At 39.9% G+C, this 131,023-nt stretch overlaps 1 protein-coding gene and 1 long non-coding RNA gene across 5 annotated transcripts; one reads left to right on the top strand and one right to left on the bottom strand.

The window, feature by feature from the left end:
- Positions 1-579: 579 nt before the first annotated feature.
- BCAT1 (branched chain amino acid transaminase 1) lies at positions 580-119,202 on the bottom strand. 3 transcript variants are annotated; one of them, XM_005610980.4, is made up of 11 exons: positions 118,804-119,202; positions 80,351-80,422; positions 70,096-70,296; positions 59,183-59,293; positions 48,993-49,112; positions 32,713-32,876; positions 25,594-25,736; positions 20,101-20,186; positions 17,264-17,404; positions 15,323-15,397; positions 580-6,825 (listed from the first exon to the last, which is right to left on the bottom strand). In XM_005610980.4, exons 1-11 carry the CDS (start codon positions 118,807-118,809, stop codon positions 6,784-6,786), a joined length of 1,161 nt encoding a protein of 386 aa, XP_005611037.1. In that variant the 5' UTR covers positions 118,810-119,202; the 3' UTR covers positions 580-6,783. The 3 variants fall into 3 exon arrangements, with proteins under 3 accessions (XP_005611037.1, XP_023499010.1, XP_005611038.1); XM_023643242.2 differs by lacking the exon at positions 118,804-119,202 and adding an exon at positions 81,487-82,037; XM_005610981.4 differs by lacking the exon at positions 118,804-119,202 and adding an exon at positions 80,496-81,445.
- LOC106783284 (uncharacterized) lies at positions 85,727-119,892 on the top strand. Of its 2 annotated transcripts, XR_002808681.2 has the most exons (4): positions 85,727-85,841; positions 91,588-91,646; positions 94,402-94,656; positions 118,558-119,892. It is a non-coding gene; the product is annotated as an uncharacterized lncRNA (long non-coding RNA). The 2 variants fall into 2 exon arrangements; XR_011439719.1 differs by lacking the exon at positions 91,588-91,646.
- The last annotated feature ends 11,131 nt before the right edge of the window (positions 119,893-131,023 follow it).

The following is a 131,023-nucleotide window of genomic DNA, read 5'->3' on the forward strand; positions in this document are numbered from 1 at the left end:
GAACATGAAACATATGACCCTCACATATACTGTATTTGGCCTTATTCTTTCAAAGATATGCGCTTATGAGGGCAATTTATACAAGGCCTGGTTTGACTAAAAAGACACATCATTGCTGTTCTCTACGTTTACGTTAAATACCTTTCACTTTACATAGTGTCTTTTGTTCTAAAGCTAGTTAGCCACATATGGGTGTATTGGCTTATCAGTGAGGTAAATTCATTATGACAGTGGGAAGAAGTAATCTCTTCCTGATCCTGTGCAAAATTCAAAAGACAAAGCTAAATTTTACTAGACACATCCATACCCAGGGGAAAGAGCAATTCCTAAATGCCCATTGCACTTCTTACCCAAAGTTTGAAAATATGAGACATATTAAGACTCTATCTCCTTGCGTGGTTTCAGGTCTTTCTGGTGTGTTCAATTCTTTTCACTCTCTCAGTGTCATTTTGGTTTAAAGATACCACACTACATTTACATCTCATGACCAAAAACGTTGGAACATCATAAAAACAGTAATTAAGTTCTATTGTTTCATGTGTCCAACAATGCCCATTTCAAGACACTAGACAAAGAGGATTCCTTTAAGTTGTTTTATTGATGACGGAAAGTGCATAATTAAAGATTTGATGAGAAACCTGCAAACAATAAAGAATGTGTCTATTTCCAGCAAAATACAATTATTCCAGGTCCTTTAGACATTATAAATATAGAGTTCTTTCACACCAGATGGTTCATATATAACAAAGTCATTTTAGAATGTTTAATTGTGCTTCTACAAAACCTTCGAAGAACGAGGTAGTTTCCTTTACCCACTATATTTTCCACATTTCCATTAATAATTTTTAGTGAGCTTAAATCCTTTTAACATTACCTTTAATTTCGCATGAAAGCCAAGACATTTACAAAGTGTTTATTTCTTTCTACTTGATTTTTCTTAAAGGGAATTTCAAGAATCACTACACAACTAGAGAAACTTGAGACTAGCAATGGCTGACATTTTTCATTACAATCAGATTTCGATGCAAGAGAACACGTACTAAAACTTCCATAGGTAAGCTGATATTCTCTTGTTTCTGTCAATAAATTCTGATTTCAAAACGACTTCCTCAAACTACTCATTTTCTCTCAGCCACCAAATCAAGTAAGCACAAATTCTTCAGAACAGTGGGTTGGGCTCCCTGTATTAGCTAACTGGGTGCATTGCAAGATCATTCATTCTCATACGTCATCAGAGAAACATCCAGAATTTACAGATGAGCTAGCTTACTTTTCAGACTTGATCCAAAAATCTATTTCCAGCCACACTCTTGATAGAATTCCTTCACTCTTCAAAAACTTATCAGTGAAGCAGATACTGAGGCAGATATTTGCATTCCTTTCTTAACCCTGAGAATGACTTTAACGACCATAAATGATAATATTCACTTCAAAACTAAATGATAATATTCAACTAATTTCCAAATCAGTTAGCCTTCACCAAGGAAAGAGTGATGGTGATAAATAGTATTTCTAAAGGAAAAAAAAATCATAATCTACTCCCTGTCACTTATTCTTTTATTCAGCCTCACAGATCTTAAAATGGCTGAAGAAATGACACAATAGATAGTACAGACTATGCAATTATAAAGTCTTATCCCAATTGGTAGCAATCTAAAGTGGTTTCCATGTTAACACAGTCCTCAGATTATTACCTTAAGATCATGGCCTAATGCTAGTATCTGAGGAATTGGCCACTATACTTAGTCACTTCCTAATTGGCATGATTTGTATTTGGCACTATGTTGAAAGCTGAAGATCCCCATGGCTGGCAGAGTGAGGAAAAAGCTCCTTTGGACAACAAAGAAGCAAGTTTGATGTTTCCCCCTCTATCATTCCTTTCTTTCTCTACCTTCGGTTGTTCTTCCTCTGACGTCTCTAATTAAAATTTTCTCCATAATTCAATAATGCGTAACAAGGAACCTAGCCATTGTGAGAGTGGATGCACAGAGAAATCTGTCAATGAAACTACACTTTCGCTCATCTCCGTACAGCAGCTCATGGTCAATTCTTACCATCCCAACAGTGGATTCCATAAATTGAACACTATGCAACTTAAGTTTTAGGGCTTATTAACTGGGCCTATTGTGGTATGAAAAATATACTTTCTCACAGAACAAGATTACTTAAAACTTCAATAGTTGCATCCTGCAGATTTTAAAGACCACTTCATTTTCTTTCTAAGACTGAATTTCATGCCTTTATCATTCATTAAAGGAAATATGTTTACATATATCTGATCCCAGGGAATTATTTTCCCCAAAACACTACTATATCCTGTTGATGTTTCTTTATCAACCTCCCCAAATTAATATCTGAGAAGTCTTTTATTACGGTATGTATGCTAAAGATGAAAAATCAATCACTTTCTTCTACCTTCATATAGGGCTTTTTGGCAAGGATAAAAGTGAATCTCTTTGAAATACTTTAAACGGCCTTGCTTTTAAAACCTCAAACTGTGAAAAATTACTGTTATATTCAAGTTAGTCTCCTACCTGTTATTTTCTGAGTAGCTAGATCCATCATTTTCAAGCGAACACTCAAAACAGTTTGATTCATAATAGACATTTTCCAGAAAAATTCACTCTAGGAACATTTTCTTTGTTTATTTCAATAGTATCTGACGTTGAGTTTAAGAAGATCAGCAAGGATGCCATAATTTGAGGTGTTCTGTTGTTAGATGGAGCACGACAACTTAACATTGCTCCAAAAGAACGCAGTTAACAAACGTACTAGGTTGGTAGTAAGCAGCAAACCAGGAGGTGAGTCACGCCATGTAGGCAGTGACTGAACAACCTCTAGATACTAGCCTGGCCAAGTAGTTTCACACTAGAGGAAAGAAAGAATTAAAAAAATGACAAATTTCTCTAAAAAATGAGATGAAAATGCTCATTGTGATTTCTTAGTAAGAGATGTGCTCTGGTCTTCAACTCCTTATGATCTAACTGTATTAAATACTGCTTTTCATCTAAAAATTTGTTTAAGTAGCAGAGTATAAACTCCATGAGGGTAATGTCTATATACTATTGATTTTCTAAAACTAACTTCCTACTCCCTACTGCTAGTCGTGTTACGTGCACATCTGTGGGCACTCAATCAACATTTATCAAATTGACTATAATCTCCATGATACCTATCAATAGGTAATGCTTGTTGAAAAGCTGGGACCCTTTGCCTCCTTTTCGGGGGATATATCTGGAAAACAGATAGCTGAACAAATTCCACTTGTGGCAAAACAAAGTGACAGGTGTTATAAAGTGTCCACTAAAATTACTTGCCAGCATTACTATTTATAACTTAAGTTTCTGCATTTCCACATAAGAAATCCACATTCCAGGGAAGAATTCTCTGATCATCTTTAGAATCAGGATATTAAGGGATCCTTACAATGTTTCTCTAACCCCCTTGCTTTAGTGCATCTGATGAATGTTTATTGCTCTAAATATTTTAGAAAATATCAATTCAAGGAAAGTGAGTGAAAGTTGTTGTTTGCTGCTTAAAAATCATTTTCCTCGATCATGAGGGTGAAATGAACATACAATTTTAACAAGAAACTTTTTAAGGAAAAGGAGTACAGTGACTGAGCACCGAGTGGGAATAGGGAAAATAAATAAGCTTATTTGGCAGCTGATTTTATAGCATAAACTCCCTAAATCAGAGCTGTAGTTGCAGCTGTAATAAAGGGCTCCTACAATTCGTTTGACCAAGATATACTCATTAATTGCCTTCAAGTGCCCAAGAGTGCTCCGATTTGAGGAAAGCAAGACCGGTTGTTTAGGTACAATTATATCAAGCAACAAAAGTGATACGATGAAGAACTTCAACCCCGAGTGTATAACGTAGGCTTCCCTATCTTCAGGAGCACTGACATCGCCCGTCATATAGCTGATGTTACAGTGTGCCTTCTTGCTGCTACCTCTGGTCTTATTTTTTTCTTATGGCAATCTTTTGAGAAAAGAATAGAGGGTGTTTACCAGGTAGAAAAAAACATGATTCCCTAACAAGGTTTTCCATTTATTTCTCTTTCCCTTTTCCTTTGTACTTTGACAGCAAACTTGAAACAGGTATCATTAGTTTATTCACTCCTGCCACCTGCAGGTCCTAGAGAACATGGTAGACATCCTTGAAGTTGACTCTTCTTTTGGTGTATCATGAGTTGAATCCTTAATAAATGACTGTAACACAGAAAATTTCTAACAGCAACTATCTTTAGGAAATGCTCTGGTTTCGTCTATGTCTGAACACTTTGTCTTAAAATCTTAGTTTCCACTGATGTGTTTTGGAAAAAGCTGATAAACTTGGTCTGAAATGTGATAACTGCAAAAAGTGGGAGGAAGAAGCATGCAAAATAAGTTAATCATTATCATTTTAAGTGCCACCAGTTCTGTTTATATTCATGCACATGTGAATTGCTGAATCTCATTTGATCAACCCAATTAAACATTAAATAATTGCAGCCAATTATGCAAATATCAGCAACAATATTAATTTGTTGATCTTTTTGAGCAGATTAGCCTCACATGTTCCTAATGCTAGACTATCTTATGCCTTAAATGATCAATTAGTGTTACGATAACTAAGTCTTGAAGAATGGATAATTGCCTAGTTATAATGTGCCACTCTTGCTGTATTAATCCACTGCAATTAAACAAATAGTGCACAAGGAAAAAAGATGTGCAGATGTTCCTTTTAAATCTATTTAACAAGTCAGTGTCAAGGTCAATTTCCTGTCTTATTACTTACACGAGAATGGCAGATTGTGTTCTCTGCTTTAGCACATCTTCAGTTTTTTAAAATGGCTATCCTTAGTCTTCACTGTGTCTGACAAGAAGGGCTTAAAATGCTCTTATGGTTTGATGAGAGAAATGATACAGACATAATGTTAAGACATAGTGTTCTCTAACTTTTACAACGGACATGTCTTGCCGTACTCAATTTAGAGATGCAAAGTATAAAATGTATTTATGGCAAACAAATGATTTCCATTTCTCATAGGAATGAGTCCAGTTATTATGTGCTATTTGACAGGTTAGAATTACCTAGAAGTCTTTTCTAGACTTCTATATTAGAAAGGAGGTCACAAGATTTAGCCAAGGCAACCCCTTCGAATGCTACTTGGTGAACATGTGAGGAAGACATGTTACATCACCTGAGGCCTGAAAAGAACAAGGGACTCTCCCAAGACTTCAGATCACCAATTAAAAGCCCCCTAAAAGATATTTTTACCATTCCTTTTCATCTTATACTTCCCTAATTTCACTTTACCATTCCTATCTAAAAAGACCCAATGGCCAAAAGTCTTGGAAACGAATCAAAGCCCCATTTACTATGTGCTGCTACATGCCTGAAGGAAATTTCTCCAACACATCAAACTTTTCGAATGTTTTTTTCCTTGCTCTGAAAAGAGAATGAAATATGACCAGCAAGATGAAAGTTATCAGGACTGAAGGAAACCAAAATATAATGTCTGAGAGTTGACCTTCCAAGGGTAAATGTTTTCTATCAAGATTTGACTTTCCCCTAGATAACCCAGGATACAATTTTAACTCACAGTTCCTAAACGAGGAAAATATTGTCTGTAATTGCTCTCCCTGTACCCTAACCATGTGCTCATCCAATCCCCATTCAACAGAAATGAGCACACACAAAACCAGAGTCTAAAAACCAGAGTATATCTCTTTGCTTTCTACCAAAAGACGAAACATAATGATCTGTTTTGTACCTAACACTTCACATAAATGTATTTAACACTTAACATACATTATTTCCATTTGGTGGGTATGATATCATGACCTCTCTAGAGCTATTACTTCAATTCCAAGACAGTCTTCAAATATGAAATAATTCCTCCAAAAAATTATGCCTCTAAGTATCTCTAATGACTTAGCAGTCCATGGAAAATAAAGACAGTATGAGGTAAATATAAGCAATGTCAGAACCAATCACAAATTCTAATAAAGAGGTTTCATAATATAGAAACAAAGAAGGTACGCTTCTATAGAAGATAAATGTTCACTCATTCGTTATTTAGTGAGTATCTATTATGTGCCAGGCAGGGGGATAGAAAGATCTCTAAGGCACAAGACCCTCGGTCTTGTAGTGGAGCCTGACAAACAGCCAACAGGAATACAATGTGGAAAGGGCAATGGTGGACATGTGCACAGGTCTTGCTGATGCAAAGTGAACTTGGATCAGACTGTGACATCAGGAAGAAGGAGAGATTTTCCTTATGACGGACTTAGGGGGTCTGGAAAAAAATGTGATGGGAGGAAATCCAGTTCTTCCAAGTCTTGATTTAAAAAAAACACAAAACACTTCCTGAGGATGGAGACTCGTGACAGGAAATGTTACCTATGAAACTGACTCAAAGCAGCTTTCAAACACAAAAAACTCATTTGGTTGAGGAGCAGATCATAACTGATACTAAAGAATAAACAAAGATTTTTGTATCAGAGTGAAGTACTAAGGGAGGCACTGGGATTACTGAGGAAAATTCTATGCTACAAGGCTTACATTATCGTCTTTCTAAGAGAAGGTAAGGTAAGCTTCTACTCTGAAGTTTACAAAACACCGTTTGATGATTGCAATTCATGTTCTCTGGCATGAGGAAACGATCACCCTGGTAACACTGATTATACAAACTACATTACGCACAACTAAAGACAGGTAGCCAAAGAAATCTATCATAATTCAAATGCGACAGTCTGTCCCAATAGCACACGGATGATATCCTGTATTTTCCATTCAGGATACTATGATTGTCCAGTTGCTCTCTTCTCTTCCATACTACAACAAAAGCAAGAAAACAAGTTTCAGTATAAAAGCTAACAGTGCAGGGATAGCTTATAAATACACTTATTCATACAACCAACATTGTACAAAAAACTCGCTTCTGTTTTGAATATTAAAAGTATATTCACCTTAAAAAGATTAGAGAGAAACAATCAAATACTCGGAAAGAATCACAAATTTTATCATTACTGTTGAACTCAAACTTATAGCCAGTGTAATTCCTTTGTATATGGTGCACGCCTTTTCATTACCATTCTGTATTTAACTTCTGCTCTCCAAATAACATGAGTTTAACGACCGTCGTCTTTACTCTAAAGAAGTGATGCTCAAAGTGTATTCCCCAGACCAGTTGCATAAGCATTACCAGCAACGTGTTAGAAATGCAAATCCTCAAGCCCCACCTCAGACTTACTGAATCAGAAACTGTGGATGATCTCAGCAACTTGTGCTTCAGCAAGGTGATTCTGACAAAGCCAAAGCTTGAGAATCACTGCTCCGAAATCCCACTTATCAAGGGTGTTTTATGTTCATGGACAAAACCCAGTGGGTCTGAACGGTAACTTTGTTCTCTAAATGAAAGTTGTTTGTGTGATGTTAGTACCCCATTTTTTGTTAGTCCCTCAAAAGTTATGGAACTGCAACATAATCAGAATTATTTACAGTGGCAAATAATCTGCTTTAGCAAAGCTAAATTTTAATATTTAAAACTGAATTAAATGAAACATAAAGATATTCCAGATGTCAGAGACAGAAAATCAGTTCTATAACCATTCGTTCATTCATTCAAGAAACATCTTGGTGTTTAAATGAGCTTTCACCCTTTGCTCAAGCACTGCACGCCAACATCATTGTGCCAAAAGCTTTAAACTTATTACCTCATTTATCCTCACAGTAACCCCAAATAGTAGATGCCATTTTCCATCTCATTTTATGGATGAGAAAAGTAAATTTTCGGGAGATTAAATAATTTACTCAAGGTTGTGGTTAGTAAATAGCTGAGTCCATTCTCTAGCCAAAGTCTCTCTCACATTAAATTCCACGTTCTTAACCACCATCTAGACTGCCCACCCCATGTTCACCTAGCCATGCGTGTGGAAACTGACTTGGAACAGATCTTCTCTACCCAGAGGAGCATGTGACCAACTCTACCTAAATCAGAGGATGTCCCCTTTTCACATGAATTGGCTCTTTAGTCCTAATATAACTTTGGTTGAAATTAATACAAAACATCAGAACTTGTGAATTGGAAAAACCTCAGTGGTCATCTACAATGATCATTTTATTTGGATGAGCCAAATGGGGTCCTGGATTTTACTTCAGAATAATTCCACTTTTATCAGTTTTGTGTACTGGGATTCTAGGAAAGAGTTCTTTTATAGAAAGTTCTGCTGCTTAAAAATCAAGTGTGAAGAGCAATGAATTTTTAGGCCAAGCTTCTCATTTTACATATAAGGACACTCATTTAGGAAACTCTTAATCACAAGCTTAGTTCTCTTGCTTCTGTCCAGTGCTATTTATCCCGTATCACACGTCCATGTGCTGTGTTCCTCTTACAGAGCTTTAAAGAACTCAGAGAGCAGAATCCATCAAATTGGTAACAATACTGGGAGCCAAAAATGGGTCTACCTCCTACCTTCTGGTTTATGTGAAAAGGAGAATAAAAGAAACCCAATGACTATAAGTGACTTCCTCAATCCACATCAGAAGGCACTGCCTAACGATGTGTCTTCCCACTATTGACTCTTGATTCATGATGAATGCTGGATAAAACATTCCCAAATTCTGTCTGATTTATGTACGGTGTCAACATGACTTAAGGTAAGAGCAAAATATGTGTTTTATTTTTCTTATTTGGATTCCCATATTACATACTTTTGCCATTAATAACAATTGAGTGTCAGCATATGGACATTTCAGGAGATCTAAAGAATTGTGATTCATGAACATTATAATTTCATCTTAAATCTCATCAAAGTATATTTGCTTTCAATTAGTTGTTTTAAGTTTATAAACAGTCGAAAATCTATTTCGGTTACAATGACCAGCACGGGCCACATCACTCTAAGAACGTGCATAGTATGTATTAAGCTTTATCCCTCTCATCCTGCCAGTTCTACTTTTACGTAAAATCACAGCTTCTGAGATGTAACCAAGACGTGATATTACAGGTTATTGATAATGTCTAGACCTAGGCAGTGAGCAATCAAATTTTCCTTTGACAGATGGATAATCAATTTCATTTTTCAATGGAAAATAACTCAAAATAGAGATGACAGATTTTTGCAGAGATAGAAATCTCATTCTTTCCTCAAGAGCAGATTTCCAGAGAAGGAGGGGAAAGAGAAAACATGTCTGCATGGGCTAGGATGTCAGTGTCACTACAAAACCACAGCAGTGGGCCCCCACACCCCTTCTACGTTTGGTAGGCCTGCAGTAAGTCACATTTACTTGACTTTGTTCACTAGCATCAAAGATGGGGTCAAAGCCATGTGGCAAATCAGACTGAGCCTATGGGATGGTATTTTGAGCCCATGTGGAAGAATCAGTGTGATGTACAGGATTTTCACACTTCTGCAAATTCCAGTTAGAACACTACACCAAAACATAACTAATGACAAGTTCACTACTTTGTACTGGATGTACGTATGGCAAATAATTTTACATGGCCTTTGCTAAAATGCCTTTTATACTCAGTTTAAAATTCCTAGCAACACAAAAGGACATCTTGAGTGTCATGTACTTATTCTCTACAATGCCAATAAAAATATAATCAGTGCTGGCCACCAGGTGACAATTTGTCATTCTTGTTCTAAATCCTATTCAATGGCCATGCAAAGCTTTCTCATAACATGTAGAAAAGTGCATATTAGGGAACAAGGAGGGGCTGGGAAGCTGGTCAAAGGACTGAGTCATCAAGGCAACCTGGCAATGGTCACTTAGCATGCACACAGAGAAGGACGGCCTGGGACATCAGCAGGGAAAAGAGGTGGAGCTCATTAACTTATGTAACTAAAAGTCATCTGGCTGTTCCACTGGAAACAAGAAAAAATACAATAACCACTAATGGGCACTTGTGCTTGCAAAGCTGTAGTCACTAGTGAGGAAATGGATTTTTTATTCTACCTGGTGACCTGCAGTCAGTACAGATCCTGCTCCTATCCCATTCGGGCTTTCCTTTTCCTAAGAAATCGAAGACATCCATCTGTTGGTCTTTGCAATCACTACTTCCACTTTCTGAACCCTCATCAGCAGCACTGCTGGTTGCTCAAACATACTACCCCTGATATTTAAGACCTGGGTTCCAGCTTTTATCTTATCCTGACAGTAGTCTCAGCGTGTATCTCATTTTGAAAAGAATGTAAGTCAGGTTCTCTGACAGTTTTTTTGGAAAATAATTTGACATTATTCAAGCCCTTCCCCCCACCTCTTCTCAGAATGTTGGAAGATTCAAGAACAACATGTTTTTTGCTCTTTAGTATTTGCTTGGTGTCTCACTCATCCATTCATTCATTTATTCAGGAAATTGAATATGTATGTATGTACTGAGTATGTACTACAGCCCAGGCCCTGTCTGAAAACCGGGGTTGCAAAAAGAGAATAAGACAATTTTGACACTCAAACAACCCTAGGAGACAGACAAGTGTGTGACTAATTAGAATATAATTTAAAGGTCATATGTGATAATCCCAGGCACTTTGGAAGCTGGAAGAAGCAGCAGCATGTAAGCAGGTGAATGTGTTTGCACTGGGGGAAAGGGATGTTGTTCAAAAGGTTTAAAAGGTTTCTGACAGAGATGTCTTGAGGGACAGTTAATACCTTATCAAGTGGGCAAGTTGTAGAAGGTACAGAAAGGCAGGACGAAAGCAAAAGAGAGCAGAACACACCGGAGAATAAAGAAGACCCCAAACGGCAGGAGCAAAGGGGAGTATGATGGTGAGTGACTGCAAGAGCAAACAGTAATGGGAAAGAAAAAGAAACACGGGCAACACGGCGAAGGTTCTCCAAGTTAAGGTGGGTTAAGTATGAGCACAGAAGTGTTTTTCTTTGTTGCTTAAAAAAAGAAAAAACAAACAAACTCATTTAAAATGTTCCCCTCCTAAGAGGTATTCGTAGGCCAATCTGAGACCAGGGAACTATACGGATAATTAGCCAAATGGGATGAGTACTAAACCTCAGAGATTTTTACAAATATACAGAAGTACACAAGTCAAATGAAAATCAGATCTGTGGTTAAGAAGGAATTTTTCCTCTAGGTCACACTGGCAAGGATCTTGAGGGTTTGGGGTTGCTGCTGTCACTCTCCTCTTTCTCAGTTTACCAGAGCCCTTGGGAGGAAACAACCACATTTCCATGTAATGTCAAAGAGATCAAACGTAAAACATGACGCAATTCTACACTTTTTCCTCAATAATTACTTAAATTATTTTTCTTGGAGAGAAATCTAGTAGCTTGGCTGACAGTAGTAATTTGCCATCTTGTAAGAGAACAATTTTGAAACTTTAAGTTCCATACCCACAGGCATAAAATAACTGAAGAAGATGTGCTCTTAGATTCCAAATGGATGGTCCTCTGTTACTTAACAATTTGGAGCAGAGTTGGTGCTTCTGGTTTGTGGTTTAACTAGGAATCACTGTATTATCTCATGTGTCCTGTGACTGTACCCTTTTGTTTCTTTGTTCAGTAAGGAGCTCTGAATGTATCATTAGTTTTTAGTGTTACTACCATTAAACTTTACTGCCTAGGGTAAAAAGAGAAATTATTAACTTCATCTTAGCCATAGGCACTAAGTTATATAGCAAATATATATATACACAGGTAAGAGGAAAATGTTATGTTTCTTCTCATTTTTTGCTTTATATACATGTATCTTTTTTTTTGCTGAGGAAGATTCGCCCTGAGCTAACATCCATGCCAACCTTCCTCTATTTTCTATGTGGGTTGCTGACACAACATGGCTGCCAACAAGTGGTGTAGGTCCGCACTTGGGAACTGAGCCCAGGCAGTGGAAGTGGAGTGCACTGAACTCAATCACTAGACCATGGGGCTGACCCCATATATACATTTATCTTTTACTTTTAAACCTTTCACATGGTCTCACATTTAAATGGAGTATTTATTTTGCCCTTCTTCTATATCAGAGTGCTTTGACTCCTCTAATTTTTGTCTTTTTTTTTTTAAAGATTTTTATATTTTTTCCTTTTTCTCCCCAAAGCCCCCCAGTACATAGTTGTATATTCATTGTGGGTCCTTCTAGTTGTGGCATGTGGGACGCTGCCTCAGTGTGGTTTGACGAGCAGCGCCATGTCCGCGCCCAGGATTCAAACTAACAAAACACTGGGCCGCCTGCTGCGGAGCGGGCGAACTTAACCACTTGGCCATGGGGCCAGCCCTAATTTTTGTCTTTTTAAACTACTATATCACCCACCCCTGGAAAGCCGTTGGCACTCTATTTATACTCAATACATATGTTTGTTGAATGAATGAATAAAAAACATCCACTTCTGTCAGCTACATTCTTGGCTTCCATAACCTTACTTTTAAAGATGCTCTTTTTGAGATCTTTTGTATTGGCTTCCCATGTTGACCAAAAATTATGTCTTTGGGCTTCTCTCTTACTCATTCTGGGTTCTGATGCATATATTCTGTCACCGTCTCGATGGTAAAGATGCGCATTTCTGCTTTTGCCTTCTTAGCCAAAGCTGCATGATATGGGGCAAACACGTCTACGTGTAGATCGTTCTTCCAGTTCAAATTTAACAGAATTTGATTTTTCCCTCAGCCTGGTTGACTCATTTTTCCCTTTTCTTTTAATCCTTTACAACTAAATCAAATAAGTTCAAATTTTCTTATTCCATATAATCTCCAAGAAGTAGCTTACGCTGTAATCTCTTGTTTTGTATATTAACTGCTATAGAATGAAACATGCTCTTCTGTACATGTTCAAGAAAATTTTCTAAAGTAATCTTCCTTTCTTATCGCTATAATCACACTTCTTCCCCTTTTAAAAATCTTTCAACTTCTGTTTTGGATCAATGCTTTCATAATCTAGCCAATTACATACTTTTTTTTTATTTGAATAAAACATTAATAACTTAGTACCTTCATCAGATTTACTCCAACTCTAAAAAAAACCCAAAAATGCCTGAACCATTCATGCAGAAATTTTTATTAAATTTCTTCAAATTACTTTGTCTCTATGTACAAAAGTAGAAAACAACTCTGAGTAAATTTTAAATCTTCCAATGCTAAGATATTCCCTATTTAGATTACAGAAAATTCCTACAGAAAACTTTTATTGAAAAGTGAAAGTAGGGGGCTGGCCCCGTGGCCGAGTGGTTGAGTTCGCGTGCTTCGCTGCAGTGGCCCGGGGTTTCGCTGGTTCACGTCTGGGCGCAGACATGGCACCACTCGTCGGGACACGCTGAGGAGGCGTCCCACATGCCACAGCTAGAAGGACCCACAACTAAAAAATATACAACTATGTACCAGGGGGCTTTGGGGAGAAAAAGGAAAAATAAAATCTTTAAAAAAAAAAAAGTGAAAGTAAGATGACTTATTGGTTCAAAGACCACAATCATTCTTTCACTTTAATATTATAAATTTTGCATACATGTCACTGAGTAACTCTTCCAGGAATACTACATTTATCACTACCCAAAGACCTCAATTGCTCTGTAGGGGCCTGCTGCTTTCTCAACCAACTTTAAATGTTCACTTTGTTTTTAAGACCCAGAACCATCTGATGTTACCTGAACTATCCAACTTTCTTCCATGTTTCAAAACGAGTCTCAGCTCCCCTTGGGTATTTTATTTTTTTTCTTTCTGTTTTTTTTTTTTTTTGAGGAAGATTAGCCTTGAGCTAACATCTGCTGCCAATCCTCCTTTTTGCTGAGGAAGACTGGCCCTGAGCTAACATCCATGCCCCTCTTCCTCTACTTTATATGTGGGACACCTACCACAGCATGGCAAGCCAAGCGGTGCCATGTCCACACCTGGGATCCGAACTGGCAAACTCCAGGTCGCCAAAGCGGAACATGCACACTTAACCGCTGCACCACAGGGCTGGCCCCCACCTTGGGTATTTTCACTGACTGGCAATGATGGTATCCAGGTTCAAGAGAATCCTCCAACAACTTGTGAAGTGTTTGCAAATCACAGAACAGTCTCTTTGACAGGCGACTCAGAGTTACCTGATATTTGATATGCCTGCCTAGTAAGATGCTCAACTGCCTGATCAAACATTACTGTAGATGTTGCTCAGAAAAAATAGGCAAAACAAAGTTAGTAACACACAAAAAAATAAGTGTGCACACTCTTTGGCCCATCAATACAATCCCAGGAACTTACCCCAAAGGAAATAATCAAGGATGCACCATTCACAATAGTGAAAGATTGCCAACAATACAAACATTCAATAATAAGCCTTCTTGAAAAATTATGGCACATCAGTATAATGGAATTCAATTAAACTTTATACATGGATTTAGAAAATTATTGATTGATAGGGAAAAGCAAATGATTTATTAAGTGAAAAAAAGCAGGTAACAAAATTATGTATTATCCCATTTTGTTAGAAAAAATATCTATCTAAAAATATATAAGTTCTTACACAATATTAAAAGTTGATATCAAAAATTAATAGTGGTTATATCTTAGTGTTGGAATCATAGGTAATATTACTTTTCTTCTGTGCTGTCTACTTTCAAGTTTTTTTCTTTTTTTTTTTCTTGTGAGGAAGATTGTTGCTAAGCTAACATCTGTGCCAATCTTCCTCTATTTTTCATGTGGGATGCTGTCACAGCATGGCTTGACAAGCGGTGGTAGGTCCGTGACCAGGATCCAAACCTGTGAACCCAGGGTCGCCAAAGCACAGCACGTTACCTTAACCACTATATCACCAGGTCAGCCCCCAAGTTTTTTACTTTTATAAAAGTATGTTATACTTTTCAATAAGATTTTTAAATATTATCAAAATTTATATATATATATATTTTTAAATGTTAAGTAATTTGGAGTCCTTGACAATATTTTCTTTCTTTCTGTTTATTTTAAACATGTCTTTCCGATTTCTGCTTTGCTCCCACACATACTATCAGAAACATCTTCCTTAAATTTAATTTGTTGACCTCAAATTATAGTACTTACTCTCTTCTCTCTATTGAAATATGATTTGGTTCTAGGCTCTGATTGAAATAAGGTAACAGGGGCCAGCCCAGTGGCACAGCAGTTAAGTGCACACATTCCACTTCGGCAGCCCAGGGTTCACCGGTTCGATTCCTGGGTGCGGACCAAGGCACCACTTATGATGCCGTGCTGTGGCAGGCATCCCACATATGAAACAGAGGAAGATGGGCATAGATGTTAGCTCAGGGCCAATCTTCCTCAGCAAAAAGAGGAGGATTGGCAGCAGATGTCAGCTCAGGGCTAATCTTCCTCAAAAAATAAATAAATAAATAAATAAGGTAGCATTTTAAAAGAAAGAAGCCCTTACCTGAATATCAGTCAATTTGTCCAAGATCCGGCTTGCAACCTTAGGACCATTCTCCATAGTTGGAATGTGTATAGTCTATGGAAGAAAAGACCAGGCACGAGATAATTCGAGGATATTCATGTACCCGGGGACACCAAGTAAGATGCTCAGCAATTCCACCATATTAAGGCAATTCCACTGAAATAAAGAACGGCCGTTTGATAACCTGATTATGTGTGCTAGTTCTTTATGCCAAAGATTCTTTTCTACTCCAAATCTGAATAAAAACACCTAGCCAACGATCGGTTGTTCACTGCCTACCAACTGATTTTAGGGCACAACTGGGTTACACATCAGTCTTCAGGCTGATTTAAGGAACCAATGAGAAGCTAGAGGTACCTAAGATAGCAGCTAAACTTGTAGAATCCTACTTCTTCCAGCAGTCTGAGAATCTCCAAGGATGAATTACTGGCCTTCACAACTAACTCTCTCCGCAGAGAATGAGAACTCAAAGATATTGTGCCACAAATTAAAGCAAGTTATTTCAGGGACATCAATTAAAGCAAGTCTGCCTTCACAACAGGGGCTTCTAAACCTATGCCTTTTCCAAGCCAAACCTCCAGGGACCACAACCTCCACCATGTTGGACAGCAGGCTTAAATTCAGGGCTGAGAGCGACTTCATGACCCTAATTCACATATGAGTCATGCCCATTCATGCCTGGCTTGCAAGCCTTTGATAGTTTGATTTTAGTAGATAGCCCATGCTCTCACTTTTCTCATTATGCCCTTTAGGATAATAGGATAATTAGATGTACCTTTTGGCTTTAAATGACCCTGGAAACAAGACCACCAAAAATGTTACACCTTATAAAGTTCCTATTTCTAGAGGTGAAATAATAACCGGACTTAAAAAAAAAGTCTGAGCTAATGACAACCTTAGTTCATCAAAAAAGTGAACCCATAATATACTACCTAGATGCTATCTTAGTAAAATATGAAACAGTAGCTTTATAATCAGTACAAGTATCCATATATAATAGAATAATTCTTCTCCCTTGAAACAATCAATCTGTGGATAAAAGTAAGTTAAAAAATCTCAAACAATGAAGCAGTCATCATTAAAATCAGCAGAAAAAAGTCAATCTAACCAGCTGATGACAAATTATAATGTCGAATTTAAAAACCTATAGAATTTGTACTTAATATGAGTAATTTAAGCCAATTCACATTTTAAGAATAATATTCACATGCCTTTAAGTTATAAAGTTAGTTGATGATAATCGTAAGTATTGGAGCTTTGCTATAAAGAGGAAAGCAAAAAAACTGACCAAAAAATGGAAGCACCGCACATATAAAATCAGATGAATTCACTGGGAGGAGAAAATTTCTTCCAACCAAATGCTCGAATTCCTTTTGGAAGATTTTAGTAAATGTATCAGGTTTGCCAAAAGAAAAATTTGTGTAAAGTGGTCTAAATAATAATAATAACAGCAGCAATAGTAATAATAATAAATAGTGTAGGAGTTAATCGTTCAAATGAATCTTCCCTAACTATTTGCCATTCCCACTCCAGTAGTTTGGAAGTACTTTTGGAAAGTAGAAACTGAAATCTAACTACTGCTGTGGAACCTTCCTTAGTGAGCTGGAAGAAATAAACGAGTGGAAGTCTGTTGACACATCTCCAATCCCGAAATTGACAGAAGGCAAATATGATCTTTGTCCAAGGACAAAGCTGACTTCCCACCATGTTGGAGCTTACACAAAATCACTGGCAAGATTGAGAGTAAGTAATTTGCTAACACAAGTTCACCGGGACAAACTGTCCCAGCTAACGGAATGCCAGGTTATTAAAAAAATCCTTTGTATCCCGGGTCCAACTAGCATTTCGTTCATACATTAAAAAAATTAAATTATAGGCAAATGCTTGGAAATGACAAGAAGCGAAGAAACAGTGTCTTACCTCGCCCTTGTACAGTATATCAGAAACCGGGCAAACAACGCAGGCCGTCCCGGAGCCGAACATCTCCCTCACTCGGTTCTCTTCCAGGGCTGTTGTCAAGTCATCCATGGTGAGATACCTCTCCGACACCTTAAATTCACCCTGTTGGGAAAGTAAAACATTAAAAAATACATTTTTTCGAGGAAAAGGCATGCAAAAAAGCCCTGCCGTACCTACCTTTCTATTTTACATTCTGATTCAACTCAGGTAACGTCACACTCATCCTTAGAGGGAAAGCTAGAGGGAGCAACACCACCTTGTTGGTAAATACACTGAGGTGCCAAGCAATCTACTGCAGGGGCACAGCATCTCTAAAAACCTACTTTAAGATCACAGCATCTCTAAATGAGATGACCAGAATATACAACATAAGATTATCACTATAAAACTCATGGTTTATTTTAATACACACCTGTTTTTCTTGCCTTTTATTTGTTGTCATGGCTAAAGTCTTCACCAGTTGATGCAGCTCAAATGCTACTTAATGCGTGCTCTGTGCTAACAGTGTTTTAAACCCTATTTATCATAAAAGAGAACACATTATATAAGAGTAATAATTATAGCTGCCATTTATCTAGCACCCATGGCACACCAAGTGCTCTCCTTTTTAAGGTGGGTATTATTCTCCCCATTTTACAGATGAGGAAACTAAGGTTTGAGCAGGTGGAGTGACATCCCTACGGGCACACAGCTAGCAAATGGCAGAAACTAGATCTGACCTCAGGTCTGATCTGACGGGTTCCAAATCTGCTCCTCTTTCTACCGTGCCTTTTAAGGAGTAAAAACATAGACTGTGTTTCAATACCTGAAATATTTCATTATTTTAAAACACTGAAAGTATATTTGAGAAAAAATATTTGAGTCTTCTTTTTTTCTTTGTAAATTCACTGATTCAGTTGACTTTACTGTAGCAATCTCGCTCCTCCTCGTTAATATCACACCAGGTTGAATTTCATCACAGAATTATTGCTATAACCTCATCGACTTCTGCTGGACTATTGGAATATTTTATTTGCTCAAGGATAGGAAATGGGAAAAAAAAATTCTGATGCTTTTAACCTATGTTTAAACTATCTGTCTAATATTCTTTAATCTGCCTAATTCTCATTCTTTTATGTTAGCGGTTGAAGTTCAAAGGCTGTCAACAGGCTATTTGAATGAAGGCAACCAAGCAGGGATAGACATTTTTCTTTTTAAAGAAAATGAGAGTATTTTTTAAAACCTACAAATCCCCAATAGATAAAAATGGAAATCACAGCCCTCGTCAAGATTCAACACATTAGAACAATGCATCATGCTCTAAGTATATTTGAAGGGTAGGAAAATATGTCTGCAACAGAAACACGGCTTTTTGCAAGTTTCCATTGATTTAAGTCTGCAATTGCAATTATGTTGTTCAAAGGTAAATAAATAAATAAATTCCAGAAAACTGGCCAAGTAAACTGAAAACAAGCTGAGTTCTGTGTTCCGGAAGAAGAAAACAAAAAAATCTCTTGTAAATAAACAGGATTGTTTTTACTCTGCTCACCCTTACTTATCTTTGGACAATGTTCCCTGTCTGGCAAGTAATGGTAACCCCCCACAAGACTCTTGGCATTTATGTCTCACTGTTTTAAAATAGCTTTTAAAATAAATTACAGCTAAGGAGTCAAGAAAAAACTTCCTCCATAATAACCTATTTTTCATGCTAGCAAATCATTAGTGTGGAAAAGCATTTCCACTTGCAACTTGTCATCAAACCTTCTGTACTTGGTTGATTTTTTTCTTTAATAAAACAAAAATTACTGAGCTTCGAAAATACATCTTTCCAACTGCAAACATATTTAGGACAGGGCAAGCTGTTTGAAATTATACCAACAGTTTGTAAATGTCATGCCCAATGTGCCAGCCAGCATGTGGCAGTTGGGTCTTGTCTACTTTGGGGTTTTGTACAATTATTTATAGCACATCTCCTCTATTTCCAAAGCCTTTTCCAGAGAAACTGCACTCTCCTAGAGAATGTGTATGTTTCCAAACATTTGTCCTATTAGGGCTGTTTGACCACAGTATGCTCAAAACCTTTTCATGTCCCTTGGAGACCATTTTAACACATGGGTCAAAAGTTCCATCCAAGAACCTTTGCCAGATAACCAACTTGTTCAATATTCATCTTGAAAATGTTATGTCATTTCCAATGCTGAATGGTTTAACATGCTTGCCTGTGTCACATGGATTAGAAAGTCTACTGAAAACTTCATATTGGCTTGCATGTTTTGATTTTAAAATAAGTATGTATGTCAATTTGGGAGGACAGGGGGCAGGAAGGAGGGAGAAAGAAGGCAGGCAGACTAATAATGTTATATTAGTAAACATTGATATGTGAGCCAAATTCTTTAATTTGTACGACAAATATACTGTCATACACTGGAATAAATAAAGGGAAGAACTACGTATCGTTGCCGTTTGAAAATAACGCCCTCAGACTCGAAAAATCAAGGACAGGCTAGATGGAAACACACAAAGTATAAACCAGGTGAGCTGCTAGGAGACACCTGGTACAAAGCTTGAGAATAGTACTAGAATACTTCACCAGGACAACTCGCTAAACTGGTTTCTCTCTGCCCTCTCTATAAACAATACTTATTTGGTAGTCTTGCCAACACAGTCCTTCTAGAAGAGTTCTTTTCACTCAAGTTAAGATTTAAAGATTAGATAACATTGGTTGGAACTACAGGATATTATTTCAACACTAAGTTGAGCTTATTGTGATTACTTTTTGTTTCATGCTTATAAACGTTGTTCATGTCAAAGGCACCCACCCACTTCTGTGCCAGGTCCAGAATGCTCTGCCTTGTCACTCCTGGAAGAATGATGCCATCTAGCGGAGGAGTTGCCAGTTCTTCTTCTGTCAATTAGAAATTGGAATATTTTCAAACTTCGACTATATTAGCCATGTCTCATATCAGTAGCCATTTTTAAAGCCATTTCTTGCAACTTTGCTAGTCAGAACCATGAAAATGATGATACTGTTCTACATTGTCAAATTTTCCAAATCAATTCACACTCCAGGTAGATCCTTATTTAAGAGAAAATAAATAAGAAAGAAGAAAAAGAAAGCCACTCCTCTAATCATCTTTAATTTATCCTTAACCAATAAAAAATCAGATGGTTTTCCACTAACAAACAGTCGGCGTTAGAGACTCCTAAAAGGAACATTCTAAAGTCAAAATTTACCTTAGTGGATTAAAGTTGGTTAGTAATTAGAATAATGTAGATAGGGGGCTGGCCCAGTGGCCCAGGGGTTAAGTTCCCGCATTCCGCTTTGGCGGTCTGGGGTTCGCCAGTTTGGATCCTAGGTGTGGACCTATGCACCGCTTATCAAGCCATGCTGTGGCAGGTGTCTCACATATAAAATAGACGAGGATGGGCGCAGATGTTAGCTCAGGGCCAATCTTCCTCAGCAAAAAAAGAGGAGGATTGGCACAGATGTTAGCTCAGGGCTAATGTTCCTCAAAAACAAACAAACAAATGTTTGTTTGTTGAAAATCTAGAATAACGTAGGTAGGATCTTACTCAGAAACACTGGTCATTACCAAACCTTCTAAGAATAATGAGGAAGAACTCACCCCTGAAAAGTGTGTATGCCTACTGAGGCTGGTCACTGCTCCCACACTGCCCTTCAGTAAGTCTATCTAGAGTGATTTGCAAACCTGGTGGAATATCCACAACAGATATGGAGATGCTGACTTCACCCTCTGAGATTCAGATGTCATGGGCTCAGGGTGGGTTCAAGCATATGTATATGGCTAACAAAGAAAAAAGAAAGAAAGAAGAAAAAAAAGAAATCCCGAAAACCAAACTCCATGGGTGACTCATAGAAAGCCAAGGCTGAGACAGTGGGTCTACTGTGAGAAGGACCACAGGCACTAACCACCGTGAGGGCTGGCACGGTGAGCTGTCTACAAGAGTCTGTGTGGTCCGTCAACCACGCAAGCTCTTCTCAACATCCTCCTCCTCTCCTCCTCACTTCTGGCACCCAGGAATCTGAATCTCGTGAGAAATTCAAACCTTAAACTATCACTTTATAAAGATGTTGAACCTTATAACAGATCATGTGTTGCCAGTCACATGTTTGCGGAGGAATTTACAAGGTACACTTGAAAGGATCACCAGCAGCAAAAGCTGTGCAGAAATCATACCGGTGTCCTTGAGCTAACCCTCAAGCCATTTCAAGCTGCTAAAAAGGATTTTAGAAATCACCAGTGCAAGCCTTATTTTATAGAAGAAACTGAGGCCCTATAAATAGAAGTGACTTGTTAAAGTTGGTGACACTGGGGGACAGTCAAGACTAAAGCTTAAGTGTCCCAAAAGTGGAGCCACTGCCTTTTTCCTCAGTATACTGTGGTCTGGGCTTGCCCACCCCACTGTGGTTACATCAGATATCCCTGACAAGCATAACAACCAAGCTGCCTGGAAGACCAAAACTCCATAATCATCCCTTGTCCCCAAACTCAGCATCGTGCCAGGCCCAGAGTGGGATGTCATAAATGTTTATGAATAAAAAAATAAATGAATAATCCTCTTTGCTAGGATACAGCATTATGATTTTTTTTGAAGTTCGTTTCTAAAAATCATCCGATGAAAACTGCTTCCTGGAAAGAAAAAAATTGTTCTTGGCAATGTTCTTAAGGCTACTTTTTGCCATGTTTAAAAGTGTTGATCTCAAAAGAAACGTGTGTTTTGCAATAGCTGGCTAGCTGGATACATAAACGTATGGCTCTGTACGTGCGTAAACGTGCACACACATACACCACATATAGACAGACATCCTTCCAGCGCCCCCAAACCGAACCTTTCCTAAAGCTCGCTGAGCTCTAAGACTACATAAACTTAACAGAAAACAGCGGCCCCGCGTGTGCAAATGCAGTTTTGTAAAATATATTTAACACCCAAAACTGTAACCGCTAGCCTGAGGTCAAGGAACAGAACATCTGTTTCTCTGGTTGCCAGACAGAGACGATGACATGACAACATTTGGGTGAGAAATATTCATTTTCCTCTGCAACCACAAACATGCTTACAAGAGCCAGAACTCGCTCCAGATTGCCCAACATGAGGAGAACGGAGCCTACAAATGCAGCTTGTTTTTGACAGAGAAATCATTTTTTGGAGATGAAGAATTCAGAAGCAATAACAGTAGGATTCATCTGTGACTTCCCAAAGTCAAGCACTAATGGGAACCAGGAATGTGGTTTTGCATAACTGCCCTGAACACCACGAGTACAATTATTCATTTGTTCAACGAATATATCCTGAGTGCCTCCCATCTGCAGTTGGCTGTTCCAAGCACTGTGGATCCAGCAGTGAACAAAACTGAGATAACTCCCTGCTTACTTTCTAATACACAGCAGCAAACAATTATTATGTTACATAGTATGTTAGACTATGGAGGCGAAAAAAAAGAGGGAAGGCAAGGGGGAGTGCTGGGGGAGGGAATTTGAGATTCTTCTTAAGGTGCTCAAGGAAAGCTTTACTGAGAAAGGGATATGTGGGCAAAGACTTAAAGGAGTGGAAGAGCAAGCCACGCAGGCATCTGAAAGAGAACACTCCAAGCAGAGCTGGTATCCATGCCTGATTTCTGAGAAGGCTCATGGGGCCCGAGTGGGCTGAGCGACATCAACACTCATTGCCATGATCGTTCTCCCAAACTACCTGTGAACCCAACCACAACAATGGGGTCTTATTCTCAGAGTAGCTCCAGTTCAAGATAAAACTGTTTTTCCAACAGTGAATAGCAAGTGTGTGTTAAATTGCTCATCAACAGAATGAAAAAGAGAATTCATGGCTGTGCGATCTTACCACTAGGGTTGCTGTTACTGGAGTCAAAACCCACGAGAATTACAGGCCAAGTGCTGCAAATTAGTTGTTGTGCACACCACTGCGCTGTGAACACACTTACCTACTTTTTTGGTGGTGGTGGTGGTGAGGAAGATAGCCCTGAGCTAACATCTGTTGCCAATCTTCCTCTTTTTGCTTGAGGAGGATTGCCCCTGAGCTAACGTCTGTGCCAGCCTTTCTCTATTTCGTATGTGGGTCAATGCCACAGCATGGCTTGATGGGTAGCGTAGGTCCACGCCTGGGATCCAAACCTGTGAATCCCAGGCTGCCAAGTAGAGCGCACAACTTAACCACTATGCCACTGGGCTGGCACACAATTATCTACTTTATCTAGCTTTCTGTGGCAGCCATCTTGTCCAAAATGAACAGTTGAGTGTGGGTGCTCATGTGAAGATGGAAGGTTATTACTAAAAGAATTCTGCTTATACCTCCTGTTGGTAAAGTTTGGGAAAAATCAGTGTTTGCTGATTTTCAACTCATTATTCATTGTACTCTCCTAAAACCACATAGTATAAATCAAAGTTACAAGAGTTGTTTCAATGCCCTTTTTTTTAAGCCCAAATGTCATTCCTGACATTCTACTGACTTCTCTCAGAGTACTATTCAAACATTTATTCCATTTCCTTTCTCCTTACTTCAGATTTTATCTGATCACTCAGACAAACCCTCAAATTGAAGGAGCACATTCACATTAAAACTAAAATAATCTCAAGCAACCACAATCTGAATAGTAACTCTTAAGGTCTTGTATATTTTGTAAGAGTTAGAAGACAAATTCACTCATGTCTACTCTGACCTTTAAAAGCCATGGTGGAAATGGTCCATGATTATTGTTTGGATAAGGGGTAATTTTTCACCAGGACAGTTTCTGGTGCTTAAATCTTGACATCTCCCATCCATAAATAATGAAATAATGATGGTGCTGTTTCTGTATGATGTAACTGTTTTTGTTTGGGGCTGTGTGGGTTGTTTTTGGGGGTGTGGGGTGAGAGTGGGCAGGTGGGAGGAATGAAGTGAATCAATTTATTTTCTCCTAAGTGCAGAATTCAACACTGGCTGTCATCTTTCAAGAACAGCTTTTGATATATGTCATACGCAGTAACTCAAATTTGGAAATCACAAATATTCCAGTATAAATTTTGTTTTTAAATAGCGCCAAGCACAAACAAGAGGAATGAAAGAATAAGCATGATCTAGCTTTTCATATGCCGAGGATTACCAATGGCCTACCCCAGGATAAAGTGTACTTAACACACCTTCTGTTTATTTGACCTCTGACTAGACTGTAAGGCTCATCTTATTAGCCTCTGCAACTAAGTCTCAAATCAGAGCATACCTCTGAAGTCAGCCACATCTGAACCACCATTTTCCTCTGTTTGGAGCCCAATAACCAAAGAGCAATAGAGGCTACTGTGGCTGCTTTAAAATAAAAATTTCATTTAAAAATTTCATTGAAACCAATACTGAGACTTTATAAGTATTTGGAAACTTACCACTTTATATTTCTAGACTTGATACTCACTACTGTGAAATAAACAGCCTAAGAACATGAACAAGCCTAAAAATACGTTTTTAAATTGTTATGACTATTAAAATTCTAATGGAAATAAATACATATATCTGTATTTTTTTCCCTATTATGGGCCATTTAATCCAATACCATGGTCATTGCCAAGACTTCGCTGAACCCCTATGGTCTGCCAACTAATGAAAAAAAAGAATAGCAAAGAGAGAGAGCGACCAGTCAGAATATTAAAGGTAATAAAGAAGTACTGATTTTTATAGTAATATATTTAATAGTCTTGAATGAACCAGGATCTAAGTATAATCCCAAAATAAACGAGTTTGTCCTTGAAAATAGCATGCTTTAACTGAATATTGAAGGCTGTTGGTGTATTATCAAAATATGTAGAAAAGGCAACAGTTGTTTAAAGAATTACAAGCAAGAAAGTATCCTAAATTTCGAATCAGTAGACTCAACGGACTCAGCAGATTGGCTTATTACTATAGCATTTTAGACACATGTATAATGTGTATGTGAACTGGTGTATATGGTGACTATGTGTGTCTATGTATATGGTGAACGACCATTGAATTGATCTGAGACTTATCTCCAAATGCAAGGGATTTCAGATAGGAAAACTGTTAAGAAGATGGCAAAGGGGAGAAGACACCAAATCTTCAAATTGTGGAGATTTAAATTCCTCAAGTTGACATTTCAACAAATACATCTAGAGCCAAAAAATAAAAACAAAAAATGAAACTTTTATAAATTCTGCAAATTTAAACTCATTTCTCCTTTGCCTTTGGAATTGTGCTGCTTATTCCCTTGTTCTAAGCTTCCAGTTCTTTTCTTTCTAGTCCCATTGAAAATGATTAAAAAATAGCAAAGAGCAGAAATCTTAGTGGATTACCTCCCTCTTCATTTATCCAGTAAAGAAAAAGATTCATAGTTCCAACTTCGGTTATCTGATTATCCTCTCCATAGAGCCACAGAACCTGCTGACAGCCGTTATCCATTGCTTCACATTGGGCAAAAAGAGACGAGCCATAATTCCTTTTAGGAAAGAGGAAATATACCGATTATGAATATACTATCCCCATCTTGCATACTAAAATCCTCAAGTCTTTAATTTGCATGTGGATGTAAGAAATGTACTATGTTCTTTATATATTTATATATATAAATTCACACACACACATATATATGTATGTATATATATTCTCTAGTTAACTGTATAACCTTAAAGGAAACTCATTAGAGAACCTAAATAATCTAATTGCACTCATTTGAGAGAGAGAACAAAGCAAAATCATGGAATCCTAACTTGAAAAGTAGAGATACAGAACACAGGTAAATAGGCAACTTAATGATAACAGTTAAAAGTTAGTATTTTTTTCATATACCAAGCAATTTTCCATGAATTATTTCACTTAAACCTCACAACAATACTATGAGTTAGCCACTATCATTTCCAGAGTTCCGATGAGAAAGTGAGGCTGGGGAGAAATAACTTGCATCAAGTTACATTCATTAAGCAGCAGAACACCAAGCCTGTGCTCTCTTACCTGAGACCTTTCTATACATCCAAGAAACCTCTAATGCCCAATGTCTAAATTCTCCAAAAAGTGGGACAAAATGTTAAAAATCCTGATTTTAACCAAAAAGTATTCCAAAAGCCCATTTTTCTCAACCTGCACTATTCATCCTAAATTAATCAAAATCAAAGGAACATAGCATATCCTCCTGAAATAACAATTTAGTTTAATATTATTTTTAATTTATTTTCTTTTATTAAACTTCAATGGGAAAATCATGAAGTATATTACAAAATATGGATGAATGTTTTAGATAAAACACGACAGTCCTCAAATAAATGTGATGGTTGCTTGCCTCCTGAAGCCCCTGGCTGTACAATTCACTGTCCTTGGCTTTCGGAGCACATTAGCAAGCAAGTTTGAGAAGCACTACCACATCACAGCCTAGGCTAGGAAATAAACCCTAGACTCACTCTTGGCCTATGAAGCCCCTAGAAGTACACAGAAACAATCAAACGTACAATAACTGCTACAAAGCACTCATGTAATCTTTCGCAAAATTTCCACGTAGGCCTTTAAATAATCTCTTTTATATCTGAGCAAGATTAAAATGTGTAGTATTATCTAAGTAAAAGGGTAAATTAAGCACAAAGTTCAGACATTGCGGTAGCTATCTGCCATTTTCATCTGCACAGCTTCCCTTTCCACTATATTCTCTTTGGCTCTTCCTATGAAGCTAAGTCATCCTGCTTGGGTTGACAATGATAGCATCTTGCCCCATACCAATGAATTAAAGTGTGAGTAGGTAATTTAAACTGCTGATAGAAGTCTTTCCTTGAGTTCATTCACTCATTCATTTTAATGTATGGAAGCTGAAAGACATTTTTCTCCCTTTGAAGGTAGTGGCAGCTCGTGTGCTATGAAGTAAGCCTGCTGTCTATTGTGTCCATGATCACCACCCTCCGTAGGAGAAGGCATCTGAAGCAGGAGAGGGCCAGGCTAATGCATAGCCAGAAGCTATGACAAGGGATGAAGAGAGAAGGGAAAGAGAGGGAGTAGGGGAGAGAGAGAAAGATGGGGGCGGGGAAGGGGAGATGGCAGGGGCAGGATACACGTAAGGGCAAAAAAAACCTTGGCAACGATTTGAGTTCCTAGTGGGTCCACTGCTACCATCCTCTTTACATGTCAATCAATCCATTTTCTGCTTAAGATGGTTTGAGTTGTTTTTCTGACTTGCAACTCAAAGAATTTTGACTAATAACAAATATTTAAGAAAGCTATGGGAAACAGGCATTACACGATACAGCTATTGCAATCTGAAGCATGATAAGATGTACTCACACTAAGGTAATGCTAAGATTCATTTAAAAGACCCTGGAAACATATACTTCAAAAATGAAGATGATGAAATGTAAATAATTAGTCAATCTGGAGATCATACAATTCTGATATATAAGAGAATTTTTTTTGTTTAATGTTCATAAAAAGTCACATCACCAGTATTCAGCATTGATGGTAAACAGACAATAACTGAGCTAAATTATAAATACTTTCTAATCATGAATATAAACCAGACCGCAGGGGGAGTCCAGCAGAAAGAGCCTGGGTTTGGGTCCACTCGGCCTGGGTGAAGCTCTTGCACTTCTATTTGGCTACAAAGAAACTTAAGCAAGTCAGTCCACATTTTTGCCTCACTAAATTCACCTGGCAAATAAAAATACTTTTATATGCTGTATAGGGTTGTTTAGAAAAAATAAAATAGTAACAATAAAAGCTAAGAAACAGTTTATATCAGCCTGCTATATCCTAATTAAAATGTTTTATTAAAACGTAACTACTTTAGGGGCCTGCTCGGTGGCATAGCAGTTAAGAGCGCACGTCCTGCTTGAGCGGCCCAGTTCTCGCCGGTTCGGATCCTGGTGCGGACATGGCACCGCTTGGCAAGCCATGCTGTGGTAGGCGTCCCACATATAAAGTAGAGGAAGATGGGCATGAATATTAGCTCAGGGCCAGTCTTCCTCAGCAAAAAGAGGATTGGGGGAGCTGGCCCCGTGGCCGAGTGGTTAAGTTCGCACGCTCCACCGCGGCGGCCCAGGGTTCGGATCCTGGGCGCAGACATGGCACCGCTCGTCAGGCCACATTGAGGCGGCGTCCCACATGCCACGACTAGAAGGACCTGTAACTAAGATATACAACTGTGTACCAGGGGGGATTTGGGGAGATAAAGCAGGAAAAAAAAAAAAGATTGGCCACAGTTGTTAGCTCAGGTGCCAATCTTTAAGGGAAAAAAGAAAAAGACTGGCCACAGTTGTTAGCTCAGGTGCCAATCTGTAAAAAAAAAAAAGAGGATTGGCAGCAGATGTTAGCTCAGAGCTAATCTTCCTCAAAAAAAAAAACAAAACAAGACTTAAATTTACTTTTCACTAGTTCAGAGACACAACTATTATTTTACCATATCTGAAAATAAATGATCTCTCATAAGTAATATGCCTGTTACTCCATTAAGAACACAGAGAGAACTTTCACAGTATGAATATCTAGCCTTTCAAAGAGGCTTTAAAAACACACACACAGTTTTGAGAGTGTGGCTGAATTACAACCATGATTCCTCAGCATCATGAAGCTACTTAGACAGGAAAAAGAATTACAGACCTGGACTCTTTCAGTGTATCGAAAAGAAAAGTGGTTTCTATTTGTTTGGTACTTGTTTGATTATTTTATTTTATAGGTGGTCTTTTCTCCCAAACACAAGTTTTTCTCAAAATTCTCTCTCAGGTGTAAACTGTGTTATTAATGTCTACAGGGTAATTGACACCTGGGTACTATATTTGGGTTTCTTCCCATGGCAACATTCAGAAGAGAAACACAAGTCCTCAGAGGAAAGAGAAAAATGAAAAAGTGGAAAGACTGTCTACATAGAAGAAAAAGTTTTTTAGAAAAATTTTAATATAATTTTAAATAGAATAAATACCTTGGAGAATAAAGATAATAAACACATCCCTCCAAAAGAATAAATTCTATTCTGTGAAATCCAACTGTTGGCTCCTAAGATACAGTCCGAGAGATGAAATAAGAAAGTAAGAAAGCCTCATCATATGAACTATTGTCTGTTGAGAAGTGACACCTGCCAGGCAAGGTACTAAGTACTTAATCCCAGTATTTCAGTGAATCCTCTTAAAACAACCCTAGACTTTATTACACTTTCGAGAACTTTCAGGAAGAAAGGACTTCATTGTACACAGATTAAAAGATTGTACACAGCTTGTAAAAGATCACAGACGTAAGTGCGTGACTCCCAGGCATCTCTGATTCCCAAGCCCATGCCAACTGCTAGGGTGTTACACGTTACTTACTGAGTCCTGGGTATTTTATATTATCTCACTTAATCCTCACAGGTAAGGTGGGTATTATTACCCTGACTTTAGAAGTGAGGAAGCTGAAGCTTAGAGAAGTTAAGTAACATGCCCAAGGTGGTTGGGTTTTTCAGCCAGGTTTTTCTGACTTCAAAGCTTGTACTCACATGCAGGATGAGAATATAAGGAAAAAAGAAAAAAACTAAGATGGAGAGAGAGAGAGAGGCCTAATTCATCCCAAATTAACAAGGAAACTAAGGAATTGCCTGGGAATAAAGATGCTCCTATGATGAAAGACCTTCTTCCAGTTCAGTGCTTCTCCGCTTCAGCTGCACATCAACAGAAGTCCTGATGATGCTCAGGCTCCCTGCCAGACCAAACAGACCGGAATCTCTAGCGGTGGGACCCCAACATTAGTACAGATCCTTCTAGACTTACGATGGGGTTACAGCCTGATAAACCCATCATAAACTGAAAATATCTTAAGTCAAAAATGCACTTAATGCACCTATCCTACCGAACTCCATAGCTCAGCCCAGACTACCCTAAACGTGCTCAGAACACTTACATTAGCCTCCAGTTGGGCAAAATCATCCAACACAAAGTCTGTTTTATAGTAAAGTGTTGACTCTCTCATGTAATTTACTGAATACTGCACTGAAAGTGGAAAACAGAGTGGTTTTACGTGTACATCATGGTTCTAAGCCTATCGGTTGTTTATCCTCGTGATCACGTGGCTGACTGGGAGCTGTAGCTCACTGTCTCTGCCCACCATCACAAGAGAGCATCGTATGGCATATCGCTAGCCTGTGAAAAGATAACTCAAACTTTGAAGTATGGGTTCTATTGACGTATATTGCTCTCACACCATCGTAAAGTTGAATAATTGTAAGTTGAACCATTTTAAGTCGGGGACCATCTGAAGTTGGTAAAGCTCCCCAGGGGACTTCATTTTGCAACCACAGGTGAGAACCACTGTGCTAGAACTCTCCTCTGCTGTGTGCCATTGTATTACTTTTCTCACTTACATACATTTTAGAAATAAAAGGATAATATTATCTCTGGTGGCTTCAAAATAGTGGAATCCTCTTAGAATTAAAAAAATAAAAATCCTTCTCTCCCTTCCTCTGATTCACTTAGATAGAAAGCAGGAAATTCTTGAGCTTACGAAAATCAACAGCTATTCAATAAATACCAATGGATTACAGAGGTCCTAAAAAAGTCTGGAAGGTAACTATTGAATTAATTAGGTTTAGAAAAGAGGAATTATGTGCAAATCTAAGGTTGCTGCCAACTGCCTTTGGCAACTAAATAGGACGATACTAATTGCAAAATCATCTGTTTCCCCTGTCCTTCTCCTGGTTGGAAGTACAGGAGTAGCTTTGGAACTTCTTGGAAACAATAGGTAGATGGGATAAAGTCCATCCTTTTGGTTACTGCCTTCCCTCTTGCCATTTTTGCTTTTATTTATGACATCTAGTACTCTCTGAGAGATTTCAAGTCAACTTCCATTGATCATGGTCTACCTGAGCCTAATAAGTCAAAGTACTAATAACATATTTTATAATTGATTTTATTTTTTAGAGCAGTTTTAAGTTTACAGAAAAACTGAGCAAAGAGCACAGAGTTCCCATGCACCTTCTCCCCTCATTTCAGTTTCTCCTATCATTAACCTCTAGATTAGTGTGATACACTTGTTATAACTGATGAGCTAAAGCTGACACACTATCATAAACTAAAGTCCATAGTAACATGAGGGCTCACTCTTTGTGTTGTACAGAAAGTATTAATTTTTAATTGGCCTACAGAGGTCATGTATTCTGTGATCCTGCATTATATTATCTTTATAATAAATAACAACCTACCCACATACCAAAACTAAAGATTTCCCTGCAACTTCTCAGCATCCCCATGTTATCTTTTCCCTGGGCAGGTAGGGGGAGCTAGAAAGCAAGATTTAAAGAAGAAAAACTATTGTAAATTATTACCTCTTCATCAAGATGGCTGAGTTACCGTAATGTGCACTCTAAGAGAAGTTTTGACAATGTTAAACAGATTGTATGCAGTGGTGCATATGCATATGCTCTGTGAGGAAGTCTGAACAAGTCAAAAAGAAATCAAGAGAATAAAGAGCAGTAGTTTTTTCAACCTGGCTAGCCTAGGACATAGTCAGGAAGGAGTGCTCTAAATCAGAAAGAAAAGTGACTTCTTAGTCGAACGGACTCCGTTAGGATTTCTCTGCCCACTGAGAGAATGCAGTTGCTAAAACTGCCAACAGGGATGACAGGTCATAGAATTTTATAACCACGTTTTTTTTTGGTAGAGAAGAAAAAAAAATACAGAAAGACTACAGAGAGGTCAAAGCCAGCAGTCAAAGTCTTTCTCACATCCCAGCAGCACACCATTGCACTTTCCCAGGGCTCCCTGAATCTACATGCTTTACCAGAGCCCAGAAGATGGCCAGTGAGTTACCTTCCAAGACGGCCGCTGCCCTGGGTATGTGATACTCATCAGCACCTGATACACACAAAGGCAGAGCCCACGCTGGTTAATCCAGCTATTCTTGTTCACCCAGAGGGGCATTCTCCATTCACAGCCAAGTCCACCCCTGAAATTGTCTAACACTTTTCAAATACTCTTTTATTGCTAGCCAGCTACATATGGCCTATGAGATTGGCCTGACAGAGCCAAAGCAGGGCTGTCCCTCAGCCAGTTGGCAGTAGGTATGGCTACAATCTGTGGCAATGAAGACAGCACTTCAGTGAAGCAGGCACCTTCCCTAGACAGGACTCCTTGGAGCCAACTGACAGCCTTGGCTCCAGCACCAGATGCTCTTTAATGCCAACCGGCAGCCGGCAGCCAGAGGACCAGCTTCCAGGGGCAGTTCACTCAAAGCACAGATTTGATCTTTGTTTTAGTTACTTATTTCAGTTCTTGCTTATGTGTCACATTCAATGTTTCTCCCTTATTAAAGGCCACAGGTTATCCTGCAAACAACAAACATTTAAAACACTGAAAACTAAACAAAAATGACCATTACAATTTGAATATTAATATGGGTACTTGTATTGAAGTGAAATGGCAATAACTCACTGGTCATGAGGCATGCTTTCCTTTGGAGAGAAACACAGACTTACTTACCCTCCCACCTTGCAGTCCCCAGTCCCGCCTTTCCAGGCTCTCACATACTTCGGATTGGCCCACAGGGACACTGGATTAAAGGTTCCGCTTGAAAAATAAGGTCCCACTGGGCTCAAGATGACAAAGATCAGGGCTTTGGTAGGCTTCTTGACTCCAAGAGAAGGCTGCAATAAAGTAAAAGCACACACTACCGTTAACTTAAAGTGCTGATGCCAGTCTGAGAGTCTAGAAGAGATCTCTATCTCCCAGAAAGAGCCACCCAAGGACACGTGCTATTACTTCTAAAGTTGAGTTACACAAAGCCTGATGGTCTTTTTAAGAAGAAAACACCAAGAATGGAGTACAGTCACGCTCCTCTTAACAGGGATACATTCTGAGAAATGTGTCATTAGGCGATCTCATCATTGTGCAAACATGACAGAGTGTACTTACACACACCTAGATGGTATAGTCTCCTACACACCTCAGCTGTGTGGTAGTAATCTTAAGGGCCACCGTCGTATATGGCCCATGACCGTACTTAGGTTTCATTTTTGCTTTGCTTTCTGAGTTGTTATGATTTTAGAGGAAAGGCAAATTTGTCCAATTTCTTTGGTAGTAGGGTTTTTAAAAAAAGTGTATTTTTAACAGCTAGCTATATATCACCTTTCAAGGTTGCACTGATTGGGAATTGAAAAAGGGAAGAATCCACACGTGATATTTAGTCTTTGGGGGTGAAATAAACTATTTGCTCCTCTAATTTCCCTTTCTGTTTTCACAGACTACTGACCACTTCAGGACACGCCAGGGCCCCCAGCAGGTGGCAGGTACAGGGGCGTGTGCCACTATCACACCTAACCGACAGGTACCAGACAGGTACCAGCCTCCCCTAAAAAAGCAGAGGATGAAGAACTCAGGACACCTGTATGATGAATGACAAAGACAGAAGATGGCCTTTCCCACCAACACTGGCAAATCATAGGCCAACAATGCCAAAATCATACAAACTCCTCTAGTACAAAAGCAGTTGTAAGGAGTTACTGTCACTTGTTTATTAAGAAGGAAAACTGAGAGACTGGAAGTTTTGAGGGCTACGTATTAGAAAGGCAAAAAAGGTCACTGGGCTATCCCGTGCAATTCAAGATCACAGGGAGAAACCAAGTCAGGACTATTACATGAAGAGTCTAGGGATGGAAAATGCTTGTGTCCAGTCTTCACAGAGCTGGATCTGGCTGGCTGGCTGGGGGTAGGAGTCTGTCATGGAGAGAATGAGAGGAGACTCAAGTCCAGCTGATTTTGTGGCTTTTGTAATGTTTGATGAAACTGGCTGAAAGTGGATCTGGGGCTATTTTTTTCTGAATTTCAATTATATCTCTCCTTCCACTATTGGCTCAAGGCCCCTCACCCACTACTTAATCTGGGGGAAGTTATACCTTGCCCAGATCATCAAGAATCAGGTAGGTAAACTATTCGTGAGCATAAAAAAATGTGTATATGTATACACTGATGCTATCCGATTCCATTCACGTGGGTCCTCATGAGGACCAAGCAGGGCTCAGGCGGCCCCAGAGCAAATGATAACAGATGACAGATGACCAAGTTAAAGAAGTTAGGCAGCAAGCAACCACAGGTTTTGGGTTTTTGGTTGTTTAATGGAGGTTGAAGAGGACCTCCCAATAGACTGAGGAGCCTTAAAGCTTCATTTGTTTTTTTTGGTTTCATTGTTCGGGAGAGAAAACCTCAGAATAATATACATATTGCCTTTCATCCCATATTTGATAAAAATTGACTATCATATCTCTACACTTTTATCTACCTATCAGTTAAGTAAGTACACTTCATCAGAGGTGTTTTGAAGCTTAATATTTAAAACTTTTTGATTGACCCTCATAATGAATTAATGAATGAATTAAGAGAAGCTCTCCAACATAATTTAGAAATAAAGTATGCAGGACACAGTCTCAATAATTTACCTAGCTTCTACGTTTCTGAATAAAACAGCTTATTTGTGGACAAACTGTTAAGCATTTTATTAGATATCACAAATGCTTGGACTTTTTTCACTCTGAACTCTTGTATTTTTTGCAACCTCCATTATACTAATAAAAGTAACAATAACTCATCATCATGGAAATTTTTTTCTGAGATAAATTTCATATTATTCGGGGCTGGCCCCGTGGCCGAGTGGTTAAGTTCGCGCGCTCCGCTGCAAGCGGCCCAGTGTTTCGTTGGTTCGAATCCTGGGTGCGGAGGTGGCACTGCTCATCAAACCACGCTGAGGCAACATCCCACATGCCACAACTAGAAGGACCCACAACGAAGAATATACAACTATGTACTGGGGGGCTTTGGGGAGAAAAAGGAAAAAATAAAATCTTTAAAAAAAAAAAATTTCATATTATTCATCTCCTTTCCCCTGATTTTAATTGAGAGGTAAGCTTGCGTTTATTCCACTAGGTGGCAGTATAGAGAGCAGAAATGGAAAACAGAATAATGCTAGGCATTTAAATCTATTTCTAGGAAAAAAACATATCTCCATAAACCCTTAAGTAATACTTTTAGTCTTAGCAAGCAGGTAAATTATAGACTAGAATTTTTCAATGCTGAGAGAAAACGTGTTTATGTGTACTAACATTTTATTTTCTGAAATTTAAGCAAGGTCAACTCATGTCTTACAAGTACTTCAAATACTGGTGTTGATCACTGCTTATCGCCTTCATCCTTAAATGATTACTTATATTGACTGTCTTCTCATGAAAAGAACTCTGTGACTTTACTGAAAATGGTCACAAGGCTCAAGAGTAAGAATAAATAAAATGTAAATTTATGTCTCAGGCAGGGAACCTGGGGATCGGATCCGTTTCTACCCTGAGGAACCATTATTTGTTCCTTCATCTTAATTCTCCCTTCTTTCCTGGAAAGCAATTTAAATTCTCTGCTACTGAGACAGTTGAGAAGTTTGTTATATAACATTAATCAAACGGCAATGAAGAAAATCCTATGATGGTAAGGTCAGGCTTCTGAACATATAAAGCAAAAGCTACATAAAGAGAAGATATGGAAGATAGCTGATTAAGTTATGTAAATCAGTTTCAATAAGTCTTATTTTGATTAACTTTTTTATTCTTCTCTACTAGTTTCTCAGATTATTTCAACACATAAGGAATTGAAAGGGGTTTTTAAGAAACCCCCTGGAAAAAGAGGAATATAAAAATCTCAGATACGATGTTTATAACTTCTCAAGAGACCGCACTGACTTTGAAGCTGAAATACTGATGTGCTCAAAAAAATAAAGGCTCTTTTTACTTTATAAGTTATACCTGACAAATAACAAATTCATATACCATATGAGGGTATTAAATATGTGTATATTTTGTACAAAATAACAGGACACTTGGGTGTGAGGGAAAACAAAGAGACATTTCACAGTGAAAATTACAACTTCTGTCTGAGTCAGCCAGAAAATTACTTTATAGAAAGGCAGGGTTTCAGAGGTGATCTGAACGATGGCAGAGAGAGCTCAGCAAGCTAAGAAAGGTATTTATTAGTCCACATTTGGGCCTAGAAGGCAGGCAGCACAGTGGCAATGTAGAGGCTTCAGAATAATTCTGTCTAGACAAGGGAAATAAGAGACAGAAGAAATAAGATAACTGAAAATAAGGGAACATTTTCAAAAAGAACAGCATGACTTATTTTTTAACCCAAAGAACAGCTGAGTTAAAAAAAAAAAAAATCCTAGCAGTTCTTAAAAAAGAGGATGAGTTAGAGAGGAAAATGGTGGAGAATATGGCACTGAGGGGCAATATCTAGGAACCTATCGCTGCCCACCATACTGTCACCCTCAGAAGTAGCACCACCACAATAGAAGTAGAATGTGGGAAAGCTGCTGAATATTTTAACAATCAGTTTGCCTTTTCTTGTGGATCATTTCCACCAGCTTAGAAAGAAGCCATAATATCTCCCGTCTAAAACAAACACACTCCATTTACCACATGTCCTACTCCAGGTATCCATTCATTTCTGTGCTCCACTATATCCAGAATTTCTCATAAGATTTGCACTTACTCACCATCATCACCTTCCCTCCTCTCATTCTCTCTTGAATCCACAACATTCAAGCTTTCAACCCCACCACCCCACTGAAATATGCTTCTCAAGATCACCAAGGACCTCCATGTGCCCAAATCCAACAGTGAGTTCTCAGCCTCATCTCACTGGTCCTATGGATGGGGTCTGTCACAGTTGATCATTGCTTCCATGTTCTTCACTTGGCTTCCAGTACACTAAGCCCTCTTGCGCTTCTTTCTACCTTACTGGCTACTTAGCTGATTCCTCTTCACCTCCCTTTCTTCTAAATGCTGGCCTGCCCCAGGGTTTGGTCTTCACCTTCTTTTTCATCATTATCTACAGTTCTTCCCTAGGTAACTTCATCCAAACCCTTGGTTTTAAAGGCATTTTATGCTAACCATGAGAATGTATCACTTAAACTCCAAACTCTTCTCCCAATTCCACACTTGTGTATCTACCCACCTTCTTGATATCACTGACTTAAATCACTATATCCAAAACTGAACTCTTGATTCTATCTATCATCACTCCAATAAATAAACAACAAAAAACCCTTCTCCCCTCACTCTTGCTCATCCCAACAAATGGTCACTATCCAGTTCCTTTGGCCCAAAGGAAAATATAACATCTCTCCTCTCACATGCATATCCAACCTACCAGCAAACTGTGTGAACTGCAAAAAATATCCTTGAATATTTGTCTTTAAGTGCACTAGGGGATGTGTCTATAGCATAAATTTCTTGAAGAAATCCTGCATTTTTTGAGTCCCAAATTTTCTTGTTTTATCCAATTTACTAATAATGGTTCTTATGTTTTCTATATCAACATAATGGTTGATCAAAAGGACACTGGTTACATAAATTATGCAATCATATTTCACAGGTTCTAAGATGTCCACTTTTTCCCACATTTAACATGTCTGAAATTCAGACTCAGCATTTTACAATTGCTGTTGTCTAAGCAGCAGTCACAGCAAAGGTGGCACTGCCAGACTCGGAATTAGCTGTTCATACCGATGGTACTTTCAATGGCTTATGGGCATTGGTGATGCTATACATGATGAGTTTGGCATTTAAAAGGTCTTCAAAAGGTTACAGTACGATTTGGTACTAAAAAGAAAAGTTCCTGCACAGAAAAGCATAAAAACAGGAGTAGGACATGTGTTTGATATTAGTGAAGCAAATACTTCACTAATCATGAAACAAATGCAATTTAATATTTTCTTGCAAAGCAGCAACCAAGTCTTCTAATGGAACGTAGAGTGGGAAGAATTCCATAAGAAGATAAAGCTGTGTTAGCTTTTGTTATTAAGATGTATGAAAAATAAAAATACCTATCACAAGCCAAGCAGTGCATCTGAAGGCAGGAGAAACTGCAGATTTCCTCTGAAAACACACATTTCGAAAAAATAAGAGGCTGGTATGACCAACTCATGAATCATCAGGATTACTGGGAAAGTACTGTATCACAGTATGATTGGCAATGTTTTTCCATTTCAGAGCATAAACGAATGGTGCGTCTTATAATTTATGGCATCCCATATTCAATTAAGTATGGTATATATGGTATATATGTACAGTGGAATACCTTACAGCTAGGAAAATGGAAAAAAGTAGGGGTAGATCCAGATGCACTGATCTGGAAGGATCTCCAAAACAAACTGTAAGCACAAACATAATAATACATACAAAATTGTTCAGAGTATTGCTACCATTTATGCGTAAAAAAAGAAAAGAGATGGAAAGCCAGATAAAGCCTTCATCTATGGACACTTGACATATCAACAGCTGGCATTACAAACTAGGGAAGAAAGGATGGACCACTCCGTAAATCATGGTGGAACAACTTGGTATCCAAATGGAGAAAATAAAATTGGGTCCTTAACGTCACATAAAGTTCACTTCCTAATGGATTTCACTTAAGTGGAAAAAGCAAAAACTCTGAAATAGAAGAAAAGCATGACTTTGGAATAAGGAAGATTTTCTTTAAAACACATAAAAATCACAAAACATAAAAAAAAATAAGCTTAATTACATTAAAATTAAGTACTTCTGGGGGCCAGCCTGGTGGTGTAGCAGTTAAGTTCGCACGTTCCACTTCAGCAGCCTGGGGTTCACTGGTTTGGATCCTGGGTGTGGACCTATACACCACTTGGCAAGCCATGCTGTGGTAGGCACCCCACATATAAAGTAGAGGAAGATGGACATGGATGTTAGCTCAGCGCCAGTCTTCCTCAGCAAAAAGAGGAGGATTGGCAGTAGTTAGCTCAGGGCTAATCTTGCTCAAAAAGAAAAAAAAAATAAGTACTCCTCTTCATCAAAAGATACTGGTAAGAGAGAGAAACAGACGTAAATACAAGCCTCAGAGTGGGAAACTGTTTGCAATGCATTTATCTAACAAAAGATTTATATCCAGAATATATACAGACTCTATAAAAATGAAAAAGACAAACCAATTTTTTTTAATGGCAAGAAGACTTGCAAAAGCACTTCACAAAAAGATTTCCAAAAGCTAGTAAGCATGTGAAAAGGTATTCAACATAACTTATCATTAGGGCAACGAAAATTAAAACCACAAGGAGATAAGGCTGCATATATCAGAATGGGTGAAAAGAATAAGACGATACCAGTGTCAGCGAGGAAATGAAGCAAATGGAACTTTCATACATTGCTGGTGCAAGCATTTTGGAAAACTGTCAGTGTCCAGTAAAGTAAAACATACAAATGCTCTCTGACCCAGCGGTTGAATACTGGGGAAACACCAAAGACAAGCAAGTATGTGTGTCCACCAGAAGACACGTAAGGGATGTGCATAGCAGTTTTATTTATAACACTCAATAGTTGGAAATAACCCAGATGTCCCTCTGTAGTAAAACAGAATGCCACAGGTGGGGGCCGAGGGGGAAGATAAAGAATGACCGATACCCAACCATGTGGTTGACCCTACTTGGGAGGGAATGGGAGGTGACAGGGAACGGTACACAATGGGGTTCAACTGTACTAGTCATGTTGTCATCATAACTGGGTATTATGTCCACAGATTTTCATTTTAATTCTTTTCTTTAAATTCCATATGTGTGTGTGTATAGTTTTAAAAATCTTTGAATATGGTCAAAAACTAGGCAAAAAATTGCCAGTTTTGTAAAAAGAAGGATAATGTTTAAAGTATAAACACATGTAAGCAGGCGAGGGGTGTGTGTGTGTGCATTTCTTAATACGCACATCTAGAAGGCTCTAAGAAAAACGGGCAACAGGCATCGCTTGGAAGGAGATGAACTATGGAACTCTGGATCAGAATGAGAGGGAAGGAAACTGCCTTTCCACTGCATACTTTTGGTACTATCTGAATTTGTTACCAGGTATTTTTCCATCCCCTAAATCCTTCCTTTAAAATCCCAGAAATATTCACGGGCACTGTTGGCAGAAACGTAAATTGGTGCAGTCACTATGGAAAACAGTATGGAGGCTCCTCAAAAAATTAAAAATAGAACTACCATGTGATCCAGGTATTCTACTTCTGGGTGTTTAGCCAAAGAAAACAAAAACATTAACTCAAAAAGATATATGTACCCCCAGGTTCACTGCAACAGTATTTACAATAGCCAAGACATGGAAACAACCTGTGTCCATTGATTGATGAATAAAGAAAATGTGGTGTGTGTATACACACACACACACACACACACACACACACACACACATACACAATGGAGTATTATTCCGCCATAAAAAGGAATGAAATCTTGCCATGTGTGACAACATGGGTGGATCTCAAGGGCATTATGCTAAGTGAAATAAGTCAGACAGAGAAAGACAAATACCATTATGATCTCACATGTGGAATCTGAAAAAAAAAAAAAGAAACAAATACACAAAAAACAAGCTCATAGAGACAGAGAATAGATTAGTGGTTGCCAGAGGCTGGGGGTGAGAAAAACGGGCGAAGGGAGCCAAAAGATACAAAGTTCCATTTACAAAATAAATGTCATGGAGTTGTAATGTACAGCATGGTGACTACAGTTAATAATACTGTATTGCATATTTGAAAGTTGCTGAGAGAGTTAAGAAAAAAGTTGCTAAGAAAGTTTCTAAGATCTAAAAGTTCTTATTACAAGAAAAAAAATTTTTTCTAACTGTGTATGCTGATGGATGTTAACTAGACATGGTGGTGATCATTTCACAATATATACGAATATCAAATCATTATGTTATACACCTGAAATATAATGTTATATGTCAATTATACCTCAATTAAGAAAAAAATTTAAAAACAAAAATAAAATCACAGAAATGTACTGGTAAGTTTGCATGTGAATTGACATTCCTAAATTTGCAAGCATTATAATTGAACTTGAAACTTAGTGTGACTGTGTGTATGTGTGTGTTATACAATACAGATTATATAACATATTATAAAACATAATACAATATACAAAATCTGGAGCGATTACGTCAAATATTAATTGACAGCAGGAGAGCTGGAGCTCAGAGAAGGACAGGAAATAGATGTAAAGGTAGATTTATATTAGAACGAGATGGGAAAGAAATGAGCCCCTGGCTAAGTGACGTTTCCATGGTAACCACTCTTACCAAACCATGCCCCACTTCTTCACAGCACTGATCTCCATCTATCAGTACACCTTCATTTTGTGGGTTTCTACGATGAAGGTATGACTCCTACACTAGGCACTGAGCTCCCTGAGAGCAAGGGCATGGTTTTGGCTCAGCACCTTATTCCTAGACCGAGCACAGCAGCTAACACATAAGAGATGCTGCAGCACAGAGGTTAAGGGTGCAGGGGTTTTTATTTCATCTCTTTGGGCATCAGTTTCCTCAGCTCAAAAATGATGCCAGTAACACCTACTCACAGTGTTGTTGTCAGCGCACAGAAAGCACTGAGCACAATGACACTTAGAAAAGCTTCATAATGCCAGGTGATGGCGATGAGGATAGATTGAATGACTATATTCCATCAAAGAGAATCAAGACTTCCTGAAAAGCAGCAGGACTTTCTTGGGATGAAAAAGTCAGACGGGCCTAGGGCATTTTGCTGGGAAACAATTAACTCATTCGATAATTCCCAAGGTTGTCTATTTTCAAACTCCTCATCGCTTATTATAAAAGGTAAGAGGGAAATGGAACCCCAGTAAGGGAACTGGAACAAAACGGGGTAGGTTTCCAGCATGGAGAGTATGCAGCAGTTAGAAGTAATGGGGTGGACACAAACCCAGTAACCTGGACAGAAATGAAATACACAGCGCTAAAGGAAAAAGTTATGAAACAATGAGATCTGTGAGATAAAAAACCATTTATATAAATTAAAATCACAGGTATACAAAGTAATAAGAGATACTTAAAAACACATACAAACCTAAAGAATATTCATTCAATATATGAGAATGATTTCCAATGGAAGAAGAGGAGATGAGAGCGGGGAATGAAGACAGAAGGGAATAAAGAAACCAAGAGGGACCTCATACGATGTTAAGTGCCATGAACTGAAGGTACAATTAATAACCAGGGGCACCACAACTCCAAAGAGTAAAAATAAAGATGATAACAACAATCATCCCCTAGGATAATGCTGGAACGGACAAGAACAGCCTCAAAAGGGTGTCCATTGGTACGAGTGACACGATAATAACCAGCGGATTATCACAGGCTAAAAGCAATGCAAATAAGCTAGATCTCTAAACACCAACTCAAGGTTTGAAGATGCTAAAAACAACTGTTAACACGAAACAGGTTAACAGTTATGCAGATAAGATTTAAAATTGTTTATAAACCATAGAATATGAATATATATCTCTCAAATAGAATTGCAAGAGAACACATTAAAAGTGTGGACAAAACCCAAGTTAAATGATTACAAATTGCTGCTGTAATAACTAGTTTTCAAACCTGTTAAGTTTTTTCGTTTATAGAGGCTAATTGTGAAGGGAAATGATGATAAGATTTATAAGCAGAAAGAAACAGGCAGTGAATAAAGGGAATTCTTTTCATGGAAATTGTTATGATTATAGGTTAAATTATATGTGTAATATAAAGATTTTACAACGTGATTAAAGGAAAAGAAAGACATATCTATGAAATTCATATGTCCTTAAGCTCCCTGTAGAGTCAACCAGAAATTAAGGAGTGGACTGCTTGGCAGCAGGATTTTAAAATGCGAGCTCTAAAGAAAATTTCATGCTGAAACATTTCCAGAGAAGCTGCAAATGGGGAAACTGCTTATGTGAAGTGATTTAAAATGTTGTTCTACATTGTTCAAACTGGCTTCTGTACATCTGAGGCTGGTATTAACCAAAACCAAACTGTTTCTCTAGTCGAGCTCAACTCCAGAAATTTATTGAAGGGCACACCAAATATAGCCAAGCCCTGGTGGTCTCGTGGTTAAGGTTTAGCGCTCTCATCACCACAGCCTGGGTTCGTTTCCCAGTCAGAGACCCACACCATCTTGTCTGCCGGTTGTTATACTGTGGCAGCTGTGTGTTGTTCTGATGCTGAAACCTATGCCACTGGTATTTCAAATGCCAGCAGGGTCACCCATGGTGGACAGGTTTCACTGTAGCTTCCAGACTAAGACAGACTAGGAAAAAGGACCTGGCTACCCACTTCCAAAAGAATTGGCCATGAAAACCCTATGAACAGCAGCAGAGCATTTTCTGATACAGCGCCGGAAGGTGAGAAGATGGTGCCAAAGACCAAGCAGGGTTCCGCTCTGCTGTACGCCCTCTGCTGGACAGAGGGTTGCTAGGAGTCAGAATCGACTTGACGGCACTAACAACGAACTGCAAATGTAAAGTATGAAATTAACTGAATATGAGGAATTAACCAACTTCCACATGAGGCAAGGTCAGTCTCTCTTTGAGTGCAGCTGAAAAAGTCAAATCTGCTGGAAGCCTGCAGATCTATAGTGGACAGCCTGGGACCTGGTCAAAGGAGCTGAGTGGCTGACTCCTGGTAGCCTGGAGGGTTGTCCCCACCATCAGATTCAACCCTTCTCAATGACGACTATTGTCAGCCTTGATATAATTTACTGTCTCACTCCACCACTTCACAAATGGAGAGAGTGGGATGAAATGAGACTAAGATAAACTGAAAAAGTGGAAGTCTGGGAGCAATGATCAGACGAGGGAATTTCAGAGTTTGTGGTTGTGCATATTTCTGCTATTGTCTGTGGTCAAAGCACCTGTACACTTACCAGTGTCACTGAGGAAATAAAGGTCTGTGTTTCTGTGTGTGTGTTTGTACATGCAGACAGCTGCACCTGCCAGCAGTTACTAAATAGAGTGAAGTTGGATAAAACAGATGTTAAGCTCAGCAAAACCCAGCTTCACTGGATGGAGCTTTGTTACGTATCCAGTATTGAACCGGACAGTCATACATGTTCAGCCTCGTCCGGTAAAGTGAAAATTTAGAAACTGTTCATGTAAATATTCTTCATTTAAATATTATGATTTCAGATTTTATCTTAATTTCCAGTTGACACACAATCAGCAATAGTTTGAAGCACTCCAATTTTCAGTTTCTCTTTAAGTTTTTACTACCTATCAATAAATATTTCAGAAGATACAGATTCAAATGATGCTAAAATTCTTTTCTGAGAAATCTTTTGGTAATGTGAATGATTTTACCTTCTAAACTTTTTACAAGAGATTTATGTATTAATGTTTAGCATTTTGTTTAATAAGGTGAACCTTTAAACTTCCACCCACTAGCAGCCTGGTATATTTTAACAGCAATCTCTGCTCACTGGTTATATATCAATAGCAAATTATACATGTTACAATAAAATATTCTTCTGTTTACTAATCCTAAATCTAAAAGGATTTTAGCAATGGATCCAATTATTATCAACGAAAGCTGGAAGACATTTGAAGAAGTGCACAAAAACACTGGTACATCAGTATTACTTATGAAAATAATTAAAAACGAAGGGTTGGGGGCCAGCCCCGTGGCTGAGTGGTTAAGTTCACACGCTCCACTGGGCGCTGACATGGCACCACTCATCAGGCCATGCTGAGGTGGCGTCCCACATGCCACAACTAGAAGGACCCACAACTAAAAATATATAACTATGTACTGGGGGGGCTTTGGGGAGAAAAAAGAAAAATAAAATCTTTAAAAAAAAACAAAACAAGGGTCAGTTAATTTTAAAACATGAAAAGAGACAGAGTACCCTACTCAAATATAATGAAATTCATAAGTTGGTGGCAAAGCCATTCTCTAATTATATGGCAGCTACTAAATCTTATTGAGTGCGAGAAGCAAAAATTAACATTAGGCCGTCATATCACGGCCCATGAAAGGGAAACAACACCCCGCTCTCAGGATGACTTCAGCTTTCAAAGATGTAAATATTCCCACCTTGGTGCCAGCTTGCAATCCCGCCAGTAAATAAAGCATTAAAGATAGACATGTACTTGATTCCTTCACGAGGCTTGGGATGGCGATTCTTTTGAAGAGAGACTGGGCATACATGATCAACTAGGTGGTTACATCACTTAATAAATTACCCCAATACATATTTATTCATTCGAAGAAATCAAAATACCTCTTGGATAGACGACCCACTTCATCAGTTAGTCTAACCATGAAAAGAACATGAAAGAAAAACACGGATGTTGGCCAACGGCAGACAGAACCAAAACATCAGATAACTGATACAGAGGAGAGCTGGCAATTATTCTGTGAAGGCAGTGACAAGACAGAGCCATCATGAAACCAAGTTAACATTAAAAAGAAGCAAAAGTTAGTTATCCCTGGGCTGGCCCTGTGGCCTAGTCGTTAAGCTTAGCATGGTCTGCTTCAGTGGCCTGGGTTTGGTTTCTGGGTCCAGATCTACACCACTCTTTGGCAGCCATGCTATGGCAGCATCCCACATACAAAATAGAGGAAGACTGGCATGGATGTTAGCTCAGGGCCATTCTGTCTCAGAAAAAAAATAATAAAGTTAGTCATCCCTGATGAAAGAATCCCAGTGAACAGGAAGCCACTGGCACCAGTCCTCCAGTCAGTACCTCACATATCAAATGTAGCCACCTGAGGGCTGGCTTCATGGCTGAGTGGTTAAGTTTGCACTTTCCCCTCTGGCAGCCCAGGGCTCACAAGTTTGGATCCTGGGCGCAGACCTATGCACTGCTCACCAGGCCATGCTGTGGCAGTGTCTCACATAGAAGAACTAGAATGATCTACAACTAGGATATACAACTATGTACTGAGACTTTGGAGAGAAAAAAAAAAAGGAGGAAGATTGTAGCCACCATGAAAAGGTAACGCATAGTAATTACCAGACTGGATTGCCTAACATCTGTGTAGTATACAAATGCTTAAATCCATATGCTTTATTGAACACTATTTGTATCATGCCCATTTCTGAATTACAGGTGACTGTTTTTTCTGCCTATACCATTAATTAGGAAATTCTAATTGATGTAAATATGTATACCAATCAAATATAAATAATGTTGACTCACCAAATGGTATCAGTTATTTCCTTTCTTACCTTACTACTTGGAAAGCAGATTTTTAAAAATTCTTGATACTGAAGTCCAAAGGATGATCAAATACATAAATTGATAGAGCTAGTGGGAGAAAACTAATCTGCAAGGCTTTTGTCACTGAGGTTCTTGAATTCGGGTGGGCATCAGAATCACCATCCAGATCTACTCAATCAGAATCTCTGGGGATTAGGATCAATAAATATATTTCAAACAACACCTGCTTGATCCAAATGCAAAAATTTGAGGGCCACCAATAGAGAGGATTATTGTGACTACAGGCAGGACTGTAAAATCAGATTTAAAAGCTTGTCCAACTCTAGATTGTAGGATTCCAGGAGTCTAAAAAATTTACTAAATCACAGTACTAGATATGTTAGAAAACTACACACCAATACCTTTCATGAGCATTGACACAAGAATTCTAATAAAATATTTGCAAACCAAATACAGCAAGATATATATGTGAATTATTCACCATAATCAAATAGGATTTAGCCCAGAAATGCAAGGTTGTTTTAACATCCAAAAATGAAATTATATAGTACAATATAATAACAGAATAAAGGACAAAACATATAATCATGGCAAGACATCCAGAAAAAGCATTCAACAGAATCCAACATCCATTCATCACAAAAACTCTCAACAACTAGAAACAGAAGAACCAGGTCTTCGAGTGGAAAGTACCTCAAGATAACTGGACGTAGTGATTTGAGATTAGTAACAACGTTTGGACAAACTTGAAAAATTGCTTCTTCCGATCATAAAGTTAAATAATAATATTTAAAAACAATATTAAAATTTCAGAAACTTAAGGAGTAGATGATTCTTTAAACTGTCCCAATTCTTTAAAGTTATAAGGGCAACTGCAATTCATGAAACTTATTATCTAGACTCTGAATAGTTTACCAAAAGGAGGCCAAAGGATCACTCAGGTATTTATTCTATAGCCTTATATATTTCCTACCTCTTGTGTTCCTAAGACCTAGTAGAGAATCTGGTAACCAGATAATTACCTAGTGGAGCATGGAATCACTGGACCATATAGCAAAAGAGCTCTGTCTCATTTTCTCTATTCCTAAAGATCTCCATGTGCCACCCCCTCTTTATCTGCCACCCACACTCCATCTCCTCCCATCAATTAGCCTTCAATATCACCCTCTCCATAAGGCCACAGCTTCCCAGTAGAGGAAGGAGACAAGGTTCAGGGTCTTTATATAACATACTCACCCACACAAAAGGCCTTAGCCTCTCCAAGCATGTCCTTCTTTTGCAAAGACATCCAACCAATAAACTGTGACCTATCAGCAGATCTTACGGCCATGTTATTATTATTTTTTTTTTTGAGGAAGATTTGCCCTGAGCTAAACATCCGCCACCAATCCTCTTCTTTTTACCAAGGAAGATTGGCCCTGAGCTGATATCCATGCCCATCTTCCTCCACTTTATATGTGGGAGGCCTGCCACAGCATGGCTTGAAACAGTGCACAGGTCCACACTGGGATCCCATCTAGTGAACCCTATGCCACTGAAACAGAGTGTGTGAACTTAACTGTTATGCCACTGTGCCCACCCCAATGGCCATGTTATTTAAACCTGCTACTCTAGCTTTCAAGTTTCTTCCCTAACTCTCATTGTGAACTTTATTTCCAACATGACAAATAAAAATGGCAAGCAATAGCATATATTGGAGAATATGAGGAAGCCATTTTGTTTAAACCTAATTCAGCCTGACCTTGTCTTTCCAAAAGGGCCTGACTGAGGCCGTTGAGCATGCATTGTATATCTGCTTTAGAGATTCCCTATGGAAAGAACAAAGGCCCTTGAGATAAAGGTGCAACTTCCCTCCCCCTCCCAACGTTGGCATTTCTTTAAGGATTAAGCATCTTTCCTTAGGCTAGGAACTGATTGCTGCACTCACCTGTGACCACCCAGCTCAAGACAATAGACTTGCCTCCTGCGACACCCCCACCAAGAGAGCAGACCCACTACCAGCTGTGTCCATCAAGCGCTGTGCCGACAGGGCAATCTTGTGACTGTTGTGGGAGGGACATTTCAATCATATGTGAAACATCTGTATGGGGGTATACAACCACTCTGCATACCTCACTTCCTTGGTGCCCTTTCTTCCTTTGGGAAGAAAGGCCCCAGGCCACGGTCCTCAGATTTCAGCTCAGAATAAACTCATCCAAATTTTCATTTATAGATTGGTTATGGATTATTTTCGTCGACAAACATTTTCTACAGGGGAAGAGGGCCTTCTGCTCCTCCTCCTTACCAAGAAATCCCAAGACTTTAGGAAAATAAAAATAAAAAGTAGCACCTCTCCCTCCTCCAAACTTTAAAACCATTAGGACTCCTACCTTGGAGAAGTGCTGCCAAGACGGGATGCATGGGACTGGTAAACTGAGGACATAAGGGTTAGCCTTGATGAGGGGAGGGCAGACAGCCTCACTCATTGCTCATTCCCATTTCCATCTGTGGCTGCTACAGCGGCAGAGTTGAGTAGTTGTGACAGAAACCATATGGCCCACAAAGCCTAAAAATAGTTACTATCTGGCCCTTTACAGAAAATGTCTGTTGACCCCTAGTCTTGATAATCAGGAGAAAGAAGTCACTAAGGATGCCATTAGGAGCTATTTCCAACTACATAGTAGAAGTTTCACACAAGAATAAACAATGATAACTTGCCCCACAAAGTACCCCAAAACAGAGAGTCAGTTTGCACCTCAGTTCCGATGAATGTAGGACGAATATATAGGCTAGCAGATGTCGAATAGGGGACCCACTCTTGATCCAATTTCACAAGCTGTTGAATACACTCTAAAAGTTCTTCTTTGTCAAATACCTGAAAGAATGAAAAATATAATGAATAGTGGAATTTTCTTCCATTATAGCAACAAGAAGTGATCCTCATGGAAGCTTTAGACTGGTAAAAAAGTAAAAATAATAAAACCAAATAAGAATTTTTTTTTTTTGAGGAAGATTAGCCCTGAGCTAGCATCTGCCACTAATCCTCCTCTTTTTGCTGAGGAAGACCGGCCATGAGCTAACATCCATAGCCATCTTCCTCTACTTTTTATGTGCGATGCCTACCATAGCATGCCTTGACAAGCAGCATGTAGGTCCGCACCGGGATCCGAACTGGCGAACTCCGGGCTGCCAAAGCAGAATGTGTGAACTTAACCGCTGCGCCACCGGGCCAGCCCCCAAATAAGAATTTTTTTCTTTGGCTTGTTCCCCCCAACATTGTGGTGAGATGATAAATTATCCATATGGGAAAGATAAGAAATTGGATCCCTACCTCTTACCATACCCAAATATCAATTATAGTTGGGTTATATATTTAAATGTGACAAAACTTTTATAAAAAAACACAAAGTGTGAAGATGGCGCTGTGAGTAGTCCTCTTTGTCTCTCGCCCTTCGAGTCTACAATTATTTGGACACTTATCGCTTGACAAAGGATATCCAGACAGCATCTCAGGACGTCTGAGACACCCACGCGACTATACATCGGAAGGCGGACGGACTTTCCTCCGGGAGGATGTGGAAATAGGTGAAAACTCTCCGACCCCGACGGGCAGCCTAGTACCCGCAAGCGGCTTTCTTCCAACGGACGCCCCCAGAGGATCCACACACATCTAGGGCAGGAGCGAGAACACAACAGAGGAGCGACGGTGGAAACAGGTGACCAGAACCCTACCTAAACCCCCCGCAATTACTCCTAAACGCAGAGGGAAACTTTGGAGTTGCACACCTGAGCCCGCGGGGAGACCCAGCCTGGTGCTCGGGGCGCCCGGAGGGTCCCAGAGAGAGACACGGAGGGCACGGAGGTCTCCCAGCTGCCGTTGCCCGCCCCGTGGGACTAGGGATTGCCGGAGATCTCGGAGAGGACCGGGGCGGGGGAACTTTCAAAGGCCGGTTCGGCGACCCGGAGGGGAAGCGCCGGAGCTCCGCCAGGCAGCAGACAAAACTCTCTGTCTGCCATTAGCAGAGGGGCCACGCTGAGCATTCAGGGCTCCCGGCAGAGGCCCGGAGAGAAGCCCAGAGGGCGGGGCGACCCCCAGCTGCCGTTGCCCGCCCCATGGGGCTAGGGATTGCCAGAGATCTCGGAGAGGTCCGGGGCGGGGGAACTTTCAAAGGCCGGTTCGGCGACCCGGAGGGGAAGCGCTGGAGCTCCGCCAGGCAGCAGACAAAACTCTCTGTCTGCCATTAGCAGAGGGGCCACGCTGAGCATTCAGGGCTCCCGGCAGAGGCCCGGAGAGAAGCCCAGAGGGCGGGGCGACCCCCAGCTGCCGTTGCCCGCCCCGTGGGACTAGGGATTGCCGGAGATCTCGGAGAGGACCGGGGCGGGGGAACTTTCAAAGGCCGGTTCGGCGACCCGGAGGGGAAGCGCCGGAGCTCCGCCAGGCAGCAGACAAAACTCTCTGTCTGCCGGTAGCAGAGGGGCCACGCTGAGCATTCAGGGCTCCCAGCAGAGGCCCGGAGAGAAGCCCAGAGGGCGGGGTGACCCCCAGCTGCCGTTGCCCGCCCCGTGGGACTAGGGATTGCCGGAGATCTCGGAGAGGACCGGGGCTGGGGGAACTTTCAAAGGCCGGTTCGGCGACCCGGAGGGGAAGCGCTGGAGCTCCGCCCGGGCAGCAGACAAAACTCTCTGTGTGCCGTTAGCAGAGGGGCCACGCTGAGCATTCACGGCTCCGGGAGAGGCCCGGAGAGAATCCCAGAGGGCGGGGCGACCCCCAGCTGCTGTTGCCCACCCGGTGAGGCTAGGGATTGCCGGAGATCTCGGAGAGGACTGGGGCTGGAGAGAGTTCCAGAGACCCAGCTTAGTAGCCTAGGGGGAAACCCTACAGGCTCACAGAAGCCTTAGGGAAAGCCTCTGCACAGCACCAGTAGAAGGCACCCAGCCGCCAGCCACAAGGCTGGAAGACCCCAGGGCAAAAGCAGCATAGCTAGGTGTACTAACCACAGATTGTAGAAGATGCCAATAGCTCTCCTGCGACCCATAGAGGACAAGTGAGATTTGGTGGGTGCCGACAGCAACGGAGCGACAAATATAAGTGATCCCACCCCTGGCCGCTGGAAAAGCCCATAACACCGTTGCAGACCCCAAGGAGAGAGCGCATCTAGGTGGGCAACAACAGTAGGCACCTGCAGCCTGAAGCCCCCCTGTGACGGCCCCCACGGCAGAGGAGGGAATCCAAAGGGCCACTGTGGCTACGAAGAGGGGCCCAGGCCCAGTTAGCAACTACGGACAGGGTTCCTGGTTGGTGAAGTATAAACAGCTGCTCCCCCCACCGCAGCAGCTGAAACAAGTGAAAGGAGCAACTAAACTCTATCTCCATGCGGAGGCACAAATCAACATCATCAAGCAATATGAAAAAATACATTAAATCTCCAGAACAGAAAGAAAGTAACAAATACACAGAAAACAATCCCAAAGAAAATGAGATATATAACCTAAATGATGATGACTTCAAAACAGCCATCATTAAAATACTCACTGAGTTAAGAGAGAATTCTGACCGACAACTCAACGAGTTCAGGAGCTATGTCACAAAAGAGTTTGATACGATAAAGAAGAACCAAACAGAAATATTGGAAATGAAGAACACAATAGAGGAGATTAAGAAAAATCTAGATGCTCTGAACAGTAGGGCCGATAATATGGAGGAAAGAATTAGCAATTTGGAAGATGGCAATATAGAATTGTTGCAGGCAGAGGAGGAGAGAGAAGAAAGACTTAAAAGAAATGAAGAAACTCTCCGAGAATTATCAGACACAATTAGGAGATGCAACGTAAGGATTATAGGTATACCAGAGGGAGAAGAGAAGGAGAAAGGGGCAGAAAACCTATTCAAAGAAATAATGGCTGAGAACTTCCCAAATCTGGTGAGGGAGATGGATCTTCAGGTGACAGAAGCCAATAGATCTCCAAACTTTATCAATGCAAGAAGACCAACTCCACGGCATATAGTAGTGAAGCTAGCAAAAGTCAACGACAAGGAGAAAATATTAAGGACAGCCAGGCAAAAGAAACTAACCTACAAAGGAACCCCCATCAGGCTATCAGCAGATTTCTCAGCAGAAACTTTACAGGCTAGAAGAGAGTGGAATGATATATTCAAAAATCTGAAGGACAAAAACCTACAGCCGAGAATTCTCTACCCAGCGAAAATATCCTTCAAATACAATGGAGAAATAAAAACTTTCCCAGATAAACAAAAATTAAGGGAGTTCATTGTCACAAAACCTCCTCTTCAGGAAATCCTCAGGAAAACCCTCATTCCTGAAAAATCCAAAAAAGGAAAGGGGCTACAAAACCAAGAGCAGAGGAGATAAGTAGAAGGACAACAACAGAGAGTAGCAGCTCTACATCAGAACAGATTAAACCATGGGACGAGAAACAAAGGAAACTGAAGAAAACCGGAAAACAAGACACAAAATGGTAGTGGTAGGCCCCCACGTCTCAATAATCACTCTAAATGTAAATGGATTGAACTCCCCAATCAAAAGACACAGAGTGGCAGGATGGATCAAAGAACAAGATCCAACAATATGCTGCCTCCAGGAAACACACCTCAGCCCCAAAGACAAACACAGACTCAGAGTGAAGGGATGGAGAACAATACTCCAAGCTAATAATGAACAAAAGAAAGCAGGTGTCGCTATACTAATATCAGACAAGGTAGATTTCAAAGCAAAACAGATAAAGAAAGACAAAGAGGGTCAGTATATAATGATAAAAGGGACTCTCCACCAAGAAGACATAACACTTATAAATATATACGCACCCAACACAGGAGCACCAAAATTTGTAAAGCAACTCTTAATAGAACTAAAAGAAGACATCAACAACAATACAATAATAGTAGGGGACCTCAACACACCATTAACACCAATGGACAGAACATCCAGACAGAAAATCAACAAGGAAATAATAGAATTAAATGAAAAATTAGACCAGATGGACTTAATAGATATATATAGAACACTTCATCCAAAAACAGCAGGTTACACATTCTTCTCAAGTGCACATGGAACATTCTCAAGGATTGACCATATTTTGGGAACCAAAGCAAACATCAATAAATACAAGAGAGTTGAAATAATATCAAGCATCTTTTCTGATCATAACGCTATTAAACTAGAAATCAACTACAAGAAAAAAGCAGAGAAAGGTGCAAAAATGTGGAGACTAAACAACACGCTTCTCAACAAACAATGGATCATTGAAGAAATTAAAGAAGAAATCAAATATTATCTGGAGACAAATGAAAATGAGAACACGACATACCAAATCATTTGGGATGCAGCAAAAGCAGTCCTAAGAGGGAAATTCATCGCAATACAGGCTCACCTCACTAAACAAGAAAAAGCTCACATAAGCAACCTCAAACGACACCTAACAGAACTAGAAAAAGAAGAACAAACAAGGCCCAGAGTCAGTAGAAGGAGGGAAATAATAAAAATAAGAGCAGAAATAAACGATATTGAAACAAAAAAGACAATAGAAAGGATCAATGAAACAAAGAGTTGGTTCTTCGAAAGAATTAACAAAATTGACAAACCCCTAGCCAGACTCACCAAGAAAAGAAGAGAGAAATCGCAAATTAATAAAATCAGGAATGACAGAGGAGAAATCACAACAGATACCAATGAAATACAAGAGATCATAAGAGAATACTATGAAAAACTATATGCCAACAAATTGAACAACCTGGAAGAAATGGACAAATTCCTAGACTCCTACAATCTCCCCAAACTGAATCAGGAAGAAATGGAGAATCTGAATAGACCAATCACAAGTAAGGAAATAGAAACGGTAATCAAAAACCTCCCCAAAAACAAGAGTCCAGGACCAGACGGCTTCTCTGGAGAATTCTACCAAACATTCAAAGAAGACTTAATACCTATTCTCCTCAAACTGTTCCAGAAAATTGAGAAAGATGGAGAACTCCCTAACACATTCTATGAAGCCAACATCACTCTGATCCCCAAACCTGACAAGGACAACACAAAGAAGGAGAACTACAGGCCGATATCACTGATGAACATAGATGCAAAAATCCTCAACAAAATTTTGGCAAACCGATTACAGCAATACATCAAAAAGATTATACACCATGATCAAGTGGGATTTATACCAGGGACACAGGGATGGTTCAACATCCGCAAGTCAATCAACGTGATACACTACATCAACAAAATGAAAACCAAAAACCACATGATCATCTCAATAGATGCAGAGAAAGCATTCGACAAGATCCAACACCCATTTATGATAAAAAGCCTCAGTAAAATGGGTATAGAAGGAAAGTACCTCAACATAATAAAGGCCATATATGATAGACCCACAGCCAACATCATACTCAATGGACAAAAGCTGAAAGCCATCCCTCTGAGGACAGGAACAAGACAAGGGTGCCCACTTTCACCACTCCTATTCAACATAGTTCTGGAGGTGCTGGCCAGAGCAATTCGGCAGGAAAAAGAAATAAAAGGAATCCAAATAGGTAACGAAGAAGTAAAAGTCTCGTTGTTTGCAGACGACATGATCTTATACATAGAAAACCCCAAAGAATCCACAGAAAAACTATTAGAAATAATCAACAACTACAGCAAAGTAGCAGGGTATAAAATTAACGTGCATAAATCAGTAGCATTTCTATACACTAACAATAAACTAACAGAAAAAGAACTCAAGCACTCTATCCCATTCACAATCGCAACGAAAAGAATAAAATACCTTGGGATAAACTTAACCAAGGAAGTGAAGGATCTATACAATGAAAACTACAAGACTTTCTTGAAAGAAATAGGCGATGACATAAAGAGATGGAAAAACATTCCTTGCACATGGATTGGAAGAATAAACATAGTTAAAATGTCCATACTACCTAAAGCAATATACAGATTCAATGCTATCCCAATCAGAATCCCAAGAACATTCTTCACAGAAATTGAACAAACAATCCTAAAATTCATATGGGGCAACAAAAGACCGCGAATTGCTAAAGCAATCCTGAGCAAGAAAAACAAAGCCGGCGGAATCACAATCCCCGATTTCAAAACATACTACAAAGCTACAGTGATCAAAACAGCATGGTACTGGTACAAAAACAGGTCCACAGATCAATGGAACAGAATTGAAAGCCCAGAGATAAAACCACACATCTATGGACAGCTAATCTTCGACAAAGGAGCAGAGGGCCTACAATGGAGAAAAGAAAGTCTCTTCAACAAATGGTGCTGGGAAAACTGGACAGCCACATGCAAAAGATTGAAAATTGACCATTCTTTTTCACCACACACCAAAATAAACTCAAAATGGATCAAAGACCTAAAGATTAGGCCTGAGACAATAAGTCTTTTGGAAGAGAATATAGGCAGTACACTCTGACATCAGTTTCAAAAGAATCTTTTCGGACACTGTAACTCCTCAGTTGAGGGAAACAATAGAAAGAATAAACAAATGGGACTTCATCAGACTAAAGAGCTTCTTCAAGGCAAGGGAAAACAGGATTGAAACAAAAAAACAGCTCACTAATTGGGAAAAAATATTTACAAGCCACTTATCCGACAAAGGGTTAATCTCCATAATATACAAAGAACTCACACTGCTTAACAACAAAAAAACAAACAACCCGATCAAAAAATGGGCAGAGGACATGAACAGACATTTCTCAAAAGAAGATATGAATATGGCCAATAGACACATGAGAAGATGTTCATCATCGCTAATCATCAGGGAAATGCAAATCAAAACTACACTAAGATATCACCTTACCCCCGTTAGATTGGCAAAAACATCCAAAACCAAGAACGACAAATGTTGGAGAGGTTGTGGAGAAAGAGGAACCCTCATACACTGTTGGTGGGAATGCAAACTGGTACAGCCACTATGGAAAACAGTATGGAGATTTCTCAAAAAGTTAAAAATAGAAATACCCTATGACCCAGCCATCCCATTACTGGGTATCTATCCTAAGAACCTGATATCAGATATCTCAAGAGTCCGTTGCACCCCTATGTTCATCGCAGCATTATTTACAATAGCCAAGACGTGGAACCAGCCTACATGCCCAGAAACTGATGATTGGATAAAGAAGATGTGGTATATATACACAATGGAATACTGCTCAGCCATAAAAAAAGACGAAATTGGCCCATTCACAACAATGTGGATGGACCTCGAGGGCATTATGTTAAGCGAAATAAGTCAGTCAGAGAAAGACGAACTCTATATGACTCCACTCATAGGTAGAAATTAGTATATTGAGAAGGAGATCTGATCGGTGGTTACCAGGGAAAAGGGGGGGTGGGGGGAGGGTACGGAGGGGGAAGTGGTGTACCCACAACATGACTAACAAAAATGTACAACTGAAATCTCACAAGGTTGTAATCTATCATAACATTAATAAAAAAAAAAAAAAAAAATGATTATCTTTGTCTACTGAAAAAAAAAAAAAAAAAAAAAAACCACAAAGTGTAACTGTCACCTTAAGATAGGAAAGGATGCTTAAATAGGAGACATAAAGCACAAATCATAAAGAAAAAAATGTATACAATTTGACTATTTAAAACTTAAGGACTTCTGTTCTTCAAAAGATACAACAACAGGGGGCCAGCCCCATGGCCAAGTGGCTAAGTTCGCGCGCTCCACTTCAGTGGCCCAGGGTTTCACCGGTTTGGATCCTGGGTGCAGACCTGGCACCGCTCATCAAGCCATGTTGAGGCGGCATCCCACAAGCCACAAGTAGAAGGATTCACAACTTAAAAAAAAAGATACAATAACCTGGGGGCTGGATGTGTGGGGTGGTGGTTGAGTTCACATACTCCACTTTGGCGGCCTGGGGCTCACGGGTTCAGATCTGGGGCAGAGACCTACATGCCATGCTGAGGCGGCATCCCACACACAAAATAGAGGAATATTGGCATAGATGTTAGCTCAGCAACAATCTTTCTCGGGCAAAAAGAGGCAGAGTGGCAACAGATATTAGCTCAGGGCAGATCTTTCTCATCCAAAAAAAAAAAAGGTACAATAAACTGGGTGACATTATTTGCAACAAATAACTAACAATGGATTGTAACTGGAATATGTTAAGATATCCTGAAAATCAATAAGAAAGGGACAGATAACCCAGCAGGAAAAGGGGCAAAAGTAAAGAATAGTTTATTTCTATGGAGAAGAAGTTTCCACATGTTAAATGGGTGACAGTTTGTAAAATAAGTAGTTTCTACTCACTTGGCAGGGCAGAGAAACATACTTTCAGAGATGTGATGGGTTATCCAAGGTCGAAATGAGTCAGAAACAAGCATCTGAATAGAGCTCATGACATCAGGATTTGGCTATTTAAATACTAACCTATGACAGTGATCACAATGTAGCAATGTTACAGAAATCGGGACTGCTAATCACATAGGACATATCCTCACCTGTGTCACCTGCTTGGGTCTCTGGTACTGCTGTCTAGAGATAAGAGTTGATGGAAAGAGAACTTGACTAGGTGACAAAAAACTTACATCCAATTTCTTGCCCTGTCCCTTTACTTTGTGTGACTTTAGGCAAGTCATTTAACCTCTCTAGGCTCGAGTTTTCCTTTCTGTACAAAGGTACTACTGAAATTTACAATACCAACTTTTTTTCTCTCTTTTTTTCCTTTTTGAGGAAGATCAGCCCTGAGCTAACATCTGCTGTCAATCCTCCTCTTTTTGCTGAGGAAGACTGGCCCTGAGCTAACATCCGTGCCCATCTTCCTCTACTTTATATGTGGGATGCCTACCACAGCATGGCTTGCCAAGCAGTGCCATGTCCACACCCAGGATCCGAACTGGCAAACCCCGGGCCACCAAAGCGTAACATGCGCACTTAACCATTGCGCCACCAGGCCGGCCCCTCAATACCTACTTTCTTGACAATGGTTTATTATTATGATTGAACAGACAAAGAATGTAAAACCACATACAACAGTTTGTAGCAGAGCTGATGTCCAAAAAAATGTTGCTTCCCTTTCCTTCTGTCCTCATTTAACAAGTTTTCCCAGTGACCTGTGTGTAATGGTAGAAGAGTGAAACTGGCACTGAGTACAAAGAACTTACCTGAATTTCCCTTCCGCTACCATATTATGGCCTCTGAAGGGGCGGTGAAGCGTGGTTACAAAAATAGAAGGAAGAGCCTAGCTAAGAAGGAGTAGCTACTTAGATTTAGCTGTTCCCAGGGTCTTCAATGTACAGCTTGGGCTAGGATCCTGATGGTTAGGTACTCAAATAAGTAAAAGAAGGAAAACACTTCTTTCAGTTCAAAAAGGCAGCATAGTCACAGCCCAGGGCATAGAAGTGATCAAAGTCACCTCCTACCTAGAGTCTAAACCCAACCTATCTTACAATGAATTCTGCTCCACAACAAACAACGCTACAGCCAGGATCCAATGGCCACGAGAAACCATTTTGATAGCCTTTTTCTTTTTTAAATAAACTTAGAGTAAAATAGCAAAATAATTAATTAAATCACATATGCTTGCTAGTGTCTAAAGCAATTAAGCAAAATACCCCCAAACACCCGTGTGGTACACCATCCTGTTTTCTGCTTTCAATATTATAATTTCATACGGTCTTTAAATTTTATTTATTTCAGTTTGAGGCATATTTTTCTTCCTTATGCTTTTATTTCCTACACACACATTAATCCCCCACAGACAGTCATAAAGAAATAAATTGTGGGATTGCCAAATGGTATTGGTTATTTTCTTGTATTTTTACCTCACTAGTTGCAAAGTACATCAGAAATAACTTCACTGTGCATACGGTTCATACTGAATATTGATCTAAGTATTCAGAAATTATTTGTTTGGTGGTAAATTCAGAGACTCATTATATTAAGAGAAACACAAAAGAAACTCCTAAATTTACCTACCGGCAAAGTTGTCCTCACAGCAGACCGGTACATTCTATCCATGTTGAGCTTTGGCCGAAACAGTCGAATTTTATTATCGACTCCTCGAAATGCCTTGAATCCTTCAAATAACTGAAGATAAGAGAGAAATAAATGTTAGGGGGTAACTAAATGAAAACAATCCCTGCGTTCAAAAGACTGTCTTTTCTATGGGCGCTCCTCTCTTCCATCATGTAAAGCTATTGACAGAGACCTCAACCAGAGATCCCTAAATCTAGCAAAGCCAACAGCTGACAGAGTGCTTAGAGTAACTGGGATAAAAAGAAGTCCTTTTATTACCAAAATCTGGTGGGAATTCAGTTATCCTTTGCTTAACAGGACCTACATTGCTAAATAACACATCAACGGACGTGGGGAGCAAACATCGCCACACAAGGGCTCACCGCCCAGACAAAGGAATGGAAACCAAAGGACCCACAGCGCCCTGCCCCCCACAATACCCATGTATCTTTTCATTTAATCTGGCTCATTCAGACTCTGGATAGTAAATAATCTAGATGTGACCAGAGCTGGTTCAGCTCCCCCCGTCATAGAAACCAAGCACCCCAAGACTATACTATGTTAGGGCCATGCCACCTTTCTCAAAGTGCCAGCACAGACAAAACACTGTGCAGAAATGTGAAAAGACTTTGAAGTAGGTACCTACTGATAAATACGGAGAAAAGAGAAAAATCAATCATTGCAGTGGGAAAATGTTAACACAGGTGCTCTAAGTAACTGATAGAACAGACTAAAACTCAGTAAAAATAAGGGAGATTTGATCAGGAACAACAAACTAAGCATACAGACCTGCACACACCACCTGCAGAATGCAAGTTCTTTTCCCATGTTTCCAACCATAAGATAAGCCAGAAATCAATACCAAAAAAATAACTACAAAATAGCCACATTTTGGGCAAGAAACCCATTCCTAAATAAAGTATGAGTCAAAGAAGAAAAATAATGGAAATTAGAAAATATGTTGAACTGAATGAAAATGAAAAGTAGGGCCTTTAGAAGCTTATAGCCTTGAGGTTACATAAGAAAAGAAATATAAATCACGTAGCACAATGAAAAAGTATAAAATTAGATTTTATTTAAGTATAAATATATGAGTAATTTATTAAAAGTAATAGGAGTAAAGCTTCAGTTGAAAGATAAGCTGTCAGATTGGACTCCACTGATAATATCCAAAACAAAAAGACATAAAAAGCAATATATTGTACAAATACTTCATAAAATAAAGCTGGTGAGGTTATATTGCTAAATATAAGACAAAACAGACTTTAAGGCAAGAAGCATTACTGGAGATAACGAAGGTAACTTCATAAGGTTCAACTGACTTCACCATTTTTAAACTGTACATACTTGATATAGGTTGAAATACATGTAAAGATTATATGATAATCTCATTGAGTAATACAGATGCAAAATACACACAGGGATAACACAGCGTGACTAAGTTGGATTTATCCCAGGAACAGAGGTTGGTTTAACATTAGAAAATCAATTAATGAAATTCATTATATAAACAGAATATGTGAAAAAAAAAAACTATATGACCATCTCATTAGATGCAGTAAATGCATCTGATAAAATTGAACCTTCATTTATGATTTTTAAAAAGTTTCCTAGATGACTAAGAAAAAAAGGGAACTTCCTTAAGTGACAAAGGATATCTACAGTAAACTTGCAGCAAACATTATACTTAACGGTAAAATTTAAAGCTTTCCTCTTCAGACTGAGAATCTCACACATCGCCTGCTGTGACTACTGTAGATCAACATTGTACTACCAATATAATAGGGCAAGAATAATGAAATAAAAAGCATAAAATTTGGAGAAGGAAAAAGTAAAACTGTCATAGATCACAAAACATAGATAAGATTAAGTATGTAGAAAATCAAGAAAAACTGACAAACTTTTGAAATTATTTGTTTAGGCGAGGTAGCCAGACGCAAAATTATATTCCTATGAAACAGGAGCAGTTAGAAAATAAAAACGCTATTTACGATAGAGTCAAATGCAATACTTAGGTGGAGGAAAATCTAACAAGAGAAGTGAAAGACCTACAAGAAAAATATAAAAGTCCACCAAGTCATTAAAGACATAAGCAAATGTAGAAAGCAATCCCACGCTCACGGTTTGAAAGACTCAATATGATAAAGATGCCAACTCTTCCGGGTTGAAAGACTCAATATGATAAAGATGCCAACTCTTCCCAAATTGATTCACAGATTAAATGCAATACAAATGAAAATCACGTCAGGGCATTTTATTTTCTTCTAACAAACTGAACTACAAAAGTTGGCAGACGTGATACACTGAATCTGAAAGTTATATGTCAAGAAATATCCAAGGCATTCTTGAAGAGCAAAATAGAAAGACTTGTCCTAACAGATATCAAGACTTATTATAATGATTTGGAGACTAAGACAGTGTGGCATTTGTGCACATAGGCAAGTAAAACAGTGAAACAGAATAGAGATCTCGATAGACAAGACAAGGCAACATAAATGAAGATCTAGAAGCAGACCCATGCGTATATGATAGAGGTGGCATGACAGTATCAGAAAGAAAAGAATAGTCTTTTTCTTTTTTTAAAGATTGGCCCTGAGCTAACATATGTTGTCAATCTTCTTTTTTTTTCTTCTTCTCCCCAAAGCCCCCAGTACATAGTTGTATATTCTAGTTGTAGGTCCTTCTAGTTGTGGCATGTGGGATGCCGCCTCAGTGTGGCCTGATGAGCGGTGCCATGTACGCGCCCAGGATCCGAACCAGCAAAACCCTGGGCAGCCGAAGTGGAGCGCATGAATTTAACCACTCGGCCACAGGGCCAGGCCCAAGAACAGTCTTTTTTAATGGTGTTGGGACAATTAGGTATGAGCAGGGGGAAAAAAACAAACGGGATTCCTACTTCATACAAAAATCAATTTCTAAGATTAAAGACCTAACTGTGAAACACAACATCAATAATATAGGAAGATGTCTTCATAATCGAGGGATAAGAAAATTCTTTACACAGGACACAGAAGTACCAAACACATAACAAAGATAGATGAATACAACTTTTTAAAATTCAAATTCCTTGTCGTCAAAAAATTATAGAGAGTAAAAAGACAGAGTGTGGAAGATATTTAAAACACATATAACTGACAAAGGACCTATATCCAAAATACATAAAGTACTTTTATACTTTTACAAATCAAAAAGAAAGACAACACGATAGTAAAGGGAGCAAAAGACTGGAACAAGCAGGCACTTCAAATAAGAAGATACCTAACTGACCAATAAACATCTGACAAGACGTTCAACCTCTCTAGAGAAGTAGAAATTAATAGCACAATAACATGCCATTACATTAAATGGGCTAGGAGCCAGCCCGGTGGTACAGCGGTTAAGTTCACATGTTTCGCTTTGGCGGTCCAGGGTTTGCCAGTTCAAATCCCAGGTGCGGACATGGCAATGCTTGGCAGACCATGCTGTGGTAGGCGTCCCACATATAAAATAGAGGAAAACGGGCATGGATATTAGCTCAGGGCCAGTCTTCCTCAGCAAAAAGAGGAGGATTAGCAGATGTTAGCTCAAGGTTCATCTTCCTCAAAAAAAAAAAATAAAATAAATGAATGAATAAAATAAATGGGCTAAAATTTTAAAATCCGGCTATACTAAGAGTTGTCAAGGTTTATGAGTCATGGTTGAACTAGTTGCTAATTCACGGCTGGTATAAAAATTGATAAAACCACTAGGGAAAACAGTTTCCCTCTTCTTATAAGACTGAGAATATATCCAATACTAGCAACACATTCCTAGATATATCCCTAAGCAGCATTTCTCAAATGTTTTTGGTGTCAGGATGCCTTTACACCCCTAAAAATTATGAAGGCCCCAAGGAGCTTTTATTTATAAGGTAATTCTACCAATATTCACCATAGAAATTAGGAGTGAGAAATTGTTAATTATTTATTAATGATAACAAACTATGTAACATGTTAAAATATTTTAATGAAAAATATCTATATTTTCCAAAAGAATTAGTGTTAAGTGTGGCATTGTCTTAAATTATTGCAAATTTAATGTTTGGCTTAACGGAAGACAATTAGCTTCTCATATCTGTTTCTCTTTCAATCTCTTGCAATATGTTGTTTTGGCTGAAGTACACAAAGAAACCCAGTCTCAGACAGACATGCAGTCGAGAAAGAGAAAAGTATTTTTTTATATTCTTTTTTTTTTTGAGGAAGATTAGCCCTGAGCTAACATCTGCTGCCAATCCTCCTCTTTTTGCTGAGGAAGATTCACCTGAGCTAACATCCATGCCCATCTTCCCCTCCTTTATATGTGGGATGCCTACCACAGCATGGCTTGCCAAGCAGTGCCATGTCCACACCCAGGATCTGAACTGGCGAACCCCAGGCCACTGAAGCGGAATGTCAGAACTTAACTGCTGTGCCACCAGGATGGCCCCAGGAAAAGTATTTTTAAGAGCCTTTTCAGATAGTTGTGGATATTCTTCCTTGATCCTACACCAAAACTTGACAAGTGGTGGTTCCTTAAAGGTTAGTTATAATGTGGAATCTGAAACTCTATCAATGAAGCTTTCATACTTGGTTAATTAATTAAAATCCAATAGTCTTTCAGTCAAGGTTCAAGTGAGAAGAAGCAGAATCAGTAGGAAATACGTGTAACATTAACAGATTTATTGGAAGAAATTGGCCAATGAATTTATGGAGGCTGGCTAAGCGAGTCAGAAACCCACAGGACAGGCAGCCAGAAAGAGAAGATCACAAGCAGGCTGGACCCCAGAGATGTGAGCCGCAGCCTATCCACAGGTGGCAGTCAGGAAGGGAGAGATCCAGGAAAAGAATGAACCTGCAGGTCTAGCTGCTGTGTGGTCTCTCACCTCACAGAAGTCCTAAGGTCAGGCTCACCCCGAATAAGCTCCCTGTTGATTAACTTTAAATCAACTGATCGGGGATTTTAATCACATCTGCAAAATTCCTTCACAATAGTCCCTAGGTTAGTGTTTGACTGAATAACAAGAAGGTGTGTGTATGCAACAAAACGGCCACTGCCTCCCTCTGTTCTCCAGTGCTCACAAGAGAACGTCTTATAGTCCATGCTAACCAGGAAAGTAAAAATGAAAATCTGGGGACTGTAGTTCAGACTAGCCAAATTGACACATCAAAACCACATAGTCAGGACTGACGCCATGGCCTAGTGGTTAAGTTTGGTGCACTCCACTTTGGTGGCCCAGGTTTGGTTCCCAGGCGCGGACCTACACCATTCGGCAGCAGCCACGCTGGGGCAGTGAGGCACATACAAAAAAGAGGAAGACTGGCAACAGACATTAGCTCAGGGTAAATCTTCCTCAGCAAAAAAGAAAAAAAGCCATCATAGTCTATCTTGTACTTTGAATGGATCCTTACTCATGCATAAATTTGCAATGTCATGCAATGGTCATTTGGAAAATGTTGGTTTACTGCGTTATGTAGATCTTCCAAAGGTTAACACTTTTTTCATACTCCCTCTGTATATATTTTTTCATACTATATATAGAAATATATTTTAAAACCTGTTAATATCACCACCAATATCATTAGAAAATTCTTTAACAATTGAAAGGGTCAAGTCATGGTAGTGAATATAAGTTTCCCAAAATTCGAATTTTCACTTGAGAGCTAGAATTTTATCACTGGCAACAAACACGATCCATTGTTTTGCTCGAAGTGACAGGCTCATTTTCAAGAAAACACCTGCAAAATGCTCAAGTCTGAATAACGATACTTTGTTCTTTCCAGTAAAAATGGTTCTCGATGAAAAAAGCAGCCAGCTCAGCTCACCACACACAACAATCACACGATTTCTTTTCCTTGCAGTGCCACAGTACTTCAGTACACAAAAGTACTTTATGTGAAGTTGCTTTCATCACACAGAATATTAAAATGACATTTACTTAAGAGTCAAAATTTAACAGAATTGATCATTGTTACTGCTTCACCAAGAACATTCTTAAGCAAGGCTGACATTCTTTTTATCCTGCAATGCAGACAGCAAAGAATATAACGAGTAACCAGAGACGCTGAGCATCAGTTTTACCTAGTGCAAATGTCAACACAGTGAAAAAGAAAAATGTCATGGTAGTATTGTAAAAAATGTTTTAAACTTTACGATCTCTTGGAAGGGGAGCCTAGGGGTCTGTGGACCACACCTTGAGAACTGCTAAGTTAGAGAAACTTATAAACAAGTACACCAACATACTATGTACAAGAAAGTTCACAGAAGGAAATTGCACAAATGTCCGTCAACAATAGACTGAATATATTCACATAAAGGAACACTATTACTACAAAGAACACAAAGTGGTACCTACCACCCTTAGACCCAGGCAACCAGGGGCTCTGCCCTGAGCCCCACTCTTTAGAACAGCTCTCCTCCCTGCCTTCTTCCAGCTGTGACCTTCCTCTTGGAGCAGGTAGTCGGCTGGACCTTGAGTTCCTTTTCTAAACCAGACTCCAAGTACCCAGTTCTCTAGAGTTCTCTGTCCAAATGGCCTTGATCTCATTTTTAGGGCCTGAATGGGCCTCCTCAGGTTCATCCTCCCAAGAACAGGCAGCACCAGTGGTGTGCCCATGCCCAAGTCCAAGGGATGGCCAGGGGTCATCTGTTTGCAAGTAGAGTGGGTATCTACACATGTGTGTGCAAGGCCCCTTGTGGTACAGGAGGCAGCTAGAACAGGAAGAGATAGAGAGGATGACCCACGGGGTCTCTCTGCTTGCACTTTTGTCCTAAGCCCCACAGATGTTAGGGTTGATGCTGGATGGATAGATCTTACATAATACTGAGCTAAAAATTAGGTTCACACACACAATATAACGTCATTTACACAAAGTTCAAAAAGAGGCAAAATACAGTGTTAGAGATACAGATAATTCAGAAAGAAAAGCAAAGAAAGGTCACCACAAAACTAAGAATGAGGGATGCTAGAAGACACAGTTTACAACGTGGAAGGGACACACGAAGGCTTCTAGGATGCTCAAGTGCTCTATTTCTTTACCTGGATGGTAGCTATACGAGCATTCATTTATAAGTATTCACTAAATAGTAATATATGTTATCTATTTCTTCAAATTATGTTTTATTTCACTAAATATTTAACCTGAAAATAAAATGCCTGTTGTCAAGTTTCCTTTTCTTTCATCCATGTTTCCTACTCACAGTTCACATTTCTCTCCTTCACTATTTGAAACCTTCATATATTTATCTATTAAAAAATACTTTCAGAATTCATGAAACCACATGTAGTTGCAGATCTCAAAATAAAATGAATTCTAGGAGCAATAGGGCTATTGAGTGGAGGAAAAAGATGTCCAAGGAGATTACTCATGTATCTACTTTGGGATGAAAAAATTACAACTATTATTGAACGTAAGAATCAAGTTGGCATCCAATAATATGATGTCATAAGTGTGTCAGTATAAGAGAAACAGTCACACCGATGGAAAAGCCTGAAACATGAATGTTTCAAATGCAGCATTTGGGAAGAATACCTTTGAAATAAAGTATCTGCCTAAGTTCTTTAGTGGGGATTAAAAAAAAAGACAAGAAAGAATTCCTGAGGGTGACATCACGGGTAGTTGGCTCACCATCCTATGCCCTGCACTCTGCAGAGTTCTGGGCATTATAGTAGGCACTCAACAGCCATTGAATAGGTGACTAGGAAATGGAATCAGTATGCCTGAGACGACTGAGGGACCCTGAGGTTCTCTGCACAAGGCAGTCACCCTTCCTAAATTCCTGTGATACTGTCCTAAGAGCTGACCTATTTAACCTAAGAGCCCAATCTGACAAACGGCAACCAAATGTATCACTCTATCTCCCGGTTTATCACTGAGAGATGTGAGGCTGTATTTTCCAAAAATGAGCACACAATATTTCCAGTCCCACGTGCTCTTCTAGAACCTTGACATTCCTCATCAAGAGATGGAGTGTAGGGGCCGGCCTCGTGGCCGAGTGATTAAGTTCACACGCTCTGCTTCGGCGGCCCAGGGTTCGGCCGGTTCGGATCCTGGCTATGGACCTAGCACCACTCATCAGGCTGTGCTGAGGCGGCGTCCCGCATAACACAACCAGAAGGACCTACAACTAGAATATACAGCTATGTATTGGGGGGCTTTGGGGAGAAGAAGAAGGAAAAAAAAGAAGATTGGCAACAGTTGTTAGCTCAGCTGCCAATCTTTAAAAAAGAAAAAGAGATGAAGCGTACATCCCCTCCTTTTGAACTTGGGCAGGCCTTTGTGACCACCATGACAATACAGTATGGCAGAAGTTAACGCTGTGTGATTTGAGGGTAGGGCATAAAAAACAAGAGAGCTTCTATCTGGGCTCAGTCTCTTGAAACACAGCTTTGGAGCCTGAGTCACTGTGTACAAAGTCTGACTACCCTGATGCCATAGCATGCTTGAGAGACAGGAGCGAGGCCAGAAGAGTCCCAGCTTTTCAGTCCCCAGCTCTTTGGGTTTCCCCGCCCAGGCACCAGATATCTGAGTCAGGAAGCCTTTGAGCCGACTCCAAGCCCAGCCACTATCTGACAGCGACCACATGAGAGACCTAAAACAACAACCACTTAGCCATCCTAGTCAACCCCCAGAATCATGACAGATAATAAAACGGATGGTTGGTGTTGTACACCGTTAATTTTGTTACATTGCAACAGATAACTGATGCAATACATAATCCAGATCTGAATGCAAAACATTTTTTGTATTTATATCCTAAGTGGACACTAACAACACAGAGAAGATTTCAGTTTTTATTTAACAAAAATAGTAGTCTGGGATTTTTTTTCTGAAACTACTCTGATCACAAAAATCTAAATCAGCAAAACTAATCAAACTCGCCTTCCAACTCATCTAAATAGAGTTCCAGTGAGTTTTCAAAACCCAATGGCCATCAAAATCTTTTTTAACTTTCAAAAATGAAATTAACCCAGGGGCTGGCCCTGGGGCGTAGTGGTTAAGTGTGGTGTGCTCAGCTTCAGTGGCCCGGGTTCGAGGGTTCAGATCCCAGGCACAGACCTATACCACTCATCAGGCATGCTGTGGCAGAGACCCACATATAAAATAGAGGAAGACTGGCAACGACGTTAGCTCAGGGCTAATCTTCCTCTAGAAAAAAATAGAGGAAGACTGGCACAAATGTTAGCTTGGCAAATCTTCCCCAGCAAGCAAAAAAAAAAAAAAAGAGACATTAATCCTTTCTCATTTACTTCCCATAGGCCAACAGTTCTCAAAATGTAGTCCCTGGAGCAGCAGTATTAACATGACACGGGAACATGTTAGAAACTCTGAGGGTGGAGCCAGGTGATTCTGATGGATGCTAAGTTTGAAATCCACTGCCCTGGGGTTTGTCATATTCCTTCTTTCAAATTTATAAGCACTTTCTTTATTTCATTTGCTCTTCATTATACTCTACAATGCAGGCAAGGGCAGCTACCATTCTTATTTTATAATTGAAGAGACTGAGGCTTGGAGTAGATAATGAAAGAACTTATCCACGTTGATACAATTAAGACACAGAGCTGAGAATGGCAACTTAGATGCCTAAGTTTAACATCTGCTGGATACACTTAGGCAGTGAATGCTTCCAAATTATTCGAATTTATAGTTTTGAACAAGCTAATTGGTCAGGCTTCTTGATAATTTTAGTGTATATGTTTAGGGGTGACATCACAGGGAGCAGGAACTTGGCATTTGAACGCTGACTCCCCCATTAATGCTGTGTAATCTTGGCGAAGAAACTTAACTTTCCTGAACCTGCCTCTGTGCGGGCTACTTCTAATAATAGTACTTCAGGGGTTAACAATAACAGCTAACAACTGGGCTCTGACTCCACACCAAGCAGGGCTCTACATGCTGAAATGAGTTATCTTCTTTTATCCTTCTAGTAACACTGTGAGGTAGGAATTATTACTACCTCAATTTTAGAGGTAAAGAAATTGAAGCACAAAGTGACTAAATACATTTCCCAGATCACAGAACTCCCTGTGGAGCAAGACAGACAGAACTGGAGCCCAGGAAGTCTGACCCCAGAACCTAAACGCTTGATCTTATGCTTTCTCACTTAAAATAACTAAATGAGATGATCCATATGCGGTATCTAGTACAGGGCACACTGCAGGAATTCATAAACACAGGGAGTTATTTTATCGCTATCGTTACAAATATTTTGTATTACCATCTTTTGGTCCCTTCATAGGTAGGCCACTGCTATTTCCAGCACCCCAATATTCTAGGAAAGATGTCCAATAAATTAAAAATGGGTGAACAAAATGAAGGTGAAGGGAACAGGGAGTATATTGTGTATCTGGCTAAGTGTGTATCCTGAGAAGGACCAGTGACGGCATTCTCTGAATATTTAACATTTTATGCTTATAATTACTCCACTCAAACCTGAAGGATCACATTTAATTACAGGTCCCTTAACACACATAACCACATGTTACCGGTGGTCATAAAAACATGCAGTTAGCATTAAAATCTAAACATAATATTCTACTCAATGACCCCTTCTCAATCATTAGAAGATCTAAGAGAGGTGACAGTAAAATATTAACAGTACTGGCTTTTCGATTGCTAATTTTCTTACCAATTGTGCTTCCTCTTTGCTCTCAATGACTTTGTTACTGACGTTACAGAAAATTCAATATTATCTGAAAAATTAGTTAAGACTTACCTTCAATCCAACTGTCTACAGGAAAAGTTTTAAAGACATTTATGACTTCCTTGAGTAAATATGATAAAGCGCCCAGCCCCCAAAACCTGTTGTAGCATGGGGAGCTCCTTAGTACCTACAGTAAAGACCAAGCACATCGGCATCGTTAATTCCCATGTACTTACTTCCACTGCATAGTGGAAAGCCGAGGTGCCAGGATGCATGGATAGGTTTTGAAGAGGCTTGATATGTGGTTTCTCCCATCCAAACTCTGAGGACCACTCCACTGTCAACATGTGATCCGTGAAAACAGTTCCAAAAACCAGAGTATTTGGGTCTGGTTTTTCCTTTAAAACGGTAGCTGGTGTGATTATTAGATCTTTAGCCTGGGGAAAAAAAATCAGCACCATTAAAGAAAAGTCACTGAACATCCACTGGCAGCCATGATATAGAGGGTAAAAAGATAAAATTTAAGTCACTGGCTATTAAAAAGTGAAATCCCTTGACTTTTTTCCCCTAACCCTACAACTTACTTATTTTATAACTGGAAGTTTGTACATTTTGACCACCTTCACCCATTTCCCCCACCCCACCCCCACCTGACTTATAAATGTTGGCAACTACCTCAGAAATTTTACAATGCCATGGGAACCAAACAAATCACGCCTGGATTCAGAATTTGGCTTGTTGTTTGAAATCTCTGCAATGTACACTGCCTAACAAATATCAGAAACAAAATTCAGTGATATTTAGAAACAGAGGCAAAAACAGCAGATGGGGTAAAATGATGCAAAAAGGAGAACTCAATCTTTCTTTGTTACCATCATAGGACTCACGTTGAGCATTTGGAAAAGAAGAAAGAAGTGTCTTCTATAATAAAAACAGTGACACGCACAATGACTTGTTACACTAAAATGGATGTCATTAAGAACTGAACTTCTTGGTGATGGTTATCCTCCAACTCTCCCAAAGAATTCTTGGCAGAGCCTTCGAAACCCCCCTGGGTGCACTGGAGAAGAAATGAGCAGACTGAAGCAAATGTTCTCCTCTTTGAAAACAAGAATGAACACTAAGATACCAATCCTCTGTTCTGTGTGGAGGAAACAGAGAACAAAGGACCTCTTATTCAAAGGAAGACAAATAAGAGTAATAGGAAACAACCTCACAGTGCAGCATCTCACCAGCCCCCACAGAGCCAGCCTGCCCATTTCAAATGACCAAACACAGAAGCATACGAACCACAGACAATACCATCATTGACTTTACAACAGCCCTAGAAGGCTGACAAAAGCCACAGGGGAAGGAGCTTTTGGGCCAGTTAAAAAAGCGCTGTTAGGGGCTGGCCCTGTGGCATAGTGGTTAAACTTTGGTGCGCTCTGCTTGGGGGGCCAGGGTTCACATCCTGGGTGTGGACTTACACCACTCATCAGCCATGTGGTGGTGGCAACCCACATATAAAGTGGAAGAGGACTGGCACAGATGTTAGCTCAGGGTTAATCTTCCTCAGCAAAAATAAATAAATAAATAAAATAATAAATTTTTAAAAAATTTTTTAAATGCTATTAACCAGGACAGGTTCAGCTTGTTAACAGCTTGTAAGAGATGTCAAATTCCACTTCTTTTAATCCACAAAAGTGCTCATTTCCATCCAAAACCAAATACAGAACTTCACTTTACATCCTCAGCTTTTACCACTTTTAAAACAATCTAATTACTTCTGATCAGCTCACTGCCTTACAGCTGCCTTAGTCATCTCATAAATTATGAATGATAATCAGTTTTATTTTTAGAATAATATTCAGGCTGAAAATGCATTCTAAAACAACCGGAAAGCTCACATTACAGTGACGCATAAGGCATGAAGGACAACATGTCACTGTAATTTTCAGGCTAGTCTAGCAATGCTACTCTGGAATATGCCAATAAAATGACAAATTTGGGGGGGGAAAAAAAAACCCGACTTTCTTCTGTGGCTATTTAATCCAAGTAAGTTAACTTAAAACCCTTTCCTAAGAGCAAGAAAATAAACTTATTTAAAGGAATACATTCCAGCTAAATTGCTTTGATCCTTGAACCCCATTTCTCTCCTTTTATCCTCTAGATTCAGCAGGATGTTGGGCAAATTTGACATGCAGGCCAATTTTGCCAATTTCTGGCCTATTTTGTAAAAAAAGTTTTAATGAAACATAGTCACAGGATTCTTTTACCTTCAATGATGGCACAGTGCACTAACTATGTCAGAAATCTGATGGCCCTCAAGCCAAAAATATTTATTATCTAGCCCGTTACAAAACATTGTCAAGGGGGACGGCCCAGTTGTGCAGCAGTTAAGTTCACATGCTCCACTTCAGTGGCCCATAGTTGGCCAGTTTGGATCCCAGGTGTGGACACAGCACCACTTATCAAGCCATGCTGTGGCAGGCATCCCACATATAAAATACAGGACAATGGGCATGGATGTTATCTCAGAGCCAGTCTTCTTCAGCAAAAAGATGAGGATTGGCGGTGGATCTTAGCTCAGGGCTAATCTTCCTCAAAAAAGGAAAAAAAAAATTGCCATTAAAAAAAAAATTGCCAGGCCAGCTCTGTGGCTGACTGGTTAAGTTCGAGCACTCTGCTTCAGTGACCCAGGGTTTCGCCAGTTCAGATCCTGGGCGCAGACATGGCACTGCTCATCAGACAGGCCATGCTGAGGCAGCATCCCACATGCCACAACTGGAAGGACCCACAACTAAAAAAACATTCAATTATGTACCAGGGGGCTTTGGGGAGAAAAAAGAAAAAAGAAAATCTTTAAGAAAAAAAAAACTGCCAATCCCTCTAGACTGTTCAGACAAGAACTCTGACTAGAGTACTCACAGTTAAATCTCCAACCATCGCACAGTGCCTGGCACACACAACAGTAAAGGTTTTCTTACCTACTGAGAAAAAGGTTTGGCTGATTTCAGATGAACTCCCTAATGAATGACAGATTCATTCTCAGAAGATGGCCGGGATTTAAAGGGAGTGAAATTCTACCATAAACTTTTATGACATGAATGGTTCCACAGTATTCTTGCACAATGAAGCACTTGTGATTTTGCTTCAGTTACTAGCTTTTTTTAGGGGATGGCGGGGAGATCCTGGGCTAAGAAAATTCTGGAACCATATCAATATAGTAAGACAAATTTAATGCAAATTTTCATCTAAGACTATTAATAAAGGTTTCTTATTAAAGGGGAAGGTAAGACACAAAACAAGAACAGAAAGATGAGAGTAGGTGAAAATGGAGAGGAGGCAGGGTGGGTAGAAATGGTGAGTTTTTTATACTCACTGAATTCTGGATACATCTTAAATATTGCAAAGGCAACAGAGCTCTTAGTATTTTGTAAATGACTGAACCAATAATTTGCATGGTTCTTTAAAAGTAACGGAAAAGTTCATCCTCCCAGCTGCTATTTCTATCATTAGCTAATCAATTCTATCATTAGTTAACCAACAAGAAGCTGCCCACACATGATCATTATACCTTTAAGGAGGTCTAAGCTCTACAACAACTTTTCCTGCCACAAAACCAAGACAATGGAATATATACAACTTTATTTCAATGACACATCATATTTTATTTCAATCTACATAATATTTTAAAAACAAGACTATGTCTTTGCCTCATATCAAACAACTGTAGGGTGATTTTTCTTTCCTTCCCTTGTTCCTCTTTCTTCCTCATCTGCTTTATTATTCTTAGTCTTTTGCCTTTTTATTCACCCAGTGAACATTAGCTGCACCAGCACAGTAGCTCAGGCACTGCACTGAGTAAACACAGGAGATACCAGATGCGTATAGCACAGCCCTTGCTTCTCCAGCAAGCTCACCATCGGCCATGGACAGGCAGCAGCTGCTGTGACCAAGTGTTATTCATTCATTTAACCTCATATTTTTTGAGCTATTTATTATGTACCTGCATTGTCACAGGCTCAAAGGAACCTCAGGGAACAAAACAAGTCCTGTTCTCTTAGTAAGAGGAAACAGTAAAAAGAAACAAATGGATAAATAGATGTCAGGAGGTAATTAGTGCTATGAAGAAAATGAAAGCAGCTGTAAAAGGATAGAGTGGGAAAGAGAACGTTTCTTTTAAATACAAGGGTTAGCTAGGAAAGGCCTCCCTGATGAAGCAACATTTGAGCAGAAGGTAGGCCATGTAGCTATCTAGGGGCAAAGTATTCCCAACAGAGGAAGCAAGTGCAAAGGCCCTGAGGTGGGAACATGCTTGGCATGTTCAAGAAACCCCAAAGAGCCCAACGTGGCAAGAATGCAGGAAATGTGGGAGCGGTAGGAGAAAGTCATACAGGCACTGTGGCTGCTGCAGTAGGAAAAATGGATGGGCCAAGAGAACCAGTTCCTCCAGTGTATACTGACCCACGTTCCAATTCTCCATGAATTCTGGCTCTGTACAACCGAGATTGTACCATCTTTCTTATTTCCCCAGGAATCTTCACCATAAGTGCTGCTGGCAATTAAAGTAATCCCAGCTTCTCTCTCTATTCCACGCAATCTGAAGGAGCCATGAAGAATAATGCCAGAACCATGGCTAACTTCCTTTCATTTCTCGCTGTTTTAAAAGAATGAAGGAGAAAGGAGAAAGGGGAGAAGGATAGTGTCACTGGTGGTAAAATAAGAGACTCTGGGTCATATGGAGCTTTCTCCTTGAGCCTCCACACTTCCCCCTCTGCATCAGTGACTCCCACCCTTGGCTGCACAGTGGATTCAACTGCGGAGGTTTTTAACCACCCTCAACTGGACCCCATTCCGGAACTGAATCAGAATCTTGGAGAGATGAGGTGAGGGGGTTGGTTGGTTGTTTTGCTTTGTTTTAAGTTACCCAAGTGATTCTAACTGTGCCCTCAGGGATGAGAGCCATACCACACCATCTCCCTTGAAGATTTCCTCACCTTGAAGAGCAATGCTTCCCAACATTGGCTGCTGAGCTGATTTACCTGGGAAGATTGTGTTTTTTTAGAAAAATACCACTGCCCATGCCCTACCTAAGATCAATGAAAAAGACACTCAAGAGTGGGGGTCCATACAGAGGAAGGGCTGAGAACCACTGACAAGAGATACAAGTCTCGGGGGCTGGCCACGTGGCCGAGTGGTTAAGTTCGCGCGCTCCGCTGCAGGCGGCCCAGTGTTTCGTTAGTTCGAATCCTGGGCGCGGACATGGCACTGCTCATCAGACCACGCTGAGGCAGCGTCCCACATGCCACAACTAGAAGAATACACAACTATGTACCGGGGGGGCTTTGGGGAGAAAAAGGAAAAAATAAAATCTTAAAAAAAAAAGAGATACAAGTCTCGTGAATTTTGAATTCTTACTAAAATCCACGTACTCTTTTGCAATCGTATGACCTTGGTTATCCCAAACTGAACATATCTAAAATGGAACACACAACACTTCCTTTAAAATTGGGGTCCTATTTCTGATATTCATATTATTTTCTTTATTTTGAGGAAGATTAGCCCTGAGCTAACTGCTGCCAATCCTCCTCTTTTTGCTGAGGAAGACTGGCCCTGAGCTAACATCTATGCCCATCTCCCTCTACTTTATATGTGGGATGCCTACCACAGCATGGCGTGCCAAGCGGTGCCATGTCCGCATCCAGGATCCGAACAGGTGAACCCTGGGCCACCAAAGCGGAACATGTGCACTTAACTGCTGCACCACCGGGCCGGCCCCTTATATTACTCTCTACTTCTTTACTTCTTAATTCTTATTTTTAAAATGCTGCTGTAAAGAAGAAAAGCAAAAGGAAAAGGAAAAAATTTCCAACTACAACCCTGGCAACCACATTCCCGCTTGCCAGAGATGACCTCTGCTACAAATTCATTGTGCATTTTTCTTATATTTTCTTTGCATCTTTATTATCTTTGAGGCCATTTATCATTCTCACAACATTCTCCCAACCCTCAGTTTCCCGTGTCAATCACTGAATTGAGACACTTGTGCTTATAAGTATTTCTTTAATAAATCTGATTCCTCAATTTCTCCTACCCTCTCGGTAGCAAATATCTAGTGTCTCTTCCTCATAATCCCTCATGAACATAATCACATGCTTGATCATGCCCTTCAACGCCCATGGACAGCTAAATGGCTACAGATTCAAGTCCAAATATTGTAACCCAAAAATCAAGAAGCCCAAGTATGGCACTAACCTCCTTTTTCAATTCCACCTCTCACTAAGGTTCTGCATAAACCTTTTACTTATAGCTTTTACTTATCGTTTAGCAATGCATTCAGCTGCAAGTAAGTAAAAAACAAAGAGGAGTTGGTTTTCTCCCACCGCAAGTGGGGAGGAGCCAAGCCTGGCAGCATCCCATAGTGTCAAGGCTCTGTGATGTTCTTGACCCTCTCCTCACAGTGAAAAGAAGGCTGCTATAGCTGTAGCTTCAGCTTTAATGACCTAATCAAGGTCCAAAGAAAGAGGAGGAAAAGGACCATACTAGCCACATCTGTTCCCTTGAACACAAAAGCAAAATTCTCCCAAAAATTCCCTTATGCCTTCTTGGTTAGAAATGTGTCACATTGATCTCTCTCGCTGCAAGGGAGGCTGGGAATGCAAGTTTGTCACCCAGGGCTAGTCAGAGAATTGCAAACAAAATCAGGGTTCTGTTAACAAGGAACACAGGTAGGGCTGTATTTTGGGTACACGTGACCCCGAACACTTACCAGCCCTCAGGCATTCTTCTTTACATGCTTTTGTCTAACAAGGAAGGAGGGATGGAAGGACTAAAACTTCCCACCCTCCCCTCTTGGGCCTCCTGTCATTTCCTCCACCTGTCACAGTGGACATGCAGTGCCTCCAGTTTATCCAAACTCCCTTATTTCTTCCTCCAGCAGTAAGTGTGGAACTGTAGTTCTGACCCAGAAACCTGGTGGTAGTCTCAGCTTTTCAAACTGCCTCGCACCTGCTTTACTCACTGCTCATAGAACCCTTCTATCTAGACAGCTAATCCTCCAAAACGCTTGGTTTGGCTCTAAAAAATCCTTTTAATTGACTTGAACCATTGGGAACGGAAGTCATTTCTCTTTATTATGTTGACTTAACTCTCGTTTAGCGCAGTAAGGATTATATATACATATCAAATATGTCTGGTTAATTCTGTTCTAAACTTCACTAAATTTGGATTGATCACCATGGTTATGGTTATCTCAACATAATAGACTGCTACAGTTTTTATAAAAAAACATTTATATTTACTATATTTCATAAAAACGTTTTTGTTGTTGTTTTTATTACAAACCCTTAAAGAATCAACTTTAAGAATGATTATGGCCCAATATATCATTTTTACCTTTCTGGACTCTCTCCTTAAAATACTTCTAGGACCATCCATAGTGACACCCTGGCCCTGAGAGGTCAAGTTAGTAATGGCAAAGCAGAGATATAGAATAAGGTGTTTTTATGCTCGACTTAGTGCCTTTGTAATTATAACATGTTAATACTAGTTAAGTTACTAGAAATTGAGTATAAGTTATTAAATTACCAGGTATTAGCCCTATTTCAGTAAACTACTATATCCTTTTATAAGACATGTGATTTCTTTTCTTTTCTTTTTTTTAAAGGCTAATCCTTTTTTTTTTCCTCCACAAATCCCCCCACTACATAGTTGCATATTTTTTTTAGTTGTGGGTCCTTCTGGTTGTGGCATGTGGGACGTCCCCTCAGCATGGCCTGATGAGCAGTGCCGGCAAAATCCTGGGCCACTGAAGCAGAGCACGAGAACTTGACCACTCGACCATGGGCCGGCCCTGACACATGATTTCTTAATGATATGAATAGTAACCTTCTAACTTTCTAATTTGTACTTAAGGATTGCCCTATACACAGTTGTTTACAGTAATGCACAATTGGGCAGCTTCCGAATTTCATCAAGAACTCTAATTTCCTTTATTTGAAAAAATGTCTGCAATTCTGGAAACTCAAAATACCAGCTTTTAACCTGAGCTCAAAGAGAAATTACCTAAGTATACTAAATCTAAACAATTAGGGTGATACAGGTGAACGAAGTTCAAAAGTAAACAAACAATGTTAACTGAAGGTGTGTGACTGGTTTTGAGTAGACACGAAATGTAAGTCTGAGAGAAAAAAGTCATTGGCATAAAAGAAACAAATTTTATAAATAATTTTTATCAGTGTTCTATAGAAATTATTTTCTTTTTCTACATTTCCTTTCCAAAGATGGCTAAAAATAACAGTATTTGTAAAATGATACTTTCTCCTGCGTAATTAATCTCTTGCCAATGCTCCATGCTCTCTGATGACTTCAAAGTCAGGATGGTTCATACCAAATGCTTGTGGAAGAATTCGGAAGGCCACAATGACTGGCTTGTGAAATGACAAGAAATACTGACAGAAACAGGGCATATGAAAAACCAGAATTTCCTAACTCAAATTGCATAGTTGGGTTAACCATTTGGTTTGAAATGGGAAAGCCCATAGCAGGCTAGTACAAGTCGGTTGAGAGCATCTGAGGACGGTGTCAGCCTCCATTCAGCTTCTGCTCACCACTCAATGGTGCATCTATACTTGACTGCACTGGCCTCAGTACTTACACTTTCAAAGACTATCTCTGCACTGCGACTGTATCAGAAGCTGCATAACTTTGTTCTACAATGAGCACATTTTTCTTACTCTATTTGGAAAGCCTTTGCCGCTACATTCATTATCTTTTAGTGACACTCTTAAAATCTAATGGGGAGGTAGGAAGAGGAGAATTACAGATTTGGAGTGTCACGTTCTGTGGAGATCTATAAAACAGGGGGAATTGGAAGAAATAGATAGCTGACCTCTTTGAAACAAAGATACTGGCGTTCACACAAAGATTCCATAGGATTCTCCAGTAATAAGGCATCTCATTGCTGATCCCTGTGGGAAAACTGCATCCTCACTTAAAAACGACCACGTCAAAATGGGGGAGGAGAGGCAATATGAAAACCATCCAAGAGAGACCCAAAAGGCAGTTTAAAAGTTATAAATGGGGTAAATCAAGGAGATAGAAAAATATGTCAAAGTAAAGATAGTCCTATAAAACCCAACACTTTTCTCTCACAAATTACCAATTTGTTTTCATTTGCTGCATCACATATGCCCTCTAAATACCACCACCATTACTACGCATGTTTTGCTATGTAAATGCGTGAGTGTGGAATGTCAATATACCTCCCCTTTAACACCTAATATGTAGAAATCTAAATTAATAAAGAGATTATTTACATTATGAATTCATTCTTCACTTTGCAAAAATTCTTCTTTATGTATAAAAGTAGAAAGGTCTTTAGGGAAAATTGTGTTTATCTATATCCTTTGAGGAAGGTACCTACTGTATAAAATGACCCCGAGTAGAAGGTACCTACTGTATAAAATGACCCCAAGTAGGAGTCCCTTTTATCTCATTTTTTCTAGGACCCATATCTCAATATTAATCCTCAAAATTCATTAGAGCTTAGTCTTCATAGACTAGCAGAACAGAGTAGATCAGCTCTAGGGCTACAGAAGATATCTTTAAAGGACCAGGAATATTATGGACAAATAAAATTCACAACCTTATTTTAGTGAGGAAATTACTCTATTCTGTTATATTCTGGTTTTTAAAAAATCCTGAGAGCAGACACCTTTTCCTCAATTTATCTTGGAATTCCCAATTCGTGGCACAGTCCCGGGCACATAGTAAGAGCTGGGGAGGTGTGAAATTGACGAGTCAAGTTTCACTCCCTCTCTGAACCCCGCCAGGCTGTGAGATCATTAGGACACTCTGTGCAATGGATGACAATTCACGGTGACTGAAACTGGCAGCAGGAAAGGAGAAGGAGGCAGAAAGAGGAGAAGCAAAAACCTCCATGGTTGGGGTGGGGAGAGAGGTGGAGAGAATGACGTACAGAGAAAATAACAAAACACTTTATGTTTGTATTTTTACGATTTTCAAAATACATTTAGAAGATTCTTTCTCATTTGCTCCTCACTATTCCTCTGTGAAGTATGGGATTATTTATTACATAAATCTCATAATTTAGACAGAAAAGGAAATACAACACTGTTACTTTGAAATGTTAGGTGCTGCTTAAAAAGAAAAATCATCAGTTTAACTTTCCACAAGGACAGCGAAGGGTTATACTTATTATACAATCAGATAAACCTCTAGGTGAATATTCACAAGTTGATTATTCTCCAAGAAAAATTTATGATTCATGAAACAAAATAAGCAATTAACTGCCAGTTAATTTTAGATGTGATCAATCTACGACTGTTCCCCAAATGATTTTTTCCCCCTAAGAGTGAAATTTAAAATGCGTGGCAGCATATCTAAACTACTGTATAAACCAGAGAAAATTGCCCCAAATCTCAACAAGAAATAGATTTATTAGGTTGAACTGTTGTTTCATTTAACCTCTGGCAAATAACTTACCTTAAAAGTCCCCACCACCTCTTTTGATCCTGTTTCTCCGGTGCATTCCGCGGAGCATCCATTATTGCAGTCCTTAAAAAAGAAGTAAATCCATTAAGTAAAACCAGGTGAGTAACCGGGGCCTGGAGGAATCAATATGACTCACCATTACAGCCTCTGCTCCGCTCCCGTCCGCAGGCGAACAGGAAAAGGAGGATCAAGCCCCAGGCGCGAGCGCCCAGAGAGAGCGTCCTGGGAGCGCTGCCCTTCACTTTCTACCCTGCCTGAGGTCGCGGCCGTTTTTGTCCTCCACCGCCGGCTTAGGGCAGACTGGTTAAATTCCGGGTTCGCCCTACCGAGCCGGGGCTCACCAGCAAAGAACAAGAAAGTAATTGTCTCCCTTACGTCCCGAGTAAATAGTCTCGACTAGGATTTTAAACCGTTTATAGAAAAATCTCCTGGGCGCGCTCAGCCTCGTGGTCTTGTCAATCACTGGCGCACAATAGCAAGCCTGGAAAAGGGATGAGGACGAGAGTGAACCATTTTCTCCACGGGCAGGGTCCTCCGACGCAGGCGCGTGGGCACCAAACCTCACACATTAAGGACAAAACCTCATGGAATTAGGGGATAATTTAAAAGATACTTGAGGACACAACGGATGCGGGGCGAATTGGAAAAAGGTGCAAAGATTAAAAAGAAAAAACCCAAAACCAAAAAAGCCTAATCCGCTAAATAGCTACGAGAGAAAGGGAAGAAAGGGATCCAAAGAGGCAGAATGCTGCGGTCAAAATATTTTGGGGTGGCGAAGACACGCGGGATGTGGCCGTCGGTTCTGGAGCCCAGAAATTCCGCTCTCGCCTCCTCCCCCAAAGCAGCGTCCATGGCGACCCTCCCGCTCCCCATGGCTGTCCGCGCCGCGCTCCGGAGCGGGTCCCCCGCGGGGCGTTAGACCTGGCCGGCAGGGGCCTCTCCGAGGCGAGGTTCGCAGGATGGGACTCTAGATTTCGGGCAGGGCTAGGGGAAGAGGGGACGCCTCGCTGGAGACGGAACGGCGGTGCGGGGCGAAGCACGACGGTGCAGGAAACGGCAGCAAAGGGCTTCGGAGACCTGGGGTCCAATCCGTCCCCCCCTTCCGCAGACCCCCGGGGGCGAGGTACCTGGCGGGCGAGGGCCGCGGCGGCGCGGGGCGGGCTGGCCATGGGGAGGCTCCGGGAGCGCGGGGCTGCGGAGAGCGGCGGCGGCACGCAGCGCACGGCTGGACCCGAATGCAGGCGGCACGGACGCGGCGGCGCGGGCTGCCACCGCCCGGGGCCCCGCGCCAGGGCCAGGCGCAGGGAACCACGTAGCCCCTCCAGCATCTCTGGGGGAGGAGCCTCCACCCTGTCTGGGCCCTCTCGTTCTTCAGTCGGGAAAATCAAAGCCCTAGTCGTGCCAGCCAGGCTCGGGCTGGGGCACGAGAGTGCGCGCCACGAGCGAGCGCCTTTCCCAGCGCAGGCACTTCGCGAGCATCCTTATTTAGCAAACAACCCCTGGGCCCGGAAACGCCCCTCCGGGTTAGCGAAAGCAACCTCGGGGAAATCAATTTACATTAGGGTAGATCTTCCGCCGACAAACCGACAAACGGCAGTTTCTGCCCGCGGACAGTTTGCAGCCGGGATTGGCAGTGCTTCATGGGCTCTTGTCTGCCACCGACCCCCACGTGCAAACTGAAGGGGAAGATCGCGAGTCTGGGTTTTAGATTTCTTTGCGCCATCTCCCCAAGTCGGATTTGTAACTCTGGGTATTGAGGGGCTACCAGGCTCACATTCCCTGAGAGCTATTTCTGCTCAAAGACCTCGATGGCACTTAGACGCAGCCATTCATCATTTTCAGGCAAAAACAGACCATCAAGATCTCCCAATGGAACTCTTTCGACAGTTTTATGATGTAGGCCTGTGATAGCAATATTTAGAAAGAGCGCTGGGAAGGGGACGTTTGAACTACTACCCAGGTTAGGAAGGGAAAAGGAAGATTGGAAGAGCTATTGTCTCTGCTGGCGTGATCTCCCGGGGCAATGTCAGCCTAAATATGAGCCTTCTCCGCTTTCAAGTTAATAGGAAGAGGATACTTGGGCTGGCTGGATCTTGGAAAAGGGGAAGGGCGGTTTATGCTGGATAAGAGCGGTTAAATCTGGTCTGGTTTTAGCCTTGATTTCATACGGCCCTAAAGACAATATAGCTCTAATCTTATCAACTCAGAAAACAACATTCACTTCTCACTTCCTCCCTCCCCTGCATACAAGGCATAGAAAAGCCTCTTATACTGGGGTGGAGTCCTAAATCTCCAGACATACAGTCCAGACGTGTCACAGGCCATCAAAGAGAGGCCAGTGTCGCTGGCAACTCAGACTCTTTTTAAAGAAATTTAAAATCAAATTGTAAAATTGAAGAAAAAAAAAAGACAGACTAAGTAAACTCTAGAGGTGCTAGTTTGAGTTTGAGACCCTTGCCCAAAGTTAAGAATTAGAAACCCTTAGTTGAAGAATTAGAAACTTTCTGTTCGAAAGGCTGTCTACACCAGACAGTCATACAAACCTTTTATGGTTTTAAAAGTAGCCTCTCACAACTCCAGTTTTCTTGCTATTTTAAACGTTACCGGTAAATCCTCCCTTTTCAGTCAAGAAAGCATATATAATACAAGAATGGTGTTATTAAAGAATGACCACAGTGTCACCTGCTCCTTTCCTCTCTTTCAGAGCCAAACTGTGTGAAAATGCCATCTGTATTAACTGCTTCTATTTCCACCCCCTTCAAGTGACTATAATTTGACGTCTGTCCAATTATTCTACCTAAACAAGATTCCTAATAGTTTGTTTTGCTCAACCCAATGGTTTTGCTTCCTGTACATTTTCATGGCTGCACCTATATGCTGAAGACACCCAAATATTTATTTTTTTCAGTTCACTTCTCTCCTGAGCAGTAAGTGCTTATAGTCAAATATCTATCTAAACTATTTATTATGTATTATTCTGTATGTGACATTTGTGAAGGCACTGGGCTGGGCTACATGCTGGAGATGCAATGTCAGCATACCTCCATCCTATTATCCTGCATTGCCTCCAGCCAGATAGAAAAATGTTACTTGTGTTAAAAAGTGTTAATTAATCCTACAAATGTAAAATTGCAATGTAACAAGTGCTCCGTGTGCTTTAAGAGCCTCTAGTAATGGCATGTAACTAACTCAGAAAGGCCTGGAAGGGCTTTCCAGCAAGAGATCCTTGAGCAGAGATCTGGAGGATAAAAAAATTTGCTAAAGGAGGAAGGGATGAAGAACATCCAGGATGAAAGTGAGTTCCAGGGTCAGAGGACATCTCTGAGAAGGGAAGGAATGTGGTGCTTACAGGGGACTAAAAGAGAGCCAGGGGCTGGAGAAGAGACAAGAGGAGAGAGCTGGGGCCAGGGTGAGACTGTGAGGGTGGGCAACCAGCCAACGATGTAGTGTCTTAAAGAGAGAGTTAAAGGATAAGCTTCCCCCAAAAAGTAAAAGCATGGCTGTCCTATGGATATAAAATGAACTTGTATTGTAGAGTTTATTTAACTCATTTAAGGAAGTTACCAGGCAAATGTTAAAACTGGTTCAAAGAACAGACACATTTCTGGGTCAGGAATAGTGCAATGAATTTGCAAATGGACATAAAACTGGCTTCTTCCACAGTACGGGAGAGAACTGAATCCTGATCTTCAGAATTTATTTACCTGTCTACAGACAAGAATTATTCTGCATATCTATCATTTATCTGTAAAATAATTCAAAAACAGGGGGCCGGCCCGTGGCCAGGTGGTTAAGTTCGAGCCCTCTGCTTCAGCGGCCCAGGGTTTCACCAGTTTGAATCCTGGGCGTGGACATGGCACCGCTCTTCAAGCCATGCTGAGGCAGCATCCCACATGCCACAACTAGAAGGACCCACAACTAAAAATACACATCTATGTACTGGGGGGCTTTGGGAGAAAAAGGAAAAATAAAATCTTTAAAAAAAAATGAAACAATGTAAAAACACAGTGAAAAGGCCCATGGAATCCTAAGAACAGGAAAAACATTTGAAAGGATTAGGTAGGGAATGAGGGTGGAGGGGTGACAGGATGGAAGGGCACTCTGCTGCAGTTTGGAGACTGGAGAAGGGCCCGGGTAGAAAGGAATGGATTTATGAGGATTTATTACAGAATCCACGTATGAGATGACCCCATTAATAAGTCGGACTTGGCGGGTGGTAGGTGATACAGATGGAGAGAAGCGGCCAGATTGCTGCAATCTTTAGATGATAGGATATGAGAAGGAATAAGGAAGAGACAGGTGCCAAAGAGGACTCCTTGTATTCTGGCTTGCTCCTCTGGTTGGTGATATTCACCAAGAAAAATAGAACACTGAAAAATGATGTGGTTTGAGGGGACAAGCAGGCATCTAGTTTGTGACACATTGAGTCTCGAGGTGCTTCTGAAACTGGCTGTTAGAGATATGCCTATCTGAAGCTAAAATGAGAGCTCTGGATTAGAAATAAACATTTGATGAGTTACTAGCACACAGATGGTAACTGAAGCTACGGGTGTGAATGAGAAGGTCATATCTGTGCCTCAGCTTTCTCATCTGCAAAATGGGACAACAGCAACACTTCATGTTTGCCAATTGGGATAGGTTATAATAACCTATGTAACAAATGTAAATTACTTAGAATCTTGCCTGGTAAGTCTTAATCTCTCAATAAATGTAGATAATGATCATTTATCCTAGTTGGCAAACATTTTCTTAAAGGGCCAGAGTGTAAATATTTTAGGCTTTGAGGGCCGTGTGTTCTCTGCTGCAACTACTCAGATCTGACACTGTATCACAAAAGCAGCCGTAGATACTATGTAAAAGAATGAGCATGGCCGTGTTCCCATAAGACTGTATTTACAAAAACAGCACAGAGTGGATATGCAGGTTGCTGACCCCTCCTCTATGCAGTTGCCTAGCTAGAAACAGAAGGGTGGTCCTTCAGACACAACCGCATGATCACCAATGTCTGTCCATTCTAGCTGCAAATATCCTGACAGTCGCCATTTCTCCAGTCATACTACAGCTCTCCAAGTAGTAAAGAGCTTTCCAGAAGCCTCTCTGCCTCCAGCCTTGCTTCCCTTTAAGCCATTCTTAGCATGGCAGCCAGAGAAATCGTCTCGAAATGCAGATCTGAACCCCTCTCTTCTTGGCTGAAAAATCTTGAAGGCTTTACATCATCCTTATGACAAAAGATTTTAGCAAGCTCCCCGACCCATCCCATATTCTGGCCCCTCCCCCTGACTCTCCAGCTCTCCTTTTGCTTCTCTCCCTCTCTCCAGCCACACATTTCACTTATTGCAGTCCTTCCTTGTGACGTCAGGCCTTCTCACAGCTGGCCCTCCCCTGAAACCCTCCGCGCCATTGCCAGGCTCTCTCATCCATCCTTTCTCCGTTTACACATCACTTCCTCGGGGAGACAACCCTGGATCCTATCTAGGCTATGGTGGGTCCCTCTGCTGTTTATTTCCATAGAATTCTTTCCACTTCAAAGTAACCGTCATGCTTTATTCTAATTATTTGGTTAATATTGCTCTAACTTTTATGATGGGAAATTGTACCTATTTTGTTCACTTGGCGATCTGCCCTCACCCATTGCCAGGCACACAGCTGAGAACTAACAACGACCTGTTCAATCGCAGCTCTCTGATTTTTGTAAAAATATATATTTAATATACTTTGGAATTTTAACCACCAAAGCTTACAATATAATAGATTAAAAAAGTCCCCAGAGCCCGCTCTATCCATAGATATAGGCTCCTTTCTCCACCGAATGGCTCTCCCTCAGCCTGAGTCTTTCTCTTTCCTTTTCCTTTGTTCTCGTCCTTCCCCCATCCTTCTCTTCCTTTAACCAGCCACCATATGGGCTTTCAATGTATTATGACTGTTAAGTGCTTTCCAACAGAACATTCTGTGATGATGGAAATGGTCTGTGTCTGCACCAAGCCACATGTGGCTATTGAGCATTTGAAATGTGGTTAGCGTGTGTAAGGAACTGAACTGTTCATTTTGCTTAATCGTAATTAATTTTCATTTACATTTAAATAGCCGCGTGTGGCTCTGGTGTAGCGCAGGTTTGGGCATCGTCATATGTTTGCTCATAGTTGAGAGCTGGTACCTGGCTCGATCACTTATCAATTCTATGAGTTTTGGCAAATTACTAACTTCTTTGGAGTCTCTCATTTAAAACTCAGAGTAGGTAATAAGGCAGTGATGAGATCCAACATGAAGCTGTGTATAAAGCACTCAGCAGTACTTAGCATCTCATAATTGCTTAATAAATGTTAGCTATTATTATATTTCTGTTTACATAATTTTAAAAAAATCATGATTGTTTTTCACTTATATATAGCCCTTGGATTAGGTGTATTAATGATCAGAACAATAATATATGAGGAGAGACCTCAAAAATGAACATTTGGCATTTCAAGTGTTTTTTTTTTTAAATGTAAACTCTGTAAAATACAAAGCTCAGTTTGGTTCATAAAACAAACTTCACACCTATTATTTACACGCTTTCTGGTTGGCCTTAGGAAGATAAAGATGGATGAGGCACAGCTCCTGCCTACCCTGAGAATCCCCATGTTATGACTCTGGGAAGGAAAGCCACAAAGAAATCTTGACAAAAGAATCCTCAGTTGGGCTTATTTAATGCCAGTTCCCCTTCAACCAAGTAAAATGAGCAATTCTCTGCGGTATGTTGATAGTTATTGTATCAGTTTCTTCGGACTGCTGTAACAAAGTACCATAAACTGGGTGGTTTCAAACCACAGAAACATTCTCTGGCAGTTCTGGAGGCTAGATGTGGGCAAGGCTATGCTTCCTTTGAAACCTGTGGGGAGGGGAGACTCCTTCCTTGCCTCTTCCAGCTTCTGGTAACCCCAGGTGGGTCTTGACTTGCCCCAGAAGCAGTTCAGTCACTAAAGGGAGATCACAGGTGTCCCCCTTTGTGTATCTGTTTCCTCCTCAAAAGACACCAGCCATATTGGATTAAGGGCTCCTCCTAATTCAGTTTGACCTCATTTTAACTTGATTACATCTGCAGAGACCCTATTTCCAAATAAGATCACATTCACAGGGACTGGGATTTGGGACTTCAACATATCTTTTGGGGGACACAATTCAACCCCAAGTAACTGTCAGCCTACAAAAACAGAAACCAGTTTAAGAGGCAAAACATTTATTTGGGGTCAAAGGACTACATCTGGGGAGCACAAATTCTGGTAGAAACCAGAAAGTGTCCCGATTATAGGAGAGGGGCTCAGAGTTTTTATGGAGAAAAGGGAGGAAGATGAGGTAAATTGTATTAAAGAAGAGTTCATTGGTACTAGATAAGGCAAGGCTAGGTGTGTAATTCATGGATTGACTTGAGTTTCAGTCATCAGCCCAAAGGCTAGACTTGTCCTTCAGTAATTGGTTAGCAATTCAGTCATCAGCAAAGTCCAATCTCATCAGTCCTTACAAACAGGATGTTATTGTCCTTATTGACTTACTGGAGTGTTGGTGGTTTAGTCCAGTTTGGAAGATAAAGAAAACAAGGCAATTCCTCTGAAATGGCTGCTCTAGCTCTATTTTATGGCTCTACTCATGTCATCTTTCACATTTTCCCCTTTTGATCAAGATCTTTCTCTGAAAGCATCACTGTCAAACACTGGAAAGTATTGCTGATCCGCCATCAAAGCATTGTTGGCCCCTCATTGCCAGGAAGGCTCATTCCTGGTATGTCGTGTCCCACATAGGAAAGAAAGCAGTTTTCTTAGGAGCCTTTAGGCCACGTTTGAGCAACAAGACTGCTAGAGCAGAGGAAGCTTCTACCATCAAGTTCATGTCAGGGTAAACATCTTCTGCAGTTCCATGAAGTTTCACAAGCCTTAGTAATCATTTCAAAGTGCTGAGTGCCCATTATCTGAATGGTGTTTTTATAACATGAGCTATGCAGAGGAGACAAGGTTTTATAACAATGAGAATTCCTATAATAACAAACAAAATGCTGTATCCAAATTGGAGAATAGACCTAAACTGGGAGGCAATGCCTGGGGCAGTCAGCTAAAGAGATCCAAGAACCACAGGATGTCAGTAGGCACTGCCTGTAACCATTCAGCTTGTGCCTGGATTCTGTCTAGTGCTGTCTCTACCTTGCCAGAGGTGTTTACCCAAGTAAAACAAGAGATATTTACAACAGTTATAAATGTTACCTCTTAAATCTCTGGAGGTTTGATTGGTTAGGCAAGAAGTTCTAGACACTTAGCACAAGGAATTAGGGGGAAAATGGTGGAGAGATTGTTAATTAAATGTCCTACATAATTCTCTAGATTCATGTACAGGATGAGGCTTCTGATGACAAACCCAAGAGTTAGAAAGATTTTTTCTATTTTGTAAGAGATTGGGAGATGTAGATAAGAATATTGTCTTTCTAAGAAAGAGAGGAGAAAATCAGGTAGAGTTGTGTCATGTCTTACCCAGTTCAGTTTGATGATCTGAAAGTTTATTAGAAAAGTGTATTCTAGAGTAAGTGTCAGAATCCTTTCCATGAATCTCTCTGAAGATGGAACATTTTTGCAAAAGCATCAGGGTAAAACAATAACTATCTATAGATGACAAAAGACTTAACATCATAATGTAATTAACAAAGAAACGGTTATTTTTATGACACACATTTTTAAGATAGTGACTAGAATTATGACTGATAACATTATCCCAAGACATATCAGAATTTTATATAATTTTTAGAACACTTATATTAATAACATTGACCCACACAATAGAACCTAAGAAAGTTTATCATCATTTATTTGACAATGCTTCCCATGAGATTTTACATACCAAATAAGCCTAATTAGTTTAATATTTCCCTTTTTATAGGAAGAGAACAAATTTTCTTGAGGTGAGGTGTTCTAGGGCCCTCTGGAAAATGTCAGTTATTTCCAGGTCAAAAAGACTTCATTTAGAATTTGATTTTAGGAAATTTGTCAAAACTATCAAAATGTTTTAAAACACTTGATCAAATAGGGTCATAAGCCACTGTGAAACAATGCTTAGTTATCCATTTAACCAAAATGACAATGGAAGATGTTAAAAGCATACACAGAGAGTTAAACCGTTGAAAAAACAAACCCCCCACAAACCCCTTAGTACTCTTAATAGAGAGGCCTCAGCTTTTTTTAAAAAAAAACTTTTTTGTTTGTGTGTGAGGAAGACTGTTCCTGAGCTAACATCTGTGCCCATCTTCCTCTGTTTTTTATGTGGGATGCCACCACAGTATGGCTTGATGAGTGATGTGTAGGTCTGCACCCAGGATCTGAACCCATGAACCCTGGGCCACCAAAATGGAGCACATGAACTTAACCACTACACCACTAGGCTGGCCCCATCAGCTTTCTGAACATAGGGAATTACTTTGATAAAACATAAAATCCCTGCCTTTTTGGTACACTACTCAAAGGTAAAGAAAAAAAACCTTCCACAATCTCTTTATTAAGAACAGAGAAGGGGGCCGCCTGGTGGTGCAGCAGTTCAGTGTGCACATTCTGCTTCTCGGAGGCCTGGGGTTCATCAGTTCAGGTCCTAGGTGCAAACATGGCACCGCTTAGTAAAATCCATGCTGTGGTAGGCGTCCCATGTATAAAGTAGAGGAAGATGGGCATGGATATTAGCTCAGGGCCAGTCTTCCTCAGCAAAAAGAGGAGGATTGGCAGTAGTTAGCTCAGGGCTAATCTTCCTCAAAAAAAAAAAAAAAAAAGGACAGAGTAAAAGTCCAAGAAAACTGTCCTTTAAGAGAGAGAAAACCAAATTCTAATTTTTTTTTTTGAGGGAGATTAGCCCTGAGCTAACATCTGCTGCCAATCCTCCTCTTTTTGCTGAGGAAGCCTGGCCCTGAGCTAACATCCATGCCCATCTTCCTCTACTTTATATGTGGGATGCCTACCACAGCATGGCTTGACAAGCGGTGCCATGTCCACACCTGGGATCCCAACTGGCAAACCCCAGGCCACCGAAGTGGAACGTGCGCACTTAACCCCTGCACCTCTGGGCCAGCCCCCCAAATTCTAATTTTGCACATCTTACTTTTGATACAAAAACTCACTTACTTATTAAGTTCATTTCAATCTTAGCCAACTTGACCATGCGTGAAACTCTTTTCTCAGTGTTCCTCTTCTGCAAACCTTCTATAACTTTATTTTTTTACATCTGGAATTTGTTCTTTCCTATTTCCTATAATCACTTTTACTTTAGGACAAATTTACTTTCTTAACAAAAACATATCCATTCCTTATATCTTCATTTACTGAAAACATGCATTTTCTCATAGCATAAAATTTTTTTAATGTGGTAAAAGACATATTTACTAATAGACTCAAACATTTTTTAGTTTTCTGTTATAAGAAGTCAAAAATAGATAAACCTATGTTTTAGTAATTGATGTCTAATATTTTATCTTATCTGGAAATGGTCTAGATACTCAAAAAAAATTTTATCATTTAACTTAATTTAGCAAAACTATAAGGTTTTTAAGTTACAGAAAGGATTGTGAAAGCTATTTTTAAGTACATATACCATAACACAATTATTGTTAAAAAGTTCACCTAAAAACCATTTAATCTTCCTTACATCTATTTAGTTCACTTGTTCCCAATAATTATGTTTAGATCACCTTCATGAGACATTAGACAAAGTTAACCATCAATTTTTTTGCTTTCAAATTTTTTTAACAGAGACAACATGAATTTGTTTTTGTTTTTTTTTTTTTTTGCTTAACCTAGGTAGAGCAAAAGTTTTACACCATGTTAACTGAAAAACATTTGGCTTAGTTTATATTATATTTAGAAGTAATTTACATAAGCACTTACTTTAAGCCAGTTAAATAGAGCTCTTTTAGAAATTATACCATCCAGAGGTACAAAAATATCACATATTTATAACATATACATATACACACACATACATAGAGATCCCATAGCTATTGTTTTAAAATTGGTGCTATGAATCAGGTACAGTAATACAAAGCTTACTAGTTATGAAAGAATAGTTGGATCCAAATTTTGTTTCTGGCAGGTGGAATAAATTAAGGTTACCCATTTAGATGGCTAAAGTTTTTTTCTACTAATATTTGTGGAGAAGACACTTAAGATGCTAGATTTGGGGCAATGGTGCTTCTATAGCCATTTGCCTCTTTTTGATTTTTTTTCTTTCAGTCTTAGGAATTGGTGAACATCTGGATAACAGTTCCCAGAGAGGTTACAAGCTTTTTGAGGTAAATGAGGCAGGTTTTGGGGATTGGTGGAAGACAATGGGTGGAATTTGAATGGTTTCTAGAGATGCATTTCCAGTTTTGCAAAGATTTGTAAGATAAGGCAGTTTCTCTCAATTCCTCAGAAATTGCATTGTAACTTAAATGATATCAGAGGTTGAGCTACCTGTCCAATTACATCATCCCTAATTTGCTTCTTTTGCCTCTGAATATCAGCTTCCAATTTTGGCCAAATTTCTGATCATAAGTTACTAAATCCTTTCAAGTATCTTGTTAGGCTTCAGCCGGGACAAACAGTAAGTATTTCTGGCAGTATTAAACAACTTCATTAATTTTTAATTTTAATTTCCCCTTGCCTGCTTAAGAGAATAATTTAGCAGTTTACCAGAAAACTTTTCAGAGTCTCATTACCTCTCGGAGAGGCTCATATAGGGCCCTCTTTTGAAGGTAGATATGGGGGTGTCTGTACAGGCATTAACTTAACAGAGTTTTGTATAGTCTCTCCTTTTAGGTACCTCTCATATCTTAATTTTTCATTAGATTTTCCAACGAAAATTTCAATAAGGCTATTTTGAAGCCTTTGCTTTTAAGTACACTTCTTAAATGATCTTATCTAATTGGAACGTTCCTTCTAATAGCCAATGTAATTCCCCTGAGGGCTGGTAGCAGTTGGTAGGACCCTAGCCACAAATGGAGTTCAGCCCACATTTCTGTCTAGCCATATCTGGCCACAAATGGGGTGTAACCAACATTTCTCTCCTGCCATATTTTGGGACCCCTAACTGATGGTTACCAAGCCAAGCTCTCAGGACATGAAACAAGCTTAGTAAGATTTTGCTGTTCTTTGTAAATATTTACAGCTTCCAAAACCATAATTTTTAAGCAGGTGTGCCAGAAAGTGGCACACTTCATTCTTTAGAAATTTAAGATTACATTAATCTGTCTGGTCTGTGGTTCTCAAATCTAGTGTACAAAAAGACAAGTTTTGGAAGCTCAAAGGATACCCAAAGTGGCCACTGTAATTTTAAATTTTAACTAACTTTAAATTTAATGGTCATGACATCTTCAGTGTCATGTTTTCTCCTTTGAACAGTAATTTTTTTACCAGTAAAGTGAGTTGATTTACAAAACGTGACTTTCACACAACTTTTCATCAGGACTTTATGATTTTATGGGCACAGGTCCTTAATAACATTTACTTATAGTCTACAAAAGGCCAATCACAAAAGCATGCTCTAGGTTTTTCCCTTCCATTTAATAAGTCACCAAGTCACACTGAGACTTCTGCCTGCACATTTCTGTTCCCCACCTGCTTCTCTCCTTCATTGCTGCTTCTCTCTCCTGGCAGCAGTCTCCCAGGTGGTCCCCCGGCTCCTTTCTGGATCTTCCACCTCCTCCCTTATCTGATACAGCTTCCATACTGTCATCAGAGTGCTCTCTGTGAAAATCTTTTTCTAAATCATTCACTCCCCAACACAAAACCATAATAATATCTGCTACTGGTCCAGCCAATTATGATATTCTGGGCACTTTGGGTACCTATTTTCGTATCTAATACTCAAGAGTCTCTGCCACCCCACCATAGAATCTATTTTATCCATTTTCAGAGATGTTAGCTAAATTTCCCAAGATCAAACAGCTGCCGGTCAAGTCAGTTTGACCACAAGGTCTGTGATCTTACCTACAATTCTGACTCATTCCAATGGCTCCAAATTTCATGACTGTATACCCCATTAGTAAAAATGTTAGCATGTGTGGCAGATTGTATTTTCCAAAGATGGCCACAACATTATCTTCCATTGCACATGCTCTTCTGCTCACTCCCATCACAAGGTGGAGTTTATTTTCCCCACCCATTTGAATCTGGGTGGGCCCTGTGAGTGTTTTCAGCAATAGAATATGGCAGAAATGTAGAAGTGATGCTGTTCCAACTCTAGACAGGTACTTTAACTGGCCTGGCATCTTCTGCACCCTTCTTCTGGAAGGCTCTTGGGACTCCTCCACTTGCAACCCAGCCACAATGCTCTAAGAAACCCACACCCCATGGAGAGGGCATGTGCAGAGTCACTAGTCAACAGTCCCAGATGAGCTCTTAGTCAATATCCAGCATCAACTGCCAGCCATGTGAGTGGCTATCTTGAATATCCAGCCCTGACAAGCCTTTAGATGACTGATTGAAACCACATGAGAAGCCCCGGGTTAAAACCCTGCTGAGTCCAGACAATCTACAGACTTGAGAGAAAATCATACATTGTTGTTTTAAGCCACAAAGTTTTGGGGTGGTTGGTTATATAGCGATGTTAACACAAATAGCACAGAAGCCTAACGTATGTCTACTTAGTTATTTATGCAAATAACCTAATATATAATGTCATACATAAAAATAAGAAAAAGATGAGAGAAACATGAAATAATTAGCATTTTAAAATATCTTCCTAATTATGGTTGTTTTCTTGTACCATCCTTGGCTAAAGGCCCAGTATACACAAGGGCCAAGCAATCATTAATGACAGTAGACATAATTCCCTTTTCAACAGTCTTCTTGATGATACCAAAATTTTGTGGCCCACTGCTTATCAGTTCTGATTAAATCATTGATATTTTTATCTCAGAATATGAATAATAGAGAATTTGTCATGAGAATTGGAAAAATATTATCTGTCTTGTTTTTGTTATTTTGTTGTTTTTATATTACTAATATTTTCTTTATTCTGGTTTTATGCTTTTAATTTTTTGTTTCTGTTTGTTTTGTTTGCAGAAATCTTTTAAAGCCAGTTGTCCCTTCTACAAGGATTGACAATTAACAGTGGCTGACATAATCTGTATATCTCCTTAACCAGCCTCACAGAAATTGCCACAATCACAGCCAACTGAAAGAGAGCGAAGTGCGAGGCTGCACAGGTGACCCCTCCGAACAGTGGAGCAACCCCTTCCTCCCTTCAGGACACTGCTTAACGGTTGTGATAGTGTGACCATCTGACAGACTGGGCAGAGGGTGCCCATGTCAATCCATGTGAGTTCAATATAAGCACGATTGCATTTTTTCCTTCATGTTAGAGAAAACAAATATAATCAATGCTCTGACGCCTCGGTGGTCTCTGTTGCACATCCCAGGTGCACACACTCCACTTTGAAACTACTCAGCTCAAAGTGCTGACTCCTGAGCTCAGTCTGTGGGGTTCTGCATGTTCTGGAGCTGCCTGTCGGCATTCTCTCTTTACCTCTCCCTTCCTAACCTTCCCCTCTCCCTCATTTGCACTTCCATTGTCCTTGGTATGCACAAGAAGCAGTGTGGAAAGTCTCTAGGTCATCTTGAAGTACGCTAAAAAGGAATGACAGATGGAAAGAGAAACAGACATCGGAAGATTCTAGATAGAAAGATTAGAAATTTCATTTCATGTTTGGAAACAATTAAGCTTCTAACTTTGCTTTTTACAGAAATAGAATCACATATCAACTTCTGAGAGGGAGAAAGTAATCCTAATTAAATGAGATTTGTTTTTTAAAATCCAGAGTATTATATCCTGGTTTGCTTTAGAGAACATTTTGTTTTACACCAGTACATAAGTAGCTGCTCTGCTTTCGTTAATCTATTTTGAGGAAATTAACAGCAAAAAGAAAGGGCAGTGGGCCGTGGCCAAGGCAGATGTATTAAGTTTTATTCATGATTGTTAAGTACATTATTTACTTTAGAATCCACAGCATACCCCCAATAAGAGAAACTAATTTTAATAAGTACATGGTAAATAGGAAAAAATGAGAAGTAGTTGATGATTGACAATGAACATAAGATATGCACCAAAGGAAAACGAAGCATTTTGGATTACAGTAATCTTTCAGAAAAAGTTAATGAAAATGCTTTTCTTGTGAGTGTTGATATATGTTCAAGAAAATATAAAATACTTACTTCTCTCTGGTGTGTCCCTTTTTCTCTAACACATGCCACTCTCTCTCAGAAGTAAACATGGCACTCATTGCCTCCTCTGTGAGATCGTTCCAAGTACGCATGCAACAGAGAGATGGACGGGATGAGAGAGTCCATCAAAGCTTTCTCTGGTAAAAATGCCAAGGGCACACCTTGTATATCTGTCAGTCCAGCATGCTTTTTATGAACCTGAAATACTCTAGTTTTAATAAGGAGAGAAGGCACAGAGCCATGCCACGTATCTGTCACCTGGATGAAATAAGGGCCTGCCGTCTTTAATGTTCCTCACTGGCCCTGACAACTTATAGACCAGAGTTGGGGTATGGAAGTGATGAGGTCTTTAAACAAAATTTGTCCTTGCTCTTGCTGCTTCCATATTTAACCTAGTCTGAATACAGACTATTGCAATGCACACCAAAACTTCCCCTTTCGAATGCCATACTCTACCCTGAATGGGAGAGAAATAGTAATAAGACAAAGACATGAAGCCTGACAGTGGGTTGACGGTGACTGAATGAGAGGAGGTTTTACTAACACAATAATCTGAACTATCCATTTCTTTATGCCCTGGTGGTTTTAGCAGCTTGCTGGACAATTTGAAGTGAATGAAAGAAAAACTTTTCTTTTGTCAAGAGGGAGAAGGGCCATTGTGAAAGGGGAGGTGGGAAAAGAGAAAGGCACGATGCTTCCTCCTGGGATGTTTTCCTGCAGGCAACGCTTGGGAAACAGTTAAGGGTTGAGAACCTGGAAATTGATCGGCCTCCTGATACTTGTCTTCTCTGCTACTGCTTGGAAAGTTTTCCTGTCCCCCAGGGGGTGAGTTCTGCAGCCTGGAGAAGCTAGTTTAAGCTGACATTTCCTAGAGCTGTTATGGCCCTTGATGATGGCCCTGCTTGTTTACATAGCAGTCTCCTCCTGTCTGGGCAGTGACTTCATTCTCTTTTAGATTTCCAGTGCTTAGGAAACAGCCAGGCAAATGTGTGAATCTCAGAAAATATTTTCTGGGACCAGCCCTGTGGCCTTGTGGTTAAGTTCAGCATGCTCCGCTTCAGTGGCCTGGGTTTGGTTCCCGGGTGTGGACCTATACTACTCCTCAGCAGCCAAGCTGGGGCAGTAACCCACATACAAAATAGAGGAAGACTGGCACAGATGTTAGTTCTGGGTGAATCTTCCTCAAGAAAAAAGAGGAAGATTGGCAACACATGTTAATTCTGGGCGAATCTTCCTCAGCAAAAAAAAGAAAAGAAAATCTGAATAAATTGAGTGTATAAATCCATCAAGTTTTTGGTTAAACTAAAAATCAATATGATGGATGTTAACTAAACTTGTTGTGGTAATTAAAAAATTGATAGATGAGGGGCTGGCCCAGTGGCATAGTGGTTGAGTTCACACGTTCTGATTCCAGGAGCACAGGGTTCGTGTGTTTCGATCTTGGGTGCGTCCTATATACAGCTCATGAAGCAATGCTGTGGCAGTGTCCCACATACAAAATAGAGAAAGATGGGCACAGATATTAGCTCATTGCCAGTTTTCCTCAGCAAAAAGAGGAGGATTGGCAACAGATGTTAGCTCAGGGCCAATCTTCCTCACCCCCCCCCCAAAAAAATAATTTATAGATGAGCTGATATGTTTTACTTGCACACACGCACACGGGGAGAGAGGAAGAGAGCAGAAAACAGATATCTATATGACCTCAATTGTGTTAGGCATAAAAGAACCAAAAACGGATTTTCAATGTGGCCATTTATTCAGGTTCTGTGTCATAGATGTATCGAAACTTACTAAAACTGCCCTGATCTAGTTACAGGATATTTTGCCTATCTCCCCTAACTTCCACACGTTTCTGCATAGTCCCCTTGGAACTTTTTCTGAATCTTATGAAGCCACGAGTTCTGAGTTCATTACAAGATTCTGTTTCAAGCTCTAGCCCCGTTATCTAGTAGATACATGAGCTTGGGCAACCACTAACGTCTCTAAACCTCACGTCAGTGTCTGTGATCCTCAGCTACTGTCCTCGTAGAAGCAAAAGGGGAAGATGTAAGTTAGAGCGTTTTGCAAACTACTGAACAGAATGTGTCACAGCTGTTTCTTTGTTCTAACGTAAGGTTCTCAGGCATATAGGGAGAGGCTATAACGCAGCGGTGAAGCCCACAGACTCTGGAGGGACATTGCCAGATTCGATAGCTTTGCAAGCTTAGTCTGGTTACTTAACCTCTCCATGCCTCAAATTTTCCATTTGTGAAATGCTATTAATAAATTAGTTTTCGTGGGGATTAAAAGAGAGAATTCACGTAAAGCCTGTGCTGGCACCCAGTGAGCTCCCAATCTGTGCTAGTTATACTTAGGACAGTGAAGATTCATATTGAATCTGAAGGTCTTTTGAGAAAATTTGGCATCTGTGAAACTTGAATTATTTCTAATTTTAGAGGGAAATAAGGACCCATAGACACTTCACCTCTCTATAAACTGAACCTTGTGGAGTGGATTCCTTAGAACCCCGTTGCCCAGCTGAGAAGTAGGAGTTTGACCTGAGATGTGCCATAAATCCTCTGGCAAACTGACCACTCCATGTGGCCACACTTCTACCATGCTACTAGGAGGTCCACTGGCCGCCTTTCTCAGATTCCTGGAGGAACATGCAGGACAAGCAACTTTCTGCTGGGGTTCCTTCAATGTTTGGATGTGGTGTAGCCCTCAGGTGAGTTAAAACTCACTTCCTCAGAAAGTCTGGTTAATTTTTTCTCTACTTTTAAAAATTGGTCTGGAAGCTCTTTCTCCATAAGGATGGAGCATACATGTGTAAGGATGATGGCACCCACTTTTTCCCACTATAAGTAAGCCCAATATATGGCAGTCTCAATCTACAAAACACATACATCATAGGGTTTCTAATGTGCAAAAATTTTGCCACCGATGGCTTTTAAATAGCAGTTCACTTTGTGCATTTGAGTCTGATTAGTTTATAAAACAAAAGTAGATATTATGACACAACAATAATGCAATCACCTATTGTATAAAGGTAGAGAACTGTATTTCTCCCTACCAGTCTATCTTCCGCCATAGAAAAAGGTGGTTTTAAAAGCGTGAGCATATGTGTGTGTTTCATGTTTACAGGTTTTGTGTCACATATTTACATATTTTATGCTATAGCCATTCCAGCTACTTCAAACCATCAGAATAATTAGAATCAAATTTGACCCTACTTGATAATTAATTATTTCTGATCAAATAAAATATCCTACAACAGGTCTAAATTGCAATTTATCATCATTATACACCTTTTTAAAGCAGAGAGCAGTAAAAAGTAAGTAAGGTTTAGACATAGGAATTTGGAGGAAATATAAGGAGACTAGTGAGAAATAATTTGGGGAGGTAGTGTGAGGATTATAAGGAACATGTGTGCTGATAACTTAGTCTATGGGCAATGGGAAACCTTTTTAAGGTACTTTAGTTGAGAAATTGTACATGATATCATTCTCCCAACAGTGTATAGAATGGGTTGGAGCAGGAGGAACTGGAAGAGAGGAGCCCTTTTGGGAGTGTATTCCAGTGTTCTGGGACCTAACCCAAAAAAAGGAGCCAATGATGAATGGTAGAAATTCTGCAGTCTACAGAATGAACACTGACTAGATGGCAGACCAGGGGGAGAAGACTAATTTTCACTCTAAAGCCCTCATTCTCCCCACGACATGCTTTAAATATGTAAGCATTAATGGACAGTTCCCAAGGATGGATGACTCTCAATATGAGACTGTTCTAAATCTGGAGCCACACGCCAAGAGCCAATATTGCCCTGGAATTCTGCCTTTAATGCATGTGATCTGTACTTTTCCTGAAAGTCAGCTTTCATGCAGTGTGGGGCTTGTGGTGTTGAGAGGTCTTACATACCAGTTGACATGCATTCTCAGTGGTTTGCTCTCTTGATCATGAGAGATATCACATACCTTGGAGATCTTTGTGTATTTAACGAGACATTTAGCATTCCCTCTACCTTAAGGCAACCGAAGGATAAACGTTGTAAGAGAAATAGCTGTAGACGGAGTGAAGATTTATGATGTATCCTTGGTAAATTTTGTTTTAATAGCTTCTGTTAGTTACAGCCTCATAAACTGTAAAGTTCCTCTCTAAGGCCACTCCATGCCCCTTCCTTGCTTCTGTAACTTTCTGCTAATAGAATACATAGTGTGTGGTTACTCTACAGATTGCCAGGTGCACATCAAAGGAAAGCATGAAAAACAGAAAACAAAAGGAAAAACTGCGTTAGTCCATTCTGGCTGCTCTAACAAAGTACCATAGATGGGGCAGCTTATAAACAACAAACATTTATTTCTCATAGTTCTGGAGGCTGGGAGTCCAGGATCATGGCACCAGCATGGCCAAGTGAGGGACCTCTTTCAAGTTGCAGACATCTCATTGTGTCCTCACACAGTGGAAGGGGCAAGGGATCATTCTGTAGCTTTTATTTATTTATTTATTTATTTATTTATTTATTTATTTATGCTAGGAAAGATTGGCCCTGAGCTAACCTAACATCTGTTGCCAATCTTCCTCTCCTTTTCTTTTTTTCAACCTCCTCAAAGCCCCAGTACATAGTTGTATATTCTAGTTGTAACCTTCTGGTTCTTCTACATGAGCCACCCCCACAGCATGGCTACTGACAGATGAGTGGTATGGTTCTGCACCCGGGAACCTAACCTGGGGTGCCAAAGTGGAGCATGCTGAACTTTAACCATGAGGCCATCAGGGCTGGCCCAGTAGCTTCTTTTCATAAGGCACTAATATCATCACCTTTGGGGCTTAGGATTCAACATGTGAATTTGGGGGGGACGCATTATTTCATATTTGTTAGGTGATGAACACACACACACACAAGATGTTCTGTATATGAACCACTAACATACACCACAATAACAACCACCCTCTATCAGACACATCCTACGTCAGGCTCTTAGCTCCATACACATTTCATACTCATGACAACACTATAAGGTAGCTATTGTTATAAACCCCATTGTACAGATGAAAGAATTGGAAAAGGTGCAATGGTTTCCTAGGATAACTCACAAGACTCAGTGCTCACAGCTATAATTTATTACAGATTGAAAAAGGAAACAAAGCAAAATCAGCAAAGGGAAAAGGAACATGGGACAAAGTCCAGAGGAAACCAGGCACAAGCTTCCAAGGGTCTTCTCCCAGCAGAGTCACACAGGGTGCACTTCATTCCTCCAGCAACAAGTTGTGACAACAAATATGAAATGTCATCTACCAGGGAAGCTCAGAGACTCAGCGCCCAAGGTTTTTATTGGGGAAATGGTCACGTAGGCACCTTCTACTTAGCACATACCAGAATCTCAGACTCGCAGAAGGAAAGCAGATGTTCAGCAGAAACTACATTGTTTGCACAAAGAGTTTAGGCACAGTGAGCCATTCTTATCAGAGAATTGTGGGAACCCTCTGGAAATTCAAGTCCCAAGACACCAGCCAAGGGCCAGCCTTGCAAGCAGACCGTTCCAAGACTAGCAATCTTAGGCCTACTCCGTTAACTCTTTTCTGTGCAAGAGTAGACTGAGGGGCCTGATCAGCTGTGGAGAAGCAGAAGATAGGGGCTGTCACTGAGGTCAAGGGACGTGAAGTATTCAAATGCATTTCTTATGTTCACTTTAGAGATAACCAAACTGGGTATCAGGAAGCTTGATTGCCTCGACCAAAGTAATACACCTAGAAAGAGACAGAGCTGGCACTAGAACTCAGGCCTTCAGACCACACAGGGCAGTTAACGGATATTAAAGTAGAAAGTAGAGATGTCCATCTCTGCTACTGGTGAGGATCCTGATCAATTTGTTTAATTTTTACTCATTTGCTGTAAGATTTTATTACAAAACCAAGAAAATACAAACTGATTTTGCACAGTTAGCTTTTTGGTTTGAGTGATAGCATGGTTAGAGCACTAGACATTTCCAATCAGGTATGTTGTTAATTTACTTTTTCACTTCCTCTCTTTTTTAGACGGAGACCACAAATTGCCATTAATTTATTGAAAAATATTGTGAATAATTCTTAATACTGTGTAAGAAAATAGCAATAACAACCTATAATGAGACAGGAGGGAGAAAAAGGGAGACCTCTTTTTTACACAAGAATGCTAGCTGGTCAACACTGAGAATGATATAATTAGATCAGTCAAGGGAGGCTAGTGTCATCAGATGAAAGGTTGTTGGAGAATGGGATATTCACGGTCTCAAAGTATGCCACTGATTACGTATTAATTAAAAAGGGGGCAATGTCTCTTTACAAAGGAGAGAGATGGTGGCCTTCACCAAGGGATGGTGGCCATCACCATCACCTTTAACGTGACCAATAGAGGTAGCAACAAACATTGTGTGTTTCCTGATGGAAGGCAACGAGGGGTAGACAATCTCACCTCGAGAGGTTTAACCTAAATCTAATAAAGAAAAAACTAGACAAATACAAAATGTAGGACATCCTGCAAAAAACTGGCCTGAATTCTTCAAAACAATGTCACAGAAAACCACAGCAGCAAAGAGATAGGGAAAGTTCTAGGTTAAAAGAGGCTAAAGAGACGTAACAATCAAATGCAATGTGTAAACAAAACAAATTAGCACAAAGCTATAAAAGAAATTTTAAGGCCAACTGGAAAAATTAGTATATGGACTAGATATGAGGTGATCTTACTGCACTGATATTAATTTTCTCAAGTGTGCTATTAGGAGAATGTCCTTATTCATGGCACATGAAGTACTAAGGTGAGAAGTCTGATCACAACTGGAATTTATTTTCATGTAATTCAGCACTTGGGAGAAAGATAAAGCATATGAAAAAGTCAACCATTAATGAATCTAGATAAAGGACATACAGGTATTTTTTAAAATATTCTTTCATGTCTACAGTAAGTGTGATGGTTAATTTTATGTGTCAACTTGGCTAGACTACAGTGCCCAATCGTTTGGTCCAACACAAATCTAGATGTGGCTGTTAAGATACTTTTTAGAAGTGATTAACATTTATTTGAGTAGACCTCGAGTAAAACAGATCATTCTCCATAATGTGAGTGGGCTGCTTCAAATTAGTTGAAGGCCTTAAGAGAAAAAAAGACTGAGGTTTCCAGAAAAAGAAAGCATTTAGTCTCAAGACTGCAACCTAGAAACCCTGCTTGAGTTCGTAGCCTGCCTGGTCTGCTCTGCAAATTTCGAGTCAGGGCTATGACATCAACTCATCAGAATTTGCAGCCTGCCAGCTTGCTCTACAGATTTCAGACTTGCCAGCCCCCACTATCATGTGAGCCAAATCCCTAACATAAATCTCTCTCTCCATATATATCCTATTGGTTCTCGTTCTCTGGCAAACCCTGCCTAATACAGCAAGTTGTATATCCAAATATCCTCTAAATAAAAAGTTGTGAAGAAATTATATAAAAATTTCTATATACATATCCATATAGAAATATTTATATATAATAAAATATATAAATACAGTATATATAAATGCAGTATACTTATGTATATTATATGTAGAACTTATACATAAAATATATAAATAAAATGTATATAAAATATACAAAAGTAAACACACAAAATTTCTTACTTGTCTGTAAAATGTGGGACAGAATAACTAAAAACTACATGGAATCTCCAAACCCCATTTCAACTCTAAGTTATAATCTTTTGCCCATTAAACAAGATATTTCAGGGGCCGGCCCAGTGGCGCAGTGGTTAAGTTCACACGTTCCACTTTGGCTGCCTGGGGTTGGCCGGTTTGGATCCCAGGTGCAGGTATGGCACTGCTCATCAAGCCATGCTGTGGCAGGCGTCCCACATATAAAGTAGAGGAAGATAGGCACGGATGTTAGCTCAGTGCCAGTCTTCCTCAGCAAAAAGAGGAGGATTGGGAGCAGATGTTAGCTCAGGGCTGATCTTCCTCAAAAAAACAAAAGAAAAAAAATATTTCATCCATGAAACAAGAACACGATGTTATTTTTTAAATATTTAGAGAATTTTAAAATCTCAGAAATATGAAGGCTAAAATTTTTAAATTTAAGGAAAAGGTTGGAAGATAACATTGATGAAATCTTCCCCTCACTGAAAAAATAGAACATTAAGAGAGAAAAAAATTTAAAAGTCAGAAAGATTATTCAAGGAGGTCTAACATCAAATTAATAGGACTTTAAGAAAAAAAAAAACAGGGAAAGAAAAGGGGAAGAAATTATCAAAGATATATGACGGGAGAATTTCCTAGGATGAATGACTAAGGACTCATGTCACCATAAAGTTTCCAAACAGTAGAAATAAGACCATAAATTTCCAAACTTTGAAATAAGACTGTCTTTGGACTTCTCATTACTGACACAGAAAACTGGAAAACAAGAAAGCAATTCCTCTAAAATTCTGATGAAAAAATCATTTCTAACCTAGAAGGCTATTCACAATCAAATATCCATCTACTGGGATAGTAAAGCAAAAGCATTTTCAGGCATGCAAAGAAGCAAAACATTTACCTTTCTTTATTTGGCAACTATTGGAGGATATGCTCCACACAAATGAGGAAGTAAACTAAGAAAGAGGAAGCCACAAGATTCAGAAATCTGGGGACCTAACACAGAGAAAGGATAAAGGGTGCTGAGAGGTCTTAGAAAGACAGCTATGCAGCTGGCCTACAGAGAAAGCAGGACAGATTGGCACAAGAATAAGGAGGATAGCAGAAAAAGGAACTGACAGATAAATGGATACATTTGAACTATGCAAAATTATGTGGACAGGCTACTGGAGAGTTGGGAGGAACTCAAAATACATAGGAAAGGAAGCAAATGGAAGAAAATAATGCAATAATTAACTACAGGAAAAACAAAATGTTGTGTAAGAAAAAACATGTAACCATAATACACTAAGTGACTCACCAATGACTTTTAAAAATGTAGTTCCTTCTGCTTCTCAAACCCCCCCCCCCAGGGGCATTCCACTTCACTTGGAGTAAAATCCACACTCCTTAACATGATTTAAAGGAGGTTTTATGGGGCCGGCCCTGTGGCCGAGTGGTTAAGTTTGCACGCTCTACTTCAGTGGCCCAGGGTTTCAATGGTTCGAATCCTGGGCACGGACATGGCACCGTTCATCAAGCCATGCTGAGGTGGAGTCCCGCATGCCACAAACTAGAAGGACCCACAACTAAGAATATACAACTATGTACTGGGGGGCTTTGGGGAGAAAAAGGAAAAATAAAATCTTTAAAAAATAAATAAATAAAGGAGGTTTTATGGGGTGGCCCCACTCCTATAACTTTTCCCTTTGCTCACTAAACCCGAGGAAGTCCCCTTTGTGCTCACTGTGCATGGGACACTACCTCCAGGTCACCCCAAGGATTTTTCATGGTACTTGAGTCTTAGCTCAAAGTCGACCTTTGCCGTGAAGCTCTCCCTGACCAGCCAGTGTGAATTAGTACCAGCTTCCCTTCAACTCTGTCACTATAACATCCTCACATTTTATTTTCTTCCTATTGCATCACTAATTGAAATATTTTATTTGTTCCTATATGAGACTAAATTGTAATAACATTATTACGTAGTACTTATTTGGGACCAGGCACTGTTATAAGTGCTTTACATCGGTTATTTTATTTAATCCTCACAGAGATGCTATGTAGGTAGGTACTATTATTACCACCCTTTGATCCATGAGAAATCTAAGGCACAGAGCAAAGCTGGGATTCACACACCTGGAGTCTGGCCCCAGTCTGTGCTCATAACCACCACGTTACATGGCCTGTCCGTGCAAGAACCATGAGACCAGCAACTTAGCCTACCCTTCATCCTCGTAGCCTCAGGACCTTGAGCAGTGCTGGATGCTTACACAGTGAGCACTCTTCAGTCTTGTTCAATAAATGCATTACAGTAATCTGAGATAATCATCCAGAGGGAAGGCGTGGATATTTTTCCTCCATTTGGCTGTAGGTTGTACCATGTACCACATCTCAGTTTTGTTTACCTCTTGGCACCAGCTGCTCTGATCCACCTAGTTTTAGGATCTCTTGATCAAGATATTTCTGTCTTCCTTACAGGCTTTGGGTCATGTTGTGGCTCTGTAACATTATTATTCTCTCTCTCTTTCTTTCTAATTGTTACTGCTGTATTAGCACTTGTCAGCTACCCAGTGACTGGAGGAAACGAAGGCCCCACCCTCTGGTCCGTGCTTGAAGTGAAATGGGTGTGATGGTGATTGTTCCAAGGACCGAGTGGATCCAGTGAATTGCCTAAAGGACACCCGGAAGACTCATTGATGGGGTGGTGTGGGAAAGAGCAGGAAGCTACAGACCACTCTTCATCGGACCGTTAGTCCAGGGAGGAATCCAGAGTGAATACATGCAGAAAAAGATGACCTGTTCCCAAAGGAAAAGAAGACAGAGCATTCCAGAGAGGGTTTAGATGGATAGAGAGTTCAGGAGGCCAGGACAGAGAGCTCTACAAGAGTGGAGCCATGTGTTTCAATTTATAGGCTCAAAGGACCTAATGCAAAGTTCTAACCAAATCAACTCATTCCTCCATCCTCTTCCATACCACTACCGCCCCCTAGTCCAAGCACCATCGTCTCTTCCTTGCATCCCAGCAGCAGCCTCCTCACTCACTCCATAAGTAGCTCACCTGTAGTTTTCTTGCTAAAGCATGTTTTCCTAATGGTGAATCTCCTAAATTTGAGCATCTTTTATAATCTGGAGAGTCTGAGAATTTCCCAAATCAAGTCCTGGTTCCTTTTTGCATAATAATTCTTCCCTCGATTTCTCTCTTTGCTCTTGCATTTTACTATAACCAAGAAGCAGCCAGGCGGCACCTTCGATCCTTTGCTTGGACATCTCAGCTAAATGTCTAAGTTCATCACTTACAAGTTCTGCTTTCTGCATAACCGTGATGCACAATTCCACAAGCTTTCTTCCACTAAATACCAAGGATCCCCTTTCCTCCAGTTTCCATGAACATGTTCCCTAGTTCTTTCTTAGCCTGAGCTCATCAGCAGTGCTTTTAACATCTACATTTCTACCAACAATCAGTTCAAGGTAATCTGGGCCTTTCCTATTGTGCTCGTCAAAATTCTTCCATCCTCTGCCCAATGCCCAATTCAAAGCCACCTCCACATTTTTAGGTATTTGTTACAGCAGCACCCCATTTCCATGGACCAAAATCTAACAAATTATGACAAATTTCATGGCTTAAGGAAAAAGAAGTTTAGGGCTGGCCCAGTGGCACAGCGGTTAAGTGTACATGTTCTGCTTTGGCGGCCTGGGGTTCATCGGTTTGGATCCTGGGTGCTGACATGGCACTGCTTGGCAAGCTATTGCTGTGGTAGGCGTCCCACATATAAAGCAGAGGAAGATGGGCACGGATGTTAGCTCAGGGCCAGTCTTCCTCAGCAAAAATAAGAGGAGGATTGGCAGCAGTTAGCTCAGAGCTAATCTTCCTCACAAAAAAAAACCAACAAAAAACAGAAGTTTATTATCTTATGGTTTTGGAGTTCAGAAGTCCTAAGTCAAGGTATCAGCAAAACTGCATTCCTTCTGGAGACTCTAGGGTGAGAATCTGTTTCCTTGCCTCTTCCAGGTTCTAGATGCCACCTGCGTTCCTTGGCTCATGGCCCCTTCCTCCATCTTCAAAGCAAGAAGTGTAGCATCTTCAAATCTCTCTCTCTCTCTCTCCCTCCCTCCCTCTCTCCTACCCTCCTTCTCACCTCTGCTTCCATTGTCACATCTGCTACTCTAACTGTAACCCTCCTGCCTCCCTCTTGTAAAGACCCTCATGATTACATTGGGTTCACTGAGATAATTGAGGATCATCTTCCCATCTGAAGATCCATACGTTAATCGCATCTGCAAAATCTCCTTTACCATAAAAGTTTTTTGGGACTAGGACATGGCATCTTTAGGGGCCATTCTTCTGCCTAGCACACTCACCAGCCATCTATTATGGGCCAGGCACTGGACTACATGCGGTTGCACAGTGGTGGAAAACTGGATATGCTCTCTGCCCTCAAGAAATGTTCAGTCTAGTGGGAGAGTCAGACGTCAATCCCAAAACCACACAGATAATCACACCAATAAATAATTATGAATTCCAATTAGTCCGCTGAGTGACTGGGAATCACCGGGGGTCATGAGGGGCTCTCTGAGGTGTAGCATTCAATCTGAGGCTGGAGGGGTGATAAGGAGCCAGCTAGAGGAAAAGTAGGAAGAAGACCTTCCAGACAGAGGGATCAGCAAGTGCAAAGACCCTGGAGCAAAAGTTTGGGGGTTGAGGGGAGGTGGAAATAGTGGTAACAAGGTGAGGATGCAAAGGTGATAGGGACTAGATTCCTATGGGACTTTTAGAGCATGGTAAGGTCTTTGGGTTTTATTCAAAGCATAATTGGAAGGAGTTGAGTATTTTTAAGCAGATGACTGATGTGATCAGTTTAATCTGTGGAGAACAGATTAGGGGTGGTGGACAGGCAGAGGAAGTGGTGAGCATAAGTAGAAATGTGTATACCCAGTAAAGAGAAGATAGTGGCTTGAATGGGGCACGTGGTAGCTCACATGGAGAGAATTGTATGGATGTAAGGTATATCTTGGACAAAAATAACCTACGGGACTTGATATAATTGAGTGTGATTCAAAAGTCCAGGATATGATCACAGGAGTGGGTGGCCTATGAGGAATATTAGTGGAGATGAGAAATTAAAGGGACTGAGATGCCAGAAAGGGGAATGGGCCATCCATGCACATTGAACTAATATGGAAAACAGGATTTGGGATGGAAGAGAGAATCAGGAGCCAAGTGCTAAAATCTTTAATGGATTAGGGGGACAGAGTGACCAGGTTGTCTTTCAATGACAGTTATGAGGAAGAGAGAGGGTAGCACAGACTGAGGATGTGAGTAGTGGAGAGGGGCTTGACAGGAGAAGTCTGATGTGGAGACAGCATTGGGCAGGGTGAAGGAGACCAGACCCCCTCCAATTTTGCGAGGGGAGAATGGGGAAAATGAGCAACCTCCACTCTAGAGGATGGCGGGGAAATGGCCTCACCTAAGGACAGGAGGAGCAGGAAACATTTAGGGGGGTGTGCTAATATTGAGTTGTAAAGGGTATTGTGGATAAATTGGGGTAAGAAGTTCTAGTGAGGGTTGAGTCAAGAGAGAAAATACAGCATCAAGAGAGAGTGAAGATGATGGAGGGCGTTGTGAAAAAAGTATGACATGGTGAATTTAACTGGTTGCCGGGTTGCCAATGTTGTGAGTTCCAATAGGTTGTTCCCTGGAGGATGTTGGGTACTCAGGCTTCTCTGTGTTTACCAGTGGTCTGGAAGGGAAGCCAGTCATCCTTTTCCTCATGGTCCTTTATGGTAAGGGAATGAGTGATTGAATCAAGGTCCAGATGTCTGAGGTTGGGTGAAAGTAGACCATGTATGTGCCTAAAACACTCTCACTTCCTTGTTCATCTAGCCTTCTTTCATGGTTCTGCTCAAAACATCACTTCCACTATAAGGCCTTTCCTGATTTCTCTGACTAATCTTTTTCATGTACCACTGTACCTTGTGCAGACTTCTATTGTAGCACCTATTATACTTTCTCGCATTTGCTTTTTACACATCTCTCCCTAATAGAATGATTTCTCAAGAGTAAAAATAATGCTTGAATTATTTCCATTTGCCTATTACCTAGTACAAAGCCGGTGTCTTAGTGAGAGCTATGTAAGTGGTTTTAATTAAACTCAAATTAATCATTGTTTGCTGGTCATTACTGTAATATGTAAATGTAATATGTAAATTTTAGGTTTGAAGAAGAATTTGTATACTCTTAATATAATAGTTACTGTGAAGTTTGATGTATACATTACATTTAACCTGCTTTCTCAATAGATCAGTTAGTTAAATTTGCGTTAGTTAAAATTAAATATAATAGTTTAGAAATTTTGTCAAGATGTAAGTCATGTGTTGCTTAATGATGGGGATACATTCTGAGAAATGCATTGTTAGGAGATTTCATCATTGAGGGAACATCATGGAGTGTACTTACACTAACCTAGATGGTATAGCCTACTACACACCTAGGCTGTATGGTACTAATCTTATGGGCAACATCATATATGCGGTCCATCATTGAGCAAAACGCCGTTATGCAGCACATGAGTGTATATCCTTGGTCTTAACTAAATTGTGCTGAATGATCCATTATTTCAGATCTTCTTGATAATGGCTCTAGAGTCAAGTTAATTTCACTACAAGGCATTTCTATTTCTTTTTTTAATTTCAATTTTAGATATAAACTCACGTGTCACAGATAAAACAATATATAAACGTGTACAGTGAATAGGTTCATCGAGATTTCTCTGATCTATATATAGAGACCTTACTCACTCTTCCCTCCACTTATTTTTTTTTTAACCTCATTCTTTTTTACACCTGACAAATATGTGGGTGACTTCCAATCTTTTGTTGTTTCAAACAATTTTGCAATAAATACTCTTGTTCATACGTCATTTCACACATGTATAAGTAAATACAAGGCACTTCTAATTAAACTAAGTATTACCAATGATGTTGAGCCATTAAATCTTTCTCAACCTATGTAGTTACATTAATGTGATTGCAAATGACCCCTCATTCCCAATGCTTCAAAGCATTGTCCTTTAATGTCAAGTAGACTGATGGGCTTAAATAATGGTCTAATGGTCTAATGGTCTAATGGTCAGGAGGAGAGAAGGTGCCTGGTTGACCAGCAGGCACAAGGTTAATGTAAGAGGCATGCATGAAATTATTAAAGGAGCATAAACCATATTGACATCCTATGTCTACACATTCACTGAATTATACTGCTAATAGAATATTTGCTCTAATGTGACTGAAAAAAAGAAAATGCCAGTTTAGTTAATAAGACTGCACTTTTTAACCAACTAATGAAAGCATACATAATGTTATATTTAAAAAAAAAAGCATAAAAACTCATGGCAAACTATCAGTGTAGCCAAGCATAAATGGTGATGTGTATAACCAAAAGGAAAGGAAAATAAGGTAATTATCAGGAGACTTTTAAACAGTGAATATAGTAAGCAGCAGAGCTGTCCACAGAAGATTTGAGAGGTCTTGGTTCTTGAGGTATTTGAGTGAAATAGAATCGAAAGCTAAGAGAATAAACTCAAAAGAACAATCCTTTGGCAGAAGTAAATGCCTAAAATGACCTAATAGATTTTTTTCCTTTCAAAATTCCAGTATTCAATGAACACTGCCTCTAAGTGCCTCTTTTGTTGGATTTGTTTGTCAGTGTATGCATTAATTAGTTTGCTTAAGAACTGCCTTGTCTGCAGCAAAACTAACCCCATGTTACACAGTACTGGAATTGGTTAACTTTCCCAGACACATGACTTTGTTCTATATTCTAAGTAGTTCCTTCGGATGTGACAGGGGCATTTCCCTTTACATGCTGCCTAAATCTGAAAACAAGCGAGATTTAGCAGACGGGCCCTGCTGGGTTTGTTTCTTAGGATTTTCAGGGTGTTCCGTTCATATTGCAATGTAGCACCTTTTTGGGTGACTTTTCCCAGAAATATTTACAATCTTTCTACAGTTTCCCTACTGACATTCTGTAAAAAAAAAATCAATCACAAAATAGCAGCTATGTAGGAGGAGTTTGGCGATAGGCATTAAAACATGTAAATACTGTTCCCTGTGTTTTTATAACTCTCTATCTTTTGAGAGTCAATTAAAGCTTTGACTCCAGACAAATCCAGATTCAGAAAAATGGATCTGCTATTTGAAAACAAATAAGTATAAGGCAGAATCAAGTAATCTGATCTAGGAAGGCTGGAAATAGGTAGTTGATTTAGCTTAACTACTATCTGTAAAGCACCAATGGTGGTGCCGGGGTCATGCCACAGTAGAAGAAAAGGTAAATGCAGAGAGATTGCAGGATATGATCAATATCTTATATCCTGACTTCAAAACATAACCCCACTCTTACCTTCCCACCTTCCACCATATTCATTCCACTATAAAACACAGTCACTGTTCTCAAAGAATGCCTGAGAAGTAAGCTGCATGGTGAACGGCGTGAAGGAGGGTACCGATGCGGGGGCGGTATAAATGGGGAGGAAGGAGTTAGAAATGAATATACGAAAATGTGGGAGTTTATTCTGAGGAGTAGTAAATCCTTCTTTATGACTAGAGGAGTGCATACACCTAGAAGAGTTGTGGGGGAAATAGATTAGAAAAAGACCTCATGTACTAAGCTAAGTTCAGTAGACAATGGGCAAGTCATAGAGCTATTTTGAGTGGAACAATGACATAATGAAAATAGTGCCTTAGGAAAATTAAGCTTGAGACCAGTTGAGACACTTTTGAAATACTTCAAACCAAAAGTAATGAGAGCATAAATCAGTACACTAGCAATGAGAAAGAGAGAACACCTAGATAAAGAGAATATAGAATCCACAGGGCATGATGTATGATTGAATGTGGAGGAAAAGAGAATAAGAAAGAAAGAAAAGATGGCTGAACTTGGGTCAGATAGCCCCCTTGCTACAATCAGCTGTGGCTGAGGCAAGGTCACCTGGTAGGAACCTAACCATGTAGGCCTGTCCCTTTGAAAGGCATGTCAGGTAGGGACGTTATCTAAGAAACGGGAAAGCTAGGCACCCCAAACTACTAAACTCCACTTAGAAATTGCGTATTGACCCTGTTTAACAAAACAACCATGCACACACTTCAAAACTAGATTACGATCCAAGAAATTAAGGTGCAGATTCTGTAAATCAAGCTCTATTCTGTGACTATTAATAGGAAATCAAAATATGACACCCCAAATTGTGCCACTTTGACATGAGGATTATTTTGAGCTGAAGGCATTTGAGATCCAGCAGACACAGCAAAGAACCCTTCCTGGGGCTTCCCTTCTCTGGCTAAAAGCAGAAACTTCTGAGAAATGAGGACTGCCATAAAGCCCCTCTCCTGGGGAAGATGTATGGCCATGAAGAAGATGGAAAGTCAGCAATGAGACGGACCTGCACGAACAAACCTTACTCCGTTAGTTTCTCCATATATTTACCTTCCCACAGTTTGCTGCTCTTGGAAGCTTAAAACCTTTGCCTTTATCTTGTCACTTCTCTACAAATTTCTTCTTATTTGTAAACATGCTCTATAAGCCCGAGTTCTAACCAAACCTTTGAGTTACTCATCACTGAGTTTCTCTCGTGTGTACGCATACTGCATGTGTTACTAAACTCCGTTTTTCTCTTGTTAATCTGTCTTTTGTCAGTTAATTTGCAGGGCGCCATGCAATCAACCTAAGAGGATAGAGGAAAAAGTTTATTCCTTGCCTTTCCTTCCTTTCTTTTCCTACTACACACTTTAGATCTTTATGAGATAAAACATAAAGAAGAAAATGATAACTCATGTGCTGCTAGAAAACAAAGAAACTATTGGTTGCTTTTCTATTTGAACTAAAGACAGGTGATGGTTTGGGGCTTTTCAATATTCAAAGGGCAGTGTGGATCTCATATATTTTCATATCTCAACTGATTACAGAGGCAAGAGCCAACAGCTCTCCACTGCTCTAAATATCTAGATCATCTCAGTATTTTCTGCCACTCTTCCGTACTATATGTACTCTATTGTCCTGTTTTTAATAGCAAATAATTTAGATATAAAATTTTTGTGCCCATATGTGTTTACATTTTGCTGAGGAGATCGTCCATACTTTTCATTAGATTTACGAAGTGGTGTCAGACCCAAGGAAGGCTAGAATCACTGGCGAGGGGGACAGCACACTGGACTCAGACTCAAAATATCTAGTTTCTCATTATGCTCTTCTATTTGTGAATTTAGCAATTCTAGTAAGTTTCCTGATCTTCATTTTCCTTGTCTGTAAAACGGGGTTAATCATAGCTGTAATGCTTTCCTCGTATGAATACTTTGAGGTTACAATTCCATGTTATGTAATTTATATGGCATTTAAAATATAAAGCATCATTATGTTAGTTAAGCAAAGAAGTCCTTCCTCAAGTCTGGATGTGTTTCTTTCATAAACACCAGTGCTAACCTTGCAAGTACGATACAGAACATTCACCAACATCGAAAACCATGGAATCCCTGAGTAATGTGTTCCCCATGTAGATTTTATAGTTCCATTTAACTCTACCTTTTATCTTCAAAGTTCAAAGAAACATTTACGGTGATTTCAGATTCCTGAACTGATATTTGGTACTAAAATCAAAACAATATAACTTTGAATCCGAATCAGCTAAAATGAAATGTACTTGGCAAAATCACCCTTTAATGTAGTGGTGGATGCTAACTGCTGGGTGATCAACTGTGCGAATACATCCTTGACCTCATGCCAGGATGTGTCCAAACTGCGTTGAGGTCTTTGTTGGTCACGTAGGAGACATCTGTGGCATGTTTGGCCTAGAATATCCCAACAGGTGTTCCTTCTGTCTAGATTTATAAGGAGTCAGAATTTGAGCTCTCTAGTTACATCCTAGGTTTCTTAAGGCTTCCTAAGACAGATAACCATCTATGCTCAAAATAGCAAAAACATTTCTCAAACTAAAGAGTAGACTGTAAATGCAACTGATCAAATATTCAGATCATATCAAAATAAAGAACTAATGAATTGGTTCTTTTTAGATGAAATATAGGACTATCGTTAATGGAACTAGTTAACTTTACAAGTATTTCACAATTTTTAAATCAGAAAGAATCATGTGTTTTTCAGTGTGACACCTCTGGATTACTGTTCATTGTGGTATAATTTCCTCTATTTTTTTAAAATTTATCTTCCTTTTTCCTTTCTTCTTGACTTGTTTCCTATATTTTTGGAGCATGATTATCTCTTTCTTTAAGATTTTTCTTTCTCCCATTAATCACTGAACACAAGAAAAATGTTTCTCAAAATAGGTTTTTACCCCAAAAAAGGCATGGCCTATATGACACTAGAAAAATGTTTATGTGATGTGCTGTGCTGAATTAATAAGATGATCTAATTTCCAAATTATTTTAAGGATATAAGTACTGGTTTTCTAGAGGTAATATTGTTTAGTTTGTGGATTTGAGGGGAGTAATTAGAAGCACACTTGAACTCGGGTGGTATAGTAAAGACCAATTCCGCCTTGGTTTGGCATTCACCACTGATGTTGTGGTTCATAGATCTTATTATAAAAACGTTTGCAAATATTTGCAAAGTTGTATTTATGAATCAGAGCATCCCAAATGCTTAATTTGGAAACATTTTAAAAATGTGAGTTGCACCTGACATTCATGTCTCAGTTGATCTATAGGGAATCCAATTTCAGTGGCCTTAGTTGCATGCGCACTGACATGTATTACCAAACGGGCTGCAGAGGCTCAGGAACGCCCATCAATAGGAATGTTGACCGTATGTTATGTGAAATATTTAGAGCATTTGGACAGCTGTTCAGGGGATAAAGTTACAACGCAAAGACTGCCCACATTTACGACTGTAAAGTGAGCAGACCATCCATAGTTTCCTTCTGTGCTCATAAGAATGATAATACTGTGGGGGATCAGAATTGGCTACCCCAAAATGTGTCTCTTTGGCATGAGGATTACTTGGGGCTGGTTATTTTTAAAAACTGCAGACATGAGAGAAGCTCTGAAAAGTAGAATTTATCCTTTGTAAGAGATATTTACATTTGTAAGGGAAGTCTCCATCTGTAAAGGTTTGTCCCTCTCTCTACCAGGAAGAGGGTGGGCTGACCTTATCTCTAGAAACTCTTATCAGTGCGGATGGCAAGGTCTTAAATCTGTATAATAACCTTACTCTTGTTTACTGTGCTTTTCTGGTAATCTCCCATAACTGACTCCCTCCACCCCCAATATCCTCCTTTGCTTTTAGCTGAAGATGATATTTAAGATGAAAGCCTCCACCATTTTGGCGAGTTACTCAGTTTTCCTGAGTGTCTCCCATGTACACATGTTATAAAGCTTGCTTTGATTTTCTCCTGTTATTCTGTCTCATGTCAATTTAATTAGTAGCCCAGCCAGAAGAACCCAGAGGGCAGAGGATTTGTCTTTCTCTATCATATAGAAAGTAGAGGATGCCTGGGATAATGATGTCTGTTGTGGAAAGTACCAGATTCCCAATCTAAAATGGTAACCAAATCCCCTTGGGCATAAGGTTGAACATTCCACTGGGTTTCCCTAGGTGGCATCTGTTATTTAGATGAACAGTGGTTGCCTAACCTAAAGGGAAATAAAGAAAGCTCTCCATTTCCATCTTCCTACACCCATTGAGAAGAGGCCATTCAAATAAGCAGACAACCTGAAACCCCAAAAAGTAGAACCAACCGAAACACTCTAGATGGCCACTGTTTAGAAACAATTCTTCATTTACACACAGAAACAGTTTACTCGTACACCCAGATCTCTCAGGTTAGTAACACTACTATCCAGCTGCTCACTTCTCTGGTCTATATCTTAATATTAGAAATAAAGAACTGAAGGGGAACAGAATATGTCACCCCCAAACTATGGCTTTATGGCATAAGGATTATTTTGGGCTGATTATTTCTAAGAGGGAGAAGACACAGAAGAATCTTTGAAAACAGAGTAGAAGTTGCCCTTTTCTGAGTAAAATTTACATTTATGAGGGAAATCTCCATTTGTAAGGGTGTCTCCCTCTCTGTACCAGAAAAAGAGGGATAACAAAATCTCTAGAATCTCTTGCCAACAGAGAAGGCACTGCTGACTGAAATCTGCAACCTTACCCTTGGTTACTGTGCTTTGCCTGATAACCTCCTATAATCAGCCCCCTGCCAAAATCTGTCTTTTGTCTTTAGCTGAAAATGATATTTAAGGTGGTTGCTCAGGCCATTTTGGGGAGTTACTCAGTTATGCTGGGTATCTCCCAAGTTTACAAGAGGAATATATGTTATTAAGCTTGTGTTTGTTTTTCTCCTGTTAATCTGTATTTTATTATGGGAGGGCTCAGCCAAGAACCTAGAAGGGTAGAGGGAAAATTATTTTTCCTCCCCTGCAGAGCTAAACATCTTGACCTGAACTGGGATAAAATCTAAATTTATGAAAACAGTTGGAAACCTGAAGGAAAACTGAAGGAAATCATAACTTGATTTTAATTCTTAGCACAAGCCTCTGTAATAATCAAATGACTATTTTCAACTTTCTTTCACAAGGTTTTAAGCCCATTTCCAATAATTAGACCTTCTCAGGTTCAATGCGCAACAGAAATTTCCATACAAATGGAAAATTTTCTTGACTCTTGTTTCTTTCTCTCTGTAGTTCTAAACCAAATGAAGTTATTTATTATGGAAACTGACAAATGAAATATTGGCCAAGTTAAATTTTTATCTTTTTTTTTCTCCCTATTTCCTTTTTTCTCATCACCATAGATTCCACCAATGGCCTTTTGTTAGGCCTGCTTGACTAGCTATGCATCTCTGAGCCTGGCCTGGGGGCCACATCCTGCGTCCAGAATGTAAACCTCCTCTCCTTGCCAGGCCTCATGTCTTGCCTCTTGAACACACACAAACAGCCCTCTCCCTTCCTTCACTTAACAGTGCGTCTCCAACAATAACTTCTTTTGTCTCTGTCCTTTCTGACATGTGCCTCTTTTAAATCTCTACCTTAATTCAGTAAATCATAATATGTCCTTACCATTTTTATACCCATACTATTCAATGTATATGCTATTTTTCTTATTCAGTTGCCTATTCCATATGTGTCCAACTTAAAATATAAGCTCCCAGGCAAGACCATGTCTAGAAAATTTACTGAAGACTGAGCCTATCATGGTGCCATATGGCAATAACTTTTTAAAAAATAATAATAATAATGATCATGATAGCAATACTTAGGTAAAAGGTAAGTAGAAAATTTTTCTAAATAGTAAAAACAAAGGAACCTCATGTACTCCTTAGATCATGCCTAGAATACAATCATTTCTTTCCGGATCTTAGTAAAATATCAGGAAACAGGAATGAGACTACTTAAAGATATCCCCTAGTTTCCTGCATTATAATAGTACCTTGTAGAACGGACAGGAGTTTTTGGACTCAAAGCACCGTGAACTTACAAAAATGCATCATCAACTACAATTCCGCATAGGACAGGAAAAAACTGGAAAAGCAAAACTGTTTATTCTCATAATTTTCTCCTTTTACTCTCTAACGCTAGACTCAAATTAGACAGGCATGAGCAAGCCAGACATGGAACATCTGACTATAGAAGAAAAAGGTTGCTAAATTTTTCACTGTGGCACAGTTACCCAATTTCTTTTCAGTACAAAACAGAGTTTCCACTCAGTTTCTGCTTCATCTTAGTGGAAATTTTTGGTTGATGAAAGAGGCACCATTTACATATTATTTCTTGTAGATGAAACTGGGATGGGTTGTGGAGAATCTCAGTTGCCAACACGCTTTGTCTCCCTCCTCGGAAACTCTGAATCATGGCTTCACTTCTCCTGAGTTCCGATTGCAAATAGGAATCTCTCACTTCCAAGCCGTTAGATGGCGGGACTGCTTGCCCATCCTTCACTTTCCTTTTCAAAAGCTACTCTTCAGGTTTGAATGTGATTACAATTTCCAATGTGTGAGACCAGGAACACAGAACATTTAACAGTGTTCATTTCTAGACCTAAAACTTCAGAAATAATAGGCAACTAGGCTAATTATCCTTGATCAGCATAAATAAAAGTCATTAGGGTGCTTACTTTAATGAAACAATGCCCTTGGGCTTATATGATCTGTTACTCCTAGCAGCTTTAATTTCCACAAGAAACAAAATAAGATGCGCCTTCTGCTTTGACAGCGATGAGACAGTTTTTCCTTCCCTCTCCCACCCTCCTCACCTAGTCCGCACCTCCCGCTTACACCACAGGCACCCAGCAGAAAACCCATGTTTACAGCCGGGGACACCCCCATGCCCCTTCTCCAAAATCCCCCACCTCCTGCGCATCTAAGAAATTGACAAAAGCTTCCTCTTCCTTTCCAGACCTCAAAACAGGCAGGGGAGGGAGCTGCGAGCAGCTTTTATCTCCGTTCACAAATGCAGCTGTGAAAAAGCCCGAGGAGGCACATCCTGTCCGCGGAGGTTAAACAGAAGACTGAAAAGAAAAGAATGGTCACAAAGCCTGCTGGTCCTTCCTCCGTCCCCTTTCTGCCCACTGTCTTTGAGGAATCATCGGTTCACTCCATACACACATTTTTGTAAGATACAGTCAGAATCATGAGCAGTTACCTTCATTGTTCTGTTGGGCCGGGAGCACAGCTTGAGCCGACCCGAGGGCAAACCCGATGCGTCCTGGCCCCTCCGTGCCGGGTGCGCGGCTGCGGGAATGTCTGGGGAAGTGGCTGAGGCGGCGGCGGTCACACGTGGAAGGCAGGATTGCAGACTGGCCCTCTGGCAGCGGAGATCGCTGGCTCCCCTGCAGATTGCATCAGCAGGAAGAGTCGTAAGACTGTTTCCCCCCAGACTCCCCCAGAGGGTAGAGTCTCTCCCAGCACGAAGATTCAGAGCCAACTCCGAGCCTCACACACCGCTCACTCCTGGTGGGGGTGCAGTGTTTCAAACAGGTCACCACATGTTAGTCCCGGGTTAGTGCCTGTGAATGTGAATCTGAGTATGGGGATATCGTGTATCCTAGATGTGGGAATGATAAGGAAGAGGAGGAAAGGAACAGATCATAGATCACGATTGCCATTCCCTCCTTAGCTGGCTGCCTGCCCCTAGACTCTAGGCCACCTCACTTCCCGCTATGTCCAAAGTTACTTTCCCACCCGCTCCTGCTCAAAATTATACGGTGCATCCCCATCTAAAGCAGAAAATTTTAAATGTAGTTTTTGTGTGGTAAAGAACATGTGCCTGACTTTTAAAAGTTTGCCAATCTGTTTGTCCTGCCCCTACCTCCAGTCCCACATTTGACCCTCAGATACCACCATTTTTGCCAGTTTCTTATGTATCTAGAGAAATAATCTTAATCTTTTGATTGAGGATATAAAATTCTTTCTGATTTAAACATTGCCTGCCAGCTCAGTTCATCCTCCTTGGGTCCCCTCTCCACTTGTACAAAAAGATTCTGATACCGCTACTTTTCCACGTCCAGTGCTTAGGTCAGACTCCACGACTTGACTTAAGTGTGCTTCTGGTTGACCCCAGCCAGCTCGCTGTCAATCTGACAACCTCTAATTTTTGCAAATCTCAACTGAAGTCTTTGCTGTGAAGTCTTTGCTATGAAGTCATTGCTAACTTCCTTAAGCAGAATTGAGCCCTTTGTCTATGCCCTGTGCTTTGTCCATAGCCTTTATTAAATGAATTTTCTTAATTTTACTTTGTTTGCACAGCTGTTACTTCATTAGATTATGAGATTCTTGAGGGCAGATCCTTTGTTATATCCACCTCCCAGGCTCAGTGGCCTGCCTTGGAAGAGAGAGAGTGTTGAACACAAATGTGCATGTGGGGACAATTAACAAATGTTGGTTAGGTGGATGAATGTTTGAATTGTTCGTTTGACAAATTTACTGAGCTCTCACTACTTGCCAGGCACCAGGCAAGATAGTAAGGATTAAATGGTAAACAAGAACAAAAACATTCTTACACTCATGGAGCTTATATTTTAGTGTGGGAAACAGAAAATAAACATTAAATCAGGTAGCAACATGTCCATCAACTGATGGATGGATAAATAAAACATGATATATTAATACTATGGAATATTACTTGGCAATAAAGAGAAATAAACTACTGAGACAAGCCACAACATGAATGAACCTTGAAAACATTACACAAAATGAAAGAAGCCAGTCACAAATGACCATATATCGTATGATTCCATTGATCTGAAATGTCCAAAGTAGAAAGGTCTATAGAAGAAATTAGATGGTTGTTGCAAATCTAGGGGTCGGGGAATGGAAAGTCCCTGCTAGTGAGTACAGGTTCTCTTTTTGGGGTGATTAAAATGTTCTGAAATTAGACTGTGGTGATCATTGCACAACTCAGTGAATACACCAAAAAACCATTGAATTAAGCTGTTTAAATAGGTGAATTGTGGGATGTGAATTATATCTCAATAAAGATGTCATTTTTAAAAAATCAGGTAGCAAGTGGTAAATTTTATGAGGAGAAATAAAACACTGTAAAGGGAGAGAGAGAGATGGGGCGACAGACCTGAATAAATTAATGAGTAAATTCTATAGCATGCTTGGCAGTGACTTCTAGATCCAATGATCTTCCTGTGTAAGGATTCTTTCAATGTTAGCAACAAAGAGAGAAGGTGATATAAAGACAAAGAGCTTGAAGGGAAACTAGAAGTGGAGTGAAAGAGGAATTGGGGCAATTAACATCCGGAGAAGAATATGAGAACAATCTGGCTATGTCTGTGCTCCCATTTCCCTCCAATGTTGAGAGGAGGGCCCCAAATTCTCCCTCATTACTACAGGGAAATGCTCCCGAAACTTCCCTCCGCCCAGCCACCAAAAATGCTTTTTCCAAATGAAGAAGGTCATCATCAGCCAAGATTGTTACTGTGCCAGCGGCACTACGCTTCACGAAAGTCATGGTTAAAAGATATTAAAGGAAGTTGAGTAATCCAAACTTGATATATTCCATATCTTTGCTGGTAGGAAGTGTTTTTTACAAACTTGAAGAAGAGGGAGAATTTCTAACCGTCCCCAGAGACAGTGACTTTGAGATTGACTTGAAAGCCCTAGCCAGCCAACTCCATCACTGCGATTAACACAGTCTCTTATTGTAATCATTATGAAAACCATATGCCAACTCTTTGCAGAATTTCTCTCCTATATCTTACTAAATCTTCTCTAGAGGAAGGGAAAGTCACAAATTTTCTCAGTCCCTGGGACTTGAGTAGGAGAATTAGCAGAAGGCAATGATGCTTTCTGTCATAAAGTGTAGAGGGAAGTCTACTCTACAAACTCCAAAAAAACTTCCATTCTATCTCTCAAAATGAAAAATACTGCAAAGTTTTATCTTTTCCATATTTCCATATAATACTTGCTCCCATTACATATATGTGTACAAACATCCCCCCCAAGTTAAACAATCAAAATTCATTTGTATTATACTTTATGGAAAATTTAAGACATTTTCCAGGACAATTTGAGCTCAATGGATTCACTTTTAACCTTATTGAATGCATACTAGAACCTAATCCCCATGCAGTGTTAGACTCGCTATATCAGAGAGGGTTGGCCGCCCCCAATCAAAAGGAGGGGGCAACCCTGGTGGCTTAGTGGTTAAGTTCAGCATGTTCTTCCTCAGTGGCCCAGGTTTGGCTCCTGGGCGTGGATCTACACTGCTCTGTTAGCGTCTATGCTGTGCTGGAGGCCCACATACTAAAAACTAGAGGAAGATTAGCACAGATATTAGCTCAGAGTGAATCTTCCTCAGCAAAAAAAAAAAAGTAGGGAAATACAAAGTTGAATGATCCCTTGTGCCCAGGGGTGGTGATATTCAAAAAAGAAAAAGGGTTCAACAAGGACTTTGTGTTGAACATGGAGGATGTAGTAACCCCCACATTCAACTGTTTCTAAATAACTCAATAATCTCCAGGTAAAGTATCCCTGACAAAGAAAAAAAATGGGTTAGTGCTTTTACAACTCTTTTGTACTTTCTTCTCTGTTTGGATCTTTATTTAGGTCTGTCAAAGAGCAAACAGACTCAAGCCTAATCCTATAGCAATCTCTAAACTAAGTTAAGAGAAGACCACGGGGCTATCTCATAAATGATCATCAACAAAGGAGTGGCAGAGATTAGGGGAAAGCACTGGATTTAGAACCAGACCTGGATTTGCATCCCCAGGTTCACTCATTTGCAATGTGAGACCTTTCACCAGTCATTTAAACTCTCTGAAACTCAGTCTGATGTTTTTTAAGTCACTAATATAAGGAAAGGCGTACCTAACCTGAAGGGATGTTATAAGAGAGAAACAAGTTAATACATGGACAGTGTCCAGCCTTGGAGATCCACTTGCTAGGCCCCAGACATGTCTCCTATGAATCCTTTAGTTCCAGTCACCTTAGAATAAGTACCAGCCATTTATTCTATAAGGAATAAATGAAGGATGTGGACTGAAGGTGCAACAGAAGAAATTCTAGAATATTAAAAACACATCACTTGGGGCTGGCCCGGTGGCCGAGTGGTTAAGTTCGTGCGCTCCGCTGAGGCGGCCCAGAGCTTCGCCGGTTCAGATCCTGGGCACGGACATGGCACTGCTCATCAAGCCGTGCTGAGGCGGCATCCCACATGCCACAACTAGAAGGACCCACGACTAAAAATACACAACTATGTACCGGGGGGCTTTGGGGAGAAAAAGGAAAAATAAAATCTTTAAAAAAAAACAAAAATCACTTATTAACCAAGGAAAGAATTCCAAGGGGAATTTACGGAATCTTTTTTCCAAACTCCCAAAATACCCCTAATTATCACATCTTTCTTCTCACGCCTTCTAGATGTAAGTATGCACCTGACCTTGATAGTCTGTTCCTAGGTGATCTCAACTGTCGCTTCTAGTCTGATCAGCTCCAAAACTGTGCCTCTAATTCTAATCTCTTTGCTGAGCTCCAGAACTTTATTTCCAAAGGCCCAGATCTAGTTCAACGCTATTATTTGAAGCCCAATTAGGCCAAATCCAAGCACTTAATCTTCCCTCTTAAACCAGCTTGTCCTGCTGTCTTCCTTCTCTTTGCTGATGCCATCAACATCCTCCCAGTCATCCAGGCTCCAAACTTTAATATAGTTCATGGCTTCATAGAATTTAAAGCAGGAGGGAAAGATATGAGTCTCCCACATCCAATTATCACCAAGCCTTCCCAGTTCTATCTCCACAAGAGCGTTCATAGTCCTCCCCCTCGGTTCCCACTCTCACTGCCCGAGTTTAGTCATTTATTATACCGTGCCCTTTTATCCCTGCCTTTAATCTCTGCTTGCCCCAATCCACCCAACACACAGATGGCAAGTAATCTTCCTAGACCTCTGATGTGAGTAGATTTTTCCGTACTCAAAAGAATTAACTTGCGCTCATATGCTCTCACGCGAGCCAGATTAGAGTCCATGCTATATGCCTAAGTATATGTGAAATCTTCCATCATTGCTTTTGCACAAAGTTACTTGGAATTTCTTTTCTCCCAGCTTTGCTTACCTAAACAACATGGAATCTTCAAGATCCATTTCAATTACTGTTGTCCCTTTGCAGTCTTCCCTGAAGTACCTTCTTACCATATAGACCAGTGGTTCTCAACTGAGAGCAATTTTTGTCTCCCAGGGGACCTCTGGCAATGTCGGAAGACATTTTTTTATTATAACACCTAGGGGAGGTAGGGAGAGTTGCTACTGGCATTTAATGGGTAGAAACCAGGGAGGCTGCCATACATCTTACAATGCACAGGACAATCCCCACAACAAAGAATTATCTGGCCCAAAGAGTCAATTTTGCGAGTTGGGAAACCCTGCTTATAGACCCATGTCAACTTTTGTGCTGTTTTATAATTATTGGTGTCTATGTCTTGGCTATCCTTCTCAAGGCATACTCTGTGAAGATAGGGAACCATTATCTTTGTAATAACCATGATGTTAGCCCAGCAGCTACCTTTCAGACTATGCCTTCTCAGTCCCTTTCATGTCCTCTACAACTCTTAACAGCTCTTCAGATATTGTTCCCCTTCGGGGTTTTATCCTCTGTCCTCAACTTTTTTCTAAATTCATTCTTTTTCTTTTTTCTTTTTTTTTTTTAAAATTGGCACCTGAGCTAACAACTGTTGCCAATCTTCTTTTTTTTTTTTTCTGCTTTTTTCCTCCCAAAATTCCCCCAGTATATAGTTGTATATATTTTAGTAGTGGGTCCTTCTAGTTGTGCATGTGGGATGCCACCTCAGCATGGCCTGACGAGCAGTACCATGTCCGCGCCCAGGATCCGAACCAGTGAAACCCTGGGTGGCTGAAACGGAGCGCCTGAACTTAACTACTCGGCCACTGGGCCGGCCCCTCAATTCATTTTAAATGCTCTCCATCGGTGAATTCATCTTCTCTTTGGTTGATACTGTTACTTGTCCACCAAGAGGCCATTTTCCTCCTTTTCTTCTTCTAACAAAACCCTGCTTTTTCTTCCTAGTGTGGGGGTGCAGAATATGCCTAGTTGTAGGGGGTGAAGGATAATTAATCTAAGGCAGTAATGACAATCTCATTTTACTTTGCAATATATCTATTTTCCTACACTCTCTTAAGCTAGGGAAGACCAAGGAATCAAGTTCTTGCCAGAAAGACCTAAGGGGAAGTCATCTGAGGGGCTTCTAAGAAGGGTTTTACCTTCTGATTAGAGAAAATAATGAGACCTTACTGATGTCTCCCCTCTTCTCTTATTGTTTTAAATGTTGTTTATAGATAGATGTTTCAGGGAGCTGCCAACAGCCATCCTGCAACCATGAGTGATAGCCCAAGGTCAAAAACCAATCTATTGAGGATGGCAAAGCAGAGAGTGAGCCTGGGCTGTTGATAATGTCATTGAGCCACCTTGCCAAACCTGGACTCGCCTACTTTCAAAATCTTTCTTATTTGAGATAATTAAATGTCTTCATTATTCTGCCACTATCGGTCAAGTACTTTATTACCACCATTGAAAGCATTCCTTGGCTTCAGTAACACCTATCCTTCAGTGCCACCTGCTCCAAGAACTCTTTACTCATATTTCCAACTAATGTACCTTCCCACATGTTTGACCCAAAGGCATCTGTAATCCAGTAGGAAGTTTTTATCTGATGCATAATCAACTTATAGTTACTCTTAAATCCTTTTCTCAACAAATACACGCACATACACATTTGCCTACCATATGCTGTGTGCTTGGTGAACTCCTCTTGCATTTCCTATCATTCTTAATATCAATAATATTTAACTAGTAGCTCAAACAATAGCCAGTCAACTTCAGATCCTACCTTTCCTTCACTCTCCACTAATTTTCATCATTTATAATTTCTATAAACTTTTCTCTTTATTATTTCTCAAATTTGCCTTTTGTTCTTCACGCTCATGAGAATGCCTATTTCAACTCCTCATCATCTCTCAACTGGACATTAGCCTCTCAACTCGTATCTGTGTGACATTTGGACATATTAACCTGTCTTGGCCTTATTTTCTTTACCTATAAGATGGGAACAAAAACCTCCATGGTTTTCATGAGGATCAAAAGAGTTAATATGTGTAAAGTAATTAGAATAGTGCCTAGCACATAGTAAATAATAATTATTAGCTATTATTACCTTCAATTTCTCTCATCTAATTTGTTTTTTATTATTCTTTGGGATGTTTTTCTATAACTTAAAGCTCTTTTCACCAAATCACCACTGCCCAAATACTCTCTACCTTAGCCAAATCAATTTACTAGCAGTTCTGAAGATCTTGCTTAAAGTGCATTGAGTTTCCCAAGTCATTCTCTTATACGCCTTCTCAATATTATCATTTGCCACCTACTTGGATCTCCCATTTCCAAAAACCTGAAGACTTCCTTATAAGGTTCACAAGCCATTCATGTAGATAGTTATACATTTGACTTTTTTTTTAAATTTGTTGAGGTCATAGTAGTTTATGACATTGTGAAATTTCAGTTGTACATCACTATTTGTCCATCACCATTTAAGTGCTCTCCTTCACTCTCTGTGCCCACCCGCCAGCCCCCTTCCCCTCTGGTAACCACTAAACTGTTCTATTTGTCCATGTGTTAATCTTCCACATATGAGTGAAATCATACGGTGCTTGTCTTTCTCTGTCTGGCTTATTTCGCTTAACATAATGCCCTTTAGGTCTGTCTATGTTGTTGCAAATGGAACAATTCTGTCTTTTTTTTATGGCTGAGTAGTTTTCCATTGTATACATATACCACATCTTCTTTATCCAATCATCAGTTAATGGGCACTTGGGTTTCTTCCACTTCTTAGCTATAGTGAATAATGCTGCAATGAACATAGGGGTGCATAAGTCACTTTGCATCATTGATTTCAAGTTCTTTGGGTATATACCCAGTAGTGGGATAGCTCGGTCATATGGTATTTCTATTTTTAATTTTTTGAGAAATCTCCATATTGTTTTCCATAGTGGCTGTGCCAGTTTGCATTTCCACCAACAGGCACGAGGGTTCTCTTTTCTCCACATCCTCTCCAATATTTGTTATTTTTTGTCTTGGTGATTATAGCCATTCTAACGAGTATAAGGTGATATCTTTGTGTAGTTTTGATTTGCATTTCCCTGATGATTAGTGATGTTGAACATCTTTTCATGTGCCTGTTGGCCATCCATATATCTTCTTTGGAAAAATGTCTGTTCATATCCTCTGCCCATGTTTTGATTGAGTTGTTTGTTTTTTGTTGTTGAGTTGTGTGAGTTCTTTCTATATTATGGAGATTAACCTCTTGTTGGATATATGATTTGCAAATATTCTCTCCCAGTTGGTGGGTTGTCTTTTCATTTTGTTCCTGGTTTCCTTTGCCTTGCAGATGCTCTTTAGTCTGATGAAGTCCCACTTGTTTATTTTTTCTTTTGTTTCTCTTGTCCAAGTAGTCACAGTATTTGAAAAGATCCTTCTAAGACCAATGTCAAAGAGTGTACTGCCTATATTTTCTTCTAGGAGTTTTATTGTTTCAGGTCTTCAAGTCTTTTAACCATTTGAGTTAATTTTCATGTATGGCGAAAGATAATGGTCTACTTTCATTCTTTTGCACGTGGCTGTCCAGTTTTCCCAACACCATTTATTGAAGAGGATTTCCTTTCTCCATTTTATGTTCTTGGCTCCTTTGTCAAAGATTAGCTGTCCATAGATGTGTGGTTGTATTTTGAGGCTTTCAATTCTGTTCCATTGATCTGTGTGTCTGTTTTTGTGGCAGTACTGTGGGGTTTTGATCACTATAGCTTTGTAGTATATTTTGAAGTCAGGGATTGTGGTGCCCACAGTTTTGTTCTTTTTTCTCAGGATTGCTATAGCTGCTCGGGCTCTTTTGTTGCCCCATATGAATTTTAGGGTTCTTTGTACCCTTCACTTTTTTTAAAGATGCTCACCCTAGACCCCATCCCAGATCTACTGAATCACAACGACTAGGAGGGAGGTATAGGGGTAAAGCCTGGATATTTGCGTTTTACCAACCACCTGAGCCCTTAGCATGTATGCATGCTGAAGTTTGACACAACTGAACTAGACTTTGTCATCTCCCAGAGCTACTACACTTCTAAAATTTTGATTAAAACATTATCCTCCATGGGGCCGGCTCGGTAGCCGAGTGGTTAAGTTCATGCGCTCTGCTTTGGCGGCCCATGGTTTCACCAGTTCAGATCCTGGGCGCAGACATGGCACTGCTCATCAAGCCACACTGAGGTGGCGTCCCACATGCCACAACTAGAAGGACCCACAACTAAAAATTCACAACTATGTATTGGGGGGCTTTGGGGAGAAAAAGGAAAAATAAAATCTTTAAAAAAAAATACATTATCCTCCAAACGAAACCTCCTACCCTTCCAGTTTTCTCAGGTGTACACAATAAACCTATTCTTCAAACTTATCTAAACCTTTAAACCCTTGACTCCTCTATTGAAAGAGTGCCTGACACACAATAAGCTTTCAGTAAATATATGTTAAATAAATTTTAATAAAAACTTTATCCCTACCTATGAATTCTCCCTTCATGTCTTCATATTTTTCCATATCCAGGTTATTATGCCTTAGCCCATCATTTGGGTCTCCTGTTTTATCAGTCTGATAATCTCTGCTCTTTGATTAGAGTGATCAGATCATTTACATGTTGTGGTTATTGATAGGGTTGTTTTTAAATATACCATTTTGTTTTGTATTTTGTATTTGTCCCTTCTGTTCCTTGTTCTTTTTTTTTCTAAAGATTGGCACCTGAGCTAACAACTGTTCCCAATCTTCTTTTTTTTTTCCTGCTTTTTCTCCCCAAATCCCCCCAGTACATAGTTGTATATTTTAGTTGTGGGGCCTTCTTGTTGTGGCATGTGGGACGCTGCCTCAGCATGGCCTAATAAGTGATGCCATGTCTGCGCCCAGGATCCAAACTGGCGAAACCCTGGCCCTCCAAAGCCGAGTGCGCGAATTTAACCACTCGGCCATGGCACTGGCCCCAGCCCCTGTTCCTTGTTCTTTCCCTCCTCTTTTTTTGCTTTTTTTCAAAATTCAACGACTATTTATCATGATTCCACTTTATATCCTATGTTCACTTATTAGTTATACCTCTTTTTGTTGGTCTACTTTGTTTTATTGATTGTTTTAGGGTTTATAGTATACATCTTTAACTAATCCCAGTCTATCTCTAAGTTGTGCTGTATACCATTTCATGGACACTATAAGAACCTTACAAAGATAGGTTTCTGTTTCCAATTTCCTAACTTTGTGCTACTGTCGACATACATTTCACTTCTGCGTCTGTTGTGATTTTAAAAATAAGAAAAAAGTTATTTACTAATCTCTGCCATTTCCCGTGGTGTTCACTTTTCTGTGTAAATCCAGCTTTCCATCAAGTATCTCTTTCCTTCTGCCTAAAGAGTTTCGTTTAGCATGTCTTATAGTACAGATCTGCTGGTGATAAATTCTTTCAGGTTTTTTATGTTTGAAAAAGTCTTAATTTTGCTTCTGTTTTTGAAAAATAGTCACCGGGTAGAGAATTCTGGCTGACGGGATTTGTTTTTCCTTTAATACTTTGCAGGCATTGCTCTGCTCCTTCCTGGCTTGCCCTGTTTCCATTGAGAATTGAGTCATTCTTATTTTGGGCCCTCTGGATGTAATATGTCTGTTTTTTTTCTCTTCCTGCCTTTAACATTTTCTCTTTATCACTGATTTTAAGCAATTTGACTATGATGTGTCTTGGTGTAGCTTTCTTCATGTTTCTTTTGTTGGGGTTTGTTGAGTTTCATGGATCTGTGGGTTTATAGTTTACATCAAATAAGGAAAGTGTTCAGCAATTTTTTTCTCCAAATTTTTTTCCTGTTCCTTTTTCTTGAATCCTTCAGAGACTCTAATTTTATATATACTAGGTCACTTGAAGTTGTCCCACAGCTGACTGATACTCCATTTATTTTCCCATATTTCCTGTCTTTGTCTCATTTACAATGGTCTATATCTTTAAGTTTTTAAATCTTTTTTCTTGTTATGTCTATATTTCATCTCAGATTTTGTATTTTTTATTTCTTACAGTTTTATTTGGGTCTTTTTTATATCTCCCTGTCTTAACATGTTTCTGTTTTCCCCTACCTTCATGAATATATGAAATAAAAATTAAAATATAAATATAATTTATAACTGTTTTAATATACTTGCCTATGAATTCTGTCCTCTGTATCATTTCTGGGTCCATTTCAATTAATTGATAATTTTCCTCATTATGGGTCATATTTTCTTGCTTATTTGCATGCCTGGTAATATTTTTTGGATGGCAGACATTGTGAGTTTTACCTTTTTGGGTGATGAATAATCTTTTATTGTTTTTGTTTCAAAACAAAATAACCTTGTGCTTTGTTCTGACACAGTTAAGTCCATTGGGTCCAGTTTTGTATTTCCAAGTCTTGCTCTTAAACTTTGTTAGACGAGATCAGAACAGTCTTTAGTGAAGGGTGATTTGGCACCACTACTGAGGCAATACTCTTCTGAGTACTATACCCAACACCGCATGTATTACAAGGTTTTCCACTCTGGCTGGTGGGAATGACGACTCTTCCAGGCTCTGTGTGAGCTCCCTGGTGTGTTCTCCATGCTCCTTCAGGTGGTTCTTCCCCCAGCTTTGTGTAGTCTCCTCACACATATAGGCTGACCAGCACTCAAGGAGGGGAGGGACCTACTGTAGATTCACAGAGCTCTCTTTCTGTGATGCTTTCTCTTCACTTCTCTGTCCTATAAACTCTAGCTGTCTTGGCCTCCCCATGGTCCCAGCAATGTCTCTTCAACTCGTTGAGACCCCAAGTGAGCCCTTCTTATGCTGTACCCTGGAAACTCTCTAAGCAGAAAGCTGGGTCAATGGTTGGGTTGACTTCACTTGTTTTCCCTCTCTCGGGAATTGCTGCTCCATCCTGTTTATCATTCAATGTCTGAAAACCATCGTTTCATGCATGTTTTTCTGGTGTTTTAGGTATTTAAAGCAGGAGAATTAATCTGGTTCTGTTACTCCATCGTGTTTCTTTACAGAAAGAACTGATGAGTGGGGGAGGTACGTAATTTAGAACTGCTTCTCACAAACCAGTGTTTTGGTATTACAGCAAAGCTCATGAGCACACAAAATATGACTCCCTCTCATTAGACATATTCATTTTACACCTTCTTAACGTGCTAAAATTGAGCACGTTCACATTAACATAATGCAAATTTCCAGCCACTCTATCTCATATAGAAATAAAATGCAAAAGCATATGTTGCTTTCCAAAATTATATTTGGTGGTCAGTGTTTCAATATTTTATCTTGCT

The sequence above is a fragment of the Equus caballus genome, chromosome 6 (genome assembly GCF_041296265.1).
Source record: "Equus caballus isolate H_3958 breed thoroughbred chromosome 6, TB-T2T, whole genome shotgun sequence".
Taxonomy (NCBI): domain Eukaryota; kingdom Metazoa; phylum Chordata; class Mammalia; order Perissodactyla; family Equidae; genus Equus; species Equus caballus.

Bases quoted from the DNA above. Each gene is read 5' to 3' on its own strand.
- BCAT1 (XM_023643242.2), bottom strand. From the start codon at position 81,687: ATGCTGGAGGGGCTACGTGGTTCCCTGCGCCTGGCCCTGGCGCGGGGC. The intron at 80,423-81,486 runs GTACCTCGCCCC...TTCTTTTTTAAG, and splicing joins CCGCGGCCCTCGCCCGCCAG to GACTGCAATAATGGATGCTC. The intron at 70,297-80,350 runs GTAAGTTATTTG...TTTTTTCCCCAG, and splicing joins AGGTGGTGGGGACTTTTAAG to GCTAAAGATCTAATAATCAC.